General features: G+C 48.7%; 1 protein-coding gene across 6 annotated transcripts; it reads left to right on the top strand.

Annotated features, from left to right (window-relative positions):
- The first annotated feature begins 16,222 nt into the window (after window positions 1–16,222).
- On the top strand, window positions 16,223–113,898 carry LOC116950414 (chloride channel protein 2-like). Of its 6 annotated transcripts, none has more exons than XM_076072981.1 (26): window positions 16,223–16,243; window positions 22,326–22,504; window positions 41,960–42,484; window positions 61,033–61,171; window positions 81,463–81,600; window positions 81,958–82,086; window positions 83,359–83,492; window positions 86,150–86,227; window positions 92,183–92,261; window positions 95,916–96,041; window positions 96,170–96,254; window positions 96,737–96,838; window positions 98,646–98,730; window positions 100,331–100,486; window positions 101,033–101,102; window positions 101,398–101,508; window positions 101,862–102,075; window positions 102,706–102,839; window positions 103,534–103,739; window positions 104,435–104,516; window positions 105,077–105,150; window positions 105,835–105,897; window positions 110,491–110,526; window positions 110,967–111,071; window positions 111,791–111,877; window positions 112,087–113,898. In XM_076072981.1, the coding sequence occupies exons 3-26, from the start codon at window positions 42,395–42,397 to the stop codon at window positions 112,285–112,287; spliced, it is 2,724 nt and encodes a 907-aa protein (XP_075929096.1). In that variant the 5' UTR covers window positions 16,223–16,243; window positions 22,326–22,504; window positions 41,960–42,394; the 3' UTR covers window positions 112,288–113,898. The 6 variants fall into 6 exon arrangements, with proteins under 6 accessions (XP_075929096.1, XP_032824020.2, XP_075929094.1 ...); XM_076072979.1 differs by lacking the exon at window positions 16,223–16,243 and adding an exon at window positions 21,586–22,167; XM_032968129.2 differs by lacking the exons at window positions 16,223–16,243; window positions 105,835–105,897 and adding an exon at window positions 21,583–22,167.
- Window positions 113,899–140,781: the final 26,883 nt, after the last annotated feature.

Below are 140,781 nucleotides of genomic sequence, written 5' to 3' on the forward strand. Positions count from 1 at the left end.
CGATTGCCCTGTACACCAGTATGGACCAGAAGTAGTCACACTCAACTTGTTGCTATCCAACTAAACACTACAATGTGGTGTATCATCGGAACCCTCAATTCGACCAGTCCTGTCATACATCTCTTCCCCAGCCATCCGCTACAACACTGCAATCCTCTGGGAAATCCTGCAAATAGAGGAAAACAGTCGCCTTCCCATTCATCAGGACCTCAATAACGTCCCTCGTAATGGCTTGAAGTAACACAAGCCCTTTTGGACCCATCTGTTTAACCTTAAAGAATGCAAATTCAACTCCGATGAAGGTTTGAGAGCTGAATGTGAAAGACCCACCATAGAAGATCTTTGAGTTTGATCTTCCACGAAGATCATGATCCATCCTAAACCGCATTCCGCACAAACCATGATAGTAGATGCAGATACCTGATGCACAAATGGAAAAAAAACCCTCTCCATTAGTAGTGTGCGACTGTGGTCATCCAGAACAGACCATACAACGTGTAATGACGCAAAGCCCGATCCATAAATATGAAGGAGACATCACAGCGATACACTCCTTTACTCCTGATGCGGGTATCTGGCTTGACCACCTGAATGTGAAATTGGAGTTCTTGCTCTGCATCTACATCAGCAACATTGCTGCTATGAAATATCAATAACCCTATCCCTGCTTTCACTCCATCAGTCTCAATTCTCCCAAACACCTTTTGGAATTCCCACTGCTACTTCCCCTCCTGGACCCGAACTCCGACGTTCATTGACAACGGCAGTGTTTTTCAAAGCAAAGTGGCGTGTCTTTACTGTGGCGCCTCGCTGCCTCGTACCCCCCATGGGCACAGCTACCACACACCACCTCTTCCCACCTGCGTGTGCCTCGATCCGCTGCGCCTTCCTCCGCCAGATAGCTGTCAACACAGGCCTGCATGCCTGCCTGCGATGCAGTTGCGCTGCTCTCAGGATCCTCCAGAATATTCTGGGTGAGGAGCCAGGAGGTAGTGTGGTGGAGAACCGGGTTTGCCTTTCTCCTGTCGGTGTTCAGATGAAGCTCAGTAATGTTCACAACCGCCTCCCCACTTGCGCCACCCCCGGTTTATATATAAACATGTCCTGAAGACGTGTGACTTTGAGTGGCAGTGGACCCCAGGAGCTGCCAGCCGACGATGACGGCGGCAGGACTGTCGATGCCCGATGTCCCAGCAACTATAGCTGTAACTCGTGATCCCCCGACCTGCCGGTATTTAAGGATCTCGCCATCTTTGTGACACCTGGTAAACGAAAGCAAATGTTTTACCATTTAAACAAGACTATTGGTTGTGCATTGCTATGTTTCAATCTTTATTTGAAGCTTTCGTGACTGCAGGAATCCATACTCTTTGGTTCTTTCGGTAAAGTCACGTAGGTAGAAAATAAAATAAATCATCATCAGGTGGGAAAGCATGGTCTGCTGTTTTAAAACAGTCTGCCTCAGCAGATCATGCTTTCCCACCTGATGATGGACGCTTGTGTTGCACCCGAAACGTCGTGATTTATTTTATTTTATACCTACGTGATTTTACCTAAAGAACCAAAGAGTATGCATTGCTATGTTTGTTTTAATGTTCCGTTGGTCTGGGGTCCACGCCACTGACGCTGTTTCCTTAATGCGTCTCCCTTATTATTTCTAGTCTTAAAAAATCAGGTGCCGTAGAGCCAACGCGAACTGTCATCCCAGGGCATCGGTCTCGTTCAGGGTGTGCAGGGTCAGAGCAGCGCAGGCTGAGAGATGCTCAGAGGGGCTAGGATGGACTCGGAGGGGCTTGGAGGGGCACAGAGAGACTCGGAAGGGCTCAGAAGGGCTAGGATAGAACTCGGAAGGGCTCAGAGGGGCTAGGATGAACTCGGAGGGGCTTGGAGGGGCACAGAGAGACTGGGAAGGGCTCAGAGGGGCTAGGATGAACTCGGAGGGGCGCATGGTTGAGCGCAGAGCCCCGCGCGCTTCCTTGCAGTGCGCGGGCGCAGTGTGAGGCACAGTGCCGGCGCTCACGCACTGTGCCAGGGCACCGAGCCACAGTGCCATAACTTGCAAACGGCTCAGCGAATTGCAAATTTAAAACACATCATAACCATAATAAGGAATAGAGCTGTTTATATTTCGGGAACGATTGAAAGTAAAAAAATCGGTTGTATTTTTTTGTGTGTGGGTGCTTTGTGAGCGCGGGGTGTGACGGCCGCGCAGGTCCAGACCCCCGCTCCCCGAGCCTGTCTCATTTCCAGAACTCAAATTTTACACAGAGAAGTATCACCTTTTGCAATTTTTTGTCTTTTTCCACAATTGTATCCGTTTCTCCTCTCGGTGTCATGCCATCAGATGAACAATTAATTTGGAAGTCTTATAAACGTTCTGCCGGCCTCGTATGAGAGAATGGCACACGTGGAATGGGTAATACTGTAACAGGAACGATTTTGCGATTTCTTCAAGTCACCTCTGACCCACATAGTAGGAGTCAACCCTTTTCAACCACCCTGTTGCAGTGTAACGTGCGTCGCATGGCAATCAACCCAAGTTAAGTGCAGGACAAAATTTGATGTGATGGTTTTATTATACAACCACTAGTAAGATATTCAACTCGCTACACTTAACCGGTTCACTCAGGCAACTGAATCCTGGATTCGAACCCAGCGCCTCCATGGTGCCAGCTCTGATCTTCCAACGATTTGGCCTGCTACTTTTAAACACAAGCCACCTTGTTGGCGTTTTCACAAGCAACCGCAAAGTCACAGTTGTGCAACAAACTATGGCCTGATAATGAGTGAGTTGAGCAGAACACCAGTGGCTATACTATTGTGGTGAGCGACTTCCGCGACACGGCTTGTAGAGGGTACTTCTTTTATTCTTACACGGGCACAACACAGGCCAACCTTATCCTTTCACTCTGAGCACAACACTTAGATATTAACGTCTCTACTGGCTACACACACGGCCGGTCACTCGCCGCGGTTCCACTGTCCACACTCGGTTACGCCGCTGGCTGTCGGTATGACGAGGATGGTGATGGAAGCCCGCAGGAGATCTTCCGCGTGGCCGGACGACGGAGAGAGATGATGGCGAGCAGCGATGCCGCCCGGACCCAAGACTCCACACACGAACCCCAAGCCCTCGTCCGCTCCCGCTTATATCTCCCCAGGCGCGGCTAGGCTCCGCCTCTGGCCACGTGTGGAACCTTTGAGCAGGTTTCCGGAGCATCTCGGCCAACCCCGCCCATTACCTTTGCCCCAGATACCTCTCCCTTTCAGATTGGATGTTGTCTTAGCGGTGCCCGTACCCGTGCTTCCCTTTTCCAACCAGCAGGTGTCATCATGTCATTACACTATCATGGTTATTTATTAATGGAATAAACACTGGGTTTGTTGTACACCTGGTCATGAGCGAATCAGACCACTTAATTTGCATTGATGCAAGCAAAGCCTGAGTTTGCTGATGAAACATTTGATGGTAAAAGTGGTCCAGAGTATGCTTGTCTTGAATTAATCCTGCTGAAATGATGAGGTGTGTTTGCGTATTTATTTTGTTACTGTATATTAAAAACGAGACGAATGATTGATCAACATTTAGGTCAGAGCAGGTTGAACGAAACGTCGTCGTACAGTGATGTTGAATGCGGTTATGAAAATTCTGAAGCCACTGGTGAGAAGGAGCGGTAGTGTAGCGGGTAGCGCGCTGTGCTACGAAACCGGCCACCCAGTTTTGATTCCCGCTCACGGCCAACACCAGTGACGATTATCTGAACGGGTCCTCAAATGAGTACCTGGTGCGATGTGTAAACATCGGGGCGTGGTGCTGACCACCCACCCGCTCTTGTGCCGTTCCCGCTTTCATAGGTGCTGGCTAACAGCACTTGCTCCTACACTCTGTTAAGCCTATACAGGGGATCTTTGTTTTGTCTATAATATTGTGAGTGGGTGAGTGTGTTGTTGTGATATACGGTGTTGTGAGTGGGTGAGTGTGTTGTTGTAACCTGTGGTGTTGTGGTCGAACACAGGGTGCGTGATGAATGTGGTGAGACATTTTTTAATGCCCGAGCCTGATTTCCAGTGTAGTCCATATATATTTTTTTATCTTACGATTGATACACTCAGTGTAATGCACTGCAGGTGATGCATTTAGAAGTGAATTGAGACTGTCGAATGTGAAAAGCAAATCTTGAACTGTATAACATTAATACATTTAATATATCTATTGATTTTGCATCTCAGAATAGTACTCATTGATTATGCACATTAATAACTGCTGAAACGAGGAAAGTCTTGTGGGAAATGTTTGGCTGATTTGTTTTTGAACATGTTTTGCCAATGGGAGGAAACCGGAGGCCTAGGGAAAAACAAACCATGTACGAGACGATAAACCCTTACTCTGTGTAGGTGTCAGTAACCTACATGTCATACTGCTTTGGACTTGTCATTGCCATACAGACAAGTCATTCCTATGTTACCGACCACTACGACACGTGGTGCAAACCTCCAACATGTGTTCAAGTGCAGGGCACCGTATGCACAGCTGATGTTCATCAGTTCAAAAGGTCACGTTCATAAAACACTCAGGGCCCATGCTTCCTGTGCACACAAACTATTTTTAGTCGTTTTTTTAGGATCTTGATAACATTGTCCCAGATACAATCAGAACTTGCAGAACTTTGGCAGGATCTCCTGGTTTTCTAAGAGAACATCAGAAGTTACCATTTGTACTGCGAAGACGTGGCACGGGAAATGGCAAGGAGCTTGGTGGCCTTGTTTCACCAGACTCCGTACTTGCCGCTTTGTACAAATAAAAACAATGACAAAAATGTTGCCAGTAACCTAGGAAAGCCTTGGATATTTTGTATGTTTGAACCATTTCAATTAATGTGTGGCGCATGGAAGGACACCAGAGAACCAGCTAGAAAACCCAACACGTGTAAGAGGGGAGAACACTCAACACTGCCGTCTTTTTACGACCGCACAGCAGCAATTTTACAGCACCTGGCAAGCCGTGGTGGTCACCTCTCCAACTTCTGTCCAGGCTCAAACCTGCTTGCTTTCCAACGTCCGATGGAATTGGGCGCATGTTGGGTGATGTGGTAATAGGCTTCGTGCATAGCCTTAAACAGGCCCAATCTCGCCACTGCTCTGCAGTGAGAACATTCACAGGCTTCAGGATGACAAATCAGATGTGTCCAGCAGAGCAAGCATCCAAGGCGCTCAGGGCTGGGCCAGGTCCACTCAGAGAGAGCAGAGAAGTTAATTCCTTCAGCTACCACCATGGACCCAACTTTCCCTTAAAAATATACTTTTCATCTCAATGCGCTCTCAGCTGGTTTTAAATATAAAGCACTTTTTCATGACAAACACTTAAGAATGGACTCTTCTGAAAAAATGGTCCTGAGGCTCAATGAGGTTTTCGTATGTAAATATAGGATGCTTACTCACATTAAATAAACGTATCGATCGATTGAATTCTGTTAAGGCCTTGACTTACTTATCATCATCTGCCATGATCAAACCTCTGCTGGATGAAGACCTCCACAAACCATTGCCACCTCTCGAGGTCCCGTAATCTAACAATCCACCAAGCATCTGCACACGAGCTAAATCCATTGCTCCTTCAATACACTTCATGTTCTCTCAGGCATGTTCCCTCCCTTGGCCGCTGATACTGCATTGGTCTCAATCACCGGTCATCATTCATACGAGTGACAAGTTCTGTCCTAGGCCTTAACAGTCTGGTTGCAGTCAGCTATTGTTATCTCTTGTGTAGTGTGAAATGTATTATTGTTAAGCGTGTGGGCTCTGGGTGTTTATCTGAAATGGTTGCTGGTGCTAGCGGAGTGATGAGCAGATGCTGTTTGGGGTGTCGTGCCGCCCTGCAGGGCTCGCGTATGCCCATGTGCCGCCGTCCTCTTTGTGGCCAGGACGCCGAGGAACGTCGTTCCTGTGTGCTGCTCCCGCCGGGGCCATCGCCGCGACTGCTGAGCCGTGTGACGAATGGTGGCAGGAGTGATGGCTGGGCTTGCACGGAGATAACGTGAGCTCCACGTGTTGCACCTGTGACATGGCCGTCTAAGCAGCAGGTGAGACCCTCACCAGTGTCATATTAGTCATTTTTATCGCCATCATCAGGGCTTAATATTTTACTGCATAGTTTATGGGTCGCTGGTAGACTGGAGGAGGCACGGGACTAGTAGTAGCCAGAGCCATAGTGAGAGGTATACTGGATGCAGACATTTTTCCTGGGTCGTTAACCCATCATGTCATTTGTAAGAGGCTGCTGCCAGTGACATTGTTTCGCCAAACGCAGGTGCTACTGGTATACTGTATGTGTGTGTTTCATCGTGTGTCCTGCGTTGTATTCTGAGCTTTAATCGCGATTTACAATCAAAGTCAAGAGACCATCGATGTCACTGCTACTCGCCATTGCTTTTTGCCATCTGCCACATTCCGCAGATCTAAAGCCGACCTCTGGGTGTCACTCTTATGCGTCTTGGTCACCTGCCCTCCTGAACCCTGCACACATGTCCCACCCATGACCACCTCATCTGACCACATCGACAACGCCTTGTTGAACTTTAAAGTTGCTTATCCAGCCCTTCCGTGAAATTCCTAGCATTGTCTTCAAGCATCTGCATTGTGCAGGCAGAAGTTCATTATATAGTTTTGTTGTTGATGTTTGGCACTGTAACTCACGTAGTAACACAGACGTTACCCCTGCCTCAACTACTCTTATAACACTAAAGCTGACCTCTCTGTCCTTTGCAGAACCATTTTATTCACAAATCATCTCAACCACAAAGGCCACAGAATTCACAATCCTTATTATCGGCAAATATGTGTCCCTGAGTCTGGCATCCATTCCGCGATTTGTATTCGATAAATGCTGCTGTCTTGTAATGGTCAGCACACCAGACTTGCAACCCAAAGGTCGTCGGTTCAATCTCCCCCCCCCCACGCCCTGCCACTGTCTATCCAGCATTGTAATTGTGTACACCACAGTCGGTCGGCAGGTCATGGTGTGGTGGGGTAAAATGTGGATATTCTCACCTCTTCTAAGACATCTGGCCAGCGTGGAAGAGGAGACGAAAAATACCTTCAGGAGGAAGGCTCTCTCGAGTAGTGTTCTTTTGCAAGCAGTGGCATGAGCCAGCTGCGTAATGTTCCTTTCACGTCGCCCTGGTCACACCGTCCTCGAGTCGCTACTCTCGAGTCGTCATCGTGTCACGGCTGAGTGGAGTGGTTGCTCAGTTCCCCCGGTGGGCGTGTTTGTCTGTGGGCAGTAGTGTCAGGATAGGTTGAAGCAGGACACGGCCACCGTCTCATTGCGTGATTGATGCATGGGTCATATTAATAGACGATTAATTTTTGCCGCATCTTAAGTTTCCGGGCGTTTTCAATGGCTTTCTTGTCGGTGGGGCCTCCGTCACCATCCTGGTGAAACGCCGTGCCGCGTCGCTCGTTGGCCTCGTCTGAAACGTTGGAACGGGTGAGCCAGCGATGCGACGGCATGACAGGGGAGCCGGAACATTGTCGTCAGGACGATTCCTGCGTGCGTGGTTTTTTAAGCGCGACGCACAGTCGCTCCAGCCCAGCGTCGCACGGCACACATCAGTAACGCCTTGTCATGGACCGCCAGGGACATTTTTGTTGTAAAAACAACATTCGTTACAGCTGGATCCGCGGTTATTTCAGCTACCGCAGCATCCAATTTTGAGAAGAGAGGTACTGATTACTCCTTATAATTGGATATCGTGTTTTGTATGAATATAATATTGCGTTATGTAGTGTTGATTGTAGCTCATGTGACGAATCACATTTTGTACGTTAATTATTCGGCTAAAAATTACGATCGACTGTGATCCATTTCTTATTCCCCTTTTACAAATGGCAGCTGTCCAAACACTCTGAAGTCTGGGAATTCCCTGTCAGCCACGCCATGCGTGACACGGCTGATAATGACTTGACCAAGCCCTGTCCATCACCTCCTGTCAAGTGGCTTGTATGGCAACGAAGGTGTGGCTTTTCCGCAACTTTATTCGTGTTATACGATTAGCCAAGCAATGGAATGGACAGTGGGTAAAGTAATCTCTTGCATAATGGGATATCCCAACTCTCTGATGAACTCAAAACATTAGTCAACAACACTATGTCTCTGAAAATATCTATATAACGTGGGACGTTTCAAGCAATGACCCATCTTTATCGCACATAAATAAACCAGAGAGATAATGGGTAATAAGAGGTCGGGACTGTACTTTATACCATGGTGCCTGATGAAATATATTTTTATTAATATATTTTAAATTGGCATACGAATAGTGACCTATTAGTAGCTATTGGGTAACAGACACACCCGTCAATAAGCAAGAAGTATGACTACTAAATAAACGAATTTATATTAAAAGCACAATTATAGAATGTTTATTGCATATTGCATTGTGGGAAGATTTGTTTTTGTGGGCACAAGGCACAATCCACTTGGCAACGCGTTCCTGGACCCGGTGACGTTATCGTCACCACAGACGTGGGGGGGGGCGGGGGGGCGCCTATCGTGGTCGCGTGCACAGCCGCCCAGGCCGATGTTATGCACACGCACGTGTGTGTTATGCACACGCACGTGCGTGTGCATATGTGTGCATAACCTTCCTCAATCCACTGCTAGATGAGGGCCTTCCCACTCCATGCTGGGCATTTTGGTTACTTGACGATACTTCACCACGCTGGTCATTGCGGTTTGGCGAAGCTAAGGAACCATAGATGTAGCAGCATAGTACAGTTCAACAATGTATTTTGATGTCCTGCCCTGAAACTGCCTGTGACAACATGACTTGTATGATGGTCGCCCATCCGAACATTATCCTGGCGCAACGTTGCTTAGCTTCACAGATCGTATGGGTTTGGGAGTATTCCGGGTGAATTCGTACGTACTGTAAGTTACACGAATTAAAATTGATTCTTTCACTCAAGATTCAGGCGTGGATTCATTAATTTTATAATCCAGACATTCTAATGGAATAAATGAGACTGAACATTCAAGAGAGACATTACAACAATGGCTTACAATACAATGCAATGTGGATTTACATTGTGTCTAAATGCGAATGCATCTCAAGATGCTGTACAGAAACAATGGGCATATTCATCTTATCGAGGCAGTAAGTCACAGGCACAGGAGAAGAGGAAGATCTTTAGCCTGAACTTGAATTGGGGCAGAGAGTCGGCATGGACGGCTGTGGGTAGGGAGTTGCAGACTGGGAGCAGCAGATGAAAAGTACAAAATAACACAAAGGAATAGGCTATTCTTGAATAAAAAATGTTGCATTGCTTTCTGCCCTGTCTTCTGTCTGCTCATAGACCCGTGAAGGGGCTGCCGGTGAGCAGAGTGTGTCTGCGTTTGATGTGGAGAATTCACGATGGGGTTCGTGGTCGTTTTCTCGTTCGTTCGCACTCACACCACAACTTTTGGCAGTTGCCCGCCGTTTGAGAAAACCTCTTGACCTTTTGCTTCAGCGGTATTGTATGTTTAAACTTGGATTTAATTCCCCCCGGGAAATCTCTTTAGATTGTTAGAGGACAAATAACGGAAAATCTGCGAGCAATGCAGCCTTTTGTTGATTGCTGGAGAAGACTCCACCCGCTTCCTCCTCTCGGTGCTGCGAGAAGACATCGCCACGCGCTCCTCGCTCACTTGGCAGCGGTTCCTCCTCCGCTTGTGCTGCTGCTGCTGCTGTGGTGTAATGGAGACATTCTGTGCTGGGTAGCGGCGCGTGCTCGTGCGTCGGTGACTTCTGGAGCAGCGTTTCTTGGGTGTGTGTGTCCGTGCATCTGTGTGTCAATGCAGTCATGTGTTGACAGCAGCATGGAAACTGCCTTTACAGGTGATTTAAGACTCCACAGTGCTTTGTTGATCCCCAGATGGATGAGAGCTTCCCCATGCTATCAGCCATCAGGGTAGTTTGATCATACTTGATTACACTAGTCAGTGCGAGTTGGTGATGAGAGGCACCGTGATCCAGTTCAGATATCACTCGCTGCTGATGGTAGCCATGGCCGGGAATTGAACCCAGGTTGCTGGGTTTATAGCATTGTGAGCTAATAGCTGTCTCATCGCTCTGCCCTTTGGTGACCTTTCTCTTTGTTGTAAGTCAACTCAGGATCACGGCTTACATAACGAACCCTCAGCAGTGCTGCCCACAGTCATACCGTGCTCCCCTCCAGCATCACTAGAGTTATGTTCAAAAGACACAGATAATTATTTATAGCCAAGCGAAACCCAACGAGATAACAGATCTCCTTTGAAAGGGGGCGCCTGGGGTGGTAGAAGGTATATTGCGGGAGCATCAGCTGATGATATTGCTATTCTCAGGAGGGTGCTCTTGTTTTTGGATGTTTGGCCAATTCTGTCAGTGAGTGTTCAGTTTTGTGGAGGAGCAAATCACTGCATACAAGGAGGTAATACTCAAAGCTTCACACAGTTGGATTCACCAGTCCATTGTTATACTGCTATCAACCAGGAAACTTGCGGCGATTACGTTGACTGGGTTTCTTATCATTGCCTCCTTGCGTGGGATTTTCTTTTTAAAAATGTTGGAGTATTTTGCCCCAGTTTTATCCCAATTGTGCTACCGACATCACATTGTCACAAGATGCAGTACTCTTCTTATTAGGAAATGGTCCAATGAAGCAGATATCACAAAGCTACCTCTCAGATCTCTTCCAGCGACCTCTGGTCTGCAAAGTAGAGGGCAGCACCTTCCAACTGCATATGAGACTGAGGTTCACTGCAGCAATCAAACCGATATTTTCTAAGAGCTTGGATTTAGCAATTGAAGAGCAGAACTAAATAAATGTGAATTTGTGTCAATACTTGAGGACCCAGTTTAATCACAGGCAACTGAATCCTGGATTCGAATCCAGGATCTCAGCAGTGCCAGCTCAACGCTCTGACCACTGGTCCACTCGGTTGCCTCTCCTTGTGTAAGATTGTCATTGTGTGTGCCAAGGGGCCGTCCATCAATGGTTGTCTCTTGGCTGCTGATTGCCCTTCGGTCTAAAGTCTCACTCGTCTCGACCTAATCTCAATCTGCTCACGAACTGCCCGATTAGATACGGTGGTAGTATTGTCAAATGTGTGTTTTCATTGTTAAATATTAAACACCTGGTAGGCTTATATTTTAACGTGCTTATGAAATGTATTCCCATTCGACCACTGCTAGTGGGGAAACCTGCACCCATTGGGGGGCCGGGGGGTGGTGTAAGCAGTAGAGTCTACCACCAGACTTCCCCGGCAGAACCGACGTAAGTTAGTTACGTGACTCAGCTGTGTTTCCCCTTTGCCGTTTTGAAGCAGCTCGAGCGAAGGAAGCAGTGATCACTGGAGTTGTCAGTCGGAGAAAGAGTCATAAGCTTGTGTCATCATTCCAAACAAGAACATGTTAGCCTCGGCCTGCATACTGAAGGCACTTCCTTTAGTCCATGAGCCCAGCCCAGATGCCTCACTCGTCGGTACCAACTATGATGGCATCTATACTCTTTGGTTCTATTCGGTAAAGTCACGTAAAAGTATAAAACAACAAAATTTTTTTAAAATAAATAATTCACGACGTTTCGGCCACAACACAAGTGGCCTTCATCAGGTGAAGGGACCAGACTGTCTCGAGGATAGCGCTGGAGTGAACACAGCCAAGCTCAGACCGCAACCTTTAAGCTTGTGTGAGAGGAATGAAGGTGCCTTTACAAAGGAATTAGCATAAAAATTAGCATTGAATTGGCGGACTTAGCATGATGAACGGTGTAGAGGGGGTGAACATGTGCAGACCGGCGAGGGGGGAGGGGGAGTTTACATATTGATGGTGTGAAAAGGGAATTTAAGCAGCTGCGAAAGTTTGGGATACCACTACTTGAAAAAATATACCGTACCATTGAAAATTAGTTTAATGTTTGGTTCGATTGAGAACATATTTCCAATGGTTGCTTAATTTGAAACCATTTCAACCGAAAAGATGTTCGCCGGTCTGCACATGTTCACCCCCTCTACACCGTTCATCATGCTAAGTCCGCCAATTAAATGCTAATGTTATGCTAATTCCTTTGTCAAGGCACCTTAATTCCTCTCACACAAGCTTAAAGGTCGCGGTCTGAGCTTGGCTGTGTTCACTCCAGCGCTGTCCTCGAGACAGTCTGATCCCTTCACCTGATGAAGGCCACTTGTGTTGTGGCCGAAACGCGAATTTTTATTTTTTTATTTTTTGTTGTTTTATACTTTTACGTGACTTTACCGAATAGAACCAAAGAGTATGGATCCTTGCAGTCACGAAAGCTTCAAATCTAGAATATGGTGGCATCTCTTTGGGGCAGTGGCTCTCCGAGTTTGGTCCCCGGACCACTGGCGGTCCGCGGCGATTCTCCAGGTGGTCCGCGAGCTGATGCAGATGCAGGTTGATCTGGAAATAATGGCAATGTTTTTACCTTTTGTTTCGGACATTAATTAGTATTTTACTTATGGTATTTAATTTTAAAAATAAGTTAGCTAAACTACCCTCTTCAATCAAAATCAGAGTATTTATTTTTACTGGAGGAATCCGATGAGCTATAAAGTCTTGACTTAAAAGTTTCGTGACTGCAGGAATTCATATTCTATGGTTCTTTCATCTGTAAACCTTTATAAACAGCTTGCCCTCAGAGGCTAACCTCCCTGTTCCTGATGACGACCGCTTGTGTTGCAATCGAAACGTCGTGGTATTTTAATTATTTTTTTATTCACTTATTTCCATTTTTATCATTTTATTGTTATTATTTTTTCTTCTATCTATGTGACTATACCGAAAGAACCATAGAATAGCTATAAAGTCCTTTTTCAGAGATGTCCAGTAGGGGCGGGTCAGAACGTTACAACAACAAACAATACAAAACATGATAGGAGCACAAAGTATACGAATGTAAAACAAATCATATTCTTGGTTCTTTCGGTAAAGTCACGTAGATGGGAAACAATAAAATAATACAAATATAAAACAATAAAATTCTCACGACGTTTCGACTGCAACACAAGCAATCATCAGGTGTGGAAACCACAGCAAGAAAATTTGAAAAAAGTGGCGTTTTTTTAACGTTAGTACCACGGAGAGCGATTTGGCAGTTATTCAGATGGACGAGTCCATCTATGTTCGGAAAAGAGGAGGGGGGAGACGAAAATAATGGATGCGGTCTGAAAGCCACCGTAAAAAAAACGCCACTTTTTTCAAATTTTCTTGCTGTGATTTTGACACCTGATGATGATTGCTTGTGTTGCAGTCGAAACGTCGTGAGATTTGTATTGTTTTATATTTTTATTATTTTATTGTTTCCCTTCTACGTGACTTTACCGAAAGAACCAAGAATATGAATCCCTGCAGTCACGAAAGCTTTAAATCAAAATTTAAAACAAATCACTTAAATGTTTTTTTTCAAATAAAACTAAACAATGTTTTTTTTATCTTATTTGATAAGGCCCACTGAGCTTTAAGCTTCATTTACAGAAGCAACCTGGCCATACATTATAGCTCAACGAAGTGGCTTCGCACGTGGACATTTCTAGCCACGAAATGATCTAAATGCTCTAAACGCATGTTTCTAAATGTGGAGAGAAAAACCGGAGGGCCAGGAGAAAAAATACACGCAACCATGTGTAAAAAAGTGTTTTTGTTCCAATAATATAACTCATATAGTACGAGTGGTATTTAGAGAGACAAGTGAATGCGTTTTGTTACCAGGGGTTGGAGGCTGGGTGGTTTGCTGAAATGTTTGCACAGATGTGGACAAAGCGGTGTTGGGCAATAAGCTGTGTGTTGATTTCATTAGCGATGTGGTTGCAGAACCAATTGCTCAGGTGCGGTCTCGGCTTAAGACCCTTGCAGACCTAGTCACCGTGAAACTCCTATTATACGCTACTTCTGTAATTCGTGTCCCCAAATGCTCTGTAGATTACCCTGATATCCGAGGATGGATTGTCCTATTACGTAGAGCCTGATGATCTGATTATTTCAGTCATCGATTCCTCTACCGATTATCGATTTGATTACTCGACTAATCGGATAACACGAAAATAGTTATGGAAAAAAACTCTGACATCTGTTCTTCCCACGTGTGCAGCTGAACGGGAGGTGATTGGCAGGGCTCGGCAACGCAATCGGCATCATTAGCCGTGTCCCGCTCTGCATGGCTTGGAGTGGGTTTCATGCGGCAGTATGTCTGGGTGACCATCGTTTTAAAAGGGGCCTGAGTAGTCGATCACAAACACAGTCGATTGTAATTCGTAGCTGATTATCTGATATAATCAACCAATTGTGCTGGCTGGACTCTTATCTGTGTAGTGACATCGCAGACGTCACTGTGGTGCCACACGGCTCTAGAGAGGCACGGCGTGCGATGTACTCACATCACGGACATCACGTACATGAGCGTGTATGGTGAGCGCTGATAGAGAGTGCTGAGTGGCACCACGCTTGGCGTGCAGTGCTGTCCCCTATAGGAGGGGGTGTGAGGGTGCCGGCCATGAATGTAGGCCATAGCATTCTGGTTGACCCCAGAAGGCACGTGACGGGTAAGATCTACACAGGGGCCCGAAGTGGGGGCTAGGGGTGGTCACGTGTTGGGGCGAGATCCTGCTAAAGGATTTGAGAAGGTGGTCGTGGCCAAGGGCGGGGCCAGCCACGACCAGGGATCATATAAACCGGGTCCCCAGAGGGACCGGGGTTCAGCATTACTGTGTTATCCTGAAGATCTACGTTCTACGTCCGAGAAGAGTCACCAACACGTGGACCTGGACCCAAGTCGGGGTCCTGTCCGTTGTAGCTACTCCCAGTGTAATTAGTGTAGTGTAGCCTGGTGGTCCACCACCAGAGGTTGTTATCTGATAAAGGGGCTGTTACCCCTTTGTGTTGGTATCAATAAATGTGTTGCCTCCAAGGAGTACGTGTGCGACTCAGCTGAACTCACTACAACTGGTGTAGGAAGTGGCCAAATGCTATTTTACTTAGCTAGCCGTTTAGGCTATGTCTACGCGACGCAGACTACGTCCCAGGACGTTGGACGACGAAGATGAAGATCTTATCCCCCAAACAGCCCCGAGGATGGCGACCCCGGAGGATGGAGGCGAAGTGTTGCCGGCGGAGCAGAGCGCCGGCCGGGCACGCGACAGCTCGCTGCTGGCGGGGAGGGATCTCCAAACAGCACACGCCCACCTCGCAGAGCTGCTCCAAGTTGCGGCGTCCATCCTTGCGGAGCTCCACCCCGCGGAGCCAGCGGCAGAGGAGGGAGCAGCGGAGCCGCGCGGGGACGAAGTTTCCGCCGCCATTTCCTGCGCAGCCCCCCCCCCCTTTCTTATTTATGCCTCACCCCTTCTCTATCCTCCTGCCGCCGATCTCCCCCTTGTCTCATGCCACTTGGGCTACGCCCATTTCTACACTTTAGAAGCAGCCTGCATCAGCAGCTTGCCTCCTACCTTATATAACCTCTTGTTGCAGCAGCTCTTTCTCCTACGTCAGCAGTTCTCCTGCTGTGTTGGTCTCACCTGATGACAGTTGCTTGTGTTGCGATTGAAACGTCGTGATCTATTTTTCTACCTACGTGACTTTACCGAAAGAACCAAAGAGTATCTATTATTGCCAGAAAGGGTAAAACTATTCTTATTTTCGATACTTTGATACTGGCAAAAAATGTCCCATGATATGTGGGAATGCTGTTCACTTTGCCCAGATGTGAGAGTGTGTCGGTCTGTGGCGGAGGGCTGACTGCAGCTGTCATATTTAGGTTAATTATAATTTTATTACTTAGCTTGTTTACTCAGGAGAGCCTCACCGTGTCTCAAGACTGTTTTGTCATGAAGGTCCTCTTAAGTTTTCACAGTAGGGGATGATGTTGCTATGTGCAATCTCAATTACGCAATTTTAAGGAAAATTGTAAGCATTGGGATGTTTTGCCAATACTAGAGACGCTATGTTTTAGCTATGGGAGGAAACTGGAGAACCCAGAGTGACACCCATGCAGATCGGGGAGAACATGCAAACTCAACACAGAAAGGCACCCGAGTCGGGAATCGAACCCAGAAACTTCTTGCTGAGGCACAAGTGTTACCATTGCGCCACCCTGCCACCCATTTGTAAAATCAAAACACTGAAGCCACGTGCGGTGAAACAATGCGCCGACTGTACTCGGGGTTCCATCCCGGGAGCTCCGTCTTGGTGCCAGGTTCTCACAAAATGAGGTAAACTCTTAAACACAGTAGGCTATTTGTAATGGCCACAGACTTTTAAATAAACACTTGGACGTTCACCAATTACGTGTTTTGTTACAACAACAAAAATAATAACTTTGACTTGCTAAAATATTTCTTAAAAACCTGTGCTGTAGAGCCCTGCTCTAAACAGAGGTATGCGTTCTGGACAATGCAGTGTGTGTGGCGCAGTGCAGCAGTGCTGTGGACGACTGTTGTGGCGATGTGCGACGGGGGCGCTGCCTGTGCTATATTTTGTGCAGTGTGTACGCATTTGCGCACAATTGTTCAGCTGTCCGTGCCAACACCGCGCATGGCTGCTGTTTCTCTCGTGTGTCCACAAAGGGCCGGTGCTCCATCGTTCGCGAGAGGAACGATCTATGTACTGTACTTATGTTGCTGTATCCGGGTGGCCTCGGAGGTGCGTGTTATGCCGAGGTCGTACTGTCGGCGCTGCGCACAGTCGTCATTAATGTTTAGTTTGTTTTTTCTTGAATGAAAATTCCCACTGGTACGTTTTTGCTGTCACTCTGGTAGCCTAAAGGGCAACAGGGTGGCGGCGCAAGTGGTAACACTCGCGCCTAACAGCAAGAAGGGTTCAACTCCTGGCTTGTGCGCCTTACTCTGTGGAGTTTGTAGCTTCTCTCCCTGTTCTGCGTGGGTTTCCTCCGGGTTCTACCCATAGCTAAAAACACACACAATGTAACCGGTATTAGCCAAGCATTCCAATGCTGAAAATGTACCTCTAAATTACTCAATTAAAACTTGGCAGGACACTCCTGACAATCTTGAAATTCAGTAAAGCTATGCAGGATGAATAGATCATTCTTATTTACGGTAACATTTGCTTTTATATAATTTATCCCAAATTATCAATTATCTTGCACGATGCAATTCGCATATTGTTACAGTAAGAATCATAATCAAATTAAATGCAGTCGCATTTAGACGGGAAGTAAATCTAAATGCTTTTATACTAAACACATGAAACATTGATTGGTTAGCTGTTTGTGCCGCAACATGCGTTGGCTTAAGGCTGGTGTTCATCATTCACCGGAGGAAGGTTTTATTATGCGATGATTCTCTTTGTCTGCGCCGCGATGCGGCGAGATTAAACCTCGCACCGGGAGAAGATGAGAGGACAGATGCAAGTGCTGCCCGATACGCGCGACTCCCGTGAAACGTGCAGGGCCGAGCTGCTGGCAGGATGCCCTCTCCCGTCTCCTCGCCACTCAACACCACCCGAGCGAGTGGGTGGGATGGCGAGCGAACGCTTTCTAATCAATTCCCGAGGAGCAGCGCTCACTGCCGTGATTAGCAGTGATGAGAATCCGAGGCGGCGGTGGCGGCGATCGAAACCAGAGAAGTCCTTGGGACAGGGGTCGCCACTCGCGGCACGTAAATGGGAGTGCCTCGCTTGACAAGCGGACTGACGCCCTCCCTTTACGAGGGATTTCACGGGCCCCGCAGCTCCGGTCGGGGAGCGGGGGGCACGTCCCGTGTTTGCATGGCTGGGCGATCAGGGCAGCTATTTCTATGGGCACGCGGACGCGCATGTGACCCACGTGACCCTTCTCTCCGATGGGCGTGTGGCCCAGTGCGCATCTCGAGAAATGGGAAACGTGTGGACAAAGGAGCATCGCTGTGTTTGTGCGCCGTGCCTGTCTTGGCTAGAGTGGCGGGGGTGTTGTGTGGGAGGCACGCGTCTCTGATCGCTTGTTTACCTTATGTTTAGTGGCACGTCCTGGAGCTCGGGTTTTCTCGTGGTGATCTGCGCGAAAGCACTCTTACTTACATTCGGTTTGGTGGAGGACTCCAGCAATAACATCCTCCTGGCAGCAGAGGGGAAAACAAAAAAACTCTGCCTTATTAATACACTGTTACAAAAACACTGCACCACGGATTGTTCGTTTCAGGAAAAAACAGAGAGTGAGTGGACTGCACGGGATTGGGGTGCGTGGAGAGAAGGAATTGGCAGCGAGAGGGGGGCACGGCCACCAAGTGCTGGCGCTGGGGGAATGAATGGGATTCACCAGACCTGAATTACTAGAAACAATTATTTAGCTTCATTTCGATTTTCAATTTCTAATTCCATGCAGTTATTTCTCTGATTACTATTTGTTGCATTGTTTTATTTTATTTGCTTGGCTTTTGTTATTTTGGTGACCACTCAGGTCACTTGTGCAAATGAGACTCCTATCCTGGTCTCTCGAGTTCTTATTTGGTCACACAAACTTGACTTTACTTATTCGAATCAAAGCATAGTCATATAAACTGATTAACTTATTTTTTTTTAACACCTGATGACGACCGTTTGTGTTATGGTCGAAACGTCGTGAGAATCTTTATTGTTTTATATATATATTTTATTGTTTCCCTTCAACGTGACTTTACCGAAAGAACTAAGGATATATATAACTTATTATTCATAAAGCAAATTTAACTGTCTGTGAATGGATGGAATATGTCACTTGTAGCTTTCTTAGAATTCATATCTAGCCATGTGAATGAATGAGTGGTGGGGTTAGTGAGTTAGTTAGTGGATGAGTGGGTGGGTTAGTGAGTTAGTTAGGGAGTGAGTATGTAATTGAATGAGCAAATGTGTGCATTCACAATTGAGTGGGTGATTGAGCGAGTGAGTGGATTTGCAAGCAGGTAAGTGAGTGGGTGGGTGGATTAGTGAGTCAGTTGGTGACTGAGTGATTGAGTGGGTGGGCGTGCATATGAATGTGTGGATGGGTAGCTTAGTAGGTGAGTTGGTGACTGAGTATGTGGGTTTATGCATAAGCGAGTTGGTGACTGAGTAAATTGATGGGTGGGTGGGCAGGTGAGCGAGTGGGTGAGTGCACACAGAGACTCGGGGTTCCCTGTCTGAGATGCGTGCCTGTCATGAGTGAACGCTGCTCCTGTGCTGTGCAAAGGCAGCGGTGTTTGTTTAAGAGCTGCCTGTAAGGGTGGAAATGCCTTAGTAAAACAACTTCCTTATAGCTGTAAAAATTTTATGTTCACATTTCCTTTCATTTAATCCCAGCTGCGAGTGTGCTGGGATGCTGGCGTTTCGCCCGCTGGGCACCGGGGTTCGTTACGCTGCCCTAGCTGACCCCCCGTTGGGTAGGGGGCACAAGGGAGCTGGGAACGGGGTCAAAGGTCAAGCTGGGTGGCCCCGATGACAGCCCACCACTGCATGAGGGCCTCCCCATGCTGTGTGGGTTGTGGGGGTTATATGGCCATACTTCATCACGGGTTGGTGAAGGCGAAGAGTGTAGATGATGGAACATAATACAGTATAGCAATGGAATTTTCGGAAATGCCTTCTGTTGACAACATAGCCCTGTAGCAGTTCATAGCACCTGTTTTGCATGGTGGTCACTCATCCAAGCGCTATCTCGGCTCGGCCTGCTTCGGATGCCTTCTGGTTCGTTTGGTCATAGGAAACAAGTGTGAATTGAATAGCAAGAGTGTGTGGATGGGAGTAGAGTGAGATGAAAGGGGAGAGGTAGGTGAGTGCGTGGGTGAGAGTAGAGTGAGATGAGAGGGGAGAAGTTGGAGAGTGTGTGGAGTGGAGTTGAGTGAGATGAGAGTAGAGAGTTAGGCAGGGGTGAGGCTATGGAGGACCTTGAAGGTGGCGAGTGGGATCTTGAAAATTTCCCCAATTGTGGAGGGATGGGAGTGTTGGGGGGACCTGGTCTCCTGCCATCGTCCCACCCACGCTGCCGTGCAGGCGAGGGGCGTCCAGCGTGTGATCACGACGACCTGCATTCACTTCCCTTCGTTCCAATAGCGGTCGTTAAATGATTGCACCCAGCGATAACAATCTCCAAGTGTGCACTGTGGCCTGCACACTTGATTCCTTTGGAATCTAATTTCAGATTACCGTAGCAACATACAGCGCGTTACTGCATGTTAAGCACACGCAATCACGGTGGGTGTAATCTGTGTGACTTGCTAGGAATACTGCGCAGGCTAATGCTGCATGGGCTACGCTGTGGGGCCCAGAGGGCAGTTCACCAAAATCTAGTGTTGTACTCTACTTCTATGCTTCCCCATCTATGCTCCCCGCCTTACCGGGGAGAGGGGTGAGTGGGTTGAGTACGTTATGAGAGGGGAAAGAGGGGTGCGAAGAGAGAGAAAGCGGCCAGCGGGGATGGTAGGGATAGAGGGGTGAGCGGGGAGTGAGCTCGGAGAGAGGGTGAGCAGAGGGGTGAGCGAGGGCACGAAGAAACCCTCATTAGCAGGGGCGCTGGGACCTGGCAGCCGACACTGGGGGCCCTGCCAACGTCACTCCTCATTCACTGCCCTCGGGCCTCTAGGGGTCATTATAATTCTTGCTGCGCAACACTATTAATGAATCATTGTTTAACGTTTGTGGTAAAAAAACGAGAGTCCTCTCTCCCTGAATACAAGTCAAGACGTCAGCCAAGAAACCATCCACCGGGGGGTGGTGTTGTGTCCCCTGTGTGTATGCAGTGTTGGGTAAAAGGGAGTCTGTTTTGTTGACGGGAAAAAAAATAGATTGTATGTATTAATTGTCCAAGAAAAGTGATTGCATAAGTTTTGTGAATCATTGTTGGGTGAAACCGCTGCAGGCTGGGATTCTACTGCTTGAAGAGAAGTTTCCCACTTGCTTAAGTGAGACGGCAACATTGACCGTTGCAAAAAGTTATGGTTTTACATTTAGGGAAATAGCTTTCCCACTGATTTACAATGAAAACTGGATTTTACAAATATGACTTAAGGGAACATTTTGAATGTGAGGCAATATTCCGAGTTGCTTTAGAATCCCAGGCGGTTGGAGCGCTGAGCCGTCACCACTGGTACCTGGGTTTCAGTCTGGGTTTTAGCCGCCCATGATTCGACTAGATGCTGAGTTGATGACCTCAGCCCAGTGACCAATAATTTCACAAAAACACGAAGCTAAATTTGATTTTCACTTAAATTTGCGAGTATTTCTGCTCTGAAAATGTTAATAGTTGAGTTTGAATGCCGTGTGTGGATAAAAGAGGCCACTTGAAAGCTTCTCAGAAGTAGTTCTGTGATATCTCCTTCCACGGGCTGTTCTCTAGCACAGCATGATACATTGCGCTACGAGTGTTCCAAAGTGATACTGCAGCTTGTGGCATGACGCCGTTAACACAGTGGGGATTGACTTGGGAAATAGATGTTTTTACTGTAATTGTGGTAATCGGATTTGCTTTCTTGCTGAAGGTGGTTTCTTGAGGTCAAATCTGGGCAAGGAGGTGCTCCACGATCGTCTTTCCACCTGTCAGTCACAAAATCTCGCATAGGCAATGGGGACGTGGGCCGATCGCCCTGGCGGTGTGTGGTCGTCGTGGCCAGACACGGCCGGCATTGATGCTTGGAGTCTCCAGGCTCCGGTAAAGCCACTTGTCCAAATCTTGCAAACGTGTGACTGGAGTTTCTAGATTTTGGGAAAGTGCCCTTGGTGGCTATGCGCCGCACTCTGAGCTGCCACTTTGCCAGCGCAGCGTGTTTGAAGTCGGGCACGGAGAGCTACACTTTCGCTCCAATTCTCGGATGCCGTGTGTCATGATGTCATGCGGAACGTAAAGGTTCCTTTTTTTTAAACTGCAGCAAAGCCAACAGCTGGTGCTGATATAAGTGATGTTTTCTACGGAGTGGGCTGCAGAGCAAAACATGAGCATTCTCCCCGCGCGGGAAGGAACTCGCGCCGCGCCGCACTAAGATGCTGCGGAACCCTGCGCCGCCGGCAGAGATTGCCCAGGAAATCTTAATCACATGACAGCACTTACAGCCTGAGACGCTGGTGGAGGAGGGGCCACGGTGCTGTGAGCGAGGGCAAAGTCTGAGGCACACTCAACTGAGCGGAATCGCTGATGAAACTTCACACAAAATCTCCACGCTGGAACACGGCGTGACTATCAGAGCCGTGCCAGGTGCTGTGTAATACGCGCACACACACACAGTGTCCGCACAATGAGACATTGTGCGCTTAAGAAATTTACCCTATTTAGCAGTCTTGGCACACGTATGCCTGCGGGGTTTATATTTACTGCGCGTGTATATATATTTTTTCCGCCGTCTCGTCTGGCAGGTCGGCGTGGTGAAGGCGGTGACGGTGCTGGGACACGGCGTTGCGCCCTCACAACTGAGCCGGGGTGTCCATCATCATCGACGTCGCTGAGAGAGAGAGGATCTCCCGACCTGGACACAGCAGCCATGGAGGCCAGCAACCGCTCTCCACAGCCGGCGCTCAAGTACGAGCAGACGCTGGTACGTACCGAGCCCACCGCGAACGTACTCGCCGCTGGTGCGGGGGGCCCGCGCTCGTCCTCCCCGCCGCTACGTTGGCTTGCGAGCGTGCTCGTTGACCGCACGGGCTGATGCTGACACTCATGTAAGGATCCTGGCAGCTTTAGCTTGGGAGCAGTTTAAATTTTGCTTTGTGAGGTCCCGCTGCTGCTGTGTCTGGTGAAGATGTTGTTAATGCTACTACTGCCGCCACCTCTTGAGCAGCTGTAGGGAAATCCTACGTGCTGGAGACGGTTGGTCCAGTATTGGAGCGACGCGACACATCGAGTGCGCATGCCGAGGCAGGTTGGAGATGTTGCCTATTCCGGTGCCACGATCCGCTTTCAGCATGGTGCCCATTGGGCTACAGTTATTTCTGAGAACATGACCACTCTGGTGGCTGCGTGTGTTGATGTGTTGCATAATCACTGCTTTTTTTATTATGCTGTAAACTTCTTCGTATTCTTGGTTCTTTCGGTAAAGTCACGTAGAAGGAAAACAATAAAATAATTAAAAATATATATAAAACAATACAATTCTCACGACGTCAAACGTCAAACGTCGTGAGAATTTTGCAGTCACGAAAGATTTAAATACCAGCAGTCACGAAAGCTTTAAATCAAAATTTATTCTTCGTAATTATGGCATTTCCGTCATTCCAGTGGGGCCAGCTTTACTGTTCTTCTTTTTCCACACACTTCAGTCCCGTGCCATCATCTCCACATCCACTCCACACTCCGTCACATGCTGGTCTCACCACCTCAAACCACCTATCCCTAGGCCTGCCTCTCGGTCTCACCCCGGTGCTGCTAATGGACAAATCGTTCTTGCTGCACCATCATTCATATCTTCATCATTATTGTCACAATTGTATGTTTTGATTTTGTTTTCATTCATTGTTTTGTGCTATAAATACAAGGACCCGGCATTCTTAGAATGTTTTTGGCTTCTGGATTCAGTGAAAATTACAAAGTCCCCAGAGACCTCAACTAGGGCACCCTAATGATCGCGAGTCCCCCCGCACCCCCCGCAGTAGAAGCATTTAGATTATAACAAGAAGCAGCACGGCAGCGTGAACCGGTGTGAACCCTGCGCAGCGCTCGCATTGTGGGATTGTGAGGGATGAAAGGGGCTTGTGACTGCGCACCCGGGTACGTGGGGGAGACAACGGGAGACACGACGCTGTCCAGAGACGCCCGGTGCGCTGCTTGGGAATGCGAGCCTTTGCGTTAATACCTTGAGTCAGCTTGTAAACGCGACGGCTTAAACTGCTGTGTGTGTTCGGGCTGCACGGCATCGTGGGAAGGGACCACAGTTCCATGTGGTCTGCGCAGACCTCACAAGCACGCATGTACGCACACATCTGTGCAAAGCAGCATAACATGACCATGTGGTATGGACGCCCACGATGGGGAGAAGGCAACGAGGGACCGTGAAAGTGCAAGGATGGAGCAAACCGAGCAAAGGTAACTCTGTAGACATTACCCAACTACAGATGCGACACAAGACTGTGTCTATATAGAGTTATTCATATATGTAGTGAGTCCAACTGAGTCGCAGACGTTGTCTTGGGAGCAACACTATTTATTTCACCAACTCAACACACAACATAACGTAACCTACACTTGGATGTTGAACGCCCATCTAGCCACGCTACAGCAGAACTAGACACGGTTCGCTATCTCGGCCCGGACCAGAAGCTAGGTCCCGGACCGCATGGCTAGAGGCTTCTTCAATACTATGTGGATCTTCGACACCAACCACCCGAAGAACTCCGAGCCCCTCACGGCCCCCGTTATATCGGCCTGGGCTGGGGCTGGCTCCGCCCCTCGCCCTGCCCACCTTATAGATCTCTCGAGCTCTTTCCCGAAGGCTCCCGAGAGCTCCTCTATACCACGTGAATGCCCAGCGGCCCCCGTCCACCGGTGCCCCCCCTCCAATATCATCCGGTCACGTGTCGGCAGGTCAACCAGCGTATCATACCCCAACGTCTCCCTGGCTCTCTGACACTCCCTCTTGCTCCCTCACCGGGAGCACGCAGCGCACACTGTACGCGGTGCCTCCATGCTGACCAGCGCTCACCCAAGCCCAGCTAAGGCTGGTACTATGCCCAGTAACCGGGCTACGCATAATGACAACACATTATCCACCGTGGCTTCGTAATTGCTGTGCAGCCAGCATTGGTCACATCAGTCACATGCAAACACATTCACTTTCCCTGCTATGGTTTTTGAACTCGGTCAGCTGTCATCAGTGTTTGTAGCAATGGCCATCATGGGTGGTTTGCATGGTTGGGCTTTCTCTTGTCCTGAGGCATTCTCTTTCCCTGGAGATAATCTTTGCCTAGTTTTCTTGATGCCACGAAAAATGTGGAACAGACCTCGCTGAGTGACATCATAGGGTGGATTCACCTTCTGACAAAATTGCCAAAGCAAAGTCGTTTTGGCGATTTTGTCCCATGGCTGGTGATGCAGGCACTCCAAGCATCGGGTATACTGTATTTACACACGGCAAGATGAGACTGTGGCCCCGCACAGTTTAAAGTGGAATTGAGGTTGTGCCACATAGATAAATGGGACCCGCTATTCACAACGACCTGTCATAGTGACGATCTGTCACACAATAACACTCCCAGTTTCCTAAGCAAGCTCAATTCAGCGTGGTTGGCATTGACTCCTGGTGCAAGGAATGAAACGGGGGCCACGCCTGACTGATTTTCTTCGCTCTTCATTTCCTGGTGAATGGGTCATTCCGACTTGTGGACTTCAGTGCAGTTGCACCACGTGCCGCCTGCACACTCGATGGCTACGCCACTGTCAGCAAGACCCCTTCGCTGGCTGCACCACTTGTCGCTTGGAAACCGAGCAAGCTGGCTTCCCGTTTTGCCAAGGGCGCGACTCCTGCATCTCGCTCAAATGTCCACATGTGACAATGCTGCCCGCCACTGCACAGGCAGAGTGGGAGGCCAGTGGCTTGAGCGTTCATAACTCATGCCCATGCAAAATTATGTTTTCACGCATAAAGAGAGAGAGAGAGCTTGGTGGAATATGCCGGCCAAGTAGACAACAGCATGTTTATGAGCGAAGACATCTCCCACATCTGGTTTGTGTTTCCCGTTGTTGGAAGCATTTCCCGTAGGAAATTAGTGCATGGCGAAGCGGTGGCAGTGGCGGTGCGTGGAGTTGTCCCGCGCGCAGACATCGCTCATGGCGCCACGCGGGTCCCAGCAAGAAGGTTAACACTGCATCGGGCAGTCTAGAGCTCCTCTATGTGGAGGACCTTCCACCATTGTTGCCACAAGCCAGCGATTATAGCACTGCACCTTTAGTTGCTTTACTTCTTCACCGATTCCACGCGGCTGGAGCACGAGATCGCTTGGCTGAGCGACGTGGGAAATCTTACTCTCATGAGTGATTGATGGGTGGAGTGGTGGTGCCACGGTCAGCGCAATGCGCTATGCAGCCGTCTGTCCGAGTTTGATTCCCGGCCAGGGAAAACATCCGTGGCTACTGATGAATGAACTACTCCTGTGTCCCCCCCACTTCTCCGACCCATACTGAGGAGTGCGGCGAAGTATGGTCAACCATCATGAAGGGGAGGCCTTCATCCAGCAGTGAATTGAAAAAGCGCCATCGTCTTCTATTGGATTGAACCTTTGCTAATAACACGCAACAGCTTAATTCTATATCTTAGAACAGAGTAGAATCTTGACGTTGACCCCATTGAAGGGGTCAATGTGGTAATTATGAATAAATGATGACTAAATGTTTTTTTTTGTCCACTATAAAGAACAATTTATGGCAAACAGATTAACAACACTTGTTCTAGGAGGCCTTGACTTTTGTAGTTTGACCCCAATCTGTGCTTAGATAATTTTATTGTGCACATGACTGTCGCACAGCGTCTTGATAAGCGATTGCGTTTTGCCGCTTGTAAATCCTGATTGCCCTCACATTTCATTGTACGCTCACCAAAGACACGATACCCGGCCAAACGTGCACCCAGCTGCCTTGATGTGTGTGTGCGTGCGTGTGAGTGCATGCGTGCGTGTGACTACGTGCGCGAATATGGCCACCAACCCCCTTGTGTGCTATGTCATGCTTCATGGGTGCTTATTAACAGCGTTTGCCCCAACGGACTGTTCAACGTTGTACGGGGTATTTTTATATGTGCGTGCGTGAATGTGTGGGTATGTGGGTGCGCCAGTGGTTTATGAACTACCCTACGATTTTAGCCACCTGGGTTCAGTTCCCTGTCATAACCATCAATGGAAACTGGTATCTTAACTGTGGTGGGTTTTTTCTAGGACAAGTCGGCTCAGGTAAAGGTGGTTGGGTGTGGTGCTGGCCACTTTTCCCACTTGTTTGCCATGCCGGAATCTTGTTTGCCATGCCAATCTCAATAGGAGCTTGCTAGTCGCACTTACTCTATAGCCTCTATCACTGTATGGGGCCTGTAAGTATTTGTACGTGTGCGAGTTATTCGATTGGCAGTGTCGCGTGTGGTGGGATAAAGTGTGGGTACTCCCACCTCTCCAAAGAAGTCCAGTCAGTGAAGAAGAGCAGTCGGTGAAGAAGAGCAGTCGGTGAAGAAGAGCAGTCGGTGAAGAAGAGCAGTCGGTGAAGAAGAGCAGTCGGTGAAGAAGAGCAGTCAGTGAAGAAGAGCAGTCGGTGAAGAAGAGCAGTCGGTGAAGAAGAGCAGTCGGTGAAGAAGAGCAGTCGGTGAAGAAGAGCAGTCAGTGAAGAAGAGCAGGCCAAATACCCTCTAAAGGCCTCTCTAGAGATTATCTCCAGTGGAGTCCCTTCCCACAGCAGTGGCGTGAACAAACTATGTCAGGGCTGCGCATTTACCTTTAACTCCTGTTTAGGCAGCACAGACCTTTGGCCAGTATTCTACGAAGGCCGTGTGAGAGGAGCGGCTGGGCTCGGACCTTCAGCGTGAGAGGGGCACTCTGTCACGTGTGCAAGTAGGTGTTACCTACTCGTGCACAGGCGTCAGGATTGGGATTGAATCCACCAGGCGAGGGAGATGGATAACACCTCTCACCACTACATCTCCTACAGTCCTGCTCAATAATAATCCACCCAGCACCTGCACACGAGTTGATTTCATCGCTCATCTCCAGAGTGGATATCTTCTCAGCGTGTTTTTTGCCTTAGCTGCCAATCGATTGTTCTTTTTGGAAATGTGATCATGGGAAGCAATATCACATCAGTTTTACCATTATTACTTCCATATAGTTTCTTCATGGGGGAAGGGCTGCCCCTCCTCACCGAGAGCCATGCATGCAGACACGGCGGGAGGGGGGCGTCCCGAGCCGTGGCTGCGGAACAGCGCCACGCCGGGAGCTGCACCGCAAGCTGGTCCTGCCAACCCCGACTCCTTCGGCGGGGCGGACTCCGGGCAGTTGCTCTGCCCGTGGTGGCAGCGGGGGGGGTAGCAGGGGGGGGGAGCAGGGGGGGAAGTGGTGGGGAGCCCACCCCGCGCTGTCCTCAAAAACAATGGGCCGCTCGCCGCCCTCGCGGGGGCCACACAATAATAAAACCCCGGTGAGGAGCGACGCCGCCGCGGCCCCACACCGGCGGTGACCTGGCAGCCCACCGGGACGTGACACAATCAACTCGGTGCACGGCAAGCGCAGCACCGGCACTGAGGAGCCGCAGGTCTTCGAGCCACGAACACTGCCCGGCAGCAGCAGCGGCCTCGAGCGGTGCCGGCGGCGGTCACGTGGCAGTCGTCGAAAACCGCGGCGGTGGCGCTTCCCACCATTCTCAGCACCGCCGAGCGGCGGTGGCTGCGAGCGGGCCCTCCTTGATGGACGGCGTGGCATCGCCTGCGCGCCGCAGGGATGCGTGAGCGTCTCGGCTGGTGGTGGTCGGTGGCCGAGCCGCGTGGCGGCAAAATGTCCAAGGTGTACGCGCTCGAGCTGCTGGGGCAGCAGGACTCGGGCTCCGAGTCTCAGGTGCGACTCGAGTACTGGCTCTGCCTGGACGGGCGCGACGCGAAGTCTCCCTTCCCGGCCGCCGCGGTGGTGGCACGCCAGCCCCTCGTGAGTAGTGCGGTGTCAATAGTGCCTGCCGCCTGCTGGAACTCAGCCCTGTGCGACCTGCCGGGGCGAGCGCCGGTAATTGGCATCTGTGTTGGGGTGGCAGTAATTGATTTACACCGAGGTCTGGTGGCATTGCGTTGAACTTTTATCACAGTTTGCGGCACCGTGTTGATAGGCAATTGCGCTTGTGACTCGGATTGGGTTCCCGTGCTGTGTCGTACCCGCGAGTGCTGTAGAGCTGCCATAGAAAGGAGCTGTGATTGTCACGGTGTAGCCTGGCTGCTCTGTTCATGCTATGCTCATACCAGACCGGTGACAGATGGGTAGCGAGATATAGACAGACAAATAACCTAATTATAACCAGGTGAGAGACCGACGGTATAAGACTTTTTTAATGAAGACAGCAAACTAATGCAGATATTAAACAGTTGATGCAGGATTCGTGAAATAAACTCGCACATGAAACGGCCAGCTTCTGCATGTTCACTAAACAAAGGAGGTCAGAGACAAATAGAATGCAATATCGAATAAATAAATAATATTTGTAAGAAATATATAAAAATGTAAAATACTAATTAAACATAAATATAAAAATGTTAACATTCAGATTCAAACGGGGTAACATTGTTAGATTTGGTTAGATATTCAGAGTAGTAATTATTATGAATTGTTATGCTTTTTTACCCAGGAAAGATTGAGTCTCAAAACATTTTTTTCTGGAGGGTCCTGTCAAAGTTTTACAGTAAGGAGTGATGTTGCGGCCTTGTGTAATCCCAGTTGAGTAACTTTCAGTCGATGTTTCAGCATTGGGAGACCAACGTGAGTTCCACTTTGTGCTTGTTTAACTTAAGAGTTGTGTATTAAGAGTGTGAATTGAATTAATTGGGACCCGAGTTCCAACCCTGCGATAAAAGCAGGTTAATTTAACACGTAGGCTTTTGCGACCAATATTATCAATAATGGAGGTTTTTTGGGTTAGATCGCATAAATATAAATGTGTCATTAAACCCACCACCAGCCGACACAGCCAATTAGTAAGGGTTTGTCACGTAAACAAAACATGCCAATTCGTTACTAGTTCAGCACACCAGTGTGTTGGAGAGTAAACCCACAACATTTACAATTTGAGTACGACGTTTCGCCGGTAATTACAACCGGCCTCATCAGGTGACAACCAGAATTGTAGAGAAATCCTCCTGTTTCGGTTTAAATAGAGGGATAGATGTGATAAATAAATGGGGTTTACGTGATAAACTTAACTAATTGGCTGTGTCTGGTGGTGGCGGGTTTAGCGACACATTTATATTTAATCCAAAAATATATATTATGGATAAACTAGGTTACATTTCATAGTATAATCCGCGCAGCAAGAATAAGTGCCCTCTTGTGGTTAGGGCAGGAGAAGCAAGTCAATGGACAGCTCTTGAGCTGGTTCTGAGGGCCGTTCCACATCGAACGCCATCACCATCACCACTTCCGCCATCATCGTCATCATCATCGCGTATGACCAAATCACCTGGAATGCACCCGATCTCATCAGATCTCGTAAGGCAAACGGTGTTGAGTCTGGATTGTTCTTGGATGGGTGATCACTGTAGATATTACAGTTGTGATAGGCTGCTGCAGGCTACATTGTCTGCAGAGGATAGTGCAACAAAAAAACATTGTTGTACTGCACTATGCTCAAATGTCTATGCTACCCACCTTCACCAGCCCACACTGACCAGCACGGTGAAGTTTGGTCAAATAACTTCCATAACTCATACGGTATTGGCAGCCCTCATTTAACTGCAGACTGACATTAGGTCTGTACATGTAGACCATCATCACCGTAAGTTGTCGTAGCTATCATCTACCCACTGCTAAATGAAGGCCTCCCCATGCCATCACCATTCCTGCTTGTTCCATACTCACATGCATGCATTTTATATGTTGCTTTTACTGCGTATGTAGTTTATGCAGGATGTGTCATTCTTGATGTGAATTTATCCACGGACACGGCCAGGTCAAACAACCGCCGTTGGTGGCCGTGCCAGGTACAACACCGCCAATGGACCTGGAGCACCAAGGTAGCTATTGAATCAGCCACCCAGCATAATGCAGCCATTGAAACGTGATGGCCAAGTATAAGGAAGCTGTTGTCGTGAAATTAGGTACAATGGCCGCTCCTGGCACAGGTTGCGGCCTTAACATTGTGCATAGCTACTTGGGCCAGGTGTGGTGGTGGCTGAGGGCCTCAGATGGCACCCCTAGTTGTGGCATATTCCTGAGGCTAACAAATTTGTGCTAGACGCAAAACAGGGACACATGGTGAGCTGGCAGCACCTTCGTCAGTCCCTCCAACTTTTACATAGCCACGCCAACTCAACCATGACTCCCCCCCCAATCCACCCCAGGAGGTGAATGGCCTCTTCTCTCTTTCTGACGTCTCCGTGCCCACTGCTCATTAGCCCCACTCAACTCCTCTGCCAGCCCCTCCCACTACCCAGGTAGCTCTGCCCACTACCCAGGTAGACCTGCCCATTACTCAAGTAGCCCTGTCCACTACCTGAGTTGCAAAAGCTTCACAGGGGACACAGAGACAGAAACTATGAAGACGTTCGGTAATTTTACGTCTACACTGCACAGGCTGCAACTGTAGGACCGGGAAGGAACCCTGCTGGGGCCAATGTAGCCCTACTGAGCTCACCAACCCAATCTCTGCACCAGCTACCATGTCCAGTGGGGCCTTCGTGTTGCAGTTTAAAGGGTGATAGATGGAGGTCTGTGGCCATACCAGGACCTTAATGTACCAGTTTATGTGCATTCCACATGTCACCTGGTACATGAATCTATAATGGAATGCTTGTCAGCATTCGGGGCATGTAGCGATCTCCAATGCAGCACTGCAGGGGGAGTTTTCTGCCTTTGCTGGATAGATCTGGGATGTCCTGGGGAGACCTAGGGTGGGTAGGGAGGTCTGGGATGTGCCTCGGAGACCTGGGTTGTCCTGGGGGGACCTGGGATGTGTTGGGAGACCTGGGATGTCTTGGGGAGGCCTGGGATGTCCTGGAGAGATCTGGGTTGAGCAGGGAGGTCCGAGCTGTGCCGGGGGTTTTGAATTGTGCTCATGAGTCCTGGGATGTGCAATGGGAACTGGGAGAGCTGTGCTGCCTGTCTGGGTTCTCCGTCTGTCGCATGCGTGCGCGCGTTGCTCAGTCTGCCTCGCTTCCTGAGCACGGGGAAGCAAACAATGGCTCCTCGTGTTATTCCCAAACAGAGTTTTCCCCACCGTGTTGTGACTGCTCCACCAAGCGGGGATCTGCCGCCGGCGTGCGCGGGATTATTGTTCGGGGGAAGCTGCTGAAGCATTCTCGTGGTGTTTGTGCTGCTGAAGAATTCTCGTGGTGTTTGTGCTGCGGCGGCCGCCGTAGCTGGTGTTGCGATTCTTATTGCGGCACGGGAAAGCGGTAACAGATAATCACGCGGTGTTTTCCCCTGAAAACGAAACCACGCTTTGTTAGTGTTGCCTGTCATTGATTTGCATTTGAGGCTTGTGTGTAAAGTATCAACAAAGCTGGTAAAACAAAACAAATGTGGTGTTTTTATCGACGCATTGCACATTCCTCTCTGCCCCGGGGACCACGATTTATGTAGAAACTCATGACATGGGGGATTGTAGTGCCGATGCGCCTGCATACAAGGGGCTCCGTGACATCCCAGTCGTGTCGGGGCCCTCGTGCTGGCAGCCACGCCCTCGTGCTGGCAGCCACGCCCTCGTGCTGGCAGCCACGCCCTCGTGCTGGCAGCCACGCCCTCGTGCTGGCAGCAAGGTGAAGCACGGCCCCGGAGAGCTATCCTCAAGAATACTAACGGAGTGGAGCGCTATCCTCAAGAATACTAACGGAGTGGAGCGCTATCCTCAAGAATAATAACGGAGTGGAGCGCTATCCTCAAGAATACTAACGGAGTGGAGCGCTATCCTCAAGAATACTAACGGAGTGGAGCGCTATCCTCAAGAATAATAACGGAGTGGTAGCCAAGAGATTGAGCTCATCCAAGAGGACGTCCACTCAGAAGATGGAGTGTTGAAATCAGAAGCAGAATCAGAATCTTTATTTATCCTGGAGAAATCGGATGAGTTTTGAAGATCTTTTTCACAGATGTCCAGTAGGGGTGGGTGAGAAAGTTACAACAGTAAACAATTCAAACAACGATTGGAGTGCAAAGTATTGGAAAGTTAAACAAATCACTAAAAAATAGTTACGTTAAATAGATAAAGTATATAAGTACAAATTGCAAAAGTATATAAATTCCTATTTAAAGCTTTCGTGACTGCAAGGATTCATCTTCTTTGGTTCTTTCGGTAAAGTCACGTAGAATGAGAATAAAATAATACATTTATAAAATAACACAATAAAATTCTCACGACGTTTCGGCCACAACACAAGCGGCCTTCATCAGGTGAAGGGACGAGACTGTCTGGAGGACAGCGCTGGAGCGCTGTCCTCCAGACAGTCTCGCACAGCTTAAAGGTCGCGATCTGAGCGTGGCTTTTTCGCTCCAGCGCTGTCCTCCAGACAGTCTCGTCCCTTCACCTGATGAAGGCCGCTTGTGTTGTGGCCGAAACGTCGTGAGAATTTTATTGTGTTATTTTGTTTTATCAATTTATTATTTTATTCTCATTCTACGTGACTTTACCGAAAGAACCAAAGAAGATATATAAATTCCTGCCGATTTTTTAACAATAAATGCAAGCTTGGGCAAGGCAGAAAAACAACAACAGTCCCAGACCACAGCAAGACCACACACACTCCCTCAATAAAATTGCACATTAAAAATGTAATATCGATAGATGGGTAATTATCAAAGTTACAAATCACATTGGCAAATGTGGTTGCATGCAGCACTAATCTTCAGCTTCATGATATTTCCCAAGGAAGATTTACGATGTTAAGGGAGGAAACAAGTTTGTTGTTCCAAAACATTGGTGCTGCAATGGCAAAGGCTTTGTCACCTATTCCAATTCTCGTTCTTGGAATAGTTAACAGGCAATTAGATGAACGTCTTAGATTTCTTGGGTTGGACAGTGGGGTTCATAAAAAAGCGAAGTACAGTATTGTGCAGATTTATCAACAAGGAATGTATGGGTAAACAGCGCCCGTTGTGAAATCAGCTCGTGTGCAGGTGGGGGCTCGTGTGCAGGTGGGGGGGCTCGTGTGCAGGTGGGGGGGCTCGTGTGCAGGTGGGGGGGCTCGTGTGCAGGTGGGGGGGGGGGCTCGTGTGCAGGTGGGGGGGCTCGTGTGCAGGTGGGGGGGGGGGCTCGTCTGCAGGTGCTTTGGGGGGGTTGTTTCATTGCAGGACCCTGAGAGGTGCTGGCCACTTGGAGAGGCCTTCAACCAACAGTTGATTGGCCATGGCTGATGATAATAAAGCTCAGCCAATGTTAAACAATCCGCTGTTAAACGCTAAACAGAACAAGTGTGGTTTGTTGCCTCACATGCATTCTGCCCTGGCTCTCACACCCTACCTATATATTATACAAACGTTTGTGTAATGGCTGAGATTCATATTGGGGGGGGGGGGTGCAGGGGGTAAGCCCTCAGCCCCCTGCCCCCCCCCCCTACCCACACGGCTCGAACCGGCATTGTCTCCCTGCAGTGCCGCGCACACGCATCCTCCACGCGTTTTTATCGTGCGGAGGAATTTGCAGTTCACTTTTGTTCTAAAGCATGCGACTTGAGGTGCTCCGCTGGGGGCGGGCGGTGGGACAGGAATAGCGCTTTATGAAGAGGAATACTTTGTAAACATGTGTAAACAGAGCCTTGGAGGATCAGCGGGACCCCGGGGAGGAGAGGGTTATAAGCGGAGGCTGTAAGTGGAACCCCTCCTTGCAGGAAGTACACTGTGTATGGGTTGCTATCTCCCTGTACTCTCTTCAAACCTGCGCTGGCGAACCTGAAATAAACCGTCGCGCGCCGAGGAAGGAAGAATCCCCTCGACCCCCCAGGACTTGGTGCCGCCCATGTGACTGTTTACCCTGGACACACCAGCAATTGAGACGTTTTTGCTGCTCTGAAGTCAGGAGTTGACTCACGCAAACGCGCTCTAGTTTGTTTTAGTTTAGTTATTTGGGTGATATGTTTGCATAAATAAAATATTCAAGCCGTTCCCTGGCACCTGCACCTCCAGGTGGCCTACAGATGGAGCTTTTTGTCCCACGGAGTAGAGAACTTGCTGGTCACATCACCTCATCGTCGCCCCTTCTGTGGCGGCGATGACGATGCGTTGACAGAACATCGACGTACGCCATCCTTCAAATGGAGCCGTCGAGCCCGTTTCCCTCAGCGGCATCTCTCGCAATGAGTAGACCATTGTGTTCTGGTGACTTGGCCAAAAGTCTGTGAAAAAAATCACGCAGGGCTGAATGATGGCACAGAGCCTCCTGGCAAAACCCAAATGAAGGAGCAAAGATAAAGAGAGAGAAAGAGAGGAAGGAGCCTTGGGGTTTCACTGCGTTTCATCTGCGCCTCTGCGGTAGAGGGAATGTGCGCAGAACGCCCGCTCTGCGGAGATGAATGCCACTGTGGACAATGGGCTCCTGTAACACTGGCACTCGGCCGAGCTGTGGCTGGCACGCAGAGAGGAAATCAAGCGACGTTAACTTGAGCCGAATGCTTTGGCGTGGGGTAACTCCCGACTTGAGAGCAGCAACGCAGGTGAACGGGTTTCTGTGTCTCCGCTTGATTAGGTCGATACAGTATTATGGCAATACAATGCGGATTTATATCATCATCAGCATCAGCCATGGTCAATCCACTGCTGGATAAAGGCCTCCCCAAGTCAATGCCATAGCTCAAGCTTCTGCTGTATAACAATCCACTTTGCACTTGCATGGGAGCTGATTTCATCGTTCCAGCTCCTCCATGGACGTACTCTCTGATGCGTTCTATTCCTTGGCTGCCACTATGTCACTATTCTTGACCATTGGCCATCGTCCTTTCTGACAGCGTGTCCTGCCCAAGCCCGCTTTCTCTAAAATGCGATCGCATCTCAAGATGCTGTACAGAAACAGTGGGTGTGTTTATTTTCCAGAGAGAGGGAGCAGTGGTCGCTTACAGGTGGAGGAGAAGAGGACGGTCTTGAGTCTGGACTTGAACAGAGCCAGGAAGTAGACAGCACGGATGGCTAGGGGAAGTCTGTTCCAGTCGATGGGGGCAGCAGAGGAGAATCGCCCCAGCTCGGCATCCAAGGCCAGCCCTACATAGAGGACTTCACTTGAGAGTTTCTTTGTGTTGGCTTTGAACATCCCTGATGCTGCTGTCTGTGGGTGTCATGCACGTGCGGCCGATGGAGGAGGCCGTGGCGTTGGGTGTATGGATGGGGGGATGCACGACGCCACTCTTGCTCTGGCTGTGCTATGTGTGCGAGCCATCCAATTGCTCCAGCAGCCTCACGGTCTCAGTTCAACTGCAGCTCAGATTTCACTCGAGTCTCCTCCGCCTTATGGCACCACAGACAAAGGCTCGGACAATTGCTGCGTGTGCGATTCCGCCGTTGGCCCGTCGCCACGGATAGGAATGGTTTGAGTAAAGGAAGGCTTTAACAAAGCGGTATTTAATTATCACTATGGGAAATCCACAACAAAAGGCTCCGCACACTCACTCTCACCTGTTGGAGGCTCGGCCCTCGGAGTCCTGCCAGCCGTTAGAGGCCATCGTCGCCACTCGTAACAGAATCACACCTCCTTTGCCCACCCCTTTGTCTGCAGCTTTTTGTCTGCTGAGGACATTTTTAATTAAAAATAGAGAGGCATGGCCCTGCTGGCTTGCGCCACTGCCGGCTGTATGGCCACCGCTAAAGTCGGCTCCAGAGGCCCTCTAGAGAGTATTTTGGCTTATTCTTCAACACTGGAAAGATGTCTTGGAAGAGGTGGGAGTACCTACACTTTGCCCCACCGCATGCAACTTGCCGATAGACCGATCTATTGTGTATCCTTCAAATGTATTCTTCGGTATATGTACGTATATTAAACTTCTTTCACACCGTAGGTAGCCAACCATGCTAATCGGAGGTGCGGGGGAAGGACAACAAACTAAAGACAAAAAACTGTCCTATAGAAACGAGTGGCTTCCTAATATCGGAAGGAAGAGCATTCCAGACGGCCGCAGAAGCGCATCTGAACATGCCAGAGCTGCTGCGAGGATGGCCAGAGTTCGCATGATGGTTTATGCTCCTTGACGAGATCAGCAATTGGTGTTGTTGCGTTGCAGCGCAGAACGCGGTCACATTGCATTGGGTGTTGATATGACGTGGAGAGGGGGAAATGCTGTCCAGTGGAGGTCGTGGGTTCGATCTCAACCCTGAAGCATGCTGTATATTTGGAGTTTGTGTGTCTCTCTCTCTCCCCGTGGTCGTGTGGATTTTTTTCCGGGTTCTCCGGTTTTTTCCTCCACATGTAGAAACAAACATACATTTCGCTTATTTGGCTGCTATAAATTTCCACTTGATAAGCGACTTCGCTTCTGAAAAAGAGATATATAGCTCAGTGGACCTTACCTGGTAAAATAAAAAAATATTGTTTTAACATAGAGCAGAAGGCGTGAGGTGTGGTGGTGTGGTGCATGGTGCCCTGTGCTACAAACGCAGCGGCCCGATATCGCGCGATAACCACGCACGGACCTGTGGCCCTGCAGGGAGCTTACAACAACCACGGCTATTCATCACGTCCCTCACAGGGGCAGGAGGACAAGCGAGGGAGGTGCGCATTGTTCAGCTGGAGGGACTGAACAGGGTTATTGTCGGCAACACCGCTCCGATGTGTTGTGTTACTGGGCTTGACCGGGTGTTGTTTGGCATGGTGATCGATGTTTCACTTGAAGTGCTTCGGTTTCTTCAGTTCCTCAAGAAGATCCCAGCATGTGGAGTGAAACGTCAGACATCATGCCAAACCGCATGCGGTATGAGCCAATGACACATGGGAGAGCTGCACAGCACAACGGTGAAAACATCCGCAGCTATGTCAGGGTCTCCTAGTCAACATATAATTATCATGCTTGTTTATCCAGGTGAGCCTCACCGAGTCTCAAGATTTTTGTCAAGAGGGTCCCGCCATGTTTTAGTGGTCATGGCCAATGTTGCTGTTAGTAATCCAAATTGAGTACCTGGAATTTTCAGGTAATTCTTCAGTCGTGGGTGCCTTTTCCAAAACCAGTTAGGGGCCGTCCATAAATGACGTCACGCACCTGGTGGGGGGGTCAGACATTTGTAACGATGTGTGACGAGGGGGGGGGGGAGAAATGTGACGTCACGTCAAAATGCGCAACTTTAAATAAATATAGACAACACGTTCTCCTTAATTAGACTTTTTGATAAATGTTTGTAACGTCATATTTGAGGGGGGTCTGACTTTTTGTGACGCCGTGTGACGAGGGGGGAGGGTCAAAAATCCTCCAAAATCGCGTGACGTCATTTATGGACGGCCCCTTACATTGTGTGGGTTTTTTTCACTATGGGAGGAAACAGGAGTGCCCGGAGGAGACCCATACAAAACATGCGGAGAACCTAGAAACTCCACACAGAAAGGCGCCCGAGTAGGACATCAAACCCAGCACGAGTGTTACCACTATGATACCCTGCCCAAATATACATCAGGAAATTGAAATGCCCTCATATAGAGGGGTTAATCCATGGCTCCATATACGGTTAAATGGAGATATTGATTAATCTCTGGAACCAGACGAGAGACTTAGAAAGCTTTCCTCGTATGCTGTGCTGTCAGTGAGGCTGGTGCTGTGCCACACTCTGAGATGACTGTGGGAGCAATTGAACCTGATAGCGGGACCCCGGGGTCCCGAATAAACGGAAATAGAAATCGTAATTAATTATTTAATACATTTTCGTTGACTCCGTCCCACCACGCACATGAACGACTCGACTCACCTGGCGCGGATCGTTCTGTTGTCATGTCGTGTTCAAGCGCAGCGAGGACGAATGCGCAGACGAGCTGAACAAGCGAATGCACTCCATGCTTGGGTATGGGCAGGATCATAACAAGTCTTATCCAAAGCTGCTCAAACTGCCTACACGACTTAAGTCCCTTATTTGTCATAACGGTATGCATAATACAGTGAAACTGCTCTCTTATCTTCATTATTATTTGTGAACTACCAATGTTTGCAGCCAGGATCAATCGATGACAATCCTATTACCTGCAGATATTTAACAGATGAGATGCGTTGCACCGTTAATTCCTCCTGTTTGATAATACTTCTCTTGTCCGCATGCATCTGTGCAGATAGGTTTTTTTTGCGGTTAAGCCATAGTCCCCACATACCGCTCGTATCAATGCGGATAAGAGGAGCGGCGACCCACTACTCTGTAGAGTAACATTGGTATAAACGCTTGTTACAATATAAACAGCGCATTGAAAACGCGTACTATTTCATGTACTGTTTACAAAGTGTGTCACAAATCCACACTGAGGAACACGATGATTGACAGAAGTGTGTACATTATTTTTTCGATAGTGTATTTAAATAGAGGTACTGCAGGAAAGTAGTTTTCAGTTTTAAAGGCATAGTTTAACAAGACAAATCTTGCCACCATCCTTCACACCCATTGGTGAAAAAGAGCAAAGTTTTTGTTTACATGATAATATAATGTTTATGCGAGAGCCGGGGGCTTATGGGACCCAGGTGTCCCGCCATAAGGTTCAATTGCTGTTCGTGAGCAGCACCTCTGATGACCGGCACGGTGCACCAGGGAATGGTGCGGCGAATGATGTGCTGACTCTATACACGCCGCACGAGGGCGACTGTCGGGAGTCCACCGGGAACAGTTGTGACCGTGGCGTCGGAGGGTGGCAGTGTGTGTGTGTACTTGGGATGTGCGTATATGGGTGTGTATGTGGGTTGAGCGGTGGCGCAGAGGTTAGCGCACTGAGCTGTGACAACCCGTGTTCTATTCCCGCTCGTAACCAATAACAGCAGAGAATATTTGAACCGGTCCTGGGCCTCCCCTAGGTTGGCTTAGCCTTAAATGAGTACTGGATGCGATGTTTAAACATCAACACTGGGTAGACAAAGGCGACCGGACATGGTGTTGCCCACTCCCCCACTTATTTGCCGTGACCGCCTTCATAGGTAGCATATGTTATAAAGGTCCCTACTCTTTGGTTCTTTTGGTAAAGTCATGAAAGCTTCAAATCAAGATTATAAAGGTCCCTTTGAAAACACATGCTACAGGCCCCGCAATAGCTTAATCCGGCACTGGACGGAGTCGCGACGACGTCTTCGAAGCCGCAGTCGACCCAAGTAATCATGATTTAAACAAAAAATCCTTGTTTTGGAAATATATTTGAATGTTTTCCCAATGTTATCCCAGTGGCGCTAATCGGTGTCACATTACAATTAGATGAAGGATCCTTTAGAGTCTCTCAGAGAGCAGTGCAACCCTTCGTGTTACAGAACAGTCCACAGAAGTGGATGTGACGGAGCTACCTCTGAGATACCATCAAGTGAAGACAAATTGTCTAATAAAATAAAGTGGCGGCCAGTACGTCGGTGCTCGCTTGCCGTTCATCGAGGGATGTCTGGGTAAAAGGATTTAAATGTGCGCTGAAATTAAACACAGAGCGATCTTATCACAACCGACATGGCTTGAGATAAGTAAACTATTTCTGCATCTTGGTAATAACTCAAAAGGAATGTTAGTTTAAACACAGATAACGGAGCCTTAAATATAACGCTCTAGCATTGAAAGAGAAATTGTTATACATTTTAGATATTATTTTGAGATGTGACTCGGTCTGCATTAAGAGCTGAGAGGTCCCTCAAGCTAGGTAACAACTGGCTGTGGCTTAGAGATTTGCCTTTGTAAAATATTAAAATTGTCAGTGAAATACATTCTCACTCCCGTGCTGGTCTTCTCTGGGCCCTTCTCTCCGGAGTGGGCAGGGTGTTCTGTGCAGTGGTGATGCTGGGACAGATGCAGCGGAGGAAAGTCTCAGGATGAGACACCATATGCGTTAGTATGCACAGCCGCAGGTTTTGGTTTCATATTTTACCGTATCCTATTTTACTGTCTCCTAGTTTAGCCCTATCCTAGTTTACCATATCATAGTTTACAATATTCTATTTTACCGTATCCTGTATTACCGCATCGTATTTTACCGTACACTTTTGCCATCCCAAATGATAAAGTCCACGCGGGTTGCAGAAAGCAGCTGCATGACGTTCCTGCTCGTGTCCACGGTTTTCTCGCAGCACTCTCTGCGCATTCGCTATCCCTCTGCCACGGGGGTGTGCGGCACACACGGGGTTACCGATCGGAAGCAGATTCACGCCGCGTGACTTGGTGCTGTCCATGCCGAGATACGCCCCGCGCCATCCGACACCTTTCCCACGTGCAGCTCGCCGGCGCACAGTGCCCCACCGAAGCAGAGTCTCTGGGCTCTGGCTCTTGGTTGAGCGACTCTTGGCTACAGATACAGGAGATCATCTCACTGAGGAAGGAGAGGGATGAAAGGATAGGCGAGGGAGGTGGTGGCATAAAGTAATAGGAGGCCGTGGGTTCGATTCCGACCATGATGCCTGTATGTCTGTAGTTTACATGTCTCTCCCCATGGTTACGTGGATTTTTCCCTGGGTCCTCTGGTTTTCCCCTCCACATTTAGAAACATGCGTTTAGAGTATTTTGCTGCTATAAATTTCCACATGGTAAGCAACTTCGTTGAGCTAACATTTGTGGCCAGGTCGCTTCTGAAAAAGAGCTACATAGCGCAGTGGGCCTTACCTGGTAAAATAAAAAGTTTTGTTTCATTACCGCAATGGTAATTATGGAAGTGGTCTGCCGGATATAACAGGATCAGTGAGATATTCCCAAGGAGATCTGCCACCAGGGTTGACTGAGATGATCAATGTGAAGGATTTGGCCTGAGTGGAGAGAGACCAAGAGAGGAAATTCAAGGTGCCTACTTTGAGAGAAAGAGTAGCTAGTTCATCATCTGCTCACTTATAATGGTGTTGGCTGTTCGAAATTTCACACCATTTTCTCAAAGCCAGACTCACTCTTGCGATAATCAGACATCGACGCAACTCCCGTGAACGCGACTACCTGGCCCCGGAGAGGCAGCCGAGGCCTGCCCGGGGGGGGGCCTGTGTGTCTCCTGGAGAGGTGCGCAAATATGACTGCGCGCATGGCCGTAGGTAAGCGTCGCATTAACCGGGCCATGTCCGTAAAGCTGGCGGGCCACAGCCACGTGCCTGCGGGAAGTGATGGTGGCGCACGGAGGCTGTGACGTTGTTCGATTGCAGGCTCGGTGTATCCTGACAGGGGGATGCAGTGCCAGGAAATATAATTAGCTCATCATTAGACCTGAGAGCCGATGACCACTGCTCCTGTTACAGGACGCCTTGAAGCGGCTGGGCTTTATGCTGGTGCTTTCCCGGCATACTCGTCGTCTCTCGCCGGCCACAACAGTGGCAGCAGCAGGGTAAGTGCGCATGGGGCCGAGCGCTGGAGCTGGCCATGGTGACCCAGGGCAGGTAGCAGCGAGGGCTGCCCCCCGCCTGCCCGGCAGCACAGATGTGATAGCCAGACTGCCGCATCTTGTTGCTCAGAATAGCTCTGAAATCCATACCTTGCCATCTGAGTGAGTCTCTGGCACTCGCGCTACCTGGATTAGCGGCATTGGCGGAGCAGTGCGTGCACCACAGAGAGTGAGGAGGAGGCGAGACGTGCGGAGATATGCGGAGAGACAGCTCCAACGCGCCGCGCTCGCTACGGTGGTGAGCGGCCGGGAGCCACCTGGGGGCCGTCATGGTGCAGCCCGACGGCCTTCCATGATGGCTGCGGGGGCCAGCGTTGAAGAGATAGAGCGGTGGGCACGCGGCGAGGAGAGCGGAGAGGAGGATGGAGCAACGGTGCCTTCGGTGAGTGAGCGTCCCCGGTGCTAACGGCTCACGTGCATGCGTGTCTGCGTGCGTGTTTGCTCGTGGAGTTGTGTATGTGCGTTCATATCTGCGTGCGTTCATGTGAGCGTGTCTACGTGCATGTGTGAGCGTGAGCGTGCATATGTGCGTGCGTGTGTGTGAGAGTACATGTGTGTGTGCGTGCATGTGTTCATGGGGCCGGTAGTGTAGTGGTTAGCATGCTGCGCTTCGAACCTGGCGACCTGAGTTCGATTCCCGCTCACGGCCAACACCAGTGACGATTATCTGAACTGGTCCTGGGCCTCCCCTAGGTCGACTCAGCCTCAAAATAAGTACCTGGTGCAGTGTGTAAACATTGGCACGTGATGTACATACATCATATATGTTGATTAACTGTGAATAACCCAACCAATAATATATATCCATTGTAATTTATATTAATACATTAACCCCTCTCCTTTGGTCTTAGAGGGATAAATGGGATAAATATATTGAGTTTCCATGACAAACCTTACTAATTGGCTGTGTCGGATGGTGGCGGGTTTAACGACACATTTATATGTATGTGATATAACCCAAAAAAACCTCTATTATGAATAATATTGGTCGCGAAAGCCGACGTCTTAAACTGGGGTTTGATGTTGTAAGCAGTTTGGTTGTTAAACACAGCATGGTTTGGACTAAACAGTGGCTGGTATAGACCAAGTCCTTAATATGAGAGGAGAAATCAACGAGTGAAGTTCACAGCAACATGAATGTATAGATGCAAGTGTGTATGTTGAACTTCTTTAGCATTGTACGTCGCCAACCATTCTAATGGTATTAGTGATAGAAGAGCAATAAGGCGACTGAGCGCCGCTTGTGAGTGAGTGATCGGAGTGAATCGGTGAGCTCGAGTAATACATGTGGCTGCATATTTTTCAAAAATAATTTCATTTTTAAGTTTTCAGAAAATGGGGAATTTTCCTTCTTTGAGCAGAAGTGGAGCGAGCCCAAAGCGCCGCTCGGTCTTGAGACTTCACTGTCGCCTCCTCTCATTGTGCCCTCAATGTATCGTGCTTCGTGTCTGACGGGTGCCTCATTGTCAGAGGAAACAATATTTCCTATTCATTACAACACAAATGAAAGCATTATTCAGTTTAACACGTAGGCTTTCGCGACCAATATTATTCATAATAAAGGTTTTTGGGTTAGATCGCGTTTATTTATAAATGTGTCGTAACCCTCCACCACCTGACACGGCCAATCAGCAAAAAAAGTGTCACGTTGACAAAAGACAAATAATTCACTACTTTAGCCCACCGGTGTGTTGAAGAGTGAATCCACATTTACAGTTTGAGTACGACGTTTCGCTGGTAAATACATCCAGCATCATCGGGCAATTCGCCAGAATGGTAAAGCCCTCGCTTGCTCCCGGTTTTATATAGAGCAGCAGGGTGACGTCATCACTTAACTCATATCAGGTGCAGTGATTAGAGGCGGAGGGGGGGGGTAGGTAATTTTATAATCGATTAGTAATCAGTTATTGGTTATGATTAGTAATGAGTTGTAGATTAGTAATTCTTTAAATCAAAATGTAATGTGTATTATTTAATAATACGCTTCCAGGCCGCACTAAGCCTGTAGCTGTCAGAGCGATTAAAGTTATTCTTGTTCCTCTCAATTTCAGTGGATTCTCTAATTAGTCTTTACCAGTAATAATTAGTTTTACACACCACTGCAACATTGTCAAAATCAATTGAGTGTCCTTGTTGACAAGCATGTTCTGCCACTGCCGACAGTTGTGTTTGAGATAATTTAATATTTCTCTGATGTTCTTTTAGTCTTACGCTGATGTTACGTCCCTTCTGCCCAATGTAGCAGCTGCCACATAAACAATTAATCCGATATACACCTTCTGTTGATAATTTATGTACGACACATTTATAAATTTAGGTTAATTTTAACCCAAAAACCTTTATTATGAAAGCATTATTGTTTGATAGATTTCTGCAAGCCTTCTGTGTTGTGATCTTAAATAATTTCCTGTAATGAATTTCGCTCAGTTATGTTATTGTGTCATCAGCAAATCTCACGTGGTTAACGCTGTCCACGGGTATGTTTGTGCTTTCATTTAGCTACTGCAATTTTTGGAGAGAAAAACATCGAGTGTCGTTTGTGATTAACTTGGACAAAAGTGTGGCTCTTTGACTGACCCCTTCTATCCAGGATAAAATTAACTGATTAATTGGTGATTCCGCTGCTGCATTGGCAGTGGTGCACTAGTACAAATAATAATAACTTAACACGTTCATCAGTCATACTTTGGTCTTAAAAATAAAAGTATATTTATCTTGCCTTCTATCGAATATGTGCGTTGAGTTAATGTATGATGAATAATTAGTTTGTTTTGAGTTAGATCATCGTGTAGTCGGTGTGATGTCAGCGTTCAGCATTAACCCCCACCACCCAGTGCAGAGCCAATCGAGGCGTCTCGCGAGGGCAGACGCCCCAATTGCATTGGGTTTGCAGCAAACCACCGGATTGTTGAAGAGTGAGCAAAATGTTTAACTTTTTTTTTATTACAGCCAGCATCATCAGGTTTATACAAAGCTCAGCTCTTGTGTGCGTTTGTGTTTTGCTCTCGATAAATATGAGATAAACAGAGTTGTGTACAATAAGTTCGTTTAACGTTTGAAGATATCTGTCAGAGAGGCACAACTGGAAAACACATTGGAGTGCTTACACTGAGAGCTATATTGAAGTCGGACCGGGATTTACGTGATGACGTGTAAGATGTGGACACGAGCAGCTTGGAGTACTTTTGTAAAGCTGAACTGAATGAAGATTAACAAATCGATGTGCCCAACGGTGGAAGTGTTTAATGAGTGTGCATTACCTTATTTGATATATGGATGAGAAATAATGTAATTGACAAAATACATGGTACAAAAGCTGAAAAGTTTGCAACGAAGCGTGGAGAGGTACACCCTCAGAATTACAGTGAGAGATAGAGAGAGGGGCATGTGGATCCGAGAACAAGCGAAACGTCATTACTTCGTATTACCAGTTCGGAGGCATGATATTGGGCAGGAGGAGTCATGTCTAGAAGGGATTATTTAGTTGTTATTATACTTGTTTACCCAGGAAGACCTTTTTTTCAGGAGGGTCCTGCCAAGTTTTTGCAGTAGCAGGCAATGGTTGTTATGTAAATCCCGATTGAGTAATTTGCGAAATAGTTTCTAAAACTTGGTAAATTTGGACCGTGACACTGGCACACAATGGCCTACCCTTGCGAATGACGTCATGGGGATCTTTAGCATCCACTGTGAAGCAGACGGTGCTCATGATCAGATGGTTCATCAAGGTGGCAGCTAGATTCAAAACGCGAACCTCTGCAACAAGCAGTGCACGCGTTACCTCTGGGCCATGAAATCTGCTCATGTGCAGGAGCTGGATGGATCGTTACATCGCTGAAACACGGGCGACAGTGAGAGGCCTTGATCCAGCAGTGGATAGATCACGGTCGATTATGAGAAACCATTAAGCGTATGAGAAACCATTAAGCGTAAAGCGTTATGAATTTGAGTTTAAAACTCAGAATGGCTGCGCCAGTCAGAGCCCGCGTGAATACCCAAGGCCGGCCTCTCTCCTCGTGTGAGCAGCGCTCTCAAGGGAGTGTGTGCATGTGACACATCCCATGCGCGAGCTTCAGCCATCCCATTCAGCGCGCCTTCACGTGACTAATGTAACGACGTCGGAATCCGAGAGGAGAAAATGCGCTTGCCAGGCTTGCCACAATAATGGAGCGATGCGAGCATCTCTTGTTGTGGATACGCGTCCCTCTATTGCTGCGCTTTGTGAGAGTGAGCTCGAGTCTCCTCGTTTAAGGAGCCAGCAGCCCCTGCGGTTGCGTGCGGAGCAGAGAGTGCGTGCCCCAGGCAGGGCAGAGGGTGTCAATTTACTAACACAACTTAATTCCTTATCAAAGAATAATTTTAACGCTGCTCACACACTGAGACATGGTAAAACACAATGTGTCTGATCGCAAAAACTTCACGTGCACTGTCTCGGACCGTATTCGTGAACACAAGGCAGATCTGAAACAGTAGGACCAATACCTCGGCCGTGGCTGATCATTGTTTTAATGCGGTGGCTTCACACGAAATTGATTTATCTAAGACGAAGGTACTTTGCAAGCCCACTGGCTATCAACAAAGATTCGTTCATGAAGCCATCCATATATATAGACACAGACACAATTTAAACCGAGATGGGTACAAACTTAGCAATCATTGGAAGGACGTTATTAACAGTTTAAGTCATAACTGGCTGTGATATTTACATCATTCCTTCCGATGTTAGTAGTTATTTTCGTTACATTAACAGGTTAAATGTCTAAATGTCTCACTCACACAGCCACCGTTGCTCGTTTTCCTCGATGTGGCGGTGGCTCTCCGATCTTACATTTACATGCCAATTTCTCACTTTAACATGACTAGCCCCGCCCACTTCGCTTATGACCCTTGGGCTACACCCATTTCAAACCTTGAAAACATCCTCCCTCAGCAGTTTTCCCGCAATTTTTTCTCCCGATGACGATTGCATGTGTTGCGATCGAAACGTCGTAGTTTTTTTTATTTTCTTTGAACCTATCGACGTGACTTTACCAAAAGACCCAAGAATAATAACAAGAAAATGCATACTTTTCTCCAAAAGTTAAGATCTGTATGTTTCACGTTTTTTTCATCATCATCAGCAGCCATAGCCAACTCACTGAAGGCCTTCCCAAGTCACTGCCACTTGTCGTGATTCTGCAATGTAATAGTCCACTGAGGACCTGCACACAAACTTCTCACTTCATCTCCTCGGTGGAATGTTTATTTTACCTTGTCCCAACAGTCATATGTAGACCCGAAAACAGAGTGCATGGTTAAGACACACGGACGCTACAGAATGCCAACATCTCTACGTGGACTCAAAACTCTTGCCTCATTCCGTGCCACTCGGAATGTCAGCCCAGGTACAACCGAGTTCCGGCTTAGGATCAGCACCAGTGCCCAGGTCTGGGTCACCACACCCCATGAGCTGCAGAGGCCCCCATGGGCCCAGCTTCTCCCTGTCGTCCGTCTTCTCGCTCTCGGTGACTGGATTGTGGTGGAATCTGGACAGCGATCTTTAACAAAATGCAGTTTAAGGTCGGCATAGGTTGGGTTAGTCTAATATTAAATAAAATCTAAAATGTTTGGACTTTTCCACTGTGTAACCTTAACACAAACACAGACGGGGAGTTCAACAAAATGAGTGGCGTAATCTTGCTTCGGCATTCACCCCGTCATGTCACATCTGCTTGTGAGATCGTGGAACGGTTTGGAAAGAGAACCCCGGGGCCCGTTTCTGGAACTGCAATGGGACCACTGTGGGCAGGCCGGGCCGCCATGGAGATTTCGGTCCTCAGACCCAGCCTGGTGCCGGCATTTGACCAACTTGGTTCTCCAAACCATAGCAATGAGGCTTGAGATACAGACAAGGATAGTAGTCTTAGTTTGTGAGTTCAGGGCCAAATGATTTGCGTTTGTTGAGATGAAGCCTTGATCCGTTGCATAACTCAGCTGTGTTACACTGGACCTTACACAGGCAACACACAGGACATCACTTCTTCACATATTCAGCTACTCACGTTTAATTTTTAACGTGCAGTCAATTATAATATGAATGAAAATGTATAGCCCTTTGTCAATCCACTGCTATATGAAGGTCTCCATCTGCCATTTTGGTTGTCGGGGTTGTTTGACCATACTTCCCCATGCTGGTTAGTGTGGGTTGGTGAAGCGGCCACCCAGAACCGCTTTTGATACCACTGATCACTGGTGTTATCCGTGGCCAAATATGTAACTCAGAACACGGAGTTCACAATGCAGTGGTTATGGCGAATGCCAATGGTAGTGCATTGTCTTGAGACGTGAATACATCATAGTCGTGCGTCTTGTGTTGCAGTCGAAACGTCGTGAGGATTTTATTGTTTTATATTTTTATTATTTTATTGTTTCCCTTCTACGTGACTTTACCGAAAGAACCAAGAATATAACACTCATCGTTAATGTTGCGTTTGGCTCATGTCAGTTACAGGCTACACTTGTCTTTGTGTTTGCGAACGTGCAAATGCGTTATTAAATCTTAACCAATAAACCTTCAACTATCTTCATGAGTGGGTTCATCTTCGTAAAGGGTCTCCCCATCTTCATTCTGAGTTTACGACGCTTGCAGTCCATAAAATCTGGATACTTCCGTGGCTTGTAACGAAACAGAACATAATACTTAATTGGAAAAACAGTCAATGTTTATTTTTGGTGTTTAGGAAACTTGGCCGTGGGCGGTTTGCGATGCGCGCTGGTCACGCGGGAGTGGGGGGGAATGTATTGATAGCGTATCGGTTTTAAATAGTTGGGTCGTGCCATCCGCTGTGCTGGTGCTGAGCATGAACCAAAGTGGTCCTCCACTGTTGATTGATCGCGGTGCATTGCTCTTTATTCCCCATAAATAAAGCCATTTGTATTTTTAAACAACATATGTCCATGTGTGTAATGCGCGTTGGGAACGGTGGTATAGTGGTTAATGCATTGCGCTACGAATTCAGTGATTTGAGTGTGATTCCCGCTTACAACCAATAAGACTGATGAATAGCACCTCCGATTAGCATGGTTGGCTTCGTACGGTGCAAAAGAAGTTCAACATACATGTGAATATATTTACCAGTCCCGAGCCTCCCCTAGTTCGACTCATCCTTAATTGGGTGCCTGGTATGGTGTGTACACATCAGTACTGGGGAGACAAATGTGCTGGCCACCCACCCCTTTGTCAAGCATGCCGGACTGCATAAGTGCTCACGAACAGCACTTGCCCCACAGTATGTTAAAGGCTACATGAGGGATCTTTCTCTTTCTGCAATACATACCTGCATGTGTACACACAAATATACCCATGCACACATACACATTCCTCAGGATGGCCATGCAGCCAAAAGGTGGAGTCTTGCTTTTCCTGTCTGAAAAAGAATTGTTTTAAATTTCACGTCCAAGTCAGTGCCAGTTTTGATATTGTAACATATACACGGTCATTGTCTTGGTAACATAATTAAAGCCCAGCACACAGAAGCTTGTAAGTTAATGACTACATTACATAAGAGTGTTTTTTCAGCTTTCATGGTTTCTAAGCGTTCATACGCAGCAGGCTATTTTGATAGATGTGACCGCCGCGTCTGACGTACCTGCTTGTTCCTGTAATTCATTTGCGTGAAGGTTGACCACGCGTGCCGTATGTATATATACGTTGTGCTGATGTTATCTGGATGCGTGTGATCAATTAAGAAGCAACAATTGCACTCAATACTATGAGCATAGAGGAAATCATTAACACTGCCATACGACAAAACAATATCGAGTAGTCCGACGTTTCAGGTAATGGTGCTTCTTCATAAGAGGGCAGAGAGATTCACCAGCTTGTTTTTAGAGATCGCCTGGGACAGTAAGAAAGTTGAAAAATGAACAAACAACTTTAATTGTCATTAATGATTTCCCATCAGCAGCCACTGCTTCGGTAAACGTAGTCTTTTTGGTTAAACGGCGTCTGTCTTCCATGATATTTCTTCTCATGATCGTTAATGTACAAATAGTTTACCCATTCGTAAACTTCAAACGTGAAGCAAACCATGATAATGCACTAATAAACCAATTTGAAATAAAAGTAACATATTTCGTCGTGTGTTCAAGTAGCGGGCCAGTACTTTTTCTGAAAAGTCAACATTGCCGTTTCCTGGAGGTCACCGTTGCGAACGTGCGCGGGGCGTTAATCAGTGAGCGCGTTCACGTGAGGTGGCCGCGGGCTCGAGCAGGGGGAGACATTGTTTGTTTTGTTCGTTTTAGCCGTCGCGCCCGCGGTGCCCGTCCTGGGCCCCCTGCACGCCCTTGTACCGCGGCAGCTCTAATTGTTTATTGCGCTATTCTTAATTCTTTAGCCCTTGCTCGCCCCAAAGAATGATCTGTTTGGGGAAAGCAAAGAAACAAAGACGCGCGTAATCGCGGTCGTCCTGGAAATGCCCGCATAAACCCTCGTAGGGCCGCTCCGAGTGCCGTCGCCGTGTAATTGTCGTCTAAAAGCAGAGGCATTGTTCTGCCGAAAATTGCGAGGAAACGCACCTCCCTATCCTTCTAGAGCGTAGGCGCGCACAGCTTGAAAACGACTCTGCAGGGCCAAGGGGCTGGCACCGAATGAGGCCTCACCTCAACGGGGTGGGGGGGGCACACGGAAGCTCACTGAGCGCCCTCGCTTTCCGTCCTAGTCGGGGGAGACATTTCGGCAGATGAATAACGGGAGCATGTGAGAGCCAAATTTAGCGCGACGAGCGGCGCGCTCACCGACGCTTGGCAGCGCAGATGTGGGGAGAGCTGCTCACACCGTGGTGGCTGTTCGTCTGAGGAGCTGCTGCCCCTGCAGCAGCTCCTGCAGAAGCCACGTTTCGGCGGTAGAGGCTGCGCTGTGTTTAATTTTCGACGCTCGCCATCTTAGATTGATGGATCGCGGGCAGCCGTGTTGTGCGGCGACTCGTGATCGATGATAACCCTGCGATGGGCAGTGCTTGGCGCGCACCAGACTCATCACCGCAGCCCAAGCAAAGCACTCCTGAAAATGGGTTTTAAAACTCCATGAGATTGTATTTCCTCAAGAGTATTGCTTTTTACCAACATGATTTTAAACTTTGTATGTAGAACTTTTTTTGCAATGTACGTTGCCAACCGTGCAATTCGTGAGTCCATAATCCAGAGAAAGAAAATATATTTAGCGAGTGTAGGCCATAGTAATGTTTCTCTTGGAGGTGGACGTAGCTCAGGACGCAGCTATTTAACCAAACACCATCTTCATTTAAATCACAAGTAAAAATAACTGCCTTACTCGTGCCTCCGTGGAGCAAGAAATCAATCTCAGCGGGCAATCACGCGGTTAAATTAAGAAATCAGTCCAAAGCAGAGCTTTGGACTGATCAGTCCAAAGCAGAGCTTTGGACTGATTTTGCTCTGGACTGCAGAGCAGAGCTCTGGACTGATTTTGGTTCATGTTTATTATAAACAGCAAAAAGCCTTCCCTGTGATGGCGATTAGTGCCATTGTTGGTGGTGGAGGCAATTGCATATTTTCTCTGATTACTGCACTAACAGATACCGTGTTCAGCAGCATGCAGATGGTACCCTGGCTGGCTTGGCGCTGTGCCATATTTTGTGAACACGGTGACAGCACCGACTTCGTTCACGTAAACTCGGCTCATTTACACAGCCGCCCTGGTGGCTTCGAGGTCCGTGCAATGCTCCAACAGTGCTGAAGTGTGGGTTCGTATCCGGGTTTCAGCTGTACATGAGAAAAACCAGGTCCTCAAGTGTAGCGACTCGATTGTCTGAGCCTTAACACCGATGACCCCTCCTAAAACCATCTTATTTAAGTTGATTTTAAACACAATTTTGCCAAATTCCACGTCTGAGAATTAAAATAATCGGGTTGACTGCAACTTATGTCTGACTGGCATGCCGCAGCGCAGTGACCAGAGCCACACACATGCACCAGACTTGTCACGGCAGTTTAAGCCAAACTCTCGTTCGTGGGATTGTTTTATCATGTTTCAAGTTTATTTAGTTTGACGAGCTGTGAACTTAAGTTACCAGGATAATCTCATTTGCAAGGGTGACCTTGGTCACAAAAATGATGAAAGCTGAACAAATAAACTAAAGTACATCAACAAAGAAAATTGTAATTAGAACAAAAACAGTTGTGTCGTGCGATAAATCGAAATATTGCAGAAACAAAATCAATGTTAAATAATAACATTCCTATGCAGGAGAGAAAGTTTGTGTGGGCATCTTCTGTCCATGGGGGTTAGGTAAAAGGCCACTCGGATGGATTACAGTTCTCTAACACATGATGCAACACCGATTGCACAACGGGACTAAAATTGGGAAGATTTGCTTAACTTTTAAATCAGTAAATGTAATTAAGTTCGCAAAAAAAAGTAATGAAAACAACATAGACATTCCCGGTCAGTAACCCATTGAGAGGCATAAGACTGACCACGTGCTGCTGTCCCGCTCATTAAAATATCCTTCCGACGACTCCAAATAGAGAAAAGGGAGGCAGGGGGGTTAGAGACCACAGCAAGGGGATTAGCCAGGAGAGTGTTGGAGTGTGGAGGATGTGAAACAGCGATGGGGATCTCCAAGACGATGCCGGTGTGATTATTACATCGCAGGATCGTGAGAGGTGCGGTGGCTTGTGTAGGCCTTCATCCAGCAGTGGGTTGACCATGGCTGATGATGATAACCATGATGATGAGTATTTAAGGTTTCGCACAATGCAGTGATTGACCTTGATTACGTGTTTTATTGTATTGTGAGAGTAACTCCTGTCTCCATTGATAGACAGCTGGTAAGCCTCCATGGGCTTTCATCTGGCTTTAACTAAGCATACTAATTAATTGATGAGATGGCGTTTTACTTAGATTTCCCTGTGCCACGAAACTACTTCTGCACGTGAGAGCACTGGGTCCATCTCACACCGCGGCTCGCCACCCGCGCCACGAGTGCTACGCCGCTCGTGGAGATGAGTTAGGGGCGTCCGGGTCAGAGGGTGGCACTCCCCGCAGCGAGCGTGACTCTCCGCTGGGCTAGGCCGAGGGAGCAGGGGCTGAAGTAACTCGCGGCGTTCGTGCTTCGGGGCAACGGGGCTGCCACCGCCGCCGCTATTAATAGCTCAGCAAAGGCCACTGTGCCCATGGGAGTTTCTTCCGGCGGGTGCCGGGAACTTGACCTTTCCTCCGCCGCTGTGTTTCCATTCCCGACGAATACCTTTAGTGGAAGTGCGCGCTTTAAACAAAACACAACAAGGCTGACGCGCCGGCTTGAAGAGTCACGTGCGGAGGGTGGACAGAGGCAGCCCCGAGAGTCACGGACTTCGAGCACAGGGCTGCTGACGCTACCGCCATAATTTCCATTGTCATTGTTACTGTCGTTATTGTGATCATCTTCAATTATCGCCATCATAATTAATTAATAATATCATCATTATCATTAAACTATTAATCATCAAAACTGTCATCATCAATCAGTCAATCATCACCATCATGATATCAAATGGAATTTGAAACCAGCGTCCGGTTGCATAAAACACCAGCAGTACTTAATTTTGTCCTTTAAAATAGTCCAAATTAATGGGGGTCATCCCTTTCTGTGTTTTATACAAGAGGACATAGACAGTTGTGGTCAGAAACAGGCACCCACATTCGGCTACCTTGAGCAGCCTCATTGTCTCGCGGGGTGTGCACCCGTTGCCTTCACAAACCCATGGATGGGGTTGGATGTCAAAAGTCGAGGTTTCCCACACACAGCACATCACGATCTCATAGCGTCAACGGGTTTCACCATCAAATCAGTGCCTGCGGAATCCCATCAATCTCTCGCGGCCATTATTAGACTCCAAATAAAACTCGGCGAGTAGGAGCCGTGTTTGTGTTCTTGCCTCTTGGCCAAGATGCTGATGTAAAGTTCTCACCACACTCACCCCCACCACGCCAGCCACAGCATCACTCGTGGCAGCAGTAACAGCAGCAGATAGAGCAGCAGATACAGCAGCAGCAGCAGTAGCAGCAGATGTAGTTACAGTAGACAGCAGCATCAGTAGACACAGCAGCAGCGGTAGCAGCAGCAGACAGTAGCAAAATAGCAGCAGCAATAGTAACAGCCTCTACAGCCACAGCAGCAGCATTGGTGGTTACCACACCAGCGGCATTTTAGACAGAGATATTTCCTCTCATTCCCGAGAAGTGTATTTCTCAAGGAAGAGCTCTGAGTGACTGCACTGGCTTGCCACTCTGCAAGGCTCACATCGCCACAGAGACCCCTTTGTGGCGGGGGTCTCTGTGACCCTGCTGGCTGCATGCGCGGACACCGCACTCAGCCGATCGGGTTGAGGGACACATGACCATGGCGGGATATTTACGAAAATGAGCGGTGAGCGCTGCGCAACCACAATGCACCGAGAAGTGGCCATACCATATTAACTTGCTTGCTCGCTCATTCGTTGGCTCGCTTGCTTGGAATTCCCACAGCAGAATCCACTCCCAGATGTGGGCGGGCACGGTGCCGCGAGCACACGGGGTGACTTTCATGTGGCCCCGTGCATCCCGGGGTAATCGGCCAGCGCTGGGACTCGTTGAGAAAATTCCGGCGTATGGCCGGCGCGCCCACACACGTGGCTCCCATCGTGCCAGGAGGAGTGCGCCGGCCGCGGTGCAGCGAGCGAGCGAGGCCCTTGGCATGGGTGCCCGTTTCTACGCGGTGCGCCGCGTGACGGATGGTGCCAAGGGCTCACTTGAGAGATATGATTACTCTCAATGGCTTCCACGCCGTTAGCAAAGCAGGACGCTGACAGCATGTGTCGGTTTTACAAGCATTGTGCGGTTAGACGGGCTGGGTACGCACACGCACAGCAAGGGTACCTGCATCTCAACAAGGAGAACGTGTGAGGTCGGCCAGGAGTGCATGAGGGATGTTTGGCGCGTTTAACTCTGTATGGAGTGCATTCCGCAGTCGAGGTTATACCACATGTGCACACCGCCGACGCCACTTAATTGAGCACTTTTCAATAAGAGTTGGTCTGCTGACCTTATTGTGCACTGCGGTTGATATTTCAGAGATGCATCAAATGTACGAGGCAGTGCCAGGTCTCACCTGGTCTGCGATCCCCAGAGAAATTGACCACTTTGCTACTCCGTCTGAATGTCTTGGATCAAACAAATGAACGAGGAGTCTAATTTGGTGTAAGCCGATAGGACGATGGAAGTCCTTTGTTTCGGGGAGTGAGGAGGTGTGAGCACCGGCACGATGGCCTCGCCGCACAGCAACGCTCCCCGCTCTTGGACGCCACTGCCGCACTCGCATTCTACCGCCCCTGCCTTGGATGGGCTCCAATTTTTTTTTTAGGTAGAATATGTAATTTTTCTTGCAAATTCTGTTATTGGTCATGTCCAGAGCAGAGGGCTGCACTTCCCCACAAGCAGACTGTTTCCTCCCAGATACTTTTTCTTGCTGAGCCCATATTGGCCCTCGCTGTGGTCCCGGAGACCTTCCCATATTTAATTTCTCCCAGTTGGACAGAAAACATTATTTATTGTTTTATTCGGTGGGTTTCAAGCTTCCTGTACTTACTCTGGTTTTTTCGGTAAAGTCACGTAAATAAAAGAAAAGAAAACAACTAAATTAAATCACGACGTTTCGAAGGCAACACAAGCTTTTGTCTTCAGGTGGCTGTTCCTACGTGACTTTACCGAAAAAAGCAAAGAGTATGAATCCTTGCAGTCACGAAAGCTTCAAATCTAGAACTTCCTGTACTTGTTAAAAAAAAGCCACCATTTTGATTATGGGTCGAGACTGAGAATTTTTCATAAATGGGCTCTGCGGGGCTGCACGGTGGGAATGGCGAACCGTCATGGGGAGCATTGAGGATGGGCCTCCACACTGCCACCGCCGCAGTGGTGGTGTTGGCGGCGCTGGCGGCGCTGGCAGCGGTTGGACGGGGGTTGCGTGGCCAGAATCGGTGCCCCCTCTTGGGTCATGCCCCCTGCCGCAGCCCTTGCAGCCGGGGCACCGTCACTCGGAGCCGTGAGTACGACACGCGGCGTCGCCCCCGCTCCTGACGAGCGACGTGGGCTGCCGTCAGGTGAACGAAAGCATTTCCCTGGGAGGACGGCGTTCTGGGCACCTGCTCTCAAGGGCCGCGTTAATTTGTGGAATACGCTTCTGAATAATGTGCAGATGCAGAATTAGATTAGCGGCAATAAGCCTTAAGCTGTCTTACCCATTTAAGTGTTCCTTGTGTGTGTTTGATAAGTATGTTAATGCTGGAATTTTCTGAATGTGTTATTGTTACGTTAGTATTGTACGTTCCCTTTAAAATTTGGTAAAGCACGTGTATCTGCATTGCGTAATAAGTGCGTTATGTTGAGAAGAAGGCCAGCAGCACAGGTTTTGAAGTTCATGAGATCGCCCCGTTCATAACCCTAAGATGACAAGAGTTCACTCTGTCGCTAGGCAGGAAGGAGATAAATTCTCCATTCACATGTTTCTATTTCTTCTACATATAAATCATCACTGCTGTGAAATTGATATAACAATGTAAAAAATATTTGCATGTATACAATATTGAGTATTCTTTCTAAATAGAGCAATCAATCGTTAGGGTGCCACTCAAGGTCGTGCCTCCTGGTTTAATTTGTTTACTCGTTAAACTGAAGCCCTTGCAAGTTTAAAGACAATCCCACAATATTTAATGGTTGCTGAAAGGAGTAAAAAATGCATTCCAGTCAAGACAGACTCAAAATAGAGGCACATATGTAGAGGAGAGGTGGAGGAGGGGAATCCTTGGCAACCTGTAGTGACTGAACAGAATAGTGTAGCGGAGTCCTTAGCAACCTGTAGTTACTATGAACAGAATAGAGACAGGGAGTCCTTAGCGACCTTTAGTTACTATGAACAGAGTAGAGTAGCGGAGTCCTTAGCAACCTGTAGCTACTATGAACATAATAGAGTAGCGGAGTCCTTGGCAACCTGTAGTTACTATGAACAGAGTAGAGTAGCGGAGTCCTTGGCAACCTGTAGTTACTATGAACAGCTTAGATGAGGGGAGTCATTGGCAACCTGTAGTGACTGATCAGAATATAGGCAGGGAGTCCTTAGCAACCTGTAGTTACTATGAACAGAGTAGAGGAGGGGAGTCCTAAACTAAAGGTTCTTGTAGTAATATCGCACTATTATTTGATTGTTTTGCTTGATTGTGTTTTTTTGTTACTCTGCAACGTGCACTTTGCAAGTGTTGAGATAGAGGCTGTCGAGAATTTACGTTAAACAACCCGTTACCAGTCATCACCAGTCATCACTCCTCAGTCATCACCAGTCGTCACCCATTACCAGTGGTCACCCATTACCAGTCGTCACCCGTTGTTACCAGTCGTCACCCTTTACAGTCATCACCCGTTACCAGTCATCACCCATTACCAGTCGTCACTCGTTACCAGTCATCACCCATCACCAGTCGTCACCCGTTACCAGTCATCACCCATTACCAGTCGTCACCCATTACCAGTCGTCACCCGTTACCAGTCATCACCCATCACCAGTCATCACCCATTACCAGTCGTCACCCGTTACCAGTCATCACCCATCACCAGTCATCACCCATTACCAGTCGTCACCCGTTACCAGTCATCACCCATCACCAGTCGTCACCCGTTACCAGTCGTCACCCATTACCAGTCATCACCCATTACCAGTCATCACGCATTACCAGTCGTCACCCATTACCAGTCGTCACCCGTTACCAGTCGTCACCCATTACCAGTCATCATCCATTACCAGTCATCACCCATCACCAGTCGTCACCCGTTACCAGTCATCACCCATTACCAGTCGTCACCCGTTACCAGTCATCACCCATTACCAGTCGTCACCCGTTACCAGTCATCACCCATTACCAGTCGTCACCCGTTACCAGTCATCACCCATCACCAGTCATCACCCATTACCAGTCGTCACCCGTTACCAGTCATCACCCATCACCAGTCATCACCCATTACCAGTCATCATCCGTTACCAGTCATCACCCGTTACCAGTCGTTACCAGTTACCAGTTGCTACCAGTTACCAGCTGTTACCAGTTACCAGTCGTCACCAGGCGTCATCCATTACCAGCCGTCACCAGTCATCATCAAATTTAGACTTAAAACTTTCGTGACTGCAGGAATTCATATTCTTGGTTCTTTCGATAAAGTCACGTAAATAGAAAATAAAAATAATAAAATAAAAATCAAATAATAAGTTGAAAATAATAAAAGCAAAAAACCCACAGTAAAAATAAAAATGTAAAAGGTTTAAAAAAAAACAGAAAAATAAAAAAGTCACCAGTCGTCACCCGTTAATCCTATCGGTGGGATGATGAATGGCATACAACCCCTCGCTTTCTCTTACCCTTGTCCCAATACGTTCTTTGCAAAAGGCAGTGACGGAGTGATTGGCGAGCTGTTAGTTGCCTCTGTTAAACATTTCTGCCCGCTTTCTCGGTCCGGTTATATCCTCTGAAAGTTCAACTTGCTTTTTACAAAGTGGAATATTCTGCTGGTTTTACATGCATCGCTCGACCTTGCGCTGTTTTTCTTTGAGTTATAAACCGAATGTTGAATTTTAAACTGAACGAGGAGTTATAAACCGAATGTTGAGTTATAAACCCAATGTTGAATTTTAAACCGCCCAATTGGCTCATCAATCAAGAGAGCGGCTCACAATCAGAAGGTTGCAAGTTCACATCCTGGTTGGGGTCGATTAAATTGGTACCGCTGTGTGGGAAAATCAGCGGATTTCCTAAGCAGACTCGCTTCACCAGAGAAATGTGGCATTTCCACAATTGGTTCTGCAGGGCTGTAAACAAGAGATGAGTATCAATGCTTCAATGTTCATTTGAAGAGGAAATTACTCTGACTTTGGAACTTTGTGCTGCTCCTGCATCTGGAAGCACATTTCCCCCATCACGTGGCAGGGAAGAAATACGATGACTATGAAACTTGATTTGAAGCTTTCGTGACTGCAGGAATTACTCTTTGGTTCTTTCGGTAAAGTCACATAGAAAGAAAAATAAATAAATAATAGAATACGACGTTTCGATTGCAACACAAGCAACCGTCATCAGTTGTGAATGAATGCAAGCTCGGAGAGAGACACATATACAGAGAGAGAGACAACACAGATACGGAGAGAGACACACCGAGAGAGAGACAAATACACACAGAGAGAGACACAGAGAGACAAACATGGGGGAGAGACACATAGAGAGACACACACGCAGAGAGAGAGACACACAGAGAAACAACGCCTCTGTGATGAGGCATTTATATAGAGAGGGGGGGTGGAGCAGAGAAATTATCATGATAATTGTTTTTTTTACCCTTTTATCTGGCAACAAAACTGACACCTTTTTAACTGACACCTTTTTTTACAAGGAGTCATGTTTGCATTGACCACAATACCTGCGGGTGGAATGCAAGCAAAAAAACATAACTCTGATAATGTATTATGCACTGTCCTTGAAATTGATTGGTCCACACCCGAGACAGCTTTCCTTAGAGCCTAGTCTCACATGGTGTTGGACCAGATGACGCCAGAAGGCGCACGCCCATACATTATCAGAGTTATGTTTTTTGTTTGCATTCCGACCGCAGGTATTGTGGTCAATGCAAACATGACTCCTTGTAAAAAAAATGGTGTCAGTTTTGTTGCCAGATAAAAGGGTAAAAAAACAATTATCATATTTTGCTACTAGCAAAGGAGGTTCCAATGGTAGAAATTAGCATGTCAATGAGAGCGGCAGGGGGAGAGAAATTGGAAGTTTGAGAAAACAAACCTAGTAAACTTAGAAATGTAATCCAATGCAACACAGAGTCGGCTAACACAACAGTTAACACTTTACCTGGTTTATTACGTTCTTCCAAAGAATGCTAAATTTGAAGTTAAGTGTGAGTTGTGTGGAAATCCTCCTCGTAGAGGTTGCTCAAACTTCAAATTTCTCTCCCCCTGCCACTCTCAATGACATGCTAATTTCTCTGCACCTCCTCCCCTCTCTCTATATAAATGCCTCGTCACAGCGGCGTTGTTTCTCTGTGTGTCTCTGTGTGTCTCTCTCTGCGTGTGTGTCTCTCTATGTGTCTCTCCCCCATGTGTGTCTCTCTGTGTCTCTTTCTCTGTGCGTTTGTTTCTCTCTCTGTGCGTCTCTCTCTCTCTGTGTATGTGTCTCTCTCCGTGTCTGTGTTGTCTCTCTGTATATGTGTCTCTCTCCGAGCTTGCATTCATTCTCACCTGATGACGGTTGCTTGTGTTACAATCGAAACGTCGTATTCTATTATTTATTTTATTTTCTTTCTAACGTGACTTTAACGATGACTATGTTTTAGGCCCAGACTGAGCTGCGCTCACAGTTGACAGCAGCAGTGTCGGCCAATCAGGGGAGCCTCAACAAAACTAACATGGCTGCTTTAGCATTGTGAAGAATTTGACCACGTGGCCATAAGCGGCCAATTAGGAATCTGTGACAAAAATCTTCAATTAAAGCTTTCGTGACTGCAGGAATTCATATCCTTTGGGTCTCTCGGTGGCTTTACCGAAAGACCCAAAGAATATGTGACAATGTTTTGCGTGTACATCCATTGCTGGATGAAGGTCTTCCCATGCCATGCTAGTTGTGAGTTAATTGACCAACGATACTCCGCTGATCAGCCCAGGTTGTTGTGAAGCTGGCAGGATAGGCGTGGGAGCATAGTACTGTACAATGGCAGATTTTGCTGCACTGCCTTATATTGCCCATGTCATCTGCTACCTGCCTGCAATACACGATGATTATGATGATGACCGACGATGATGATGGTTACAACAATGATGACGATGGCATTGGTGATGAAGATTCTGACGATGAGGCCCTCGTGTGCATGTGCAGATGTATGGGAGGTACACGCAGGAGCTGGGAGAATTCGCAAAGAAGGAGGCGGCACGGATCCGCGTGAACGACGCCCGGCGTGACAAGCGGCAGCTGCGGACGCGACATAGCAAGGAGCACGACACGCCACGATGGAGACGTGAGTCACACACGCACGCACACGTACGTACGTCCATGGACGTACAAAACAAAGAACCCCCCCCCCCCCCATATAGCCTTTAATAAGCCGTTGAGGCAAGTGCTGTTGGCTGGTACCTGTGTAGACTGGCACGGCACAGGCCCATGGCCGGCTTTATCTCCCCAGTGGTGATATTTACACACTGCACCAGAAACTCATTTAAGGCCTAGTAGACCTAGGGGAGGCTCAGGACCAGTTAAAATATTCACCGCTGTTATCTGTCATCAGCAGAAATAGAACTCGGATTGCTGGGTTTGTAGTGCAGTACGCTAACTTTTACACGGATGCACATAGATGTATGTATAGAAACACGTACGACAAGGAAATCTGGATGCTCCAGTACAGATGTGAGCCACTGACATGAGGTCGCATTGAGACAATTATATAAACTCATGTGCTTTTGTATTGTATTGCTTCATCTTTAAAAGCTCCACTTGGATCTTTCCTTTAGGTCAGGTGATTGTAGGCTACAGAATTTACAGAGCAGGGCCGGACTTTTTTTTTCAAGGTGTGAGACCATCACTCTTCGTGCACACGGTGACAATACCGCTACGCACCGTGGCTACCGTTGGGCCAGCCTCTCCGGCAGCAAACGTGAACCGTGATGCGCATGGCAATCGCCGGGTGGGTCACGATTCGCGCAATTCAACGGGAATCTCAGCTTGCGGAGCTGTTTTTTGCAATGCAGGAAGCGCCCCGGCAAAAACACAGGGAGCCATGTGCTCAAAATAAATGTACGGGCAGGATTAATGGACGTATCCTGTTGCTGTGGAGCCATGATGTTTCTGGACGTGTTTGTGACACCAGCTCGGAGTGCCGGCAGTGCACCTCGCCGCTGTACGATGCTATTTCTAACGCTACGCACACGGCCACTCACGCCGATCCAGAACTTTGTTGGAGCAGCAAGTTGTTATGTGACACTGGCAGATTTCAGATAGAAATCTTAACGTCACTTACCGACAGACGAAAGGTAAAGGTGGGAGCGACGGCTCAGTGGTTAGCGTACCACACTTTGAAACCGCCGAGTTAGATTCCCCACCACGCCTAACACTGGAAGCGAGTGACATCTAAACCTTGTTCTAGGTCTTCCACATTCACGAGCCTGCACTGGTGAAGAATGGTCAAACAAACACCACGACTGAGACTGTGTGGGAAGACCTACATCCAGCTTTGGGTTGTCAATGGAGCGCAAGTTATCTCTCTGTAAATGTAATTTCCCTATTCTCCTGTGCAATGATGGCACCGACTCTGAGCAAGCAAGTACCAAGTCAGAGGATGGCACAACAAACACCTTGCGGACCCCAGCCTGTGCATCAGGCATGTCATCATGGAACTCTAGCCAGATCACTGTCCTCTTACTCATTGTAATGCAACATCGATGCAGTAGTTGGCTGGTGGTGGCAGTGCACGCCAGTAATCCAGCTCAAAGTTGTGAAACTCCCTTCCTGTGAGTGTCGAGGGGGTACCATACCCCAGGCTCGACAGAAGAAGGAAATACGGCAAGCGGACTATCGGCATTCGTTTCCATCTTTCTGGGGCTAGAGTGTTGTGTGGATGTTCTCCAGGTGCTCCGGTTTGCTCCAGTTGTATAAAAACTCATTCGTTGGCTAAAACATCTTAAAGTAAAAACCTAATGAAGCAGGACTATCCTTAAAAAGAATACTGTTACTCAGTATGGCTCTCCGTGATATAAAACGTAAATTATAATTATTACAGGTATCTGAACTGCAATTTGAAAGTCTTATTTTCTCATTTTATTAAGTTTAATCCTTGTGATGGACAGCCTGGTTACACACAGCCTAGGTATGCGCCTACCTGTGACACCATCGGCCAAATCACAGACGAGGCCATGAGCAGCGATTTAATATAACCGAGCGCAGCATGGGTACAGTGTGAAGCTTGCTGTGGTTAATGTGGCGGTGCTGACATTGAGCCGGATTAGCGTGCAAGGGCATTGTTCCTGAGGAATTCTACCGCTCGACGCGGCTCGTGTGGCGGCTTGTGTCTACCTCCTGGGTCGAGACACCCGTAGTGGTGACTCGAGGTTCCAGGTTGAGGGAGCTACCTTCTCCACTCTATGTGAGTCTATGGGTCTCGATGTGAGTTCATGGGTCTCTGTGTGAGTCACTGGGTCCCTTTGAGGGAACGCTGATGATGAAGCCACTGCCAGCATATTGCAGTTACTCAATTACTCCACCTGCATGACACGTTTTTACCTGAGACTGGAAATCCCAGGTTACAGTTCATAGCCTCCTCAGCCTGGAGTCCCGAGATGCGAGTGTGCCACCCAACTAAGCCCTGCGGGAGAGATACACCTCAGAGTTCAATCAGAAAACCTCCGGCATTTTCATACAGCTTATTATTATTATTCTCAGAAAGCCTCATAGAATCTCATGACTCATTTTCAGGAGGATCCTGCTAAGTTTTCGCAGAGGGAGATAATGATTGCTGCTATGTATATTCAAATTGAGTAATTGACAGGTTACTGTGACATCACACAATGGCCTACTCTTGGAAATGACGTCATGCGATATTTAACGTCCACTGCGCTGCTGACGATGCATGTCTTCATGTTTAATACAACGCCTGCAGTGTTAAGAAGGTAGCTACTGGGTTCTACAACAAGGGGCGACCGCGCTGCCCCTGGGCAATGTGGGAGCGCATAAACGTGGGCTGTACAAGTGCATGAGGAATTCCCAGCCTGGCTTGCTCCGTGTCCCTTGAGATGCAATTTCAATTGTATTTAGATGCTGTATGTGTGCTGAGTGTCATGTGAATCATGTGTACTTGCTGTGAGGTTTCAGGTAGGGGGTTTATGTCATGTGTGTGTCGTGGTGTGACTTTGTCCACTCGGTATGGGAACTTGAGTCTGTGCAGTGGCATTGCACAGGTGAACGGCCGTGGCCCTCCAGTGGATTTTCTTAACGTGGTTTATCTGAAAGATTAATCGTAACTTGTTGGCAGTGAGTTTGAGAGTAGTTCAGTAAAATTACAAGCATTAACAATGTTTCACTGTTCTCATAGGAAATAATTGAGGAATGAATACAGTACACGTGTTGATATAGCAATTTATTTATTGGAAAAATATTATTAATTTACACATGAAACAATGATATTCACGAGGCCATCATATCTGGCACACTCATAGTCTGAGTGTTTTTAGACTGCATAAATCAGAACCTGAAGTTATTTAACTGATTGCTGACACAGGGCGGCAGTGAATAAGCATTTGTCACAACTGGATTAAGTAAAGCTCCCAAAGCTTTCCATAAACAAACTCTCTCCTCTCATTGTCTCGTGTACCCAATCCTCATCTGCACCCACGCCTCGAACTACCACCTGTAACCACAAAAAATCAAGGTGTCCACCTCTGGGGGTCGATCCCTCCAAACTGGAATGGCTGCTGGGATAAAAAGTTCAGTCAATCACCATGGGCGTGTAAGCGAGCCATTGGAAGCAGTTCAACTCCCCATGGAGTTGAACTGCGTGTTCTTTGTTCAACTCCCCATGGAGTTGAACTGCGTGTTTCTTTGTTTGTCTCTGTGTGAGTCTCTCTCTGCTTGTGTGTCTGTCTGTGTGTCTCCGTGTCTATGTTTTGTCTCTCTCTCAAATTGATCAATCTTTGGAATAACGTAATCAACCAGGTGGGGTGTTGACTGTTGGGTTGGCCGACTCTCTGTGTTGTATTGCATTATATTCCTAAGTTTACTGTTTGTTTTCTCATTCATTTGTACCTGATGATGGTTGCTTGTGTTGCAATCGAAACGTCGTATTCTATTATTATTTAATTTAATTTCTTTCTACGTTACTTTACCGAACGAACCAAAGAGTTATCCCCATGGAATCTCCAGTACAGCACGAGGGCTGCGTCACAGAGGCCACGGCACTTCCGCAGTCGCACGCGTCGCACAGAGTCGGTTTTAAGAACCTGTCGTCCCACCTGAAGTGAGCGGCTTGCTCGCGAGATCGAGTCCGGGATCTCTGGGGGGGGGGGGGGGGGGGGGGTGGGAACGCAGATCGGAGACGGATCGGAGCTCCGAGGCTCCGGCTCGGACTGCGCATACCCTTGCTTGCTGGAGACCTGTAAACAGCCAGAGCGTTCCTCTCCCACTTATTTTAGAACAATTACACGCACAGCCCGTACCGGGCGTCCTGCGCCGCGTCGGCGCGGGGGTCGCGAACCCGGCCGCTCGGCGTGCCTCCCCGCCGCCGCCACCACGGTGGGGTAGGGCGGCCGCGCTGGCGGTGCCAGCCAATGTGACCGAGTTTCGACAGGTCCCGGCTGCACCGCGCTGCTCGCTCTCGCGCGTCCGCCCTGTGTTCCCGCCAGAGCCCAGGCGCTCGTCCGCACCGCCGTCGTCCTCGCCACAAATATCGACGCCGCGTAGCCGCCAGAGACGGGCACGGCGGTGTGTCTGGGGGATGCGGTGTGCGCGAGCCGGAGGTGAGCGGCCGTGCGTGCGCGGGGGAGGGAAGGAGTGAGGGAACGGTGGCGGAGGTTGGGTCAGCGGGCCATGCTCCTCCGGCTGCCGGCACTCGTCCTGCTCAGAGTGCTCATGTGTCACGATGCCCAGCGCACGCCCAGCAGAGGTGAGCGACGCATGCGGGTCACGTGCGCGTGCGGTGCGCAGGTCGCTCCGAGTGTGAGACTGCACAGGCGGTTCAACAGGGTGTGCGTGTATGTCTGTTCAGGTGCCTGTGGTTAGGAGGGGTGTGTGTCTTAAGAATATATGTGCATGTGTGTTCAGGTGTACGCTTGCCCCAACAGTCTGTTCGAGGATATACGTGGGACCTTTGTCAGGTGTTTGTGTGTGTGTGTTAAACAGGTGTCTATAGTTAGGAGGGGTGTATGTGTAAGGTCTATATTTAGTAGGTGTCTATGTGTGTTCACGACATGTCCACAATGTGTGTGGATTGATAGGAGGTGTGTGTGTGTGAGCTGTGCTTGGGAGTTGTATGTGCTGGGGGTGCATCTGTTCAGCAGACACGTGTTCAAAAGTTTATGAGTTGTATTTGTCAGTAATGTGAATATTTTCAGGTTTCTCAGTTTTTGAGGTGTGTGTGTTCAGGTGCTATCTGGGTTCATGAGGAGTGGGCCTGTGTGTGTATGTACAGTAAGTGCCAGCATTCATAGGTGCTCACTGACTACACTTGCCCCACCAGCCTGTGTAGGTTACACAGGGAACGCGTGTGAAGGAGGTTCCATTGCTCGCTTTGAATTCATCACGCTCTTGAAGTCGTTACTTCCTTTATTATTAGCACCCATAGATAACAGAGAGCTCCCTTCCCTACAGCACCTAGCAGTTCACCAGCATTGATTTATGACATTCTGACTGCTGATGAGACACTGTATATCAAATACCGGTCCAGAATTTTGCTTGTATTGAATCAATGCTGCTGAAATTATGCACTCCCAGAATGCCATTGGGTTGTGGGAGAGATTCTTGTATTTTTTTGCATGGACTCGGATTTGTGCAGGAGACAGACTGTCTTCTTATCTATGCTGCCACTTGGTTCTCAACGCCCACGTCCGTGCTTGTTTCGTGTTAGCCTGGCATACCCATGGCTCACTGTTACTACCAGTCAACAAAAACTCAACACGAATGTCAATAACACTATGTCCTTAAAATAACAAAAATATATAAAATCAGTGACGTTTCTGGCATTGGCCCTTCATAATAGAACATAAATGTGCTCCGAATAATGGTGACTGCTTGTGCACCACTGCCAACACAGACAGCATCATCAAATAAGTTATTAGCAGTCTGTTTGGTTTCAGGTGATTTACTTAAACAGTAAATTTTCTCAGAAAAAAAATAATAATAATAATCGTGAAAATAAAAGCAGCTAAAAGAGAAGGTGAGCGGGCAGCTCAGGGAACTCACACTTTCCCAGCTGTGATCTTCCGAAGCAACAGCGCTGAGCTGGCATCTCGCACTCCATCCCGAGATAAAAGCGCATTTTCGAGTGCAGATCGAAAGCCGAGATGGCCCCATCTGCAGCAAAGTCTCAGTCGCACGATGAATATAAACACTTATTTCCTACAAGCTCAGCTCACTATAATCTCAATGGCCAATACACAAGTGTTTGACCTGCTCGCAGTGCAAGCCAGCGGCTGGCTGACACGTGAAGGTTGCCGATGCGAGGCATGCTTGTATAATAACGCCGCCGCCGGGCCAGGCCAAGGCGACGCGTGTGTGTCCACTCTTGTGTGTGGCTCGGCAGTGGAAACAATGCGAGCTATGACATGTCGCGAGTCACGCGTGTCGCGTTGCGTGCGCTACGATGTGGCCACGATCCTCGTCTCGTGCTGCGAGGAGTAGAGCGTACACAATTCCACGCAAACAGATTTGTGTAAGCGCCGCCGAAAAGTTCATCAGGCAAAAAGGTGCGTGTGAGCTCCAAACAAATAAGGTCTCTCATCTTACTATAATGGAGATGAGGATCATTAGGGCCCTAAATCTTCTAGTCATGATAATGATGCATTGTAAGAGATGATGTCTACAGAGCAAATGGCAATAAGTCGTCTCAATGTGCTGTCGTGCCATCTACCGTAATATAGCAGCCACGGTTTGACTCTGTTGAGTTGGTGCTTTAACATGGGGCTGTGTGTATTATTACACACGATTATTTCACGTGACATACAAAGCATGATGGCAGAACCAATCCATTTGCCGACTAGAAATCACCTTTGGCATGCACATTACGTAGCCATTCTTCTCCGGTGCATGGTTTTGTTTACCAGTGGGAGATGTTCGCGCCCATCTCTGTGACGCAGGTTCGCCGCATTGTCAATTTTTACGCGCGGGGTGAAGGCTCGGTAACCGACCTGCATCTCACAGCGCACGCCCACTTATGGCTCACTTCCCATAGGAATGGGGCCCACTTATGGATATTTTTCTGCGTTTCCACGGCCATTGGAAAGCAGACCCAGTCTGTGCCGGCTGTTACAGAAACCGCGCAGCATAGCTTGGCTCGCAACTCACCGCTTCAAGAACCGTGCAGTTCCATCAGCTCAACCCCTCCAACTCATCCCTCCCCCAGCACACAGATACCCGTGTCTCTGTGTGTCTGTATTGGACTTGTGTCTCTGTGTGTGCCTGTATTATCCTTGTGTCTCTGTGTGTGTCTATATTAGACCTGTGTCCATGTGTGTGTCTGTATTGGACATGTGTCTCTGTGTGTCTGTATTAGACCTGTGTCTGTGTGTGTGTCTGTATAATGTATGTGTGTGTGCCTGTATTAGACCTGTGTCCATGTGTGTGTCTGTATTGGACCTGTATCTCTGTGTCTGTACTAGACCTGTGTCTGTGTGTGTCTGTATTAGACATGTGTCTGTGTGTGCCTGTATTAGACCTGTGTCTCTGTGTGTGTCTGTTTTGGACCTGTGTCTCTGTGTGTGTCTGTATTAGACATATGTGTCTGTGTGTGTCTGTATTAGACCTGTGTCTATGTGTGTGTCTGTATTATACCTGTGTCTCTGTGTGTGTCTGTATTAGACCTGTGTCTCTGTGTGTGTCTGTATAATGTCTGTGTGTGTGTCTATATTGGACCTGTGTCTCTGTGTGTCTGTATTAGCCCTGTGTCTATGTGTGTGTCTGTATTGGACCTGTGTACATGTGTGTGTCTGTATTAGACCTGTGTCTGTGTGTGTCTATATTGGACCTGTGTCTCTGTGTGTGTCTGTATTTGCCCTGTGTCTATGTGTGTGTCTATATTGGACCTGTGTCTCTGTGTGTGTCTGTATTGGCCCTGTGTCTATGTGTGTGTCTATATTGGACCTGTGTCTTTGTGTGTGTCTGTATTAGACCTGTGTCTGTGTGTATGCCTGTATTAGACCTGTGTCTGTGTGTGTGTTGTATTAGACCTGTGTCTATGTGTGTGTCTGTATTGGACCTGTGTCTATGTGTGTCTGTATTGGACCTGTGCCTCTGTGTGTGTCTGTATTAGACCTGTGTCTCTGTGTGTCTATATAATGTCTGTGTGTGTGCCTGTATTAGGTCTGTGTGTGTGTCTGTATTGGACCTGTGTCTCTGTGTGTGCCTATATTGGACCTGCGTCTCTGTGTAGGTTTTGTATAAAATCTCAGATCTGACATTATTTGTGCGTGTGCTACTCCACTGGGCCTGGGTGTGGAGGCCGGGCCTTGCGTGATGGTGCAGGTGGCAGTGCACGCGGTCGCTGAGCTTGCCAATCTCTCGAGGTTTTAACAGCGCATGTTCCAGTCGATCCAGCACGTTTTGACAACCGGCTCATATTTTCTGAGAGGCAGTAACACAAGTCACCAGTGCTGGGGGATCTGGGCGACGCGGGTTGGTGAGCGAGGTGTGAGCCATGACGGGATGCATCTGCTCGTCCAAAACTCCTTTCCTGGTGCCGTCGCATAGAGCCGAAGCCTGCCTTTGAATGCAATATCGAGATGGTGAGGGGTCTCTTGGGGATTCACCCTCGGCCGCAACTGGTGTCAGAGGATTTCAGTTCCCTAGGAACAAATATTTCTTCTCCTTTCTGGTATTTTCCCCACTCGTGTGGGATCTGCCTTCCCTGTTCATTTTTCTGCACTCACTCCCGTCCTGCGCCATCATCTCCACATCCACTGCACACTCTTTCACACCCTGGTCTCGCCACCTTGAGCCACCTCTCTCTAGGCCTGCCTCTCGGCCTCTGCCCTAGTGCGTCCACATTCATCGCCTTTAATCTTACAATATGGTTATTCTCTCTTACGACATCTCTCCCTAGCCACCTGAGTCGACCTTCAGCTCATCTGCGATGGGCACCGTGGATTTTTAAGGGCTTTTTGGGGCCTTCATCCTGCTAGACCCCATATACATAGTGTTGTTGCAGGTGTCATTGTCGTTGCAGAATTTTGAGATGTTGGAAACATCTGTTGAAATCCCACTTGATTTAAATGTTCCTACTTTGACCACAGAGTTATCGTTTTACCAAGCAGGCTGCAGCAGCTCCAGCAGTGAAGTTTGCCCCAGCACAGGCCCCAATTAACCCCGACACCACAGACAGTGACACACACGAACCGTGTGAAGTGGTGACACTGCACCGTTTGAATTTGAGCAAGGGGGATTGTGTCCTACAGAAGATTTTGTTTGACAGGAGATTGTGTTTGGCACTGGAGCCAGCAGCTCGTGGCGGAGTCCTGATCTCCATCCCAAAATAGAAGAGGGGGATCGTGAATGTGCCACGCTGGGCCATGTGTCATCGTTTCACTGCCACCGACGAAGTCTCTCTCTACAATAACTCGACCATGCTAGGAGTGTTTTCGTCTTTACCTGTAGCACTTGGGTTTCAGTGCAAAGTCCTCAGCATTGGGTGAAGGAGAATGAAGTGCAAGTGTTTGTGATGAGTATTATTTTTCGTGCACATTAGCGGGGAGCGGACTGAAACCTTGGGCTCACTGTGTTGGAGAAGTTGATTTTACGTTGGGTGATTGTCATCCAGCGTCTCAGCAGGTGGATTAATCCTCTCATGGATAAAGCATCAGCCCCATGAGCCAACAGCAAAGAGCCAAGGGTTTTTTTTACCTGGTAAATCAGGTCAACAGACTGAGGAATGAAAATGTGAGTACATTTTTCTTAGATGTGGACTCTGACGTGTTTATTTATTATGTTATAAACCACGGTTCTCCACCGTAGTCCATGAATAATTCTGCTTTATAAAGAATAGCGTCATGGTGCCACACCTCAAGTCCACTTGCTCGGCTTCTCGAGTCAGGACGTTCTCTCCACCGTGCTCCGCACACGTTCAGCTCGTGGCACCGGCCAGACGCGGCCAATGCTACTTTCACCATCGTGGCTTAGGGGATTAGCTGTTTGATTTGATTGGAGCAACGTGATTCATGAAGCTATCAATTATGTTGCAATGGGGGATTAAAATATAAAAAGGAGGTACATTTTTTGCGAGCTTATTAAAGAATAAATCCAGAACGCTGGGAGGGAAGTGCACGTGGCGCGAGGCGGAGTGAGCAGGCCCCCAGGCTCCAGCGAGCTTGGAGCCAAGGAGCACTTCGAGTGGCTCTCAAGAGATGCGTGACGTACAGGTGATGGGGGCAGCCCCGCAAAGCAGTGCAACTTGCAAGTTGATGTATAACAACGTGAGAACTTGCACGAGTGGCCTGAGTCACCACAAGGACAAAATACAAACTAAAAAAGATGCAAACAGAAATCAGAGCGATCGGTGGCAAATAAAAATGTATCTTTAGCGCGAGTCGACTCGGGCAGATTCTTTTTAAACTGCTAATAGCAGAATTACAAATAAGGTTATAGAAACATTAAACAGATATATGGTGACATTTGCACTAATATGTACTCAGACGAGGACATATGTCAAATGCAATTTCAAATTAATCAGTAGTTAATTTAGATGGGAAAAGTGTGAACAGTGAAAGTGTAAAGGAACTTTAAATTTTGATTTAAAGCTTTCGTGACTGCAGGGATTCATATTCTTGGTTCTTTCGGTAAAGTCGAAACGTCGTGAGAATTGTATTGTTTTATATTTTTATTATTTTATTGTTTCCCTTCTACGTGACTCTACCGAAAGAACCAAGAATATGTAAAGGAACTGTCAAAACTCCCAAGAGCAATGGGAAGATTAAACGAAAATTCATCACATTACTATGCAACATCCATCTCCCATAATAGAGGTTTTTGGGTCAGATCGCCTAAATATAAGTCTTTAAACCCGCCACCACCCGACATAGCCAATTACTAAGGTTTGTCACGTAAACAGAACATGCCAATTACTGAACCCACGAAATGTGGGCTTACTTTCCAACACACCGGTGTGCTGAACTTGTAACTAATTGACATGTTTTGTCTACGTGACAAACTTTACTAATTGGCTGTATCGGATGGTGGTGGGTTTAACGACACATTTATATTTTTTATGCGATCAAACCCAAAAAACCTCTTATGGATAATATTGATTGCGAAAGCCTATGTGTTAAACTGAGCATCCATCTTAAATAACTGCACTTATTAATTAATTGTGGACTCAGTCACCAGACCGACGATGTCCTAAAGCACACTGTGTCCAACCACCACTCTGCAGGTCACAGTAACGCTTTTACTCACCCACCCACTCACCCACCCACCACACTGCAGGTCACAGTAACGCTTTCACTCACCCACCCACTCACCCACCACACTGCAGGTCACAACACTTCTCTCTCTGCTTGTTCCCTTGCCCTGCTCTGCTTTGGAATTCCCTTCACACATCATATCTTTTACCCAAGCTCTTATAACAATAACCTTGCTCATTTCAAGAAACGTGTTACAATCTTAACTATCACAAATTTGAAAGTGCTGTTTGTTGCTGGTCACTGAATGTTTTGGCCCTTTAGGCCTGTGATCCGTAACCCTGTTTAAAAAATAATAAAAATGACTTCCATTGAGCTACATTTTAGATATGGAGTTAGGGTAAAGTTCAAACGTAATTGTAATTATGACCGAGTGGGGAACCCATGTTTCTATGAGTGAGCTACTTTCTGTCTGTGTCATAGCCCCAACCACAACCTAGAATAATCCCTGAAACCAGTAGCATTTATATGTATTGCTGTTTAAATACAATCACGCAAGTTTTACATTCAACAAAGAATGGCAGGTTCAGTGAGCTGTCACGACATGGTCAAATAAAGAATGCAGATTGTGTCAATTAAGCACATCCATTGCATGGAGCCGAGCGTTTTAAGTTCAGAATGGCCCTGGGGATGCTAACAAATCAATTCAAGTGAAACATCAAGTGAAACATCAAGGGATACGCAAGCATTGATTCCCAAACCACAAACCAAAAACTTTCATCGCATCTGTCCATGGCGCTGTTTTATGACAGAAAAATATTCGTGAGGCAAAAAAATTGCATGCAAAGAATTATGGTGCACGTTTGTAAGTGGTTGTGCAGTCAATACTCACAATGCAGCCAACACATACAGCTTTAACACTGCCATATAACAGATGTCATCAATGGGCTGATGTTTCAGGCAATGGCCCTTCTTCAGGGCAGAGAAAGTGACTGATTTGTAGCTGGAGATGGCACTTCACGCGGGGGGGGGGGGGGGGGTGGCACCCCCAAATGTTAATGATTGGGCGGTGAGGCAGCCCAGCGCAAGCACGTTTGTTGCTTGTTGCAAAGATGTACAGTTTGAATATAGCAGCCGCCCTGGTAATTAATGTGTGTGTACTAACAGTAAAAACACTACGCGCCGTCTGCTTCATATTGGACATGAAACATTCCTGTGACGTTATTCGCAAGAGTCGGCCAAATTCTAAAAATTACCCACAAATGATTCAATTTCAATATACAGGCAGTCCCCGAGTTACGGAAGACCGACTTATGGAAATTCTCCTATAAATGATGTTTAAAAATCAATATGCGGAAATGCTTACGTTAGTTACGTAAGCGCAAATAGTAGTGTGGTGAGGTTGCGGATGAATACCGTGGAGCAAGGCGTCTCGCTCCACCAGACGCCGCCTTCACCGAGCCCGATCTTCACAAGGATTAAGGTAAAACAAATTTTTGTAGTGTTACGTAAATCTTTTCCTTTTGTAGCATTGTGTAGTTGTTCATTTTCTAAGCTTATAACTCTCTTTTTTCCCCCCATGTTTATATTGCTAGCTTTCTTAATGTAAAGTTTATTTAATGAGTTATTTACTGTATGTACTGTGTGTGTATGTATATGTGTGTATGTGTGGGCAGGCATGGGTAAAGCTACATGGCCAGGAGTCAGAGCCATTCCCTGTTCACCTTGGGGTGTGACAGGGATGTCCTCTGGCTCCCACATTATTTAACATCATCTCTGACCACGTAGTTCGAGAAGCTTTCCATGGCTATACTGGAGGAAATTCCATCTGGTACAGATACAATGGGAGGCTGATCTATGCCTGGATGCGGTCGAAGGATGGTTCCCTATTGGTCAACCACGTTATGTATGCTGATGATCTGATGATTGCTGCTCAGAGGAGCAGTTGGAGGCTCTGCTGCTGAGCCTTGAGTGTGCCACTAAGAGGTGGAGTCTTAACATCGGCCCCACCAAAACTAAGCACCTGCCTGGGTATTTTGTGCCCCTCAGCTCCCGATTGGTAATGAAGCAGTTGCGGAGAGAGTGGAGAGTTTCCCATACCTGGGCAGTGTGCTCATGACCAGCTCATGTTTGACAGCAGAGGTTTCACTCCGGGTGGCATTATCTTTTCATCGCTGCGTGATGCTGTGTGGAAGCTACCTGGTCTGTCACCCCGCACGAAGCTGCTGCGGAGGAGGCTCGTGAAGAACGCTACTGGGCAGTTGGAGGCAGTCGCCCTCCAACAACAACTGAGGGCAGAGGAGTGACGCTCACAACAATGAACGGAGCACCGGGCGGCTAAGATACAGCAAGTTGGCACAGTCGGGGGCACAGGTGGTGCATCGGCCAGTTATCTCATTCAGCTAACCCATGGCAGCTGGGTGTGTCCCGTGACCTCCTGCCAGCGGGCATTATAGACTCTTCACGTGGCCCCAAAGTGCACCTGGCCTGGCACAGGTGCCGTGGTGGTGTCACTATCACTTAGTGGTGAATGGCGGTTGTTGTGAAATCTAGGCCTAGCCTAATGCACGGTAAATGAACATTCGGAAGTGACTGCTTTCTGTTAACAATGCATGTTAAAATGTTTCGTGGTATTCATAAACAATTGGATAACGTACATGTTCCATGATTTAATTATGGGTAGTGTTCGGGTAGATATTCTATGAAATGAAATAATCATAGGAAGTGCAGAGCGCATGTACAGCGAGATGATACAGGTAGCGGTAGAAAACGGACGACAGCGTGATATTGTACTGAGAGAAAACGGTAGGGGAGGCAGAACTATTTCCGGGTATGGGTTTTTATCTTGATTTTGTGGGAAAATTGTTCAGTTTCTGACATACAGAAAATTCGGGTTACGGATCGTTCTCGGTAACCTAACCCTTCCATAACCCGGGGACTGCCTGTACATTGCAGAAATCCTCGCCTCCCAAATGCGGAAACTTTGTAGGAGCCTCCTGAAAAAAAGGCATGAGACTCAGTGAGGCTTTTCGAGGTAAACATGCTAAATAATTATTCACATGCATGTATTCCCATTTGCAGCTTAGTTAATAAGCCAATTCGGTGTTGATTAATTATACAACCTCTGATTTCTATGCATTGCTCCCACATCTGTCGTTACTTCCGTATGTTCTCAGGTAAGTGGAATCGTTAGTTTCCCCAGGACAGTTATGTCGTCGGTTTCAGTGATCCTAAACGCCGCGGTGCATGCGAGGGAGGCGCGCTGCGCCCGTGCCCACACCCCCGTGCCCTCCGCATCCCCAATGCCCTTGCACCTCCAGATATGCGCCCCATCTTGAAGTTGCCACAGCGAGCATCGCATCGCACGATGCGTCGCTGTTTACGCCACCTGGCCCTGTGCGTCTCCATCGCACACGCTCCGTGAGGGGGGGCCCGGGCATCGAGCGTCATCGCGTGCTGTACCACGAGCCTGCTCGATCGACGGAGCGAGGCCTCGTGCCGGGCCCATTCCCCTTGCTACTCTGCATTACTCCCCCAAGGTCGTGCCGACAAATGTTTGCGCGGATTCCCTATTGTGCTGCGCTTGGCAGTGCGCTGGCTTTGCCACTTTGCATGGCTCGGTTATCTGACACCGTGCTGCCTCCTTGACTTTGTGCCACCACATTTTTTAACTTGAGCGTGGACGGCAGGGCATGTAGTGTCGAGGCAAGGCAGCATCCTTCCTCGGCAAGGATAGGCGAGTGTTTCGGAACGGAAGGACACCCTCGGGGTATTGCTTACTCGTCAATGTGTAGCATACAGGCTGTCACATCTGATGAGGCCGTTGTAAGTTATGAAGCGAGCTGGCGATGTTCGCGTGAGCGAGCATCCCTCCCGTGTATTTCTGGGGTTGAGGAAAAGAGGAGGGCTCGTGTTGCAAAGTTTTTATGACCTGGGGGGAAGAGGACTCAGTGCTGATTGTGGAGACTAGAGACTGTGACTCTTCACGCGGCAGGGAAAGGGAAACGTTGGAGCAGGGAGAGAGGGTGGAGAGGGGGTGAAGAGAGACATCGTGAGGGTAGAGCAGCAGATGCAGACGCTGTCTCGCAGGGAGAGACAGTCACAGGCACCGCCCTTGCTGGATCTGGCAAGCGGAAGGTGGCAATAGCAAGGTGCTGAGTGGGATCAACGGAATTAGATGCGATGACCTCGTAACCCTGACCGTGCATGCCCGTGTCACTCGTGTGCAGAGTGTGATTGGTCGGTCCTGGGCAGAGGTGACAACTCATCGCTTATCATGGCGTTGCTGGGTTAAATTTCCCACCGAGCTGGCATTTCCACGTCCTGCTGTCTCAGCAGAACAGAACTTGGTGAAAGGAAACGAAAGCTTTCAGGGCTTTGATTACCGCTGCTAATGAGTGTTTGCAGAGAGCGGATTCCGCTCACCTCAAGCGACCTGGTGAGGATTTGGATTAATCGACCGCGTGTTTATGAGGTTGCTTAGAAATGCGGAAAGGAAATAAAAAAACAATGACATGGAAGCGGGCAGATTAGGACGACGTCCCTGTGCCAGGTTAGGTGCAGCAACATCATTGTCAGAGTTCCCTCCATATTGCCACAGAAGCCTGCGGGGGGAAACGTGGGCGAGGTTGCAGATTATGAAAGTTTGCCATTGGCAAATATAACTCGCTTCTGATGTTAGCTGTGGCTAGAAATCTGACGTTGCCAGGTTTATAGCAGTGCATCGATGCTACCACCCCCCACGCCTGTATGTGTGTCTGCAGTTTCTATATAGAAATTACATAAATACTTTGTAACATCACGTGCAAGAGCATACCTTTGTGTGCCAGTGTTCGAGCACAAGTCATAGATTTGAAGATCACAAACACTTGTTTTTTTATTGTAATGACCTCGTCTCACTGCGTGCCCGCCCAATCGAGTAGAGGACATTCGCCGCTAAGCGAAGTGCTACCTCTCCGCTGTGCACGGCACCCCCCGCTGGCCACCTGTGACGCGGCTTCTGCCATCACTGGCGGAAAATGTCACGTCGGTCTCACGTTGGTGAAGGGGAGGACAGGAATGACAGTGAGACGATTGCCTTCTGTTCATGAAACAAAGCGGTGATGCAACGGGGCGGGAGACAAGTGGTGGCTCTGTGCGCCGTGCCGCCTGGCTCTCTGAGCCCTACGTGTGTGCGTGTGCGCACGTGCTTGTTATGCAGGAGCATTGTTTTTGATGGGGGGAGACAGGGTGGAGTTTGGGTTGTAAATGTCGTCGCGCGCTCACACTTGGCGTAACATATCTGCCGCGCCTCGAATTCTGGAAATTAAACAAAACGGGTAAAATGAGCACGTATGTTCTGATAAATGACGGCCATCCAGGGAATCGCGTTTTGTCCAGAACACAATGCCGCATCCTGCTTTTGTGCCACGTGCTCGCGTCGAACACGGTGCAGCACATCATGGTTTTCATTATTTTCGTTCTGACAAAACCCTATGTGTTTTCCAGCGGTGGTCTTTGAATGCTGTGTCGTATTCCTGCTCACGATGGGCTCGAGTCAGGCTATGGCTCACGTAGTCTCGCACTTGGGAGATTGTTGTATTATTTTATATTGTTTTGTGACTTTTTACCGCAAGTTAAATCACAATTGCGCCATTGGGACCAGTACACCGAGCGAAGCGTTTCCTCTCTGGATGTTGCGGAATCGCCTATTTCTTTGTGGCCAAAGCCAAAAGTGACATCACTACTCTTCACCTGAAATCCTACAAGGCCATGGCTTACATAACTTCTCTTTGAGCGAGTCATTTGCACAAGTCCATCAGCCAAATTATTTTTTCAGAGCTGGGAATCGTCAAGTTAAGTTAAAATTGAAATGGCTACAAGCACGAATACAACACATTTCTGTGGAGTCATGAGTGAGTGTTCTGTGACCATCAAATTCAAGCAAGGCCTCCCATGTAGGTTACCTTCACCAACCTGCACTGCACTGGGGAGTGTGGGTTGGTGAAAGCGGGGAGCATAGAAGTATAGTACACTAATAGATTTTGCTGCACTGCCCTCTGATGCTCACAACCCCAAAGCCTATAATACCAACACCTCAGCCGTGGCAGATCATTGTTCTAATTCAGTAGGCTCACATGACATTGACTTCTCCAAGACAGAGGTTCTTTGTAAGCCATCTGGCTACCATAAGAGATTCGTTCATGAGGCTATCCACATATACAAGCACAGACACAATTTCAACCGAGAAGATGGATTCTGGCTTAGCAATCATTGGAAGGATTTGATAAACCATTTCAGGTCTTAATTGATTGTTCACGCTTACGGTGGCTTTCAGACAGCATAAATTAATTTTTCGTCTCCCCCCTCCTCTTTTCAGAACATAGATGGACTCGTCCTTCTAAATAAACTGCCAAATCGCTGCCCGTGGTGCTGACGTTTTTTAAAATTTTATTTAAATAAGTACACCGTTTTAAAAATAAATAAATGCGAACCGCCACTTCTTTCAAATGTTTCTTGCCGTTGGTTTTTCACACCTGATGATGACCGTTTGTGTTATGGTCGAAACGTCGTGAAAATTTGTATTGTTTTATATATACTTTATTATTTTATTGTTTCCCTTCAACGTGACTTTACCGAAAGAGCTAAGAATATGAATACCTATAATACCTGTTTTGCATGGTGATCCAAGCACTATAGAGTCTCAATGCAGATTCATTTCCAAAATATGACAAAGCCAGATGCATATCAGGCGATTTTCTCTAGGTCGTACGTACACGTACATGGATACATGCACGCACGCGTATACATATGTACCTATCAATCTTAACACAGTGTTATATAAAGCAATTCTTCATCGCCACCTCTATAGGAGTTTTCTTAGTGAGGGTCTTCTTTACTCTTTGGTTCTATTCGGTAAAGTCACGTAGGTAAAAAATAAAACAACAAAAATAACGTTTCGGCCACAACACAAGCGGCCTTCATCAGGTGAAGGGATCAGGCTGTCTCGAGGACAGCGCTGGAGTGGAACACAGCCACGCTCAGACCGCGATCTTTAAGCTGTGTGCGAGGAAACAAGGTGCCTTGGCAAAGGAATTGGCATAAAAAATAGCATTTGATTGGCCGACTTAGCATAGAGGTGGTGTACATGCGGGTGAACATGCCGGTTGGCGCGGGGGGGAGGGGGAGTTTACCTATTGATGGTGGGAAAAGGGAATTTAAGAGCTGCGAAAGTTTGGGGTACCACTACTTGAAAAATATACTGTACCATTGAAAATTAGTTTAATGTTTGGTTCGATTTAGAACATCTTTCCAATGGTTGCTTAATTTGAAACCATCTTCTCGGTTGAAATTGTGTCTGTGCTTGTAGATCTGAATTGCCTCGTGAACAAATCTCTGATAAAAACCCGTGGGTTTGCAAAGAACCTTGGTATCGGAGAAAATTATATCGTGATCACCCACAGCGTTGTAACAATGGTCAGCTACGGCAGAAGAATTCGTTTTGCCGTGTTTCAAATCTGATTTGTGCTCGCGAATTCGGTCAGAGACATGTCGCTTTGTCTCCCCGATATAGCAAACACCGCAGGTACAACTCAATTTGTAAACCCCGGGGTACTGTAAGTCTGGAATGACATCCTTCACGGATGGGATCAGATCACGAATTTTGTGTACTGTATTGAACCGGACCTGGATCTTGTGTTTGTTTAGAATTTTGGAAATCCTTTTAGTAACGCCTGCTATATATGGTAGTGTGATGGTTTTGACCGGAGTATCAAGTGGTTGTTTCTGTATGGAGGGAGAAACAGCTTGGCGGATGGTACGGTCAGAGTATCCATTCCTTTTGAGGGCCAGGTGTACATGTTTTAACTCACTGGTCAGGTGGTGTTGGTCCAAAATGCAATGAGCCCTATGGTATAAAGTTTTGATGAGAGAATTCTTCTGGGCTGGGTGGTGGTGGGAATCAGGCTTCAAGTAGGAATCCGTGTGGGTGAGTTTCCTGTAGACAGAATGCCCCAATGAGCCATCAGGTCTCCTCTCAAACAGAACATCCAAGAATGGTAGCTTGCCATCTTTCTCCACCTCCATGGTGAATTTGATGGCGGGATGTCTGGAATTTATGTGGTGTAGGAAAAGGTTCAGAGCTGGAAGGCCATGTGGCCAAATGACGAAAGTGTCATCCACATATCTCTTCCATAGGGAAGGTCTGAGGGTGGAAGTCTGGATGGCGTCTGATTCAAATTTCTCCATGAAAACATTGGCTATCACTGGTGACAAGGGGGATCCCATGGGGGTACCCTCATTTTGTTTGTAGAAGGAGCCATTCCAAGTAAAGTAGGTATTGTTGAGGCAGTGCCTAACCAGTGCAGGTGTATCGGGGTCTAGTCCATGTTGGAATTAATTATTTCAATGGTATCAGGCACTGGGACCTTGGTGAACATAGCCTAGGTGCTTCCTTGTTTGCATGCTCCAAGAGGGTAGTAATCTGACTGCTGTATAAATCCGGTCCTGAAGTGTCCCTTTCATGACAATACCACAGAGATACCACTCCATGCCTCAAGTATCTCACCCAACAGAGGCCCTCAACGGGGGTCTTCGCCAGGCCCTGTGGCCACTTCAAGGCCCGCAATGCAGCCCCACGCCCTAATGTGAGAGTGGGGCACCTCACAGGAGGTACACGCAGCTGATGCCAGCAGCTGATGCCAGTATGAGCCCCTGGGTAATAGACACGATGACGATGCTGTGCAACGTGACCCGCGACCCAAAGCCACTCACTCCGCTATGCTGATGGCACCGAGTGGTGGTCCACGGTGACCGAGTGAGTACCCGGTTTCACAGCCAGGTCCTCCACGGTGCCAGCGCAGGGCTCTGATGTGGGGAAGGCGTCACTCTTTTTGGGGATGCAGCTTTGTCCGATGCTCATGGTTCGGGTTAGGACCTTGGGGAAGTTGGTGTGGATCGCAGTATGAGTAAGGAGTAGAAGTTTTGTTCGGGTTAGGATCGGAGTTCCGAGTGGATTTTTTTCCAGGTGGGTGTTCATCGGGTTAGGGTTAAGAGTTAGGTTTAACGTGAAGGGTTGTGTGACATTACAAATCAGAGTGATGGCTAGACTGTTGCTGGGTTACGGTGAGGGCTATTGTCACGAGGTTTGTGTGAGTATAGGGTGTGGCTGGGTCACTATAAGGGTCGTGATGTAGTATACATGTGTGTGTGGCGGCAAGGTGACCAAGTGGTGCACGTTCCCCAGGTTCCGTGTGCAGATCCCAGCTACGGAAGTGCCTCGTATCGCGCATCGGCGAGGACTGGATCTTCCTGCTGCTTCTCGGCCTTGTCATGGCGCTAGTCAGTTGGGTCATGGACTTTGCCATCTCCAAGAGTCTACAGGGTGAGTACGAGGGCGGGCGCGGGCTTACTCGGCTACTCACTCGCTCACCAGCTCACCCACATATGCATCTGGCCACCAACTCCCCCAACTACTTGCCGCTTGCTCGCCTGCTCATCCAAACACCCAAATGCTTGTCCGCCAGCTTATCTGTTCTCCTACCTGCCCATATGCTTATCCATTAACCCCCTGCTTGCCCAATCGCTTGTCAGCAAGCTCAGCTGCTTGATCACCTGCACACCTACTTGCTCATCTACCTGTCTCCTCCTACCAGCCCATCTCTTGCTGGGCCAGAGAGAAGCGTCCAGAAATGATTTGCCGCGGCATCACCGGTTGTGCCACGCGTGTCTCCGCGTGCAGCTCACATCTGGATGTTCCGGCAGCTTGACAACAACGTGATGCTGCAGTACCTGGCGTGGGTCACCTATCCCGTGGTGCTCATCACCTTCTCTGCCGGATTCTGCCAGATCGTCTCGCCGCAGGCTGTTGGTCAGTGCGGTGCGATGGGACATGGGTGGGGGTTTGAATCCCAGGCTTTTGGTAGCGGCACGAGTATTGGTAGCACGTGGGCGACCGCCACACATAGCAGGTGCTCTACGCTGTTGGGCTACGTGGTGGGCAGCATTGTTGTACTCTACTTCTATGCTCCTCTGTCTACGCTCCCCACCTTCACCAACCCCCACTGACCAACGTGGTGCAGTATGGGGTAGGTTCATTAAAGTGGTCGCGACGAAGCTCAGAATTGTGTTTTTTTTTTAATTTGTCTTTGCTGTAGTTGAGCCGTGTGCGGTGGTGGCGGCGCACAGCTCTGATCCAGCTTTTTAAAGGCGAGGGGTTGGTGGATGAAGGAGAGATTGATTAAACGTCCAAGCCCACGAAGCTTCCAGGTCGCCATGAGATGGCAGTACAGCAAATGGGTTCGTGGGGCCAGCTGTGCAGACCTATGAGTGCTGTCCTCTCGTATGTGTGGGGTTTCTCCAGGGCACCAGTTTTTTCCTATATCAAAAACACTCCTTGGAATGGAATTTGCCAAACATTCCAATGGAAGACTCTCTTTCCTGGATGAATAAATGATATTACTAATATCAATCAAATATTGGAGATGATATTCTTTGGGTCTTTCGGAGATGATGTGAGCTGGGAGGTGGTGAGTACTGGAGGTGGTGTGTGATTGACGACGTGGGGAGTATTGGAGGTGTTGTGTAATGGAGAATACGTGTGATGAAGGATTTCCCGCACCTCTAATTAGCACGGTTGGTTCGTACAGTGCAAATTAAGCTCAACTTAGGTACATTCAGTGTGTGGTGGAGAGGATGTGCAATAGATGTATTGTGAGTTCCAACAGTGCCCCAGACAGCATGGGAATCATTGACGAGATTTTATGTTTTCATATTTTTTATTGCAATTCTTCTTGAGAGTACATTTGCTTTTTAACTTGTACGTACTTAAATATATTTCATTGTTTGATGTAGGGGGCGATGATTGCCGCTATGTGTATTATCCCAATTTTGTAATTTTGCAGGTGATTTTTTATTATGTTAAATGTGAACCCTACGCAGGCCTACTCTTGCGAATAACGTCAGGGGATTTTTAACGTCCACTGTGAAGCGTAGTGTTGTTGTGGTTATTGCTGCCATAGTATTAACTAGGGCGGCCATTGGAATTAGAACCATGCACCTTTACAACAAGCGGCAAATGTGTTACGACTAGGCCGCATCACCTCCCTCATGTAACATAGAGTGGCATGTGGATCGCTCATAGGCTCCGGGATCCCTGAGATGAAGACGATCCTGCGGGGTGTGGTGCTCAAGGAGTACCTCACTCTCAAGACGTTTGTGGCCAAGGTGGTCGGCCTCTCCTGCTCCCTGGGCAGCAACATGCCGCTTGGCAAGGAGGTGAGGCCAATGGATCGCGTGCCCGGCCAGCGGGCGACCGCACAGGATTGTGGGAGCACTGGTAAAGAGGGCAGCAGATGGCACCATCGGTACAGGAGTGGCACATGGCACCATTGATATAGGGCAAGGATCTTCAATTACATTTTCCCATGAGCCACATAAGATCATGCTGTAACCAACGTGCATAATGTACATTAAATACACTACAATATACAGTGAGGGAAAAAAGTATTTGATCCCCTGCTGATTTTGTACGTTTGCCCACTGACAAAGAAATGATCAGTCTATAATTTTAATGGTAAGTTTATTTGAGCAGTGAGAGACAGAATAACAAGAAAATCCAGAAAAACGCATTTCAAAAATGTTATAAATTGATTTGCATTTTAATGAGGGAAATAAGTATTTGACCCCCTCTCAATCAGAAAGATTTCTGGCTCCCAGGTGTTTTTATACAGGTAACAAGCTGAGATTAGGAGCACACTCTTAAAGGGAGTGCTCCTAATCTCAGCTTGTTACTTGTATAAAAGACACCTGTCCACAGCAGCAATCAATCAATCAGATTCCAAACTCTCCACCATGGCCAAGATCAAATAGCTCTCCAAGGATGTCAGGGACAAGATTGTAGACCTACACAAGGCTGGAATAGGGCTACAAGACCATTGCCAAGCAGCTTGGTGAGAAGGTGACAACAGTTGGTGCGATTATTCGCAAATGGAAGAAACACAAAAGAACTGTCAATCTCCCTCGGCCTGGGGCTCCATGCAAGATCTCACCTCGTGGAGTTGCAATGATCATGAGAACGGTGAGGAATCAGCCCAGAACTACACGGGAGGATCTTGTCAATGATCTCAAGGCAGCTGGGACCATAGTCACCAAGAAAACAATTGGTAACACACTACGTCGTGAAGGACTGAAATCCTGCAGTGCCCGCAAGGTCCCCCTACTCAAGAAAGCACATATACATGCCCGTCTGAAGTTTGTCAACGAACATCTGAATGATTCAGAGGACAACTGGGTGAAAGTGTTCTGGTCAGATGAGACCAAAATGGAGCTCTTTGGCATCAACTCGCCGTGTTTGGAGGAGGAGGAGGAGGAATGCTGCCTATGACCCCAAGAACACCATCCCCACCGTCAAACATGGAGGTGGAAACATTATGCTTTGGGGGTGTTTTTCTACTAAGGGGACAGGACAACTTCACCGCATCAAAGGGACGATGGACGGGGCCATGTACCGTCAAATCTTGGGTGAGAACCTCCTTCCCTCAGCCAGGGCATTGAAAATGGGTCGTGGATGGGTATTCCAGCATGACAATGACCCAAAACACACGGCCAAGGCAACAAAGGAGTGGCTCAAGAAGAAGCACTTTAAGGTCTTGGAGTGGCCTAGCCAGTCTCCAGACCTTAATCCCATAGAAAATCTGTGGAGGGAGCTGAAGGTTCGAGTTGCCAAACGTCAGCCTCGAAACCTTAATGACTTGGAGAGAGTTCGGGAATAGGGGCGTGGCCGGGTCGTGCGAGGGATAAGAGCCGGCGCGGACCGGACCTGGGGGCTGTCGTTGTGGGTCGCCTTGGAATGGGTCGTCCTCATCATCCTGAGGTGGGCGCCGTGTAGTCTGACGGTGTCTGTGAGAGCTACATTACATATATTAAAAAAATACACTTGAAACACTGAGCGTGCAGAGTGCCTGCACCAGGCACATCGCCAAACGTCATGAGCGCCGTTAAATTGACCGATCACGCCGCTGTTAACTCATACGACAAATGCTGGAGCTCTTTCCACTGCATAGCACTGCCTCACTACTTCCAGCACACATCTGTAAGGCACTCGTTAATACAGCACTAATACAAAGCTCATTAATAAAAGGCTCACGAATACAGCCCATATCAACACAGCACTAATACCATGCTTACTAATACAGCACTAACAAATACTGCACTCACCGATAGAGTGCTAATACAGAAATAACTAATGCAAAGCTCACTAATACATCACTCACTTATACACTGCTCACTAATACAACAGTCACTAATACAAAGCCTGTAAGTACAGCACACGCTCATAATGTTCACTAATACAGTTCTCAATAATGCAGTTCTCATGAACACAGCTCACTAATACAACGCTCACAAATACAGAGCTCACGAATGCAGTGTTGGGTAATCCATTGCTGACATACAACACTCAATAATACAATACTCACTAATACACCTCTCACTAGTACAGCATTCACGAATACAGAGCTCACTGATATAGCACTGATACAGCGCTCACTAACAGCACACAAACTGATGTGAGCTGTGTTGATGTGTACTAATGTGTTCTCTGCCTGTGACCAAATGCACTTGAATGCCCCTGATCCCGTCAGATTTTGGAAGTTAAGCAGGTTTGAGCCTGGATATCTCTTGGTTCCATGACCACCATCACACATGAACACATTGTCATAGGCTGCTACTGCTGGGGCACGTGGTAAGCCGCAGAGGGCATGGCAGCAAAGTCCATTATTGTACTGTCCTGTGCCCCCCATCGATGCGCATGGTGTGAGGAGCACATCGCATAACGGTGGACTGACACCGGGACTTGTGCTTATCTCGCCAGGTGGTGTGCCGATGTCGTTGTCGTGTCTCGCTGACGTACCTTCTCTCCATTGTGTCCGCAGGGCCCCTTTGTTCATGTCGCCAGCGTGTGCGCCACGCTGCTCAGTAAATTCATGTCGTTTTTCGGCGGCATCTACCAGGTGAGCTCGCCCACCGTGTGTCAGGTTAACCCGACGGTGAGCGCCAACCCCCCCCCCCCCCAGCATCAGCTTGCATAACTCTGGACGGTCCACGTTAATGAGCCCACTTCAGACAACGAGAAGCCCCATAGACTCGTAAAACTGTGTGCGCAGCACGAGAGCAAATGTATTCTACTACTCAGGGTATCGTAGGTGATACCCACAAAGCCATGCAAGCCGTGTTAGGGAGTTTACCGATTGACAGCGGTAGCCACGTAGTTACGACCGCCTGCCTGGTGTGCACACGCGTGCTGATGTGCAAACAGCTCAGCGTCCCGAGGACTTACGTGTGCTACGAGATGTCTGTCTGGACGCTGTAACAAATCACTATTGCGTTACCGTGTGTGTTGCTGCTGCCTGTGAGCGCACGCTTGCGAATGTTGTGGGGCCGTCGTTACTGAGCACACGGATGGGGAGCTCATTCATCACAGCTGTGCTGATGATTTGAAACAATAAAATGGCCACACCTGCAGTTGGAGCTGGTGATCTGCTTAGGGCAGAGAGCTTAACGAACCAGGCGGAACAAATTAAACATTCAATGTAAACGAGACAGTGCCAACTTCATCTCGTGCAAACAACGGCATAGCCAATACAAATTAGACATAGAAAATGAAACAAAAAAAGTGATTAATTCTTTGGGTCTTTCGGTAAAGTCACGTAGATAGATTCAAAAAAATAAAATCAACCAAAAACTACGACGTTTCGATCACAACACAAGCGATCGTCATCAGGAGGAACCTATCGACGTGAATTTACCGAAAGACCCAAATAATATGAATTCCTGCAATCATGAAAGCTTTAAGTCAAGAAAAAAGTTATTATTTTTGTAATTGAATTGCTACCCCAAATGTGACCATTCATGGACTCGCTGGCTGGGAGATTCTGTTCACGCGCTCATTGGGAACATTCCATGTGTGGCCCATGGCGGCTCTCCTCCAGTCCAGGAGACGGAAGAGGATGAAACTGTGACTCTTCCGCAGTTCGAACCCCTTCTTCGCAGATGTCTAACCCACACTGCCGGTGCGTTGTTCGCGATGGCGACGTGTCGTCGTCCTTTTAAACGCGGACATGTATCTTTCGTCACCCGCTATCTGGCCGAACCTCTCCGGCGAACTCACGGCGTCCGCGCGCCATGAAACACGGCGATAATTCCACGGCCGATGACTCCTCCGATCCCTTGAGCACACACGGAGCGGGGTCCGTGCCAGCGGACGCTTTCCCCATGTCGGGCTGTGGCCGCTTGGCGGCGCGTCCTTGTGCCAGCACGCACCCGAGCCAACACGTTCTCCAGCTGTTGCCGCACCGCTGTTAAATTAGGAGTGTCAACGATACGAGAGTGCGTGTGGCGCACACCCTGCTCGGGGGTTAAAATAAACTTTTCGCTTGAGTTTTGTAAACAGTTTCACGGGAGCTGCGAATAGAAAATAAATAGCGCTGAGTGCCCTGTCTAATTAATCCGAGCAATTGTTTCACCTCGTGCCTGGATTTTATAAGGTGCAGCAGCTGCAGCTCACGTGATTTAAATAGCTCCGTTTCACAGCCAGAGAAGTTTCTTGAAAATGCGAATGAATCGCAGGGTACATCCCGTGGCTGTCGGCGATGCATTGATGTGGCGCCGCTGCTGGCACGAGGGCGTGGGCAGTGGAGGCCGAGCTCCTTTACCCTTGTTAGGGGTTGCATGGCAGCGCAGTCCTTTTCATATGACAGCCCTGGGCATCTTTCTGAGGATATTATAATGTAATGCCCTGGCTATTGGTAGCCTCGCCGCCACAGCGCGTGCAGGTTCGCTTGTGGTGATACAACAGAGGTGCAACTCCGCAGTCGTTAGAAGGTTAAGTGATTGTAGCAGTACACCTAAGCCGGGGAGAGAGCATGGGAGAGTGAAACAGAGAAAGTGGCGCTGCTGGTGAACGTGAGGTGCAGCTTCTCGGTTTCCTGGGGTGAAATTTCATTACCGCGCATCCTGCTGTCGCCGTGTTTGGAGCTGTGCACGGAAATAGCTGGCACTGTGCTGGCCAGCGGGGCCTTAAATATACTGCTAAAACGACCGCCGTGTAAATATCGGTCAGCCTCAGCATTTCTCAACAGAAATATTCGACCGCATTCGTGGATGGCGGTGCTGGCATCCGTCTTGATAGTGCTGTTCGGCAGCGATCACTTCCCAGTCTCTGCTTTCATTACAATATTTTAAAAATATTTCCATAATTGTTTCCCCCAAAGGTGAGAGTATCTAAATTAAATTATGCATCTTATTCCTGTTGAGTGAAATTATTCATTTAATCATTTTAAAATTAGCAGTCCTTGAGGCAGTTTGAGGTGGCCTTGACATGGTCATAGCATCATCCCACACCTGGGGCCAGCCTCATCTATACCCCCTGGCCACAGGACCTCCTGTAGTCTACGAGGGCCCTCGGTGATCCACGAGTGTTGATGTAGAGATGGGCAGTTCATTTATGAGCACTTATTTCTGACTCGCTAGAGCAGCAAAAGTAAGCGATACCAGCAGTTGAACCCAAGATTAATCATGAGTCTCGGGTTCTGTCAGAGTATCTTCGCACCTAATATTATCTTTTCACTCTGTCGTGTGATATTTCATATATTTGAACTTTTCACAAATTTGGGACATAATTAAGCGTAATCGTTCTGTTGGGGTGGGTTATTTATCTCTGCATTCTCAAGCAGTCCTACTGTCCCTTCTATGCGTAGATCAAGACAACCTCGATTAAGCTTTATAGAATATCAGAACACGTGTTAGCAAGTACCTATTAACGATTGAATTGGGCACAGAGCCAAGCGCTATCCAGACTCATTGCTAAGGTTCATTATAACGCCGCACTCATTTTGGGCAGAGTCATCCTCGGGGAGGCTCAGATGCCTTTTGTATACTATCACCTTTGGCAATGTGTGTCCAGGTTCATTGCAGCGTAGTACAACTTACTTGGCGGCTCAGCAGTAGAGCACGCGGCTCGCAATAAGAAGGATGGGAGTTATATCCTGGGTGGTGACTGACTCATCCCATTATCCCTCTAGGGTTGATCAAATACATACCACTTTGTGGGGAAGTCAATAGTGATTGTCCTATGGATCGATTCGTCCTTGTCATACAAATACTGAATTCCCACTCCTAGCTCAGGGTTCTAAACAGGAGATGGGCACTGCCTCATTGCTCATCAGCAAATGACGACCACCACTACCAAGCGCTCTTAAATCTGCTCTGTTGATCACGCGTCTCAGAGCGACCGTTTCTCCAGGCAGCGTAGAGAAGGCTGGAATCATCACCTCAACGCGGCTCCGTGCGTCCGCAGTGGGAACTGCCCCTTCCCCGTGCTCTCCCAATGCCTTTAAAAGCAATTACCCGCGGATTCTGTAGCCACGGCAACTTAAGCACGGCTAAACCAACCTCGGCAAAATGTTTTGACACATTTTCAGAGAATTAAGGGCATGGCTGATGAAGCTTGGAGCGCGGTGGAAATGAAATGAAGACCGTGTTACATAATGTGTCCCGTTGGACATCTGGGCACCTGCTCCGTAGCACGGTGCTGTGACTGGAGAGAGTGTCGCGCCCTCATTGGCCGGGCTGTGACGTTGCCGTGACGTCACCTCTTGGCCGACTTGCAATGCGACTTGGATCTGAGTGTCAATGTGCACCCCTTATTGCCGATGCACCACTGGATGAGGTCCTCCCCACGCTGTGTGTGCCCTGGAGGCTATTTGATGATACTTCACCACAATGGCCAGTGCGGTTTGGTGAATTCTGGGAGTGTAGAGGTGGGAGTATAGAAGTACAGTTCAACAATTTATTTTGCTGCAATGCCGTCTGCAGCCCACAACGTAGCACTGCAGCCCACAAAACTGTCATGCATGGCAGTCGCCAGCCAAACGCTATCCAGACTCAACCTTCTTAACTTCCAAGACCGGACGAGATAGGGTACATTCTGGATGATTTGGTTAAAGTCTTTCGTCTGTACGGCAGTGTTTAATTTACAACACAGCTTGGGGTTCGTGTGACAGCATCGACGACTGCAGGAGTCCAACGCGGTGCATCTTCTACATCGCACGGTGGCGCGTGTTCCGGCTGTGAGCGTTCACCCGAGCAGCGTGTGCCCGAGCGTCTAGCCAGTGCCGCGGGCCAAGGCATGTGCCCGCGTACTCGAGTGCGCACAGAAAGATTTGCCGGAGGAACAGGGCATTCCGTCTCCTTCCCCTCTGATCCTGACGCTCTGCGGATTAAGATCCACGCGGGGGTCACGCCAGGAACACTAATAACGTTAGCAGCAGCAGGATTAGCGCTTGTGCCAACGTCAATGCTTTGCTTGCAGAAAGAAAGGGACTTAGGTAAATTTTATTTGTTTGACTAGAGACCAGGATCAGTCTCATTTGCACGAGTGGCTTGGGTCATCAACATGACAAAATCAAAAGAAATAAACGACAGCAATAAAGAAAATAGAAATCAGTGCAAAAATAACTGCGTCACATGAGAAATTGGCGCATTATTTATGCATTTTCACCAGAAGCACCCTACTCAGTGACGTCCCGAAGAAACAGGGGCAGAATTTGTGACAGAAAAGATGACAATAATGGTCATGTTCAAATAGGGAGTGAGTCTGTTGAGAGGGGGTCTCTGTTGAGAGGGTATCTATTGAGAGTGTGTCTCTGTTTAGTGTACGCCTTGAGTTTACTTGTCATTGAGTTGTTTTGTGAAATGGATTAGCTTTCATAATTATAAAAAAACAACTAACTGCATTCATTCAGAGCCAAAATTAATGTCTTTTTTTCCAGCGCTTAATCAAACAAGATCTCCCAGGCACAGTCTCAAAATGGTCAGACAAGTAATACAATAGTGTTGAAAGCAGCCCTGTGTGTGTGTTAAACGCCGGCACACACGAGCGCGTGACCAGCCGAGAGAGACGAAGACTGCCGATTGGCCGAGACGCAACAGGCGCCCGTGCCTGTGGGGCCATTTTATTTGTTCTGCCTCTCCCACTGAATTCTAAAGTAATTAAAATTAAGTGACATTCATATTTTGTAATTTTTGTTTTCATTCATAAATTACCTTTAAAAATATATTTGTTTAATCGAGGGGTCATAGCACTGAGCTGGCACTGCTGAGTTTTTGGGCTCGAATCCAGGTTTGAGCCACCAGGGATCAAACTGGGTTCTCAAGAGTCGGAGGTTGATGGTCTCAGCCTGGTCACAATTCACTGTGCAACGATTCTCATTATAATGTATTAACTTCGACTTTTTACTGAATTTTGCAAACATTCCAGCTCTGAGAATTTTAACTGTCAATGAAAGTCAACATGTCAGTTTTTTTGTGCTTGTGCACCACTACCAACACAGCCTTACCGAATACATTATTTATCTTTAAGTTTGACTGACATACAATGAAAAATTCTGTAGCAGGGCATGCGGGAAAATGTGGATAAGAGATCTTTCTAAGGGATCTCAGAAGGGTGATGCAGTGCTTTGTGAGAGTTCTCAGTGGACACCTCGCCATATGGCAAGAGCACAACTGGAATAAAATAGGAAAACAGACACAACGCTAACAGTTGTGTGAGTAGGGCTCACATTACACCATCGCGTGCTGCAAGGCACCACGCGCCACGTGGGCAGGCACACGTATCGGGCACGGCTACTCTCCCGTTAAAGTGTTAGTGATGCACAGTGTAGACTGCTATTCACACACACTGTAGACTATTGCATCGATTGTTCCTTGGCTATTTTTCTACGGTTCTGACAGCTGCGGCCCAGCGCCGATAATCTGACATGGTGCCATTGCCTGTGTGAGTGTGCTTTTGTGTGTGTAGTAGTGGCTTGCTGTGTGGCTTTGCTGCCTCTAACCCCGCATGCGTGTGTGCTGTTGCCCCGGTGCGGCCATGTCGGCGCTGGTGCCCGTTGCCGGGGTGTGGGCCACAGAACGAGTCACGGCACATTGAGATGCTGGCGGCCGCCTGCGCCGTGGGCGTTGGCTGCAGCTTTGCCGCCCCTGTCGGAGGCAAGTCCTGGGTGGCTCGGCCGCCATCTTCCTGAGTGTTCATCGGGGGTCAGGGGTCACGGCTTAAGATACTAACCCACTCGCTTTCCACTGAGCCGTGCTACACTGGAAGCAGTGCGATGTCGGTTCATTAGAGCAATGTTAAAACACGGAGCTGGGGATGTCTCAATTTACATCTTTGGTGGCCTCGCCTAGATTTAACCAATTCAAGCTTAGTTTGGTTTATGGTCTCAGCCTGGTCACCTTTGACTGCACACACAAAACAATATATATTCAAGTGGATTTTGCTATCCCAATCTGAAGCAAGGCGAACAAGCTCTTCACATGGCAACAAGCAGCATCGACTTATGCTTGTGGGGGGAGGGGTGAATGGAGAGACCCTAATTGAAATGGTCTCTGTTACTCAACATAACATGAGGCTCTGTCGCCTGTAGAAGTCATTAGAATGGAATGCGATTTTTTACAAAATCCAACGACCCTCAATTTTAAAAAGATTAACTTCCATTTCGATTTAAAGCTTTTGTGACTGCAAGGATTCATCTTCTTTGGTTCTTTCGGTAAAGTCACGTAGAATGAAGGGACGAGACTGTCTGGAGGACAGCGCTGTCCTCCAGACAGTCTCGTCCCTTCACCTGATGAAGGCCGCTTGTGTTGTGGCCGAAACGTCGTGAGAATTTTATTGTGTTATTTTATTTTATCAATTTATTATTTTATTCTCATTCTACGTGACTTTACCGAAAGAACCAAAGAAGATTAACTTCCATTGCTGATGGAATCCAAAAACACGACATGAAAAAATGTCACTCTGCAGCAACCCCACGGCTCCGTCTCAAGCGAGTGTACCTCCAACCTTTGCGTCAGGAGCGTCGCCTCCTCCTTCTACTCTGCGCTGTTTGTCCTCTGTGTCCTCTATCGCCTTAACCTCGACGTGTGTTTCCAGAGGTCTCCCGTTCACCCTGTCGCTAACCCCTCCTTGCCGGCGGCGCGGCGGCCCACTGGGCCCCGCGTGGCCTCACGCTCCTCCACTGTCCCTGCGCTGTGCTCTCTGTCCTCCCCACGGCTGCCGGGGTAGAGGCCCACGTGCCTGCCCGATGCCCTCACTGTGAGCTGTGCCGTCGGAGTGGGCTGTTGCTTCGGCACGCCCCTCGGAGGCAAGTTTACTCGCACGGCGCACACTCTCACCGCTGTACGGGGACGAGGGGAGGAATGGGGGGGACGTTGGTGGGTGAGATCGAGGGAGGGAAGGCGTAGTACGTACGACGAGTGTGCGGGGCAGATCATTAACCCATGCGCCCTGTGGCCTCGTCTTCACACATGTCAGATTAATTTCTATCCAGGGCATCATTTCAACCTGAACAGAGTCTGGAATGCTGACCCGGGAAAGAGTTTGGCGATGCGTCCATCTCACCTTGTTTTATATTTTACATGTGCAAACCTGTTTATATGGATATGCGTACCTTGTTACTACTGTGGTCGTGCCTTACGCCGATAATCCTTGCTCCAAGCCCAGTCTAGTAGCGTTCCGAAAAATACCGCGTGAGAAATGGAGCCCTGCTTTTGCCCATGTTCTACACCTGCATGCTTTCCTCGTATTTAGTTTAGTCAGCATCAAAGCACAGAGTTAAGCATTGTTTACATTCACAGTGGCTGTTTACTCTGTTCACCAAGATCTCGCACCTCCAATTCACACGGTTGGCGACGTACAATGCGAAAGAAGTTCAACATACATACATCTCCACTTCTTTTGATGGTGTATTATGTAAGATTCTGTTAATACCAGTAATTTAACACGTAGGTTTTCTCGACCAATATTATCCATCATAAGTTTTTGGGTTAGATCGTGTAAATTTAAATGTCGTTAAACCCGCCACCACCCAATACAGCCAATTAGTAAGGTTTGTTACGTCAACAAAACATGCCAATTAGTTACTACTTCAGCACACCAGTGTTTTGGAGAGTAAACCCACAACATTTGGTATTCGAGTACAACGTTCGCTGGTGATTGCAAGCAGCTTCATTATGCAATTAGCCAGAATTCTGAAGATGTTTTCCTGTTTTGGTCTTAAATAGAGTAAAGGTGATGTCATCACTGTGAGTCTATGGATCATGTTAATTTGAGAATATGCAGTATTTTTTATTGGATTGGTTATTCACAGTTAATAAACATATAGTGGAATGCTTTTATGTTTAGTTTGTTGTCCTACCCCGCACCTCCGATTAGCACGCTCAGGCCACGCACGGCACGAAGGAAGCTCAACTTACCTCCATACATATTATTTTGATCTGAGAATATTGTGATCAACCTTACTAATTGGTTGTGTCAGGTGGTGGTGGGTTAACTACACATTTATATTTACGTGATATAACCTGAAAACCATTTATTATGGATAATACCAGTCATGTAAATTATTGATCCAGATCTGGCTCTCAGAGTTTCAAGAATCTCTTTTTTGGGCCCAGCAATTGCGACGTTTGGCCAATAATCTTTGAAGGAGTTGCTTTGCGTTTGGGATGGAAATTGAGTACTCGGAAAATACTGACTGTGCGTACGAGGGGTTAATGCTCGAGTTCCTGTCTATTAAGCTAAGCAATCACTCCGCACATAATCATTGTTATTGCCTTTAAACCTCTTGCTCCAATGCATTGTTCAGCAGAGAAAGCCACCTCATCATTTATTTTCAGCAGCAGCAGCAGCAGCCATGGTCAATCGACTGCTCCCGCACACGAGCTCATTCCATCACTCCATCTCTGCGGTGGATATCTTCTCGGATGCATTTCATTTGTCGGGCATTACCAGGGCCACCATTCAGCTGTAATCGTCTCACGAGAGTCTCTCGGTCACTGATACCCGCGAGGAGTGGGCTCCGTTCCACTGCCAGAAAACCTCAAGGAGACATGATTAGGGGCTCTCAGTGGGCAGAGGACAGGCTAGGGTGAACACACAACACCAACACACAGTTGTATAACAACCTGGATGCAGGGCAGCCTATGTCACACAGGCAAGTGTGGCCAAGTGTGTGAAGATGTATGCAGGGGTGAATGTGTGAGTATATATGTGTGGGTGTTTGTAAAGGTGTGGCTGTATGTAGTGGTGTCGGTTTATGTAGAAGTGTGGCGTAGCGGTCAGCGCGCTAGAAAAAGGCAGCCAGGCGTGGTGTGAGCCACCCACCACCTCGTATACCGTGCTGGCCTTCAAAGGTGTTCGCTAACAGCACTTGCCCCAACATTGTGTTAATGCTACATGGGGGTCTTTGTATGTTTTTTTGTATGTAGAGTTGGGAGCGGAAGTGTAGCAGTTAGTGCGCTGCAAATCTGGTGACCAAAGTTCGATTCACGCTCATGGCCAACACCAGTGACGATTATCTGAGCCAGTCCTGGGCTTTTTCTAGGTCGATTCAGCCTCAAATTAGTACCTGGTGCGGTGTGTAAAAACATCGCCACTAGGGAGACAAAGGTGGTCGGGCGTGGTAGCCACCCACCCCCTCGTGTACTTTGCCAGCCTTCATAGATGCTCGCAAACAGCACTTGCCTCAAAAGTCTATTAAAGCTATACAGGGGATCTTTGTCATTGTATATAAAGGTGGTGGGTGTATGTAGAGGTGTGATTGTGCGTGTGGCTGGATGAGTGCACCTGACGCCTCGTCTCCCCGGCAGGTGTGCTCTTCAGCATCGAAGTGACATCCACCTACTTTGCCGTGAGGAACTACTGGCGCGGCTTCTTCGCCGCCACCATCAGCGCATTCATCTTCCGCGTGCTGGCCGTGTGGAACAACGACGCCGGTCAGTGGCGCTGTTGCGATGCGCGCGGACGAGCACGAGAACACAAGCCATGCGCAACTACCGGCACAAGTGTCCCCCCACCGAGGGGGGCGCGCGGCTACCCCCGTTGATCGCGGTGTTGTCCACAGAGACCATCACTGCGCTCTTCAAGACCAACTTCAGGATCGACTTTCCATTCGACCTGCAGGAGCTGCCGGCCTTCGTGGTGATCGGGTGCGCGCCTCACCCTGTCTGCTCGCACTCAGCGACACAAACACTCGCACGCCGCCGCTAATGGTCACCATGCAGCACCTTGCCTAAAGGCTCCCGTTGCCCTGCATGAGTGCGGTCCACGTAAACTTTGGGTCAAGGGTGAGCCTGTGGTGGTGAGAAGAGTGAGGATGTGCTCTGGGATAAGGGCGGTTTGGTGATAGGGTTATAATGAGAGCGTTGCTGATGGGTGGTTTGTTGTGTTGGTGACAGTATTGTGGTGTAAGCATTGTGTTGGTGAGTGTAGTGTTGGCAAGAGTATTGTAGTAAGTATGTTCTGACAGTAAGTGAGCATGTTGTGGTCAGAATGTTGCATTGAGAGTGTTGTGTTGGTGAGTGATCTGTTGTGAGTGTATGTTGTGGTAAGTGTGTTGTGGTTGAGTGTTGAGCTGGAGAGAGTGTTGTGGTGAGCCTGGTGCTGAAGCTGCGGCTGTGTTCTGCGCTAGGATCTCGTGTGGTCTGGTCGGCGCACTCTTCGTTTACTTCAACCGTAGGATCGTCCTCTTCTTCCGAAGGAACAAGGCCATCAACAAGTTCTTCATGAAAAAGTGAGGCCTTCATTTCCCGCACTGATACCCGGTCCTCCCAGTCATTCCCGGGGAAACACTGTTGTCTCAATTGTCTTTGAAATATGTGGCCTATACATTCGTACACATTACAGTACGATAGAATGTACGCTTCCAGGTTGTGTGGCCAGTGTGAAAGAGTAGCTCTTTAATACAATCTAGAGGGGCTCTCTAGTGCTTCCTCGAGTGGAGGTCCCTCTGCCAACAATGGCGTGAGCCAGCAATTGCAGGGCTGTACCTTTACCTATACTAGAGAGCATCTCTGCTCATGGGGCTATGCACGGGCATGGTGATTGTGTTTATCTGCGGCAGTTGATCCAGATTATACGATTTTGGTTAGCGTGCTGACAGCCATGCCAGCACTGTCACATGCATGCACGTATCCATTCAGTCATGCAATAGTTTAAAGTTTCATTTATTAGGTATAGCCCTGTGAGCCATGCGGCTCTTAAGTCGGGTGCAACCGCAACAGACAAAATTTGAACACAGAACATCTTGAAGCGACGACGCGTAACAGAAACATCCTGGAATAAACTAGCAAATATTCCACACACCAAAAAATTATTAAAACGCTGTGTGCAAAAATCAATGTGGTGCAAGCCAACAACAACAACCATAAGACAATTTAGATTAAACATATGTTTTCGAATCACCAAAATAAAGCTATAAAAACAATGTAACAACAGTAATCATAGGAACTGTGATTTTAAATTGAACAATAAACGATATACATAACACGTACAACAAAAAACTGCAGCCATAGCTGGCAGCACGACACTCCCAGTGTATGATGTGTGAGTGAGTCAGCAGCAGCGTGAGTGAGTGTATGATGTGCGAGTCAGCGTATGATGTGTGAGTCAGCGTATGATGAGTGAGTCAGTGTATGATGTGTGAGCGAGTCAGTGGCAGTGTGAGTGAGTGTATGATGTGTGAGTCAGCGCACGATGTGTTAGCGCATCATGAGTGAGTCAGTGTATGATGTGTGAGCGAGTCAGCGGCAGTGTGAGTGAGTGTATGATGTGCGAGTGAGCCAGTACACGATGAGTGAACCTGTGTATGATGAGTGAATGGGTCAGTGGTTGTGCGAGTGTATGATGTGTGAGCGAGTCAGTGCATGATGTGTGAGTGAGTCAGTGCATGGTGTGAGTGAGAAAGTCAGTGTCGGCTCCCTCTGCTCGTGCCGTCGGCCCCCCCCGGCTCCGTCGACCCCCCCTGGCTCCATCGGCCCCCCCCCCAGCTCCGTCGCCCCCCCCCCCCGGCTCCGTCGCCCCCCCCCCCGGCTCCGTCGCCCCCCCCCCCCGGCTCCGTCGGCCCCCTCGGCTCCATCGGCCCCCCCCCCAGCTCCGTCGCCCCCCCCTTGCTCCGTCGCCCCCCCCCCGGCTCCGTCGCCCCCCCCCCCGGCTCCGTCGCCCCCCCCCCCAGCTCCGTCGGCCCCCTCGGCTCCATCGGCTCCCTCACAAACGGCCCCCGCCAGCCGCTGCTGGGAGCGCGGCCCGGGAGCGCCCCAGGAGCGCGCGCGCCTCAGGCGGCCATCTTGTGTGTGTGTGCGTACCTGCCACTGTGTGTGCATACCTGCCACTGTGTGTGTGTGTGCGTACCTGCCATTCACCACTAAGTCGTGGTGAAATTACCACAGCGTCACGAACTCGGTGATGCAAAGTCAGTGCACCGCGCCACTGCCCTGCGATTCTGTCTACGTACACATACACACATGCACACGGATGCACGAGAACGTACGCGCGTATGAGAATGCGTGAGTAAAGGCGGTTCCGTCGCGTGTGTGTCTCAGGCGCCTGCTCTTCCCGGCCACCGTCACGTTCATCATCGCCACACTCACCTTCCCACCTGGGTTCGGACAGTTCATGGCAGGAGAAGTAAGATACTCGGTTCCTCTCCATCCAATCAGCATCGAGGACTGAGCTGAGCAAGCGCTGGGCCAATGCTGGCAAACGCCTTCAACTACCTCCCATCTTGAATCAGTCTCGCCGTTATGGAGGATCATGGTCTTTTGTTTGGAATCTTTTGTAGCTATGTCTCTCCGTCTGATTCTCGGCCTTCCTGCATTCCTTGTTCCCTCTCCTCGCACGTGTTGTGCCAAACATTGGTTTGGTTCTGCGTGTGTGTGTGTCAGCTGGGGCTCTGTGTGTAAACTACGTGCATCTGTGTGAACAAAGTTCATAATTACGTGGTGCTTGGGCCCAACCCCTATGGAGTAGAGTGTTTTTCAGGCACGTGTGAGTCTCATATCTGTGAGTGAATGTACCTCTTTGTGTGTCTCTCTGTCTATCTCTTTGTGGGTCTCTTTGTGTGTATCTTTGTCTTTGTATCTGTGGGTGTCACTGTCTTTGTGTCTCTATCTGTGTGTGAGTGTATATGTGTGTCTCGTATTTTGGGTATTTTGTGCCATCAAACACCACACCACCACGACTCCCAATTGGTGATGGGGCAGTTGTGGAGAGAGTGGAGAGTTTTCCAAAGCTGGGCAGTGTGCTCATGACCGGCTTTGATTTGACAGCAGAGGTCTCACTCCGAATCAGCCGAGCGGCATTATCTTCTCGGCAATGGTCATGCCCTCCCTTCTCTATGCTTGCAAAACGTGGACCCCCCTAATGGAATATCTTTGCCGGTTAGAAACATTTTGACTGGCCTGTCTGTGAGATCCATCTTGAGTTTAACCAGGCTGGATTGTGTGAGGAGCTCACGAATCCTTGAAAGATCTGGACAAAGTCCTATCAGTGAGCTCCTCTGGCAGGCAAGACTACGTTGGCTGCGTCATATAGTCCAAATGCCCAGCCACCGCATGCCTAAACAGCTTTTGTTCAGCCGGACAGAGGGGGCTAAATTGGTGTGGTACGGACTGGAGAAGAGATGGAGTGATGTGGCACAGGAGGATGTGGAGCTGAGTGGACTTGCCGATGACTGGTATCAGCGGTGTCAAGATCGGCCTCTGTGGAGGAGGCTCTTGAAGGACGCTACTGGGCAGTTGGACGCAGCCGCCCTCCAGCAACAACTGGGGGCAGAGGAGCGATGCTCACAACAACGAGCAAAGTGGCTAAAGCACAGCAAGTTGGCACAGTAGGGGGCACAGGTGGTGCATCAGCCAGTCATCTCAGTCAGGCAACCCATGGCACCTGGGTCTATACTGTGACCTGCCAGCAGGAATTCCACACTTCACGTGGCCTTAACGTGCACATAGCCTGGCACAAGCGCCATAGTGGCATCATCGCCACTTGGTGGCGAACGGCGGTTATTGTTTTTGTGTATCTCGTGGCTGCTGTGACCACAATCCCTTCCCATCCTCACTGCACACGTCTCTAGCATAGGACGCTGTTACTTTGGGCTGTGGGGGGTGATGGGAGACGATGGGAGGCAATGGAAGGTGATGGGGGCATTCGGGGGTGATGGGGGGGCGATGTGGGCGGCTGTAGGGGTGCGGTGCGAGTGACGCCCATGCCGTGTACTGTGCCTTGACAGCTGACGCAGAGGGAGATCATCAACACGCTGTTCGATAACCGCACATGGGTGAAGGAGGGCGTCGCGCACGAGTTCGACCTTCTGGACAATGCCAGCCACTGGAAGCACCCGAACGCCAATGTCTTCATCATTCTTTTTGTCTTCATCATCATGAAGGTGCCACTGCGATGAGGTTTCACGACCCAGGCGCTGTCCCGGGCTCCTCCAGGACCCCACGTTTATGCACACTGAGGAGGCCAGGAGATGGCAGAGCAGCATGGATTCTTGAATCTATCTGTATGAAGCTTTGAGTGTTACCCTCATGGGCGTGGTGCATTTTATCTGGGTTTCCCGGGCTTTCTCTGTCATGAAGCCAAACTCTAATTCATGGAATTGGTAAACAAAAAAATATAACAGGACCCTCCTTAAGGGTTAGATTGCTCATAGTCCTGCAACATGACAGGGTGTTGGCACATCGTGCGATGTTATTGTGTGTTACGCTATGCATTTGTGCTGCACTATTCTCCCCTGCGTGGTGTGTGCTATTGTCCTGTGCTGTGCTCTGATGTGCTCTGAGCTGTCTTTTTCTGGGCTGGCATATGTTGTGGTCTGCTATTGTCTATTGCGCTGTGTTGTATTGTGCTATAGTTTGATGTGCTGGTCTCTGTTGTGCTGTGCTGCTGTTGTTGGGGCTGATAGCAGCCACCCTTCTCTGTGCCTCAGTTTTGGATGAGTGCCCTGGCAACCACGATGCCTGTGCCGTGTGGATCATTCATGCCCGTGTTCGTCATCGGTAGGTGATTCCGCGGCCTACACGAATGTCTTCTCCTCATTGCTCGCCACCGTGCCTTTTATAGCTTCCGCACATCTCTTTGTGTATATCTGCGCATCCCCAATGTGTTCCCGTGCATCTTAAAGCAATCCCGAGTGTCTTGATGTGTTCCCGTGTGCCTACATGCCTCCTATATCTGCGTGTGTCTCTGAGCCTCCTTCGTGCATCATGGTGTGTCTCCGTGCTTTTCTGTGCCTCTCCATGCCTCTCCATGGCTCTCTGTGCAGCCTTCACTCACTTCCGTTCCCCCGTGCAGGAGCTGCCTTCGGCCGCCTCGTTGGGGAAACCATGGCTTCCTGGTTCCCGGACGGAATCCACTCCGAGGACAAGGTCTACCACATTGTACCAGGCGGCTATGCCGTCGTAGGTGTGTACATGCACGTGCCTGCTAGGTTCACACACAAAAACAAGGATCCCCCATGCAGCATCCATAGACTTTGGGGGCAAGTGTCGTTGGCGAGCACCTGTGAGGTCGGCACGACGCACAAGGGCGTGGTTTGGCTGTAATTCCGACCACCTTTGTCTCTCTGGTGCTGATGTATATACACTGCACCAGGTAGTCATGTAAAGCTGATTCAACCGGGGGGAGGCCCAGGACTGGTTCAGATAATCGTTTTTGGCTGTGAGCGGGAAACAAATTCAGGTGGTCTCTCGTCGAACGTGTCTACGTGTGTCGATAGACAAGTGTACCTGCATGCAAGACCGTGCCTGTGTGTGCAGGAGCGGCGGCGCTCACGGGTGCGGTGACACACACCGTGTCCACGTCAGTGATCGTGTTCGAGCTCACGGGGCAGATCTCGCACATCCTGCCCGTGCTCATCGCTGTCATCCTCGCCAATGCCGTGGCGCAGGCGCTGCAGCCCTCACTCTACGACAGCGTCATCCTTATCAAGAAGCTGCCGTACCTGCCCGATTTGGGCTGGGGGAACACAGAGTGAGCGCATCAGCACACCCGGCCGCCTGACCAGTGTGATGATTTATGTAGCACGTGTATAACATCACCGGTGTGGTGATGAGCATAACATAACAAAACATTAACCACTAAGTTCTGGCGATGTCATCATGGCGATTGTGCCAGGCTAGGTGTACTTTGAGGCCACGTGGAGTGTGGGAGGCTCATTATTAGGAGATCACGAGACAAACACCTCTTTTGGGTCGATTGAATGAGATTACTGGCAGATACACCACCTGCGGTCCTTGCTGTGCCACCTTGGTGTGATTTAGCCACCCAGCGTTCCGCTCATTGTTGTGAGCATTGTTCTGCCTTCTCTTGTTGCCAGACAGCTATTGCCTCCACCTAACCAGTAGTGTCCCTTCACAAGCCGCCTCCACAGGGGAGTAACTACACCAGTCATGTAGTGACATAATACATGTCGTACTTTATCAGTGTAACAACTGCCCTCCGTGTGTAACTGCTGAGATGCTGGAGGGTGGATCGCGAGGGAACTCTGGAGCCATGATCATCCCCGATCGTCCCCGACTTGGATGATGCGTAGTCCCCGTGCTGCACCCGTGTAGCCATTGTTACGCGAAAGTAACTGAAAGTTTTGACTACTCCGCGCAGGACGTACAACATCTTTGTGGAGGACATCATGGTGCGCGACGTGTGCTTCATCTCGTACGTGTGCAAGTACCGCGACCTCAAGGAGCTGCTATGCAGCTCCAGCCTCAAGTCCTTCCCACTTGTTGACTCGTCTGGTGAGCCAGGCCTCAGGGCCGGGCCCCACAAAGGCCACCGCCAACGTCACCGACTCGTTAAAACAGAAAGTCGCCTTACATACTTCAAAGAGTCACGAGATGCCACCAGATAGACCTTCTGAAACATTTTACCACTTGATATTTTACTAGGTGTTAAACACAGTAAACAGATGCAGGATTCATATTCAAGATTCTTAACACGCACCTGCGATCACTCTTGAATGCATCCTCTCAACGGCTTTTGGCGAAACATCGAATAAAAACGGTTACTGCATCGCATGCTATCTGATTTTGCGGCCATCTACAACGCTCTTCCTTCCAATATTAGGAAGCTACTGAAGAAATGCACTTTTAAATCTACATTGAAAACTAATTTCTTTAGAAATGCTTTTTGCGTTTAGTTTGTTGTCATTCCCCCGGATCTCTATTTAGCACGGTTGACTACGTATGGTAAAAAAGAAGTTCAACATACAATCATACATAGGCAGAATGTCCTCATCCCAGAAAGTCGCTAGATTTGTCGTGAGTCGCTTTAACAAAATTTGTTGCTACGGAATACAAAAAGGTCACGAGATTAAGCGATATAAACGCTAAGTTGGCAACTCTGTCCTCCAGTGTCCTGGCAGTGTGGGGTGAGTTCATTTTGCGACCCCGTATGTCCCCCGCGTGTCCTCCACATGTCCCCCACCTGCAGACTCGATGATCCTGCTGGGCTCGGTGGAGCGCAGCGAGCTGCAGGTGCTGCTGGACCGGCAGGCCGGCCGTGAGCGCAGGCTGCAGCACCTGGAGCATCGCTCCCTCACACCCACCACTACTGCCGCCGCCTCCGCCAGCGCTGCCCCCAACAAAGCACTCAACGGTGCTGTGCTGAGCACCAACGATGATGGCAAGACCCTGCAGGTGGGGCCCAGCATTGGGGGGTCTTATTCTTTCGTATCATGGCAGCGTTGATCAGCAAGGTTTATACGAGTCTGTAATGAAGTGTCTGTAGTTATTTAGTGTATCCAGAGACCATGCAGTGCCATGTGTCTCCATGGGTATATTTCATCTCCTGCTTAAATAAAGGATATACAGTAGCAACCATATGTTCAGTGGACAGCTTCAGAAGTAGTCTGGTAAACAAGTTCAAGTGTATTTGTTTAACCAGATGAGAACTCAAGATACTAGGATAGCCTCATTAGCAAGAGTGAACTGGAGTGACCTGAACATTTAAACTGCTGCTGGAGAATGACCAAATCGGAAGTGGTGTACTATGTGGTAAATAAATGTAGATACAGACTCACAAGTTGATTAATTGACTTACATAAAAAAAATCAATTGACTTACATAGACACCCAATTACTTATTTAGAGACCCACTGACTTAAATAGATAGTTCTTATTTTGTGTGGTGGTGGGTTTGATGATCAAACTTTTCTACGTTCATGTCGAGGTTAGTGAGAGCCAGTGAACGGCTTTAGGGGTAGTCTGGATAATGTTATACGCACTGCAGGTGAATGATTGAAGCAGGCAAGTCGCACACAATGTTGCTGTCATGCACAAACGACTCATGTTGTGGGACACTTTGCTGCCCACCTCCCCGCCTCCCATGAGCAGAGCACGAATGGGAAACCGCTCAAATCGGCGATGAAGCAGACGCCCAACACTCTGTCAGCACAGGCCTTGGAGAGGAGGGCAGGTACAGAGTGGCGGAACACCGCACAACACAACATGCCCAACCCTCGGCCGACGTTGCGATTTTATCGCGCAAAACTTTGTTAGGCTCTGCAAGCGCATCCTGTGCTAAACACTGCAACTTCGTTGCTTTTAGTTCAGGATGCAGTCACAAGTCACTTAGCCATGAAATTCAGGAATGTGTCTGTGTAACAAATCAGAGGCTGGGAGGCCCGAGGCCTGCCCTCCCCTCTCGCCTAGGTGGCCTGGCCCAGAAAGCCTGGCAGGAGATGTATGCAAGGAAATGTACCTCATTGGTTGATGAAAAAACAAAATTACTTTCCAGACATTTTAGATACAGATTATTGCAGTGTCACACATACAAATTCAACCATGATGAGCCAGCATGCGACCATGTCACCATGGTTTTGATAGGAATGCTGTGGCATGTTGTGACGTGGCATGAACTGGTGTTTTGTGGTATGCTGTGTTGAGTGGTTTGGTGTGGCATGGTGTTTTGTGGTATTGTGGATGTGGTGTGTCGTATTTTGTTGTGACGTGGTGTGCCATGGTGTGATGCTATAGGGCAGGAGAGCCCACGAGTGGCTCTAAACACCATCTTCTGCTCGAGTCCCAGTGAGGATGAGACCGAGGCAGAGGTAGGAGACACCAGTTCCCTCAATACAGGCAACTGACTGCAAACGCAATACAGTCTACAGACACCTCACCACAGATTCATCACTCTAGATATACGATGCTGAGCTCCACATACTTCCCACCTACTGCCTTACTCCAGACACTTCACTGCAAACTCTTCACTCCATCATTGTGAATTGCTATCCCTATTATGTTACATTTACATCAATAGGTTGAAGAATGTCTCGCTGATAATTGAGATATTTAACTCTACACTCCACACAGAATCCTCTGATCACAGAGCCACACACAGAGGAGGCCCTCTCCGTGAACCAATTTCTCTGTCACAGCGAAGTGCTAACAGTAGAATCGACAATTTAAAAAAGTACACTTCATCTTTGCCGCATTCCAAGGCACTATGGCGCACTCCAAACAACACCATCATCATTATTTATCATTTATCTTGCGCCCACCCATGCAGTAAAGCGACACGTGATACACATGTACTGCACACATAGCAGTGGCCCGATGTCGCCGCTGCTGTGGAGTAGCTAGCTCACCAACGCCGTGGGCTGGTAAGTGACAATGCAGCCTCATGACAAGGCCCGCACGCCTTGTCGCGTGGGAAGCGGGCATCTGTGGTGCGGGGCGCATGGTGGCGTGTGTTAAAAGAGTGCTGTACGCTGCCGTGTCTCTCCTCTCCAAAGAGCTCCACCAAATGTGAGACCCTCGAAAGCCGAAAGCAAAAACGGGTCAAAATATATGTCGTGGTAAGTGGCCTCTGCCCAGAGTGGCGGACGGAGCTTGCTTGTGGAGTGATTCTAGTTTGTTATTGTAACACTAAGACTAAGGCTGCCAATGTTTCTATGCATTGTGATTCTCGCTAATGCATACGCCAACGTAGATCCGCACTGCCTTCATCCTGTCGCCGTGTCCCCTCTCCTCGTGCGGTGGGGTGTCCACTGTTCGGCCTGCATAGGGTAGCACTGACCGAAATATAAATGCAAACAGAACATGAAATGGAGGTAAAGCACAGGCGGTGGGGTTAGGGGAAGCATTAGAGTCAGGGGTAGAGCTGGTGCTAGTGGCTGGTTGACTGGTTGGTTGGGTAATGTCAAGGGTAGTAGTAATATTAGTAGTATTGGTGGCTGGTTGGCTTCACAGTTTGAGTAAGTGGGAGGGATATGGTGAGTGCAAGGACCAAACAATACGAGTTGGCTAGTTGGTTAAGGGTAGCGCTCGCGTTTTGTTGGCCAGTTGGCTTGGCTCCATACCGCCCATGCCTCATCCCCATTGCAATGCTCAGAATTTTCAGTGCATGGCCACGTTTCGTTTGTGGAGTTCACAGGAACGGCAGCCACGCCTTGGCCACTCACACATTAGCTCATTAGCACTCAGGCGTGGGCATGATGAGGTGCAGCATGGATATAGAGCACACTACAATGTACAGGTCCCACAATGAACATGTGTGAAATAAATATATCAAAAGGGTAATATGTTAGAAATACCACATTTAACATAAGGCAGTGAGAGCATGAATATCGGTGAAGTTGTGGTGCTGAAGCAGTTTTTGTCACGATAACCAGAGTATTCTTGTGAGCTAGTCGTGGTTGATAGTAATCATCAGCTGTTACTCACGATCCGCAGACAGAGAGGACGGTGAGATTGTACATAAACACTTCCGCAGAGTCAAGACAGTGCACACTGATGTGAAGACAGGTGTATGTGGGTTACACACTTTTATGTTTAACTTCTTTCGCACCGTACCTAGCTAACCATGCTAACATACACAGGGACAGATGCCTTCAATGTTCACTTAAAGAGAGAGAGAAACAGGGCAAGGAGAGGCCACTCCAGATTTAAGAGCCGTAGCGGAAAAACAGCAACCTTCCTGAGCTGTGACAGTAGTTGCAAGAGGAAGTGAGGGGGGTGGGAGAATTGGAGGAAATTGGATCAGAGGTAAAAGCTTTTAGAGGTTGGAGGAAGGACTTTGCATAAGTGGGAGATGACTGCCACTCAGAATCATTTGTGATCATTTTGATCCCTGGTAATCATAATTGATCACTGGCAGTGGAAGCAGTGAGAGTGTTGAGCGATGAGGAGCATGTCAGTCGAGTAGCTATCGAGTGTGCAGGCAGTACAATTGGGTGAATAAGGGTGGATATTGGACAGAGGGCCTCATTCCAGTGATTGCACTCGGGCCCATTCAAAGCACGCTGCGTCACTGGGAGTGTGCGGGTCCTGGGAGGCTGAACGTGGACACCTCACCAAAACTTGCGTTGGCCTCCGTACCTCCCACGGCACTCGGCACTAACCTAGCCGGAAACGGCCCCTCTGCTATCACTAACCACTCCGCGTCCTGCCGCCACCACCAGCAGCAGCATGGTAGCACAACACGAGGCTGCACTTGCTTCGAGAAAGTGTTTCCCTGCTGCGTAACAGCTGCAAGTGTGGAGATAGAGAATGGATTGGTGGTGCAGAATGTGTGCCCACTTAAGAGCATATGTCCCATCATCACTGGAACACACTCCTCAAGTCCAGTTTATACTATTTTATTTACAGAGAATCTAAATGCGAACGCGTCTCAATTGACAGAAATTTCAGCTGTGACCACAATGGAAAAATAACTGCAAGTGAATCCTGGATTTCAAAAGAGGTTTGTGATGTGAAATGCAGCTTGTAAACTGAAAACCACAGCAAGCAGAAGTGAAACACTTTTCCAGATTCAGTGGCTGCCTGGTGTTCTGAGTTATGCCCATTGGCTGATGCCTGCAGTTCTCTCCCACAGACACAACCGTGAGCCAGGCATTAAAATAAAATGGGGAAGATCCTGTTAGCCCTTTCTCTTCTCTTCCGGTCTCTGATGTCTAAATGCTGCTGACGGAGGCATCTGTATGATCCCCCAAACGGCAGTAGGGCCACACTTCATGTTAGGGAATGAGCAAGGTGTGATATCGTAGCTGTTTCACTCAATATTTTTTACTTTTGTGCAATACGCAAGTACCCAGAATGCACCGTTCACACGAGTGAGGGGGGGTGTCCTTGTTGGTGTGCTAAATATCTCTCAGAGCTGGGCTCGGTGACATTCAGTAAAAGATGTTTTTTGGCATTGTGCAGTCATTGTAACCATAAGAGCACCTGCACTTGAGGCCCTGGCTGAAACTCATGTGGAATCCCAGGATTTGCAAACAGGGTTTCGTTATTTCTGACTAAGCTTACTGACATGGGTATTAGCGTCAGCCCACGAAGCCAACTGGCCTCCTCTTAAACATTTGACATTTGTTTTGATACAATATGATAAGAAACTTGCCTCTTGAGAATTCTCACATCAACAGAAGGAGAGGGGGCATTTACAATGTGGTTTTGGAGACTGCTGTTTTTGCTGCTCCGTAGCTTAGTGCCTTGCCGTGTGGCTTGGTGTAGCGTGGTGTGGCGTGATAGAATGTGTCTGGTGCACAAGTATAGTGCGGTGTAGCGCAGCCAGGGCACGGTGTTGTTCTGGCCTGGAGTTGCGTAATTTAACAGTGCAACGAAGACATTATTTACCTGTGCTATTGTTGCTGATTGTTTTTTTTATTATATCACTGTGTGTTGTCTTATTCTGTCTTGTTTGTTCCATCAGCCTAAAGTCACATATTTTTCAATCATAAATAGTAGATTTTTGTCAGCTGTGATCAGATGCATGCACTGCGAGTGATAAATATTACATGCTTACAAATCACTCTTACCATGCAAACTGGCCCTGTTGCAGGCTCTTCAATAATGATGGTTAATGGTGATAGTGGTGATATGTGTAGTGGGGGCGTTAGCAGTGGTTGTAGGACAGGCTGAGCGAGAAAAAGTTTCAAAGGACCTTCACGGTGCAGTATTTCTCACTGAATAGAGAGGTTGCTCACCCACCACCCTCACACATTAACAATAGCTTAGTCTTAACGCTGGCCCCCATCATGCACGCCATTCAGCATACTGCTGGGTACCGCTGGTTAACATATTTTGCCACCTGTGCCACTGCTGGGCATCGTTGCGTCCCCACTGCCACTCCTGCAGTAAAAATAACAGAGCTCTGCTTCACCACTGCTTCTACCTGCAAACAAGCCTTCGCTCCTGTCATCTCTACCATGCTCTGACATCCCCTCTGTATGTATATCAGCAGCCCTATTCTGCCACTCAGATGGCAAGTTCGTGGTTCAAGTCTGTGTCCATATACCAAGTGGGCCTCGTGTGTAGTTCTCAGTAACCTACCTGAGATCATCATTCTCCGCACATCTCTTGAGCCAACCATCCCTGTCACTTCTCAAACTATAACTCAGGCATACATTTTTATTTAAAGCTTTCGTGACTGCAGGGATTCATAAAAAAATATTTTTTTATTATTTTATTGTTTCCCTTCTACGTGACTTTACCGAAAGAACCAAGAATATGAATATAACTCAGGCAGTTGGCCACATGAGTTGGACAGGCGAGGCAGGGTGAATGCAGCAATAGAGCAGGCTGAACAAGAGTGAACTGGGCGCCCTTCATACAGCGTTGATCGTGGTGACATGTGTAAGTGGTCTTGTGAGCGTGGTTTTCTCTTTAGTCCATATGCAACAGTAATTTAAAACCAGTTGTGGTCACTATGTCATATTGTTGTGTACTGCACAGCTTCTCTTCATACGCCTCAGTCCCAGAGGCATCTTCCACTTTCAAGTTTGTGTTTTTGTCCTAGAGGTCAGGCTTTGGCTTTGTTCAACAAGGCCCAGGTCTAGACCTTGGCCTAAATGAAGGCATTGCAATTTAAGATATATTATTCATCCAGTATCCTTTACTTAAACAAATGAGATGTTTTTGAGATACTACTTGCTGTATATAATGTGCAGTACATTTGAAATCACAATTGATGAAAATTATTTTCCTATGAAATTATTCTGTGAAACAATTGTCAAAGCCTTGGCCTTTTCTATTCATTTTGTGATCTTACCCTGGAATCGGTTTCTATGCCCTCATGGGTCCTGGCTTGTCCATAACACAGAGTTACACACGTGTACCAAATGTACACGGTCCAGTGATGGTGCTGCAATGACTGCGTAATGCCCGTGATGGAGGTTGTGATGTTGGTGTAATGTCTGTCATGTTGGTATAATGCTTTGCGATGTTAAATGTAATATGCTTATGATGCAATGATAGTGTAATGTATGAGGGTATGATGTAATTTGATGTTGAGTGATATTGGTGTGATGTGAATATGGTATTGCTGCCATGTCGTGTGATGGTAGTATAACGTATGATGTGGATATGATGTCGTGTGATGTGAAGGGGGTGTGATATCATGCGATGTCAGGTGGACTCGGGATTAGGAATGACTGCGGCACATCTCTTCACAGGAGGAGCCAGAAGTGGATTCCATGACTGAGATGGAGGTGAGAGCTCATTACAGGAACAAGAGATAATGACTCTGGCTGAGCCCAGGAGAACGCATGCTGGGTTTACAGCTCAATCTATTACATTAAGTGATACTTATTCAATGACGTTTTCTTTGGACATTAGAATATTGATCATACTTGCAAACATAAAAAATATGTACATTTTGTTTTCTAAATGCATTTAGGAAGTGGCAAGTGATTTTTTTTATTTCAAAATAAGCTATACTTGACATCCAATCACACTTATAAGGAACACAAACGGCAAAAACAGCACGTGGATCCCAACACACAGCCCCAGCAGCAGCTGCTTATGAAAAAAAAACAATTCTGGAGAATGGTAAAAGTTACCGAGTAAATTTTTATTTGGAGTGAGCCACATTGTTCCTCTTACTTCTCGATGGAAACCCGATTCGTCACCGCCAAGCTTGTCTCGGCAGGTGGAGGAGTGGGAGGAGCAGCAGTTGGACGAGATGGTGGAGTTTGACTTCTGCAGGATCGACCCGTCCCCATTCCAGCTCGTGGAGCGCACGTCGCTGCACAAGGTGGGCCCTCGTCAGGTTTGCGCTTAATCTGAGTTCATTCACTGTGAACGCGAGGCTCTATTAGTGCCGTCACATGGCCTTTAATTAACCTGGTGGGGCCCGATTTGCATACATTGTCTATTTCACAAGGGAGACCTGGCCACCATGTTGTAATTGTTTTTTAAATCTTTTTTTGTCTCGTCCAATTTGATCTCAATTGTGCGATCGGCGTCGTGGCATAAAATGAAGAATCCATTTGTATCTCGCATATCAGTACTGTACACTCCTTGCGTCCCACAGTGTTAGTCATTTGTGAATGATATCACCATGGACTTGCTCTCACAAGCAACTCACACCGATGCGCCCTGCAAACAGGAGTAATTAAATTGAGATTTTTCTAATTCTTCATGTCACAAGACAAAGTATCTACTTGGACCTCTTGCAGAGCAGGGGCACTCTTTTACAAAATGGCCCACCGAAGCAGATATCACAGAACTACTTCTGAGATCCCTTTAAGTGACCTCTTATCTGCACTAAGGAGCTGCACTTTGCTGCCCGCCCTGCTACAGAGTAATATACCCATCATTTGCCCAAAAGATTATTCAGGTTCCCCTCTTTTACTCTCTTGTTCTGTCATGCAGTGAGTTCTATCAGCCCAGTCACTGTACTTGAGAGTGAGCAAGCGGACAGTCGAGCTGGTGGGCATGTAAGTGGTGAAGTAAGAGTCACGTGTCTTGCAGACCCACACACTCTTCTCTCTGCTGGGTCTCAGCCGAGCGTACGTGACCAGCATTGGCAAGCTCGTGGGCGTCGTTGCCCTTCCGGAGGTATGACATGCCAACTGGCACATTCACACACACACATATACACAAATACCTGGTGCGGTGTGTAAACGTCGGCACTGAGACAAAAGCGGCGGACGAATGTTCTGGCCTTCATAGATGCTCACTACCACAGCTTTTTCGAAGAACTTATAGGGGCAACATGGGATCTTTTTACATTCGTTTGCATGTATGTACCGCGTGTGTGTGTGTAGCTGCAGAAGGCAATTGAGGGCTCGGTAGTGACGGGCAAGGGCCTGCGCCTGCACCCGCCACTCGCCATGTTCCGTCGGGCCAGTACCAGCATGACCGGCGATCCCGAGGCCACCGACAATCACCGGCTGTGGGAGCGGCGGCCGAGCTGCGCCGTGCACATCGACTCACCGCTCACCGAAACCGATGAGCAGTCTGTGTGAGGGCTGGGCCTGGGATGCAGGGAGAGCGCCGCTGTGGTGCAGAGAGAGTGGGGTCAAGCACCGGCACACTCCACATGGAGCCTTCAGTGGGGCCGCGGGCCATCGTAGATATGAAGTCGTGTGCAGCCCCACCACGGCAGGATGTCTGGAGCCATCGCCGCACACTTGGAAGGCACTTTAAATTCTGCAGACTACCCCCTCGATTCTGGGGCAATGGCTGGAGATTGACGCTCGCAAGATTTTTTTTTTTATAACAAGAGAAAAGCGGTGCTCGTAACTCAATTCGTCCTCTGCGTGGGAGAATCACCTACCATCTTGGAGGCCCGGCTGGGCATGGTCGGGTGTTTTCAGAATCCGACGTGGCCCAGGAAGACGCCACCGCCTTCGTCGCTCGGCTTCTGACCTCGTGTGCAATGGCCGACTCAGTGGCACCCAGCCCCGAACACTCCGCACTCCATAGGTGGGCGATACGGCGCCCGTGCGCCCACTCGATTCCTTCCAACCGATACTTAAAACATTAAAAAGAGTAACATCAGCAGTAATATCAGTAACCCGCACATGTAAATGAAACTTGCGTTTTGTACAACCCTTTCCCCTCTACGGCCAGCGTCGTTGCCTGTCATGGGCCTTTTCCGTGGTGCCCTGGTCCCCACGAAGCCTGTAGCTTCCTCCTCCTCCCCTCCGTATCTATGTTTCTGCGACGTTGTACGTCGTGTTTGTCGCATTCAGGGTCTGTCTCATGTTGGGATCAGACTGAGAGATGCGAAAGCAACACCCCAACACCGCGTCATGCAGGCAGCGGCTGCCAGCGCCGGCTATGAATGTTAACCACTGACAAGGACTACTCGAATAACTCAGGGTCAAATTAGTTTCTCAGAGGCGTCAATGCTGGATACTGCACTGTTTAACCATATCTTATGTTACGTCGTATTGTACTACATGGAATATTGCATTGTATGATAATATCAAGCACTTTTTAATTGTAAGCGTATCATTTTGTAATCATGGAACCTCTGACTACAAATGTTGTTGGGATCAGTTTTCACGTCATGTCTGGCTCTTGAGTGGATTCTATTTTTTTACATCACTGATGACGTGCGATCACACTGAGAGAGGAGAGGCCACAAGGTGAAGAGGCATCAATATTCACATGACTTACAGGAGGCAGAGACTCGCGCCATATCCTTGTGGAATATCCCGGAAGACCCCACACAGATCTCCTTCAATAGGGGTCTCTTCACTTGCCGTCCATATTCATGCCACGTCGAGAATATTCAGTGTGTTTCGTCATTCAGTGTTCTTTGTTTGGTCGCGATTAGGGTTAGTTACAATAGTGTAGCTATTTTTTTACATTTAGTCGTAGGTAAAACCAAAGAGTGTGCCAAGAGCATGGAGAGATGCATGCTTCAAATTACACTCCGAGACAGGAGCACGTGGATTAGAGGACATACACAGGTAACTAACATCACAACTATTAAGGGGTACGTGGATTTGGGCAGGATACGTTGCTAAAAGGAACGATGGTCAAGAAAAATGATAACGGAGTAGCATATTTGTGCCAGAAAGGTGCCATGTGTGTTAAGCAAAAATAAAATGCACACGACTTGTCAAGGAATGGTACGTTCGTGCAGGAGCTAGATGGATTGTTGCATCGTGGGACCAGAAGGGATGGTGTTGGCTTTGAGGGGCCTTAATCCAGCAGTGGCTTTGTTATACCCGATGATGAGGACAATGCCCTCGGTGTAGTGCACATGCAAGTGGGTACGATGTAGGTATGTGTGAGCATATAGCGTTTGTCAGGGGCGAGTCGGTGAGAGTGAGTGGATGGTGGCAGGTGTGAGTGGCTGTGTATATTGATATGAAATAACCTCAGCATCTCATGGTGGGTCTTTAGGCCATTGTCCATGCAGAACCTCATGTCACGTGCTTCCATTCACGTGGTATAGTATGTACGTTTGTGTGTGTGTTTATTGTTGTGGGGAGCGGTAGCGTAATGCACTACAAACCAGAGCATTCAGCGGCATTAATTCAACACAAGCAACACCCTGGGCAGGCTTTGACACTCGGTGTCTCATGAGCAGTAATGGCTCGCTTGCACCAACACTGGTGGTCTGCCAGATGTTATTGGCAGGGACCCACTATTTGAGATGAGTCCAATTTCAGCACAGGACTTGGGTCTGGCCCTGCTGTCACTGCAGTGCACGGATACGTGGCGCCCTCTTGTGAGTGAATCTATGGCTACAGATCTTTGGGTGAAGCTTCCTTGGCAGCCGTGCACGAACGCAATTAAAAACCCAACAAACTCAACATATTCGTCAATAACCCGGTGGCATTGAAAGAACGCATACAGGCGACGTTTCGGGCATGGGCCCTTCTGTCCGAACCTGCAGCTCGCCACTTCATCAGCGAGGACGACTGCCCCGAGTGGCCTGTTTGTTGCGTGATCTTGTCCCGTGACCTCTGGTTATGGTGAAGGTGGTAATGGGACCTGACCCATTGAAGAAGGATGGCTACATATTGTTTTCTAAACGACAAACCAACAAGGACGCCCACTATATGACCTAACCAACATGGATACCCGCTTAATAACCTAGCCAAGATGGACACCTGCTAAATAACTTAACCGACATGGACGATAGCTAAAGTGCTTAACCAACATGGAAGATAGCTGAATAACCTAATCAATATGTGCGCCCCCTAAATAACCTAACCGAGATGGACATCCATTATTTGACATAACTAAGATGGACACCCGCTAAATAACCTGATCAAGATGGACACCCGCTAAATAACCTAATCAAGATAGACACCCGTTAAATAACCTAATCAAGGTGGACGCCCATTATTTGACCTAACCAAGATGGATACCCGCTAAATAATAACTAAGATGGACGCCCGCTAAATAACCTAATCAAAATGAACGTCTGTTATTTGACCTAACCAAGATGGACGCCCATTATTTGACCTAACTAAGATGGATGCCCGCAAAAAAACTTAATCAATATGGACGCCCGTTTGACCTATGCAAGATGGACGCCCGTTATTTGCCCTAACCAAGATGGACACCCGCTAAATAACCTAATCAAGATGGATGCCCGCCAAATTACCTAACCAAGATGGACGCCCGCCAAATAACCTAAGATGGACGCCCACCGAATAACATAACCAAGATGGACACCTACCGAATAACCTAACCAAGATGGACACCCATCAAATAACCTAACCGAGATGGACCCCTGCCAAATAACCTAACCAAGATGAACGCCCGCTAAATAACTTAACTGAGATGGGCGCCTGCCAAATAACCAAGATGGATGCCCGCTATATGACCTAAACAACATGGGGTTAGGGATGGGGTTAGAGCAAGCATTAGGATTAGTGGTGAGGGGCTAGGTTTGGGGTTAGAGTTTAGGGGTAGGGGAAAGTGTTAGGGGTTAGCGTTTATGGTTAAGGGTAGGGTTTAGGGTCAGGGTTAGAGGTTAGGTGGTTAAGGGTTAGGGGGTTAGTGGTAGTGGTTAGGGGGTAGGGTTAGGGGTTGGGGTCAGGGTTAGGATTGGTTAAGGGTTATGGTTGTTAGGGTTGGGGTTGGTGGTAGGGGTTAGGGTTTAGGGTTAGGTTAAGGATAGGGATTAAGGTTAGATGTTAGTGTTAGGGGATAGGATTAGGCGTTAGGGTTTGGTTTAGTGGTTCGGGATAGTGGTTAGGGTTAGATGTTAGTGTTAGGAGTTAGGGTTAGAGGTTAGGGTTTAGGGGTAAGGTTTAGGGGTTAGGATTAGGTTTATGGTTAGGGGTCAGGGGTCATGGGTTAGCAGTTACGGGTTAGGGTTGGGGTTAGGGAGAGAGGAGGCCACGATGGCGGGGAGAGGCCGTGATGGCGGGGAGGAGGCCGTGATGGTGAAAAGGAGGCCACGATGGCATGGAGGCCGCGATGGCGGGGAGGAGGCCACGATGGCGGGAAGGAGGCCACGATGGCATGGAGGAGGCCGCGATGGCGTGGAGGAGGTCGCGATGGCGTGGAGGAGGCCGCGATGGCGGGGAGGAGGCCACGATGGCATGGAGCAGGCCGCGATGGCATGGAGGAGGCCGCGATGGCGTGGAGGAGGCGCGATGGCGTGGAGGAGGTCGCGATGGCGTGGAGGAGGCCACGATGGCGGGAAGGAGGCCACGATGGCATGGAGGAGGCCGCAATGGCGGGGAGGAGGCCGTATGGCAGGGAGGATGCCATGATACATTCACTTATCTTACACTGACTCACTCACACATCATACACTGACTCACTCATCATACGCTGACTCACTCACACATCATATGATTCACTCATCATACACTCACTCATAATACGCTGACTCACTCACACATCATACACTCACTCACTCATCATACGCTGACTCACTCACACATATGATTCACTCATCATACACTCACTCATAATACGCTGACTCACTCACACATCATACACTCACTCACACTACCACTGACTCACACATCATACACTGACTCACTTATACGCTGACTCACACATCATACACTCACTACTATTGACTCACTCACACATCATACACGGGGAGTGTCATGCTGACAGATATGGCTGCAAGTTTGTTCATACATGTGTAGTGGAATAAATAGGCGCATGGGGGTAATTGGTGAGTTTGCGCGGGAGCAGGGCAGTAGGGGGTCATATTGGGACGATGAGGTAACGAGTGGGCCAATTAAGCTGGGGGAGCCAAGGACGGCTATGATTGGCTGGTGTTGTCAGGGCTGAAGTGGCGTCTTGAAGTCTGGCGAGGTAACAGGTGCACGGGCACGCGGAGCGTCGTTGGGACGTGGGTTAATTAATTGGGGTGTAATGATAGCGGGGATAAATTGGGGGACGTGAGGAGAAACGGGGAGTTGGAGTCGGGGGCTGGACGAGGCAAGACGTGGAGCAGCTGAAGAGAGAAGCAGCTAGCAGTGGAGAGAGCATAGCGATAGCGAAGAGCGGAAGACAGAGACGAAGCAGTTAGCAGTGGAGAGAGCATAGTGATAGCGAAGAGCGGAAGACAGAGACGAACCAGTTAGCAGTGGAGAGAGCATAGTGATAGTGAAGAGCGGAAGACAGAGACGAAGCAGATAGCAGTGGAGAGAGAATAGTGATGGCGAAGAGCGGAAGACAGAGACGAAGCAGTTAGCACTGGAAACAGCATAGTGATAGCGAAGAGCGGAAGACAGAGACGAACCAGTTAGCAGTGGAGAGAGCATGGTGTAACTGTAGAGCGCAAGACAGAGACGAAGCAGTTAGCAGTGGAGAGATCATGGTGATAGCGGAGAGCAGAGACGAAGCAGTTAGCAGTGGAGAGAGTGTGGGGGCTACCGTCCCCCACCATCACCGAATTGTCGGGGCCGTTGGCCCCCGACTCCCTCGTTAAATTCATACCACTACCACAACTGCAACAACCAGTGTATGATTATGCACGTGGGTATCCGTGTACCTCACGGCGCAGCTCTACTCACGCGGTAACCACCGCCAGCAGCATCGCGTGCTTGAATTGTGTAATCTTGTTTTATATACCGTCGCAGCCGTTCGGAAGCAACTAATTAGGCTGCGCTGCGGAATACCCGCTCACCAATTTATCTCTACGCGCTACACGCGCGGCGCGTGCCGTGAGCGCCGCTGCTCCTGCACGCCCCTGTACTGGTGCGGGCGAACTACAACCTGCGTCACACGATGCATAGGCTCACCACACCACGCACTAGTGAATTTAATGATCGAAGGACCCGTACTTTAATTCCCAGGGTGATAGCACGTTACTGCTGCCCCGACATGCGCGTCAAGTCCCGAGTGAACCCACCCGTGCGAGCGTAAACACGTGGGTAAAATTACTCACTCACGCGCAAACAAAAGAATCACCGCGGGCAGGCTCCCCACACCACGCACCGCCCCTCCGTACTCACAGAGACAACACGACACGGTTTATACCCTACGGACGGTTTATTCCCCACGAATAAACGAACTAGACTGTGCGTGTCAGTACGGACCAGCAGGACAGGTCTAACCTATCTCCCTACTTCCTGATACTTAATCGGCCTGCCCTCTCTCATTTTTCTCTCCGAATTTCGCCCCTTTGTCTTACCTCTCTCCCTCGTACTTACGGTCCAACCTCGCAGCGATGGAGGTCGCGGATAGATGATCCTGTAACCAGACTCTGGCTGTTCTCTGCCCCGTCCCACGGACGTGCGAGTAACAGTGAGATGACGGCTCCTCGGGTCCCTCCCTCCTCTTGATCTCCAGTCAAAAAAAATGGCCCCGTGCTTCCCCAAAGCGTCCCTTTTTATCCTCCTTTCAAAGCCCTCGCACCGCCCATCCGCGGTGCATCACGGGTCGGGCCGTTAATCCACGGTGCATCATGGGTAGAGACGCTAATCCGCGGTGCACCATGGGTAGAGACGCTTAACCCGCGCTGCCCCGCTCCCCACCTGTCTGCTGGTCCGCGTGTGTCCTGGGCATCTCCTCACTGCGGTTCTCAGTGAGTTCGCCGTGGTCATTTAATTCTAAGTTAAGCCACGGCGCCACAGTGCCATTTGGCCTGGGGGGGGGGGGGCCTGCCAATTCCCTGACCCTGAGAAACCGTGGAGCACCCCCACGAGGGGGCCTCTCGGGTTAAAACTCAGGGCAGGTGCCCCCCCCCCTCCCCATGAGGCCCTACTTGAGTGTGTGTGTTTATATGGGGGGGGGGGGGTGGCGGGGGAAGTGCTGTGACAGGAGCCGGGTGGCTTCTCGGTCGCAGCAACACAGCGACGGCTCCGGTTTCGACGGAGCGGCTTCTCTGTTGTGGCACCACATAGCCCCCCGAGGTGCCAGTCCCCGTCCCGGGTTGACTGGAGCACCTCGCCTGGGTTGCTCCCACGAGGTAGCGCCACGGGGTCCGCAGGACTCGTCCAGTCCTCGTGGCCGGCCTCGGGGGTGGTGGCTCCATCTCCCGGAGTTCCGGCGGCGGTCTCCTCCTCCACTCCAGCGGTTTTCCTTGGTCCTTGGCACCTGCGGGCTGGGAGACAAACTCGGGGGCGGTAGGGTTTAGGGGCCGTCGTCCCCATCCTCCCTGGCCTGGGTCAGGACCCCCGGGGCCCGGGGCTCCGTGGGGCCCAGATACCGTGCGAGGCCCCCGGGTATGGGGGGTGTGGGGACCCCGGGGTTTTGGGGTACTTGAGCAGCGGGGTTCTCCTTCGCTGGGGCCGCCCTCCATGGTTTTAGTCGCCGGACGTTGACCACCATCTCCCGGCCTCTCTCCCCCCACTGAATCAGTACCGTCCAGGGGGAGATCTGTCGTCCCACGGTCCAGGGTCCCCGCCAGTAGGTGGTTAGCTTCCCCGCCTGCCCGGCCCCGACGCGAGGGGTGTGCAGCCATACCTTAGAGCCCGCCGAGTAGAAAGGGGGCTCCATTCGAGGTTGGGCGCCCCGCTCCTGCCGCTGGTGTGCGGCCTCGCCTTGCGGGTAGACCCGGCCCCTAGCTCCTCGTAGGGTCTCCATCAGGTGCTCCACGGGGCGGCTCCCTTCCTACCATTGCGGCGGAGGGACACCGAACAGAAGATCTGCGGGCAGGCGAGACTCACGACCAAACATCATTAGGAACGGGGTCTGTCCCGTAGATGTGTGTACCGTGGTGGCGTAGGCGAACAGAGCATAGGGGAGGTATTCGTCCCAGTCCCGTTGATTCGCGGCCGCCATGCGTTTAAGCTTCCCGGCTAGAGTCTGGTTCATCCTCTCTACCATCCCATTTGCCTGGGGGTGATACGCTGTAGTTCGGTCCTTCTGGACAGCGCCTGGAATAGCTCTGCCTCGAACTCACTACCCTGGTTGGAAATGACTCGTTCGGGGATCCCGTGCTTAAGTACGTAGTGTTCCACGAATGCTCAGGCCACTACGAGGGCTGTCTTATCGGGGATGGCCACCGCTACGGGATAGCGTGTGAAGTACTCCACCGCTACGAGAATATATCGGTTGCCTCGGTGGGATCGTGGGAATGGCCTTTGCAGGTCGATCCCAACCAGCTGATTCGTTTGACTGACGCGGAACGGTCTCAAGGGTACCTGGTATCGCGCTGGTTTCAGCCCGCATTGCTGGCACGCGCGGCAGCCCTGTACCCAGGCGGCCATGTCTTGTGCTAACTTGGGTCAGAGATACTGGCGACGGAGGGTTTCCCGAGTGCGCCGTTCCCCATCATGGCCCCCGAGCGGGTGGTCGTGCACCAGTCTTAGCAGCTGGGGTCGCACCTGGGCGGGAACACAGATGCACCCAGGCTGGCCGGCTTCGGTCAGCTCTCATACTACCCCGTTCTGCACGCACAACCGGGCGTACAAACCACTCCAGGGTCCTGGTAGGGCGTCATTCTCCCGTAGGGCTGCTTCCACCGCCGCCAGATCCGGATCCTGCAGCTGGGTCCGTCTCAGCTGCGCGTCGTCCAGGCCCGGAAAGGCGCAGCCGACGTCCTCCTGGATCCGATCGGGTGGGGTTGCGTGACCCGTCGGGCCCCGGGGTGTGGGCTCCGTGCCCGCCGAGTGGTCCCCCGGGTCCCTGGTTCCTCCTACCGGGGTCTCTGTGGCACATACTGCACTGCCTCTCACCGGGGGAGGGTTAGTCTCGGTGCGCTCCTGGGGGCCCGCCACCTGCCGGTAACGGCCCCCCATGAAGCACGGGCAAGCTTCCTCCATCCTTGTCTCGGCGCACACCGTGGGCCGCCTCGACAAGGCGTCCGCATTTGCGTGCGTACGCCCAGCTCGGTACTCTATTTGCAGGTTGTACTCATGCAGCTGCACCAGCCATCGGGCCATCTGCCCCCGCGGTTCCTTGAATGTAAGGAGAAACTGCAGGGCATAATGGTCAGTGCGCACCCGACATTTTCTGCCGTACAAATACGGTCGGAACTGTTTACACGTGAAGATCACGGCATACAGTTCTTGACGGGTCGCGCAATAATTCAGCTCGGCCCCACTCAGGGTCCGACTGGCGTATGCAATGACCCGCTCCGTCCCACCCTGTACCTGTGACAGCACCGCGCCCAGCCCACTGCTGCAGGCGTCGGTGTCCAAGATAAAATCCGTGGTGAAATCGGGGAAAGCTAGGGTGGGGGTGTGGGTGAGGTGGTCTTTGAGGGTGGTGAAGGCCGTTTGGCAGGCCTCCGTCCATCGATAGGGGTTCTTAGGGGAGATGAGTTGGGTGAGGGGGCGTGCAATCTCGCTGAATCCCTTTACAAATCGACGATAATAGGTGGCGAGTCCCAAGAATGACCTGATCTCCGTCAGGTTCCTTGGCCGTGGCCATTCCACCACGGCACGCACCTTTTCCGGATCGGTGCGTACCCCCGCCTCGCTGACTCGGTGTCTGAGGTACCCTACCTCGCGCTGCGCAATGTAACACTTATGTGGCTTGAGCTTGAGATGGGCTGCTCGCAGTCGCTGGAACACCTCTTGCAACCTGGACCAGTACTCGGACAGAGATCTGCTGAACACTATCACGTCATCCAGGAAAATCAGGCACTGTTCCCACTGTAAGCTCCGCATCACCAACTCCATCAACCGCTGGAACGTCGCGGGCGCGTTAGTGAGTCCGAATGGAAGCACTCGAAACTCGAACAGCCCCATCGGGGTGGTAAATGCGGTTTTCGGCCGATCCTCCTCCGCCATCTCCACCTGCCAGTACCCGGACGCCAGATCGAGGGTGGAAAAATACCGTGCTCCTGCGAGGCTGTCAAAGGTGTCGTCGATGCGCGGTATGGGGAAGGCGTCGCCGAGGGTGACTGCGTTTAACTTTCGGTAATCAACGCAGAACCGGGTCGACCCGTCCTTTTTTGTCACTAGCACCACCGGGGCAGACCAGGGGCTCACCGAGGGCTGAATTATGTTATCACGTAGTATATCCGCGACTGCCTCCTTGATCTGGGTCCATTCGGGCGCGCCCACCCGGTATGCGGGGAGTTTGATCGGTCGGGCTGCACCTGTGTCAATTTGGTGCTTAACAAGGTCTGTTCAATTTTTTTGATTTAAAGCTTTCGTGACTGCAGTAATTCATATTCTTAGTTTTTTCGGTAAAGTCACGTTGAAGAGAAACAACAAAATAACAAAATATATATAAAACAATAAAAAATTCTCACGACGTTTCGACCATAACTCAAACGGTCATCATCAGGTGTGTCGGTTTGCATAAATTTATTCTGAAAACGGCATATTTATTTATTTATTTTTATATAAAAAATAACGTTTGCGTCACGCGCAACGATTGGCAGTTTGCCCAGGACTAGTCCATCTATTTTTTGAAAAGAGGAGGGGGGAGACGAAATTTGTTTTTATGTATGCTGTCTGAAAGCCACTGTAAGCGTGAACAATCAATCAAGAACTGAAATGATTTATCAAATCTTTCCAATGATTGCTAAGATAGAATCCATCTTCTCGGTTGAAATTGTCTCTGTGCTTGTATATGTGGATAGCCTCATGAACGAATCTCTCATGGAAGCCAGATGGCTTACAAAGAACCTCCGTCTTGGAAAAGTCAATGGCATGTGAGCCTACTGAATTAGAACAATGATCTGCTACGGCCGAGGTGTTGGTCCTACCGTGTTTAAGGTCTGCTTTATGTTCACGAATGCGGTCCGAGATATGGCGTTTGGTTTCTCCAATGTAACTACTACCACAGAGGCAACTTAGTTTGTAGACACCAGGGTATTGTATGTCCGGAATCACATCTTTTACAGACGGAACCAGATCACGGATTTTATGTAATGTGTTGAAACGGACCTGGATCTTGTGTTTATTCAAGATTTTGGAGATCTTTTTTGTGATCCCAGCAATGTAGGGTAAAGTGATGGTTTTGAAAGGCTCCTCAAGAGGGTTCTTCTTCATGGTTTGAGTGATAGCTTTGCGGATTGTATAGTCGGAGTAACCATTAGCCCTAAGAGCTTGGTGTACGTGCTTGAGTTCACTGCTTATGTGTTCCTGGTCGGATATGTATTGGGCTCTATGATACAGAGTCTTGATGAGAGAATTCTTCTGTGATGGATGGTGGTGGGAATCCGGTTTCAGATAAGCATCCGTATGGGTAGCTTTCCTGTAGACAGAGTGGCTCATTGAACCATCAGGTCTCTTTTTAATTAGGACATCCAAAAAAGGTATCTTGCCATCTATTTCGACTTCCATGGTAAATCTGATGGCTGGGTGTATGGAATTGATGTGGTCGAAGAATTGGTCTAGAGCAGGCCGGCCATGTGGCCAGATGACAAAAGTGTCATCCACGTACCTCTTCCATAAGGTTGGGCGCAGAGTGGCAGTCTGGATGGCGTCAGTCTCAAATTTCTCCATGAAAATGTTAGCTATAACTGGAGAAAGGGGGGAGCCCATTGGGGTGCCCTCAGTTTGTTTGTAGAAAGTTCCATTCCAAGTGAAGTATGTATTGGTTAAACAGTGTCTCACCAGGGGGGGTACCTCAGTGTTTAGTCCTTGATGAACCAAGTCTTCAATGATTGCAATGGTGTCAGGTACAGGAACCTTGGTGAATAAGGAAACTACATCAAAACTGACAAGCAGGTCGTCTGGGGACAGGGAAATACCCTTGATTGTTGATACCAGGTGAGTAGAATTTTGTACCGCAGAGGTGGTCTTTCCAGTGAAAGGACGCAGGATTTCAGACAAAAAACGAGCTAGTTTGTAGGTGGGGGAGCTGATAGTAGAGACTATGGGACGAAGAGGTGTATCAACTTTATGTATTTTTGGTAAGCCGTATAATCTTGGTGGCCTGGCAGCAGAAGGTTTCAACGAAAACTGTTTAGATTGATCAATTAATGCGGTTGAATCAGAAATTATTTTGTTGGTTTGTGTGACGAGGCTGTTGGTGGGATCTCTTTTTATTTTTGTATAACTACCATCGTCGAGTAATTCTTTAATTTTGTTGTTGTATTCTATTTTATCCAAGATGACAGTAGCATTGCCTTTGTCAGCTGAGAGAACTACAATATCATTCCTCTTTTTTAATTTATATAATTCAAAACGCTCATCTTTGCTGAGCTTGCTAGCTGGCATCTTAGCGTTTTTGAGGGTTGCAGCGATTTCAGATCTTGCTACGTCTGCAGCGATGTGACCCAGGCCCCTGAGAGCAACGTCTACTTGGGCAATTATATCATTAACTGGTATGTGTTTAGGTGTGACTGCAAAGTTTAGACCTTTAGCTAAAACGGATTTCAGACCATCGGAAATAGAACTGTTACTGCGATTAATTACGACTTTATTAACGTCTAACTTTTTGGTGTGTGGGTCCGGTCTTTTGTTGAAGAGGAGGTTAAATTTGGAAATCAGGTTTTCCTTACATTTGGTCGACATAGTAGCAGCTGAAGAGGCAGTCATATTGTCTACATGTTCCCAATCCGATGTGGACATTATTGCTGTCAATGATAAGTGTGATTTGTAGAGTGTCTTGTCTAACTGATCTAGTTCTGTGCGTATAAGTCTGATTTTTTCTGAGATAAGAGCTAAGCTAGTTTTGAAAAGAATTCGTTTCGCATTAGAAGAAGTTACAGTAGCAGAGGTGAGTGTAAATGCGATTGGTATTACCCCAGAGTCGCGGCATCTATTCAGGAAGGTGAGAGACTCGATCAGCTGAGCTTTCTTATCCCGGAGTTTGTTGAAGGATCTTAAAGTTATGTGAAAACCCTCCCCGTAGAGGCGATTAAATTTTGATTTAAAGCTTTAGTGACTGCAGTAATTCATATTCTTAGTTTTTTCGGTAAAGTCACGTTGTTGTTTCTCTTCAACGTGACTTTACCGAAAAAACTAAGAATAAGGTCTGTTCAGCCTACATTTGAATCGTGCTCACTGAACACGTCGGCGTACTCCCGTCACAACCAGCGCAGCCGATCAGCCTCCCCCTTAGGTAAATCTGCCCAAGGCACATGTAACGCATCATGTAGGGGGACGATCTCGGCCCGGGAGGTCGGGCCGACCCGCCAGGCCAGATCCTGGTTCTCCTCGGGGCGGCCAGGGTCTTCCGCCCAGAGTGCAAACACCGAATCATTACAGTGGTGCGCGTGCAGGGGGTGTATGGTAGCTACTGTGGTGCGTCGTCGTAGCATTGCCGGGGTACTGTGTGGGTTAAACATCCGCATGAATAGTCGGCCCCCATCTGCGTTTACCAGCGTGGCTGACCCTACAACTCCGTACCGTGCTGCCAACTCCGGGTGAGGAGTTAGCATTACCTCGCCAGATGGTCGGTGTGTGGGGTTGGTGGAGGGGGTTGCCACTGGCACCAGCATCTCGGCGACCGGCCCGATGGTGACGGCCGACACCAGGGTAGCGGCCACGGGTGTGAAGCGAGGGCGATGCGGTCTGGGTCCCAGGAATGGAATCCGCTCCCCGCTGCCCTCCACAGTGGCGCATCGCTGGCAGGGCTGCACGTTGAGCCCCAGCTTTTCCAGGAGGTCCGTACCTGCAACACACTTGTGGCACAACACACTCGAGACGTAGAATTCCTGTGTGCATGCCTGGTTTCCGAGACGGACCTCGAGGGAGATCCTTCCCAGCAACCCTATCCCGGCTCCGCTCGCTGTGTGCAGCGCGCGATCCGGGGCCTGTAGGCGGCTCACGTCAACCCCGAGCACGCTGCAGTGCGCGGCGCTCACGAGTGAGGCTACGGCCCCCGTGTCTAGTAAGATCCGGGTGCGCTGCCCTTTCACCTGTCCTTCCACCAGCGACGTGGCCCCCGTGATTCCTGCTACCAGCTCCCGCAGCCAGTCGCCCGTCCTCACCGTGTCCTTGGGTGTTGTGGTCGGAATCTGTATGGGGGTCACTCGCTCCCCATTATTACTTCAGTTTATTTGTGTTGGGACCATGCCGACTGTCCCCCGCGGTGGTCCCCTCTCTGGGGAAGCCTTGGCGTTTAACCCTGGCGCATTTCTAGCGTGGGCGATCTGGGGACAGTCCCTCACGAGATGCCCTTGATGGTCGCACAGGTAACACGCCCGGGGGACGGTCCCATAGGAGGCCCCCTGCCCATCCCTTCTTCCCCTTCCCGTACTCAGCTGTCCAAGGTCGGATTCTAACTGGGACACCCGTCCGGCCAGCCCCCCCACTGTGGAGCGTAGCTCCCCCATCTCGGACTGGATGGTTTTCATTTTTTTATTCGCTTCCTCGTGTACATGGGTCATCTTGTTACCTACTTGGGTCACCTGGCCGGCTACATCCTTTATGCCCATCTGTATCCCCACTACCCAGCTCGGGGATGTCTCGCGGGGCCCCGGAGACTCTCTTGCTCGACCCCTTACCGTGCGGGCGAGTCCCTCCTCCTCCTCTTCCTCCTACACTGGGCCCAGACTCGCGATGGCGTGCTCTCGTCCCAGCCCTCGAAGCTACATGCGCTCGCTGGCCAGCTCCTCACACTCGAGTGCGCGCTCGACGAGGGTATTAAAGGGGAGGCTCGCACCACCTACTATAGGCTGCCACCACGCGGTGCGGGCTAAATATCGGAGGATTTTGTCGGCGGCCAGCTCGTCAATCACCTCTGTTGCGAACTCTGGGCGGGCGATCCGTGTTAGCGATCGCACGTCTTCAGCGTAATCACGAAAATCCTCGCCGGGTTGGCGGCGGCGCGCCTCTAAGGCCGTCTTTGCCTGTCTCACATTACGTGTGCCGAAGCGTAGGTCGAGTTGGTGCATCAACTCTTACAACTGGGTTTGGGTGCTTGCGGGTAGTGCCTCCACAAAATCCGCCGCCCGCCCGTCTAGATTAATAGTGAGTTGTCGTAACACCTGCACGTCCGTCCAACCATTAAGCTCTTTAGCCCCCATGATGTTGCGGGCAAACGCTTTCCACGGAGGGGTCCCTGTGCCTGTAAACACATCTTATTTTCGTGTGGAGTACCGCGGGGGTTCGTACCGCTCCTGACACCAAACTGTGGGGGCTACCGTCCCCCACCATCACCGAATTGTCGGGGCCGTTGGCCCCCGACTCCCTCGTTAAATTCATACCACTACCACAACTGCAACAACCAGTGTATGATTATGCACGTGGGTATCCGTGTACCTCACGGCGCAGCTCTACTCACGCGGTAACCACCGCCAGCAGCATCGCGTGCTTGAATTGTGCAATCTTGTTTTATATACCGTGGCAGCCGTTCGGAAGCAACTAATTAGGCTGCGCTGCGGAATACCCGCTCACCAATTTATCTCTACGCGCTACACGCGCGGTGCGTACCGTGAGCGCCGCTACTCCTGCACGCCCCTGTACTGGTGCGGGCGAACTACAACCAGCGTCACATGATGCATAGGCTCACCACACCACGCACTAGTGAATTTAATGATCGAAGGACCCGTACTTTAATTCCCAGGGTGATAGCACGTTACTGCTGCCCCGACATGCGCGTCAAGTCCCGAGTGAACCCACCCGTGCGAGCATAAACATGTGGGTAAAATTACTCACTCACGCGCAAACAAAAGAATCACCGCGGGCAGGCTCACCACACCACGCACCGCCCCTCCGTACTCACAGAGACAACATGACACGGTTTATACCCTACGGACGGTTTATTCCCCACGAATAAACGAACTAGACTGTGCGTGTCAGTACGGACCAGCAGGACAGGTCTAACCTATCTCCCTACTTCCTGATACTTAATCGGCCTGCCCTCTCTCTATTTTCTCTCCGAATTTCGCCCCTTTGTCTTACCTCTCTCCCTCGTACTTACGGTCCGACCTCGCAGCGATGGAGGTCGCGGATAGATGATCCTGTAACCAGACTCTGGCTGTTCTCTGCCCTGTCCCACGGACGTGCGAGTAACAGTGAGATGACGGCTCCTTGGGTCCCTCCCTCCTCTTGATCTCCAGTCAAAAAAAATGGCCCCGTGCTTCCCCAAAGCGTCCCTTTTTATCCTCCTTTCAAAGCCCTCGCACCGCCCATCCGCGGTGCATCACGGGTCGGGCCGTTAATCCGCGGTGCATCATGGGTAGGGCCGTTAATCCGCGGTGCATCATGGGTAGAGACGCTAACCCGCGGTGCACCAGGTTCCACCACAGTCGGTTTGCAATGCTGTAGTGAAAGCAGGTACCACCATAGCAGTATGCACTGCTGTAATAGCAGGTACCACCACAGTCAGTATGCACTGCTGTAATAGCAGGTACCACCACAGTCAGTATGCACAACTGTAGTCAAAGGATACAAACACAGTTAGTATCCACTGCTGTAATCATTACAGGTATCACCAGTCAGTATGCACTGCTGTAATGATAGCATGTACCACCACAGTATGCACTGCTGTAGTGAAAACAGGTTCCACCACAGTATCCACTGCTGTAATCATAGCAGGTATCACCAGTCAGTATGCACTGCTGTAATTATAGCACGTACCACCACAGCAGTTTCTACTGCTGTAGTGAAACAGGTACCACAGCAGTCAGTATGCACTGCTGTAATCATAGCAGGTACCACCACAATCAGTATGCACTGCTTTAGTGATAGCAGGTACCGCCACAGTCAGTATCCACTGGTTCTAGGGAAAGCATGTCCCACCAAAAGTAGGTATGCACTTCTGTAGTCATAGTAGGTACCACCACAGTCAGTATGCACTGCTGCAATCAGAGCAGGTACCACCACAGTCAGTATGCACTGCTGTAATCATAGCAGGTACCACCACAGTCAGTATGCACTGCTGTAATCATAGGTACCACCACAGTATGAACTGCTGTAATCATAGCAGGTACCACCACAGTATGTACTGCTGTCTTCATAGCAGGTACCACCACCACAGTATGTACTGCTGTCATCATAGCAGGTGCCACACAGTATGTACTGCTGTCATCATAGCAGGTACCACCACAGTATGTACTGCTGTCATCATAGGTACCACCACAGTATGCACTGCTGTCATCATAGCAGGTGTTACCACAGTATGTACTGCTCTCATCATAGCAGCTACCACCACCACAGTATGAACTGCTGTAATCATAGCAGGTACCACCACAGTATGTACTGTTGTCTTCATAGCAGGTACCACCACAGTATGTACTGCTGTCATCATAGCAGGTGCCACACAGTATGTACTGCTGTCATCATAGCAGGTACCACCACAGTATGTACTGCTGTCATCATAGGTACCACCACAGTATGCACTGCTGTCATCATAGCAGGTGTTACCACAGTATGTACTGCTCTCATCATAGCAGGTACCACCACCACAGTATGTACTGCTCTCATCATAGCAGGTACCACCACCACAGTATGTACTGCTCTCATCATAGCAGGTACCACCACAGTATGTACTGCTGTCATCATAGCAGGTGCCACCACAGTATGTACTGCTGTCATCATAGCAGGTGCCACCACAATATGTACTGCTGTCATCATAGCAGGTAACACCACAGTATGTACTGCTGTAATCATAGCAGGTGCCACCACAGTATGTACTGCTGTCATCATAGCAGGTGCCACCACAGTATGTACTTCTGTCATCATAGCAGGTACCACCACAGTATGTACTGCTGTAATCATAGCAGGTACCACCACAGCAGTATGCACTGCTGTAATCATAGCAGGTACCACCACAGTCGGTATGCACTACTGTAATCATAGCAGGTACCACCACAGCAGTTTGCACTGCTGTAATCATAGCAGGTACCACCACAGACAGTATGCACTGCTGTCGTGAAAGCAGGAACCACCAGAGTCTTTATGCACTGCTATCGTGAAAGCAGGTACCACCACAGTCAGTATGCACTGCTGTAATCATAGCACGTACCACCAATCAGTATGCAATGCTGTAATCATAGCACGTACCACCACAATATGCACTGCTGTAATCAAAGCAGGTACCACCACAGCAGTATGCACTGCTGTAATAGCAGGTCCCACCACAATATGCACTGCTGTAATCATAGCAGGTTCCATCACAGTATGCACTGATGTAATCATAGCAGGTACCACCACTGTCAGTATGCACTGCTGTAGTGATAGCAGGCACCACCTCAGTCGGTATGCACTGCTGTAGTGATAGTAGATACTGCTATCGAGTTTGTAGATACTACTATATAGAGTTAGAAGATAATAAACAGTCAGTATATACCACTACAGTCAGTCAATACTGCTACAGTCAGTATATACTACTATGCAGTCAGTACATACTACTACGGTGGGTAGCTACTGCAGTCATTAGATACTACTATAGAGTGAGTAGATACTGTAGTAGCGTTAGTAGTTACTACTATAGTCAGTGGATACTACTATAGAGTCAGCAAATACTTCTATACAGTTAGTCGTTACTACTATAGATTTGGTAGATACTACTGTAGGCCCAGTAATACTACTACTACTACGGTAAGTAGTTACTGCTATAATCAGCAAATACTACTGCACAATCAGTAGCTACTACTGGCTCAGTAGATACTTCTGTACAGTCAGTAGATACAACTACAGAGTCAATAGATACTACTTACTCTGTTGTATGTATGGTGTGTAGGTATAGATACCTACGCGTTGGTAAATATATATTTTTTTGGGGGGGTCCACAATTTTCGGAAACCTTTTAGATCAACTATTTACCCCACACTTTCTATTACTTTTTGGACTTGTGCAAGCCTCTTATAATTTTGTTGGTGGTGAAATGGACAAATGGCCCACCGGGCTTTCACAATATCTTGTTATATGTGTATATACATGTATGGTTTTTAAGCGTAGTTCTAAAATATTTTTTGGACCCGGGCAACGCCGGGTACTTACCGCTAGTATATATAAAAGTCTCTGCGCACGCGCGCTTGAGAGGGATTTGGTTCTCGAACGGTGGGGTTGAAGTCGAATTTTTTTGCCAGCCAGCATGTCCTAAGCCCCGCGGTGGGAATAGGCTATTCCTTTTTCACGCCCATCGCCTTTAAATTTGTTAAATTTGCCGATTTTATAAAATGTATTTATTTAGTAGACATTTATCTATTTCCCTTCACCGCGCGCTGGGTAACAACGCAGCCAACTGCACTTGCGCACAATGGCCACTACGTTACCCCCTACCAATCCAAATGTGCCATTGCCCAAGGTAAGTAGCACACTTTTGTATTATATGCATTTATATAAGACGTAAGTCGCACAATTTTTTTATTATAAGCATTTATCTAATTATACAATTTGCGCTGCTCACATGTGTTGCCCCTAGCAACGCACACACGATCGCCACAAATTTTAATTCGCCTTACATTTGCAGCAAGAACACATAAAACGTAAATTCTTCACAGTGCGATGTCCTCTTCTCCCCACCCCACCCCAATGATACCCCAGTGCGTCCTGAAATTAAGATAGAGCCCCTACATATCATTATTATAGCGCTTACATGCCATTATTGTCGCGTGCCTGGGGGGAGCGGCCCAGCCCCCAGCCTGCCAAGGTGATACCTCGGCAGGCCGGGAAATCTTGCGAGGACGGGGGCTCTGCACAGGACTAGGCCTCACCATGGCACTCTGTCTGCTTACTACTTTGTGCGATATATTCTGTATATACTGTTATACAGTCACCATGTACTACTGTAGTGCTAGCAGGTACCACCACAGTCACTATTCACTGCTGTAATCATAGCAGGTACCACCGCTGTCGCTTGCCCTGCTGTAATCATAGCAGGTTACACCACAGTATGCACTGCTGTAGGGAAAGCAGCTACCACCACAGTATCCTCTGCTGTAATCATAGCAGGTACCACCACTGTCGCTTGCCCTGCTGGTTACACCACCGTATGCACTGCTGTAGTGAAAGCAGGTACCACCAACGTCGGTATGCACTGCTGCAGTGATAGCAGGCACCCCCCACAGTCGGTATGCACTGCTGTAGTGAAAGCAGGTACCACAGTATGCACTACTGTAATCATAGCAGGTACCAGCACATTCAGTATGCCCTCCTGTGTTAAACCATGTACCACCACAGTATGCACTGCTGTTATCAGAGCAGGTTGCACCACAGTATGCACTGCTGTAATAATAGTACATACCACCACATTCAGTATGCACTGCTGTACTGATAGCTGGTACCACCACAGTACGCACTGCTGTATTAATAGCAGGTACCACCACATTCAGTATGCAATGCTGTAGTCATAGCAGGATACCACCACAGGCAGCATGCAATGCTGTAGTCATAGCAGGATACCACCATAGTCATGCATGCAATGCTGTAGTCATAGTGGGATACCACCACAGTCAGCATGCAATGCTGTAGTCATAGCAGGATACCACCACAGTCAATATGCACTGGTCTAAGGAAAGCAGGTCCCACCAAAAGTAGGTATGCACTGCTGTAATAGCAGGTACCACCACAGCAGTATGTACTGCTGTAATATCAGGATACCACCATAGTCAGCATGCAATGCTGTAGTCATAGCAGGTACCACCACAGTCGTATGCAGTGCTGTAATCATAGCAGGATGCCACCATAGTCAGCATGCAATGCTGTAATCGTAGCAGGTTACACCACAGTATGCACTTCTGTAGGGAAAGCAGCTACCACTACAGTATCCTCTGCTGCAATCATAGCAGGTACCACCACTGTCGCTTGCCCTGCTGGTTACACCACAGTATGCACTGCTGTAGTGAAAGCAGGTACCACCAACGTCGGTATGCACTGCTGCAGTGATAGCAGGCACCCCCCCCCACAGTTGGTATGCACTGCTGTAGTGAAAGCTGGTACCACCACAGTATGCACTGCTGTAATGATAGCAGGTACCAGCACATTCAGTATGCCCTCCTGTGTTAAACCATGTACCACCACAGTATGCACTGCTGTTATCAGAGCAGGTTGCACCACAGTATGCACTGCTGTAATAATAGCAGATACCACCACATTCAGTATGCACTGCTGTACTGATAACAGGTACCACCACAGTATGCACTGCTGTATTAATAGCAGGTACCACCACATTCAGTATGCACTGCTGTAGTGAAAGCACGTACCACCACTGTCAGTATGCACTGACTTTGTGATAGCAGGTTACACCACAGTCACTAGGCACTGCTGTGGTCATACCAGGAACTGCCACAGTCCGTGTGCACTGCTGAGTAAAGCAGGTACCACCACAGTCGGTATGCACTGCTGTAGTGATAGGGCATACCGTCGATGTGTGTGTGCGTAAGTCGGTGTGTGTGTGTGTTAGTCAATGTGTTTGCATGCTGTGCGTGTGTAGACAACTATTTTTAAATGAAGTTACTTCTTTTCACAATAATAATGCCTGCGTCTAAGTCCATGTGTGCGTGTTGGTCGATGTGCGTGTCTGCGGCGATGTGTGTGTGTAAGTCGATGTGTCTGTGTGTCAGAGTCGATGTGTCTGTGTGTGTGTGTTAGTCGCTGTGCGTACGTCGCTCCATGTGAGTCAGTGTAAGTCCATTTCTTCCTGTGTGTCTTTTGGTCCATGTCTCAGTCAGTCGACCTGTGGCATCTGGGTCTGCCCCGTGACCTCCTACCAGCAGGCGTTCGACACTTCACGTATAGGCCTCAAGGTGCACATAGCTTGGCACAAGCGTTGTCGTGACGTCACCGCCACTTAGTGACGAATGGCGGTTGTTGTTGAGTCTATGTATGTATGTGTGGGTCGATTTGTGTGTGTAACTACATGTGTGTGTCTAAAGTCGATGTCCGTGTGTGTGAGTCCATATATGTGTGTGTGCGCGTGTAAGTCCATGTGTTTCTATGTGTGTGGGTCGATGTCTGTGTGTAAGTCCATGTGTGTCTGCCTTTTTCTCCCAGGCAACGCCCGGGTACTTACCGCTAGTATAAAATACAAATTGTGGAATTTACAGTGAGGGAAAAAGTATTTGATCCCCTGCTGATTTTGTACGTTTGCCCACTGACAAAGAAATGATCAGTCTATAATTTTAATGGTAGGTTTATTTGAACAGTGAGAGGCAGAATAACAACAAAAACATCCAGAAAAACGCATGTCAAAAATGTTATAAATTGATTTGCATTTTAATGAGGGAAATAAGTATTTGACCCCCTCTCAATCAGATTTCTGGCTCCCAGGTGTCTTTTATACAGGTAACGAGCTGAGATTAGGCGCACACTCTTAAAGGGAGTGCTCCTAATCTCAGCTTGTTACCTGTATAAAAGACACCTGTCCACAGAAGCAATCACTCAATCAGATTCCAAACTCTCCACCATGGCCAAGATCAAAGAGCTCTCCAAGGATGTCAGGGACAAGATTGTAGACCTACACAAGGCTGGAATGGACTACAAGATCATTGCCAAGCAGCTTGGTGAGAAGGTGACAACAGTTGGTGCGATTATTCACAAATGGAAGAAACACAAAAGAACTGTCAATCTCCCTCGGCCTGGGGCTCCATGCAAGATCTCACCTCGTGGAGTTGCAATGATCATGAGAACGGTGAGGAATCAGCCCAGAACTACACGGGAGGATTTGTCAATGATCTCAAGGCAGCTGGGACCATAGTCACTAAGAAAACAATTGGTAACACACTATGCCGTGAAGGACTGAAAGGCTGCAGCGCCCACAAGGTCCCCCTGCTCAAGGAAGCACATATACATGCCCGTCTGAAGTTTGCTAATGAACATCTGAATGATTCAGATGACAACTGGGTGAAAGTGTTGTGGTCAGATGAGACCAAAATGGAGCTCTTTGGTACCAACTCAACTCGCCGTGTTTGGAGGAGGAGGAATGCTGCCTATGGCCCCAAGAACACCATCCCCACCGTCAAACATGGAGGTGGAAACATGCTTTGGGGGTGTTTTTCTGCTAAGGGGACAGGACAACTTCACCGCATCAAAGGGACGATGGACGGAGCCATGTTCCGTCAAATATTGCGTGAGAACCTCCTTCCCTCAGCCATAGCATTGAAAATGGGTCGTGGATGGGTATTCCAGCATGACAATGACCCAAAACACACGGCCAAGGCAACAAAGGAGTGGCTCAAGAAGAAGCACATTAAGGTCCTGGGGTGACCTAGCCAGTCTCCAAACCTTAATCCCATAGAAAATTTGAGGGAGCTGACGGTTCGAGTTGCCAAACGTCAGCCTCGAAACCTTAATGACTTGGAGAAGATCTGCAAAGAGGAGTGTGACAAAATTCCTCCTGAGATGTGTGCAAACCTGGTTGCCAACTTCAAGAAACGTCTGACCTCTGTGATTGCCACCAATGGTTTTGCCACCAAGTACTAAGTCATGTTTTACAGAGTGGTCAAATACTTATTTCCCTCATTAAAATGCAAATCAATTTATAAAAATGTTGACATGTGTTTTTCTGGATTTTTTTTGTTATTTTGTCTCTCACTGTTCAAATAAACCTACCATTAAAATTATAGACTGATAATTTCTTTGTCAGTGGGCAAACGTACAAAATCAGCAGGGGATCAAATACTTTTTTCCCTCACTGTAACATGTATATTTTTTCTGTGTGAAAAATCGATATCGCAGTCATATACACCTAACGCATGTGAAGGGAAAAAGCCACACGACCATGGGGATAACATGCAAACTACAAATATACAGCAGGTGTGAGGGACGGGGTTGACTTACAACCTCCTGTATACCAGGCAAAGTAGTTACATTCTTGCCACTGTGAATTCCCCCGTTTGCGTGATGGATGAAACAGAAACTGTGTAAAATTAAACGTACTACGTGTTTTTTTTCCTAAAAATTTGCCACATTTTTTATGTGCAATATTTAAATTAGAAGCTTAATCCTCCAATGCCTTTAATCATACTACGCGATATTTTAAATAAAATTGGGTGATTATACAAATATATTTTTTCTCGAGAAAAAAATCGACAATTTCATTAAGGATAGGTTTAGCTTTAGGGGTTATGAAGTTGCAAAGTTTATTTATCATTTTTTCAATGCAATTTTCCATTTTTAAAAGTAAAATTATTGAAAAACATTGCTAAAGCCCTTATTTTGCTTGTCAATAACACTGCAACCAAAAGACATAGAGAGCCAATTGTTGAATTTTCTGATTACAGAATATGTAGGCTACAAATTGTCCAGGGGTTTGACAAAAAAACATTTCCAAAGCTTTGCAATATTTGGGTCCCAGAATTGTACGAAACACATACTTAAATGTGTGTAGTGTATCTCGACTGAGGCGCACACACACCGTTGTAGGAGGCAATGCATTTATTAAACAATTCACTGTACATCGGCTTCTCTTGCTAAGTGTGGCTAACTTGTTCCATTATCAGCTCGACCATGTGGATTACCAGCTCATTCATGTGGATTTCCAGCTTGTTCATGTGGATTACCAGCTCGACCATGCGGATTACCAGCTCGACCATGTGGATTACCAGCTCATTCATGTGAATTACCAGCTTGTTCATGTGGATTACCAGCTCGACCATGTGGATTACCAGCTCGACCATGTGGATTACCAGCTCGACCATGTGGATTACCAGCTCGTTCATGTGCATTACCAGCTCGTTCATGTGGATTACCAGCTCGTTCATGTGGATTACCAGCTAGTTCATATGGATTATCTGCTCGACCATGTGGATTACCAGCTCATTCATGTGGATTACTAGCTTGTTCATGTGGATTACCAGCTCGACGATGTGGATTACCAGCTCGACCATGTGGATTACCAGCTCGACCATGTGGATTACCAGCTTGTTTATTTGGATTACCAGCTCATTAATGTGGATTACCAGCTTGTTCATGTTGATTACCAGCTCATTCATTTGGATTACCAGCTTGTTCATGTGGATTACCAGCTCGACCATGTGGATTACCAGCTCATTCATGTGGTTTACAAGCACGTTCATGTGGCTTACCAGCTCCTCAAGGTGGATTCCCAGCTCCTCAAGGTGAGTTACTAGCTCATTCGGTGGAAATGTTTTTGTAAATACAAAGTTACGAGGCCTATCTTGTGTTTAGAGTTAGTAATAGCTAGACTTGTAGACCTTCGCTTTTTTAAGCTAAACTTTTAAGCACCAAATCCTCAGATTTTTTTCATTGTAATAAGGCGAGCATTAGTTTAGGGTTGTGGTTTTTGGTTAGGGTTTGGAGTTAGGGTTTTGGGTTAAGGTTTGGGGTTAGGGGTTATGGTTCGGGTTTAGGGGTAGGGGTAGGGGTTAGGGGCTTAGGGTTTGGCGTTAGGGTTAGGGTCAGTTTCAGGGGTTAGGGTTGAGGTTAGGGTTAGGGTTGGTGTTGGGGGTTAGGGTTAGAGGGTTAGAGGGTTAGCGGGTTAGAGGGTTAGAGGGTTAGAGGGTTAGGGGGTTATAGGGTTAGGGTTTGAGTTAGGGTTAGAGGGTTAGGGGTTAGGGTTCAGGGGTTGGGGCTTAGGGCTTAGGGCTTAGGGGTTTGGGGTTTGGGGTTAGGGGTTAGGGCTTAGGGTTAGGGTTCGGGTTTAGGGTTAGGGGTTAGGGTTGGGGGTTAGGGTTAGAGGGTTAGGGTTAGCGGGTTAGGGTTAGGGGTTAGAGGGTTAGGGTTAGAGGGTTAGGGTTACAGGGTTAGAGGGTTAGGGCTAGAGGGTTAGGGTTAGAGGGTTAGGGTTAGAGGGTTAGGGTTAGAGGGTTAGGGTTAGCCAGTTAGGGTTAGAGGGTTAGGGTTAGAGGGTTAGGGTTAGAGGGTTAGGGTTAGAGGGTTAGAGGGTTAGAGGGTTAGGGTTAGAGGGTTAGGGGGTTAGAGGGTTAGGGGTTAGAGGGTTAGGGGTTAGAGGGTTAGGGGTTAGAGGGTTAGGGGTTAGAGGGATAGAGGGTTAGGGGTTAGAGGGTTAGGGGTTAGAGGGTTATGGGTTAGAGGGTCAGGGGTTAGAGGGTTAGGGGTTAGAGGGTTAGGGGTTAGAGGGTTAGAGGGTTAGGGGTTAGAGGGTTGGGGATTAGAGGGTTGGGGTTAGAGGGTTGGGGGTTAGAGGGTTGGGGGTTAGAGGGTTGGGGGTTAGAGGGTTGGGGGTTAGAGGGTTGGGGGTTAGTGGGTTGGTGGTTAGAGGGTTGGGGGTTAGGGGGTTGGGGGTTAGGGGGTTGGGGGTTAGGGGGTTGGGGGTTAGGGGGTTGGGGGTTAGGTTTTTAGGGTTTTTAGGGTTTTTAGGTTTTTAGGGTTTTTAGGGTTTTTAGGGTTTTAGGGTTAGGGTTTTAGGGTTAGGGTTTTAGGGTTAGGGTTAGGGTTTAAGGTTAGGGTTTAGGGGTTGGGGGTTAGGGTTTAGGGTTGGGGTTAGGGTTTAGGTTTAGGGGTATGGGTTAGGATTAGGGGTTATGGTTAGGGTTAGGGGTTAGGGTTGTGGTTCGGGTTAGGGGTTTGGGTCAGGGTCAGGTTTAGGGGTTAGGGTTTGGGTGTTAGGGTTTAAGGGTTAGGTTTTTAGGGTTAGGGGTTGGGGTTTGGGGTTAGGGTTTAGGTTTAGGGTCAGGGGTCGGGGGTTAGGGTTAGGGCCAGGGTTAGGCGTTAGGGGTTGGGGTTTAGGGTTAGGGTATAGGGTTTAGGGTTAGGGATTAGGGTAATGGGGTAGGGTGTGGGGTTAGGGGTTAGGGTTAGGGGTTAGGGTTAGGGTTAGGGGTTTGGGGTTAGGGGTTAGGGTTTAGGGTTAGGGTTCGGGTTTAGGGTTAGGGTTGGTTGTTAGGGTTAGAGGGTTAGGGTTAGCGGGTTAGGGTTAGGGGTTAGAGGGTTAGAGGGTTAGGGTTAGAGGGTTAGGGTTACAGGGTTAGAGGGTTAGGGCTAGAGGGTTAGGGTTAGAGGGTTAGGGTTAGAGGGTTAGGGTTAGCCAGTTAGGGTTAGAGGGTTAGGGTTAGAGGGTTAGGGTTAGAGGGTTAGGGTTAGAGGGTTAGGGTTAGGGTTAGAGGGTTAGAGGGTTAGAGGGTTAGGGTTAGAGGGTTAGGGTTAGAGGGTTAGGGTTAGAGGGTTAGGGGGTTAGAGGGTTAGGGGTTAGAGGGTTAGGGGTTAGAGGGTTATGGGTTAGAGGGTTAGGGGTTAGAGGGTTAGAGGGTTAGGGGTTAGAAGGATAGAGGGTTAGGGGTTAGAGGGTTAGGGGTTAGAGGGTTATGGGTTAGAGGGTTAGGGGTTAGAGGGTTAGGGGTTAGAGGTTAGAGGGTTAGAGGGTTAGTGGTTAGAGGGTTGGGGATTAGAGGGTTGGGGGTTAGAGGGTTGGGGGTTAGAGGGTTTGGGGTTAGAGGGTTTGGGGTTAGAGGGTTGGGGGTTAGAGGGTTGGTGGTTAGAGGGTTGGGGGTTAGGGGGTTGGGGGTTAGGGGGTTGGGGGTTAGGGGGTTGGGGGTTAGGGGGTTGGGGGTTAGGGGGTTGGGGGTTAGGTTTTTAGGGTTTTAGGGTTTTTAGGTTTTTAGGGTTTTTATGGTTTTTAGGGTTTTTAGGGTTTTTAGGGTTTTAGGGTTAGAGTTTAGGGGTTAGGGTTTTATGGTTAGGGTTACGGTTTAAGGTTAGGGTTTAGGGGTTGGGGTTAGGGTTTAGGGTTGGGGTTAGGGTTTAGGTTAAGGGGTAGGGGTTAGGATTAGGGGTTATGGTTAGGGGTTAGGGTTATGGGTTAGGGTTGTGGTTAGGGTTAGGGGTTTGGGTCAGGGTCAGGTTTAGGGGTTAGGGTTTAGGTGTTAGGGTTTAAGGGTTAGGTTTTTAGGGTTAGGGGTTGGGGTTTGGGGTTAGGGTTTAGGTTTAGGGGTCAGGGGTCAGGGGTTAGGGTTAGGGCCAGGGTTAGGCTTTAGGGGTTGGGGTTTAGGGTTTAGGGTTTAGGGATAGGGGTTAGGGTAAGGGGGTAGGGTGTGGGGTCAGGGGTTAGGGTTAAGGTTTAGGGTTAGGGGTTAGGGGTTAGGGGTTAGGGTTAGGGGTTAGGGTTTGGGTTAGGGGTTTAGGGTTTAGGGTTTGGGGTTAGGGTTAGAGGGTTAGGGGTTAGGGTGAGGGTTTAGGTTTAGGGTTTAGGGGTTAGGGTTAGGGGATAGGGTATAGGGGTTAGGGGTTAGGGTTAGGGTTTAGGGTTAAGGGTTAAGGGTTAGGGATTAGGGTTTGGGGTTAGGGTGAGGGGTTATGGTATAGGATATAGGGGTTAGGGTTTAGGGTTAGGGTTAAGGGTTAGGGTTTAGGGTTTGGGGTTAGGGTTAGGGGTTAGGTTAGGGTTTGGGGTTTGGGGTTAGGTATTAGGGGTTAGGGTTAGTTAGGGTTAGGGGTTAATGGTTAGGGTTAGGGGTTATTGGTTAGGGTTAAGGGTTAAGGTTAGGGATAGGGGTCATGGGTTAGGGTTTAGGGTTAGGGGTCAGGGTTTAGGGATAGGGTTTAGGGTTAAGGGTTAGGGTTAAGGGTTTACGTTTAGGGTTAGGGTTTAGGGGTTAAGGGTTAGGGTATAGGGGTTAGGGGTTAGGGTTAAGGGTTAGGGTTTAGGGTTTCGGGTTAGTGGTTAGGGGTTAGGGTTTAGGGTTTAGGGTATAGAGTTAAGGGTTAAGGGTTAGGGTTAAGGGTTAGGGTTTAGGGTTTGGGGTTAGGGTTAGGGTTAGGGTTTAGGGTTAGCGTTTAGGGTTAGGGTTTTGGGTTAGGGGTTAGGTTTAGGGTTAGGTGTTAGGGTTTAGGGTTAGGGTTAGGGTTTAGGGTTTAGGG

This window comes from Petromyzon marinus, chromosome 39 (assembly GCF_048934315.1).
Source record: "Petromyzon marinus isolate PM22_M1 ecotype Great Lakes invasive population chromosome 39, UKy_Petmar_22M1.pri1.0, whole genome shotgun sequence".
NCBI classification, from domain to species: domain Eukaryota; kingdom Metazoa; phylum Chordata; class Hyperoartia; order Petromyzontiformes; family Petromyzontidae; genus Petromyzon; species Petromyzon marinus.

What these genes read in the sequence shown, in the direction of transcription:
- LOC116950414 (XM_076072981.1), top strand. Translation starts at nt 42,395, where the DNA reads ATGATGGCTGCGGGGGCCAGCGTTGAAGAGATAGAGCGGTGGGCACGC. An exon ending in CTTTGCCGCCCCTGTCGGAG is followed by an intron (nt 92,262 to 95,915) that starts GCAAGTCCTGGG and finishes TCTCCCCGGCAG; the next exon opens with GTGTGCTCTTCAGCATCGAA. An exon ending in GACAGTTCATGGCAGGAGAA is followed by an intron (nt 98,731 to 100,330) that starts GTAAGATACTCG and finishes GTGCCTTGACAG; the next exon opens with CTGACGCAGAGGGAGATCAT.